General features: G+C 37.9%; 2 protein-coding genes across 5 annotated transcripts; both read left to right on the top strand.

Moving 5' to 3' along the window:
* Nucleotides 1–374: 374 nt before the first annotated feature.
* Nucleotides 375–26,319, top strand: RIMOC1 (RAB7A interacting MON1-CCZ1 complex subunit 1). 3 transcript variants are annotated; one of them, XM_069556447.1, is made up of 7 exons: nt 375–703; nt 4,115–4,221; nt 6,216–6,359; nt 7,549–7,680; nt 11,786–11,900; nt 16,785–17,067; nt 24,533–26,319. In XM_069556447.1, coding segments are annotated over exons 1-7 (882 nt in total). In that variant the 5' UTR covers nt 375–603; the 3' UTR covers nt 24,534–26,319. The 3 variants fall into 3 exon arrangements, with proteins under 3 accessions (XP_069412548.1, XP_069412547.1, XP_069412546.1); XM_069556446.1 differs by lacking the exon at nt 24,533–26,319 and adding an exon at nt 17,844–21,728; XM_069556445.1 differs by lacking the exon at nt 24,533–26,319 and having other exon boundaries at nt 16,785–17,618.
* A 4,618-nt stretch (nt 26,320–30,937) lies between these two features.
* On the top strand, nt 30,938–81,678 carry FBXO4 (F-box protein 4). Of its 2 annotated transcripts, XR_011249686.1 has the most exons (8): nt 30,938–31,160; nt 32,391–32,626; nt 34,546–34,766; nt 39,630–39,705; nt 39,817–39,992; nt 43,743–43,918; nt 44,302–44,495; nt 80,177–81,678. XR_011249686.1 is itself a non-coding variant. In XM_069556444.1 (7 exons), the coding sequence occupies exons 1-7, from the start codon at nt 30,972–30,974 to the stop codon at nt 44,389–44,391; spliced, it is 1,164 nt and encodes a 387-aa protein (XP_069412545.1). In that variant the 5' UTR covers nt 30,938–30,971; the 3' UTR covers nt 44,392–44,678. The 2 variants fall into 2 exon arrangements, 1 of the variants encoding a protein (XP_069412545.1); XM_069556444.1 differs by lacking the exon at nt 80,177–81,678 and having other exon boundaries at nt 44,302–44,678.
* Nucleotides 81,679–121,896: the final 40,218 nt, after the last annotated feature.

Raw genomic sequence — 121,896 nt, 5'->3', positions numbered from 1 at the left:
TCTATTTTCAGAGGTTAATGTCTGCTCTGTTGAAGAAGTGAAGTCAGTCGTGTCCGACTCTTTGGGATCCCAAAGGACTGTAGCCTGGCAGGCTCCTCAATCCATTGGATTTTCCAGGCAAGAATACTGGAGTGGGTTGCCATTTCCTTCTCCAGAGGATCTTCCCGACGCAGGGATTGAACCGGGGTCTCCTGCGTTATAGGCAGACTCCTCAACGTCTGAACCACCTGGGATGTCCCACAGGGGAATCCAGCGCTGCTGCTGTGCTCTCCAGCCAGACCCCAGCGGACAGACCTGGCTTTTCATTGGATCAGCGCGGGTACAGAGCCGGCTCTCTATTGGTTTAGAAAGGGGGCGGGAGGGAGGCGTGCCCTGACATCAATGCCGTACTCAAAGTGCTTACTCAGGGCTGTGGAAGAAGTCCGAGAGGAAGAGGGTAACCCAGAACAACCTTTGCGGGCCTGAGCCAGCCCTTTCTCGGAACTGGGGTCCCCTCCCACCAACCAAGAGAGCTCCGCCCAGAGCAGCCCCGCCCGCACCACGGGATCAGGTGACCGCGGGCCGGGGCGGTCACGTGACTGGGCGCGCCCGCCCGTTGTGGCCATGGCGGCCGCAAGCTCTAGTGTGGCGAGGCGAGTGGAGGAACTCGGAGACCTGGCTCAGGCCCACATACAACAACTTAGCGAAGCCGCCGGCGAAGATGGTGAGGGAGCTGAGGAGAGGGAGGCGGGCAGGCGGGCGGTTGTTCGGAGCTGGCTCTCGACGGCCATAGGGGCTGAGGCTGCGGCCTGTAGTCTATGGATTCCAGGCCAGAACTACTGAAGGTGTTGCGCTTCTGGCCCTAGCTGGGCGGTCTCTTGTCTACCTCCAGGAGCTCACATTGCTTTAAGGCAAAGGCGTTTACTTCCAGACCAGGTTTTTCATAACCCGCGAAAACCGCTGAAATCTCAGGCAAATCAGTGCTTCTTGTCTTTAACTGTCTCGGTGGCGACTGGCAAAAGGGCGAAATCCGGATGAAAGTACACAGGAAAGTTTAAATGAGTGGTTAAAGTTGGATGATGGTACGCAAATAAGTAATGATAGTTTTGCATGTCGTAAAGATAGTTTGGCGTGTATAATAGTTCTACTTTTTCATTGCTACGTTGTAAATTTTTGTGTTGTGTTTTGGAGTCTAAACTCAACTGTAAACAGTAGTCTACAGAAGAGATTTACATTGGCATAATTAAAACGATTCTCTCACGTTCATCACCTCACTTGTCACAAGGGCCCTGTCTGTATTGGAATAGCGGTTTTGTTTGTTTGTTTGTTTGTTTTTGAAATATCTAAGCGGTTTCCTTGGACTTCCCTGGTGGCTCAGACAGTAAAGCGTCTGCCTACAATGCGGAAGACCTGGGTTCAATCCCTGGGTCGGGAAGATCCTCTGGAGAAGGAAATGGCAACCCACTCCAGTATTCTTGCCTGGAAAATCCCATGGACAGAGGAGCATGGTAGGCTCCTACAGTCCATGGGGTCGCAAAGAGTCGGACACTACTGAGCGACTTCACTCACTCAAGCGGTTTCCTTAGGAAAGACTGACACAGAATCACCTCGACGTTTGCTCTTTTTCGTTACTTACCAGCTGCCTATAGGTTTCTACATTCTTACCGAGTTTTGCACCTTTACTACACATAGAAAGTTTAAAAAAATTTTTTGTGGGGTGTCTCATTGTCTTCGGAGTCAGAGATAGTAGTGGAACATTTTCCAAAGCGATTGAATAGTTGGTGAATTTATTGAATAGGGTCCATGATAAAATGGCTCTAGTTCCATACAAGATTATTTGCTGGATTTTCTTTTCTTAGGGGTCTGTTCTTAAAAATCCACAAGACTACCCTGAAGTAGTTTCCTTTTTTGGTTTGTGGTAAGTGAATCACATGAATAATTTTAGTTCATGGACGGTAGTAGCTATTCTAGTAGCTATTGTCTGAAAGTGTATCTAAGTTACTTCTAAATAAACTATTCAGTGATTTCCACCCCACTCCAGCTCCATTAGAACCAGTCTGAAGAGATGAAAGTGCTATTCACTTACCAGTAAACCCAAAAGTCATTCGCATTTTCCAGTGGAAGAGTACTTTAATCCAGTCTGGAGTGAGGGCTGAAAAGTAAAGTATATATTCTTGTTCGGAGGCTTTAAAGTTCTGAAATGTACTAGAATTGCAATAATAGTGGTCCACGTTCTGAACTGTTCAGTATTACTAGCAAGATTTTCTTATTTTATGAAGTTTAACTAAAACATAGTTCCATGTATTTGAACTTGTATTTTCCAATACAGCAAAAATAATACACAGTAAAAATGTGTTTTTTAATGATATTTATGTTAGGTTGTAGGATTGATAGTTCCTGTAGTTTTTGAATTTGATCAGATACAGCCAGACACTAGTCCATGTAAGAATACTCTCCTTTGTACTACTGGTCAATTTTGGTTCATTTATTTCTCATTGTACAAGCACAATGTGTTTACTATATGGAAATATACCATTAGAGGGACTTTTTCTGGGGACTATGTTAGAATCTCTTATCTTTGCTTTGTCAGTCACTATTTTGACTGAATGGTTAGGAAGAGTTCTACATTTCATAAAAATTTTCTAAAATGGTGAACCATTATCCCTCCACTTCGCTAATTATGCCATGAATTCATGTGAAATGCTCCTTCATCAATGGTTTGATGAATTCATTGCAGGTCTTTACATTTAAAATAATCCGGCAAATTAAGAAAAAAAATATCAACTCAGTGTTTAAAGAAGCTCCTGAGGGGTGTCATGTTCCAAACCATTTCAGTTCACAGTAGAATCTTTTTTCCTGAGCTGTATGGGTGATACTTCTAGACTGAGATACTTCTAGACTAGATAGGAAAGCAGTGCTGAAGAAGTAGTTTTCAATTTAGGTGAATAGTGGACCTTAAAGCATTCAGAATCTGGTCTAGATACAGGTTCGTCCTTACCAGGGAAAGTTTAAGATTGTTGTATTACTGCCAACAGACGTAACTTAAACTGGTGGTGCTTTTGTTTCAACACTGATCTGCTTACCTACTTGTGTAGGTGCTGAGGCTGGATCAAATGGACCCTCACCAGGTCCTACATTGTCCGTTTACCAGTGAGGGGAAAAGGTTATATATTTCAGGAGAAAGCTACCGAGGGGCAGTCTCAAGGATCTAACTGTCTTGATGTTGGGCTTTTTTTTTCGATGGTGTGTGTGTGTGCTTAGTTGCTCAGTGTCCAACGCTTTGCAGCTGTTTGAACTGTAGCCTGCCAGGCTCCTCTGTCCATGAGGATTCTCCAGGCAAGAATACTGAAATGGGTTGCCATGCCCTCCTCCAGGGGTTCTTCCCAACCCAGGACGCACAAAGGTGGATAGCACCTTGGATGCATATGGACAATTTGTAGGTTAGGGAGGAAAAATTCATAAGAAAAGGTGAAACCATAGAAGCAAAAGGAAAAAGGAGTAAATTAGACACTGTAGAGGGAAAGTGAGGATGAGTTGCTTTTAGAGGGTGTATCAGAAATATTTAGTTTAATTTTGTCCAGGTTTTGATTTCTAGGTTTTTAAGAAATAAACTACTCAGGTATATTGTGTAATTTTACTTACAACAGCTATTTGTATACATAAATATGTAAGTATAATTATAGAGTTATAATTTCATAACTAACAGCACTTACATTTTATGAGGCATTTGGTTTAATCAGTCTTTTTCCTTCACAGAATGTATTTATGAAATTATAAGTTTTTAGTGGAAGTCCTTTCTATAGATTTATGTGTATTATTTGTACTCTTCCAATAAAAGTTTTAAATTTAATGGTTAAACATTTTGAATATGTCAATATCATAAACATTGTGAAAGTACAGGCAGATTGTGCTTAAGAAATGGCAACTGAATCTAGAAAGTTTTAAGTCCAGCTTTTAAGAAAAAATTTCCATGATAAATTTAAGTAGAGTTAGGCATTATGATATACTTAATGTTTTACAAAAGATACTACTATGTTGTATTAATTTTATCATTTTAGATAATGTAGCTTTTTGTTGTTGTTGTTTAAAAGGCACCTGAAACTCAGTGAAGTAATCATATTTTTATCTCTTATAGATCACTTTTTAATTCGCGCCTCTGCAGCTCTAGAAAAATTGAAACTTCAGTGTGGAGAAGACAAAGAATGTTCAACCCCATCAAATCTTCTAGAACTGTACACACAGGTACCGAATCAGATGGTTTCTGACATATTGTGGGGGCAGGTTGCTTACTTAAGAGGGTTGACTCCAAAATTTAGGTTTAATGTTCTTTATTTAAAATGTTTTTGTTCAAAAAACTATGTATAAGGCATATAGACTTGAAACTGTGAGGCAGTTTGCAAAAAAGTAAAGTTTATTGGATGTGTGGATTATAAAGTCAGGGGAAAAATCTTACAGATAACAATATTGCTTCCCTGTATAGATAATTAAGCAAAATACTCATGTGCGCAATTTCCAAGCTCTGAAAGGTTAGAGGGAATGGAGGTTTCTATAAGGCCTCTGGTTATTTTTTTTTTTTCCCCTGAAATTTACCTTTCCTTTGGATTCTTCGCTTGACTACCTGTGCTTTTGTTATGCAAGTCCATAAGAACAGAAAACTGTTCCCCCTTCTTCTTTCCCTTTTCTTTCAAATTCAGACCTCTCTATGGACAAGATCTGTTTTCTAGGTTTTCTCAAACTGCTGAGGCAAGTTCACATTAATAAACATAATTTTGAGGGACTTCCCTGGCGTTGTAGTGGTTAAGACTCTGTTCTTCCATTGCAGAGGGCACAGGCTCCACCCTGATGGAATTCCATCAGGGAACTAAGATCTTGCATTTGTGCAGCACAATAAAAAAGCAAAACCCCCCCAAAAACATAATTTTATTATAGTAGCTATCATTTATATAGCACTTTATAGTTGACAGAGTGCTTCATATGCCCTTACTTGATTGCCAGGGGATAATAAAGATGAAGTTGTAATAGGAAATAACAGTTATAGGAATAAGAGTAAACTTAGTCAAGTTTCCAAAACACACATTCATAGCACTTAGCTGCCTGACATTGCTTTCTGTTAGGAGATACATGGACATAGTTTCTGCTTTCAGATGTGGTTGAATGAGCCTCTGACAAGTACCCACAAACCCCAGAGAGCTATTGCAGCTCGGGAGAAATTTCCTTCACTTGCTTTCTTTCCTTTCAGAAGGTTCCCTGTTTATCTTACTTCTTTCATATAGGAGAGCTGTAAACACTTTTAACTTATTTCTGAGAATAAGGCAAAAGAATTAGAGATATAATTAAAATTCCTCAAACCTTTCTGGAGCTTACTTGTGGTTCTAAATCAACAGGTCCTTTTCCTTAGGATGACGATCTCTCCCTTCCTGGCTTAAGCCTTCTAACACAACAGCACCTGTCACTTAAGTAGTGCTGTGTGCTAGGTCATATTCTAAGTGATTTACATCTGTTAATTCATTTTATCCTCAAGGCCAGGGACTTTAAAAGACAATTTGTCAATGAAGCAACTGAGGCTTTAAAAAAGAAGTAAAATATGACTTGTGTTGGTTGGTTAGATAGAACTAATAGTAGAACTCAGTTTCCTTAGTCTTCATCAAGTAGATTAAACAGAGACAAGGGACTGAGTAGTTTGAAAGAGCTGACTCTTCATTTGGGGAAACAGGTAATCCTTTGAAGATTCAGTGTACAAAACTGGAGGTAGTGACCTTTTCTTGATATGGCAGGCATTTAGAAAATGTTCAGAAAGTAATATATGCAAATAACAAAGAATATAAAAACCTTTTTATAATTATATATTATTAACTTACCTGAATTAAAACATAAATATCCATTTTATTTTTTGAGGAAAGCTGGATTATCTTAAATCAGTATTTAGTTAAATCTTATGAAGTTTACTATAAATTCGTCTTAGATTATATTTATAGATAGGACTAGTGGAGCTTCCCTGATGACTCGGCAGGTAAAGAATCCACCCACAATGCAGGAGATGCAGGTTCGATCCCTGGGAAGATCCCTTGGAGAAGGAAATGACAACCCATTCTAGTGTTATTGCCTGAAAAACCCCATGGACAGAGGAGCCTGGCGGACTACAGTCCATGTGGTCGCAAAGAATATTTGTAAGATTAAACTGTAAGAGTTATTCATTCTAATTCAAATCTTTTATACTTTTTTCTCTCTTACTTCAGGCTATTTTGGACATGACGTATTTTGAGGAGAACAAGCTAGTAGATGAAGATTTTCCTGAAGATTCTTCACAGAAAGTAAAAGAGTTGATCAATTTTCTTTCAGAACCAGAAATTTTGGTTCAAGAAAATAATATGCTTCCAAAAGTAAGTTTTGCACAACTATGAGTTATGGTGGAATGCTGCTAATTCCTGCTGTGCTACCCTTAGGTTCTGTGTTTTTTCCTTCTTAAATGTGTCTTTGTCTCTGTTTTAAATTGACTGAAGGAGGGATATATGAGAGTTGAACGTTTCAGACTAATGTCAAAACTAAAGTATCCATTTTTATAAATATGTTTCAGAACATTTTCTATATTGAAGTTATACACAGTGCATAGTCATTTTCTAAAGATGCACATTTGCTATTTCTACTCCCTTTACTTTTGCAGATGCTATGTTTTCTTGAAGGTTCCTAGTAATCTTAATGACCACCTCTCTGGTTCTTTCACAGTCCACTTCCTCCTAGACATTTGCTGTCTTTCCAGGGATCGTAACATCCCTAAAGGCCTTTCATGCTTCTCTTCATCTCTGAGAAGCCTTGCTCTTTCTCTTTCTAAGCATCTCACCTTTCTCCCATTCTGGAAACATAGGCACTCCCCAAGAATATCTCCTTAATCCTCTGATAGTTTCTATTTTGTCTTTGTTTGACAACTTGTCCACACACTTTTTACTGCTGTCTCTATTTCGATGATTCCCCAGATTTTTGTATCTAGCCCTGACTACTATAAACCCCTGGATCAGCAGGGAAATCCATTCATTCAGGCAAATAATTTCTCATCTTCAACTATCTGCTGGCTGTCTCTATCGAGATATCTTTGTTGCTCTCTGTTTCATCAGGGAATACTGTGTAAATAAATAATCCCAAGTTTTAAATGATTACCACATAATAAAAGTGTGATTCATTTAAAGTATTTTTTGTACAAATCTTTTCATTATTTTAATTTAGTAGTAGTAGAAAATGTTTCGAGTAACATATATATGTTTCTAAAAACTTATTTTTTCCATCAGACTATGGAATACTTACATTTGAAATACATTAGAAGATTTAGTTACTTAAATAGTTGAATATCAATTTTCTAGAAATACTTGTAAATTAGAGTAGTTATTTTAATTTTTATGTAGCAGTAGATGTCTATATTTCTAATTGATTCAAAGTAAGTCATTCCTGTGTAGGTTGCTAAATAAAGGGCAGATTTTATGAAATGAATATTTTTAATTTCTCAGTATTTTGAAATTTAGTTTTTATTTTTACAGACATGAAGTTTCTCTTTTTAACTGAGTCTTTGTTGTATTTCAGCACTGCGATTTGCTTGGAGATGAACTCCTGGAATGTCTCTCCTGGAGGCGAGGAGCCCTACTTTACATGTATTGTCATTCTCTGACCAAAAGGAGAGAATGGCTCACAAGAAAATCTAGCTTACTTAAAAAGGTAAAAAGGCAAATTCCTCATACATATTTGATTGTTGGCATTTAAATGTTTCTAAAATCTGTCTTTAATATAGGATTAAGAACCAAGGAGTCAAAGGGTCTGGGTTTTCATTCCAGGCCTGTACTTATCAGCTCTGTAATCTTAAATTGGAATTACTGTGAAGATTAAATAATGTGGAAAAGAAAAACCATGAAATAACATGTGAAAATCCTTTGTAAACTGGAAAGTTTTACACTTTAAGTCCCAGATTTTTATTCTTTATGATATAAGACAGATAATCTGTATTAATTTCTAAGCATATTTTTTGGCCTGAAGAAAACAAAACTTGGTAGTGAGCCTCTTTCTATTAGCAGATCACTCCTAAAGATTCCACATGACCCTGCTCTTAGAAAATTGTGGCTCTCTGATTTTTCTTGATTTTTCTGAGCAAATTAGTAAATGCAAAGATCCTGTCTTAATATTTGTATCACTGTGGATTCTTCCTATCTTGGGTTGGTTGTACACACAGTTTATGTGGGCCTGCAAATAAGAGGTCACAGTTTCAGATGTAAAAATTTGATTGTAGTATTTCTAAATTATAGTAAGTGTATCCATATTTTTAACAAGTTCTTATTGAACATATCTTGATTATCTTTATTGATTTCTTCCTCCGATGACATTTTTGACAAGTATGTTACTGAATCATGTGTTCTTGGTTAGTGATTTTTTTTTCCTTGTTGTTTAGCCCCTAAGTTGTGTCTGACTCTGTAACCCGTGGAATGTAGCATGTGAGGCTCTTCTGTCCTCCACTATATCCCAGAGTTTGCTCATATTCATGTCTGTTGAGTTGATGATGCTATCTAACCATCTGATTCTCTCCTGTTGCCTTCAGACTTTCCCAGCATCAGGGTCTTTTCTAGTGAGTTGACTCTTCCCATCACGTGGCCAAAGTGTTGGAGCTTCAGCTTCAGCATAAGTCATTCCAGTGAATATTCAGGGTTGATTTCCTTTAGTTTGATCTTGTAGTCCAAGGGACTCTCAGGAGTCTTCACCAGCACCATAGCTCAACAGCATCAATTCTTCGGCCTTCAACTTCCTTTATGGTCCAACTCTCACATTCATACGTGACTTATGGAAAAACTATAGCTTTGACCATATGGGAGCCTTTATCATCAAAGTGATATCTCTGCTTTTTAATATACTGTCTAACTTTACCATAGGTTTCCTTCCAGAAGCAGATGTCTTTTAATTTCATGGCTGCAGTTATTGTCTGCAGTGATTCTGGAGCTCAAGAAAATAAAATCTGTCACTGTTTTCACTTTTTTACATTCTATTTGGCATGAAGTGATGGGACCAGATGCCTTGATTTTGGTATTTTTTTAGTGCTCAGTTTCAGGCCAGCTTTTTCACTCTCTTCTTTCACCTTCATGAAGAGGCTCTTTAGTTCCTCTTTGCTTTCTGCCATTAGAGTGGTATGATCTTCACGTCTGAGGTTGTTGATACTTCTGGCTGTCTTGAGTTCAGCTTGAACTTCATACAGCCTGGCATTTCACATCATGTACATGTACTCTACATATAAGTTAAATAAGCAGGTGACAATAAACAGCCTTGACATCCTCCTTTTCCTATTTTGAAGCCATCAGTTGTTCCATGTAAGGTTCCAACTGTTGCTTCTTGATCTGCATACAGGTTTCTCAGGAGGCAGGTAAGGTGGTCTGATATTCCCATCTCTTTAAGAAATTTCCATAGTTTGTTATGATCCACACAAAGACTTTAGTGTAGTCAATGAAGTAGAAGGAGATGTTTTTCTGGAACTCCTTTGCTTTCTTCGTGATCCAGCAAATTGATGGCACATTAGTCTCTGGTTTCTTTGCCGTTTCTAAACCCAGCTTGTACATCAGAAAATTCTTGGTTCAGGTACTGCTGAAGCCTAGCTTGAAGGATTTTGAGTATAGCCTTGTTATACTAGCGTGTAAGAGTGCAATTTTGCGATTGTTGAAACATTATTTGGCATTGCTGCTCTTTGGGATTGAAATGAATACTGATCTTTGCCAGTCCTGTGGCCACTGCTGAATTTTCCAAATTTGCTGGCATATTGAGGATAGCACTTTCACAGCACCATCTTTAGGATTTGAAATAGCTCAGCTGGAATTCCATCACCTTCACTAGCTTTGTCCATAGTAATGCTTCCTGAGGGCCACTTGACGTCGCACTCCAGGATGTCTGGCTCTAGTGATCACACCATAGTGGTTATCTGGGTCATTAAGACCTTTTTGTATAGTTCTGTATATTCTTGCCACCTCTTTAATCTCTTCTGTTTCTGTTAGGTCCATGCCATTTTTGTCCTTTATCATGCCCATCCTTGCATGAAATGTTTGCTGGATGTCCCTCATTTTTTTGACGATATCTCTAGTCTTTCCCATTCTGTTTTTTCCTCTATTTCTTTGCATTTTTCATTTAAGAAGGCCTTCTTACCTCTCCCTGCTCTTTTTTGGAATTCTGCATTCAGTTTGGTATATCTTTTCCTTTTTCCCTTGCCTTTCACTTTTCTTCTTTTCACAGCAATTTGTAAAGCTTCCTCAGACAATCACTTTGTCTTCTTGCATTTCTTTTTCTCTGGGATGGTGTTGGTCACTGCCTCCTGTATAATGTTATGAACTTCTGTCCATAGGTCTTCAGGCACTCTGTCTACCAGATTTAATCCCTTGAATCTGTTTGTCACCTCCACTGTATAATCATGAGGGATTTGATTAGGTCATGCTTCAATGGTCTAGCGGTTTTCCCTACTTTCTTCAATTTAAGCTTGAATTTTGCAATAAGTAGCTCATGATCTGAGCCACAGTCAGCTCCAGGTCTTATTTTTGCTGACTGTATAGAGCTTCTCCATCCTTACCTGCAAAGAACATAATCAGTTTAATTTTGGTATTGACCATCTGATGATGGTGATGTCCATGTGTAGAGCTGTCTCCCGTGTTGTTGGAAAAGGGTGTTTGCTATGACCAGCATGTTTTCTTGACGGAATTCTGTTAGCTTTTGCCTTGCTTCATTTTCTACTCCAAGGCCAAACTTGCTTGTTATTCTGAGTATCTCTTGACTTCCTACTTTTGCATTCTAGTCCCTTGTGATAGAAAGGACATCTTTTTTTTTTTTTTTTTTTTTGGTGATAATTCTAGAAGTTCTTGTAGGTCATCATAGAACCATTCAATTTCAGCTTCTTTGGCATCAGTGGTTGGAGTGTACACTGGGATTACTATGAATGTTGAATGTTTTGCCTTGGAAGGGAACCAAGATCATTCTGTCATTTTTGAAGTTTACCCAAGTACTGCATTTTGGACTCCCTGAGGGTTATTCCATTGCTTCTAAGGAGTTGCTGCCCACAGTAGTAGATATAATGGTCACCTGAATTAAATCCACCCATTCCTGACCATTTTAGTTCACTGATTCCTAAGATGTTGATGTTCAATCTTGCCACCTCCTGCTTGACTACATCCAATTTACCTTGATTCATGGACCTTACATTCCAAGTTCCAATGCAGCTTTGTTCTTTATAGATTGGACCATACTTTTCATCAGCAGAGACATCCTCTACTGGCATCATTTTTGCTTTGGCCCAGCTGCTTCATTCTTTCTGGGGCTATTAGTAGTTGCTCTGCCCAGTAGCATGTTAGACACCTTTTAACCTTGGGGTCTTATCTTCAAGTGTCATACCTTTTTGCCTTTTTATACTCTTCATAGGGTTCTTAAGTCAAGAATACTGGAGTGGGTTGCCATGTCCTCCTCCAGTAGACCACATTTTGACCCATCCATCTTCATTATGACTCACCTATATTGTATGGCTCTGCACAGCATGGTTCATGAGTTACAAAAGCCCCTTCACCACAACAAGGCTGTGATCCTTGAAGGTTTTTTCCCCCATACCCTTTTACTAATTGGAGGGTTATACTTTAAAATACCCTTTAAAAAATTTCAAGGTAGTGGGTCCTTACAGCATTGTAATGCAATAACCATAAGACATATCTAGTAATAACTATTAGCCAGTAGTCTCCTGAGTAGAAATATTAACATTTGAAGTTTCTATAGCTCTGTATTTAATAACCTGGATTCTTTGTTTTTGACTTTCATTTAGTATCTTGTTGATGGAATCAGTTACTTACTACAGATGCTGAATTTTCGGTGTCCCATCCAGTTAAATGAAGGAGCTTCTTTCCAAGACCTAGACACAGCTAAGTTACTAAGTGAAGGTAATATGATTTCTTTTTTTCAGTTTTCTAAGTGTTTCAGAGCATTTTAAGATTTTAAAATGTTTCTTAGATTTAAATGATTTAAGTAAATTTCAAGGTTTACATTACAGACAAAACAATAATAAAAGGCTTTTTTAAAAATTGGAAGTCTTCTCATGTAATACATAAAATTACTGCTAATCTCTGTTTAATAGCTTAAAGAAATTAATTTATCATGTTGCTTTTACTTTCTTTGCATCCCCACCCAGCCCTGCTCAGGCTCTAGGTTTGGCTTCTTGTAACAGGGACTAGAAGTAACTTCAAAACAAGAAGAAATTTACTGCTTTTTCACTTAAAAAGGGTCCACAACTGGTTATGGTGGCTTCATGGCATCAGATTCCTATCTTTTTCCTGTATCATCTTTTGAAGTAGAGCCCTGCAACTTCAGAGGGATGTGCTTTATAGAATTCATATAAACAGTATTTGCCAGAGTTGTGCAGCAAGCATCCCTGTTGAGGACATTGCTTCCATTTTCAGTGTCTCAAGATGCTGCTGGCGTTCCTTCTGCTTCAGCTATGTTTCAGTCTCTAGGAATGGCAAAAGGAATTTTCTTTCAGCCAGGTCTTTCTTACAGCCTTCTTAGAAGCTTGTTACAATACTGAGAATACTTCTGCCAACATTGCACTGGCCAGAATTTAATCACAGAGCTTCATATAGCTAGAAGGGAATCTGGGATGTATTGCCCTTTACATTATACGTTGCCATCCCTAGTAAAGTCTCTTGACTAAGAAAGAAGGGAAGAGTGCATGTTGGATGGTACCTACTGGTTTCTGTCATAAACATCTGTGCACTTAAAAATGTTTGGAACTGGAAGTAGAACATCATTTAGGTTTTAGACTGAGGTTTGAGAGGGAAGAACCATTTAGTTTTAGTGTCTCTTTTTACAAATGGAAGAACTGAGGTCCTGTAAGCCTGGTAAGGTCACATAGCTGATGAAAGATGTTAGATTATATATGCAAACTTTCTTTTATACTTCATGTGAAATTCTGGGGAATTTTGATGAGAAAAATCAAACATGGGAAGAACAAGAAAACTTATTAGGGAAAATTCTGTGTCTTAATTTTAAAAGTGTGTTTTAATTCTTCTTTGTTAACTGCTGTAGACTTTTCCTTTCTATTAGAAAACATTGCATGGAAAAAAAAAACCACTGTGAATTAAGTGCCATTAACATATATGACTGGCTACTGGTGTCTAAAAGTTTCCTTTCAGTTTATTCAGGCAAATGGCTTGTCCTTAAAAAAAACTTGTTGTGGATATAAAGTGCTCCTTCAGTGAGCATGATGTTTTGACAGACATGGTGTTTTGACAAATGTGTTTTGATTTATTCATGAGACGTATTTATTCCAGGTAACTAGTGAATTGATTAGCTGCATTGAAAATGAACTTTCTAAAATTTCCTCACCTGCATGGATTGATTTAAAAGAAAAAGCAGAGATGGACATTAAAGCTACTTAAAGTCAAAGACAAAGGCAAAATATTTCCCTTATTCTCCCATTTCTAGTCATAAAGTTATATATTTTCATGGCCTGGAATTTTTTTTAATCACTATCCTTGTGATACTGGTCTTCTTTTGGATTATAATTGATTACACTTGCCTCTACCTTCCATTGCCTCTTCAACAGGGGAATCAAAGGCACAGATAGGGTCTCTTTTTTTTTTCCAGGAAACAAGGAAGTAAAATCAGCTCCCTAGCAGTTTTGCCACAGGAGTCAGTCCTCTTGGTGTTGGCTTGCTCCCAACTAAAGCAGTTTGTTCCTCCCTACTTGATTCCTTGAGATGTAGACTAGTAGCCAGGAAGCCTACTTTTCATAGGCTAAATTACTCTTCAGACCCTGGTGGAGTGGTTTTAAGGTTTTTGCTTTTTTTTAAATTTTGTTAGCCAGTATAAAAAACATAATTCGGAATAATAATTTTTTTCCTTTTTTTGGCTGTGCTGTATCTTCGTTGTTGCACAGGCTTTTCTCTAGTTGCTGTGAACAGGGGGCTACTCTCTAGTTGCAATGCACGGGCCTCTCATTAGAACGGTTTTTGTTGTTGTGGAGCAGGGCTCTAGGGCACGGGGGCTTCAGTAATTGGGGGCTGCGGGTTCTAGAGCACAGTCTCAGTAGTTGTGGCTCATAGGCTTTAGTTGCTCTGCGGCATGTGGGATCTTGCCAGATCAGGGATCAAACCTGTCTTTCCTGCGTTGGCAGGTGAATTCTTTGCCACTGAGCCACCAGGGAAGCCCCAGAATAGTTCTTAATGCTAATTAGAGTGGAAAGTTCTTTAAGAATCATCAAAACTTTTTTGGCCAGATCTTAATGATAGTTTGCCTGATTTTTGATAAAACTCAAAACAATGTATGCTTTCAGTGATTTTTATGTCTTTTTAGAAGGTGAGATCATTTTGTCCTTTGACCATTACCTGTATGCCATTAAATTTTTTGCTTTTAGAAATTATCAAGTAATGTATTCAGTAAACCTTTTTATTTCATTTCTGTGTTTCTTTATTCTGTGGGCCCTTATAAAAATAGCCTTGTCACTATAACCCTGGAGTTAAATAGGTTAAAAGACTGTTCAGCTGTGTGCATCCTTGGTTTATGCCCTTTATATGCCACTAACAGCCACCCATCCTGGCAGCCTTTGGCTCATTGCTTAGCCCAGAACTTGAATTTCAGATGTCTTGAAGGAGAAGCTCTGAATTGAGATCACTAATTGCCTGGGTAGCTTATTAAAAAATACTGATGTATTTTTTAATACTGATGATATTCTGTGTATCACCTTAAGGTTCTGATTCAATATCTGGAGTCCAGGAATCTATTTTTATTACTTCCTGTAATTATGATGCAGTCAGATTTAGACATCACTGCTTCTAGAGAATGCCAGTATGGCCACTTTTTTTTTTTTAACATAAAAGTCTCTGCCATCACTCTTCATGGATTATTCATCCTCTCCCTCCCTTCATCCCCCACTCTCACATACATGTTCACTGAGCATATGAACAGTAAATAGTGAAGTATTTTATTGAAAACCATGCTGAACTTAGCAGAAAAATCAAAATTTATAGCACCAAAAACAGTATAACTAGAGAGTAATCGATTCCTTGAGAGAGTAGGGAGGGAGGAATAGTATTTTTTATGTTGTTCATCTCTTTCCTTGGTATTTTGAAACAATAGTTTAGCATAGTTTATGGACCAGCAGCCTCACCGTAGATTCTAAGTCTTTGTTAAAAATGCAGATTCATAGATGCAATCCCATACCTGAATCTGCAAGTTTTGGAGGTGGGAATCCAGCAACCAGCATTTCAGCATGTTCTCCAGGTGATTCTAGTGAATTTTCAGAAACATTTTTTAGTATATAGCTGTTCTTTTGCTCCTCAGAGACACCTTCCTATGCGATATCTGTGTACCTTTCTTAGCTGTCACTCCTTGTTAGTATAAAGGATGAGGCTAGCTTAGAGTTGCATGTAAACTGGCTGCCAGATCTCCCTTAAGTAAACACTTATCTTCCCCATGTGGCCTCACTTTGTGGGTCTTAGTTCAGCTCTCCTTCTAAAGGTCTAGTCTACTTAAAAGTTTAACCTTTCATTCAGTTTTGCTCCTATCTCCTTACTTTACCAGTCTTTTTAGGAATAATTAGGGTGTAAGATCACAAAAATGAGAAAGGATACGCATTCGATGAAATGCCCTATCTAATATGAAATATAATTCTGGAGTGAAAATTATTAATTAGGGTTGGGGGAAACCCCACCAACTATTCCTTAAAAAAAACTGCATGAAATTAAGGAGAGCATGTGGAATCTTGATTTTTGCAAACTGGGGCCTAAAGAGCTTTGAGGAGTTACACAAAGTTAGTGATTTTTATCCAGATCCTCTCAGATTCTAGGTCTGTTTCTTTTTACATTCTGAATAATATCTAATGCTATTCTAGCTTTTTCTCTGAAGATTTTGATCTTTTAACTATGAAGAAATGAAGTGAAAAAGAAATGATTATGGGTAATATGTACAAAATAATAAGTACAAGGCATATTACCCATAATCTTTTCTTTTCACTTCATTTCTTCATAGTTAAAGAGAAAAAAATCTCAGAACAAAAGCTCGTTAAAATTCCATGAAATAATTAGGGCATGTGGAATCCTGAGTTTTGCAAACTGAGGTTTAAAGAGCTTTGGTGAGTTGTACAAAGTTGATCATTTATCCCCAAATCTTTACTATTTTAGGGTTTTTTAAAAAATATATCAAATTAATAAACTCTGTGTCATAAATGTTTAATCATATAATTGCCTTTTTCTGCAATCATGCTTTCAATTTTTGATGGAAATCCTGCAGTGTATTCCTTTTTCCTGAGAAGATGAAGCATCTTGGATACAATATAACACCTTCAGTTATTTCAAATTATATGGCCTCTAAGGGACATGATTATGCAGGATTGTATTATAGAAATATAGGAACTGTATTACTGATCCTTGAATATACCCCCTAAATAAAAGTTCTGTTCATGAATGGGACTGGGGGAATCTCGGAGTAGTATGTGGAATATGGAATGCATATTTCTGGGAGAGGTTCCATTAATTTAGATTTTCAAATAGATCCTAAAGATGATCCCAGAAAGGTGAATACACGAACCTAAATGATTCTTTAAAAATAATTTTTGGGGAGGGTGGGATTTGGCTTCTTTTATAAAGTAGAGATGGAAGTATCAATGAAATGAGGATTATATTAAGTGATACTTGGTTTTTCTAAGTATAACTGTTAAATGAGAAGGGAAAATGCCAAATGATATAAAAGGATTTTATTAGAGTCTTAATCATGAGGGTTTCTTTTAAAGTTTTTAAATTCTAATCTCTCAACTTAAATGACTTTTCTAGGAATATTTAGTGACATTCATTTGCTGGCTATGATGTACAGTGGAGAAATGTGTTACTGGGGATTGAAGCATTGTGCAGATCAACAGCCGGAAAATCATGAAATGGATACTGGCGTTTCTGGAGCAAGCTACGCCGCACACAAAGAACCTTTGGATTTTCGAGAAGTAGGAGAGAAAATTTTGAAAAAGTATGTATTTGTATGCGAAGGACCCCTGAAAGAACAAGAATGGAATACAACAAATGCAAAACAAATTTTAAACTTCTTTCAGCATCACACTAACTAGTAAGTTCTTCTAGTCCTTTTCAAACAGAAAAACAAAAAGACTCAGGAAATGAAAATTCCAGAAAAGAAGACATAATGATACTGAATTTGTGAACATTACACTACATAAAGATAGCCAGCATGGTTACCCCTTTTTAAATGCCATTACGTCTTCACTGTATATTCTTAAACCTGTGAAGGAATGATTCTTTAATTTCTGAAATGGCATTTATATTATTCTAACTCAGCCTGAACTACAGATATCCTATGACTAATATTAAGAAGGAATCCAATCTATCTCTATAAAGATTTTTTCTGTTATTAATACTTCAGATTTTTTTTTATTGTGGTACAATATACATAACATAAAACTGAACATTTTAACTGTTTTTACATTTTTTTTTAGTCTCCCTCTCGAAGTTTGCTACACTTTAGAGATTAAAATCAGGTCACCTCTTTGCTTTGGATATATGCTATGGGTGTATTTAAAAATTGGCAAAATGAAAAACTGTGACTTGTATCCATGTACCATTTTCAGAGTAAGATAAATAATTAAAGACTCCACAGAAGAATTTTTGTTTCACTACATAGTACTAATGGCATTTAAAATTTTTAGTGTTAGGCATTTTATAAAAATTTTAAAATGATTTTTCTTCTTTAGTTTAAAAGAATATGCATGGTTTATTAACCGAATAATGAAGATAAAACCATTAGGTTAGCCTGCCATTAGTCATGTGTCTTAGGGCACATCTTTTCATACATTCTGAAATTTTAATATTTTCTGTCTTTGATTGTAGGGGTGTTAAAGGCCAGCCTGGTATCTCACTGACAGTCTTTCTGTCTACCTCAGTTCCTGTTGTCATCTAGGGATGACCTGTCTGATACCTTGCCGGTATCCTCAGTCTCTGGGCCATTGACTTCATCACATTCCAGGAACTTGACTCCCATGGCCACTCCATGAATATCACCATCCTCTGTTTCTGAAATCTTCAATTTCAGTAACTAATGACGTTTTCATCTTTCCAACTTTTTACTTCCTCATTTTTGTTGATTTTTCTCCCTCTCTTACTTCTTTCTTATCTCTTTTGCTTCTTCAGAGCCTCCTCTTACTACTACTTTTCTCCTCACCATCAGCCCCTTTCAGAGTGTTCTTCCTTCCCTGTCCAGCCTTGGTTTTCTGGGACACCACATGAAGAGCTTTCCACAGTCCCTTCAGATCCCATCTTCCTCTTGTCCTTCAGCCTAATCATTCTTCAACCCTTCTCTCCATATTGAATTAATCCTATCATTTTCTGGGATACTGAATTCCATGTGAAGTTCCTGCAGCCCTTCAAAGTGGAGTCACTCTAGGTATCTCACCTTCAAGTTTAGAAGAGCCCTCAGCATAAGTCATTAATTTGTCCCTTTCCCATTGTGGCTCACACACACCTCTGACTTGCCTCATCATTTTTCTCTGGCCATATGTCTCCTCCCCTAGCACATGGCTCTTAGTCTTATTTTAACAGGAAATAGAGACTATGAGGAGGTCAGTCTCTGTTTCCCCGCTTTGCCCTACTCATTTTCCCACTTTTTCGAGGAAAAGAGGTCTCCACCTCTTTTCCTCTCCACCGGTTTCCCCACCTTTTCTTTCTGCCGACTTCCTCCTTTTTCCCAGGGCTTCTCTTTTTTCCTGTCTGTACCCTGTGGGTATTACTATTTCCCAAAGTACTATCCTTTTTCTCTTTTTCCTCCTCCTCCCCTATTTACTTCCTACCTTTCTCCTTTTTTTTCTTTTTTACTTACTCTAAATACAGTTGACCCTTGAACAATGCAAGTTTGAACTTTGAACTACATGGGACTGCCTATAAATTTTTTTTTCAATAGTTAATACTATACTTCTACACAACCAGCAGTTGGTCATATCCTCAGATATGGAGGAGTTACAGTATGGATGGCTGACTATAAGTTATATTCTGATTTTTTACTGCCAGGAGGATTCATCCCTAATCCCCTCATTGTTCAAGGATCAACTATACCTCTATGTGATGTTATTCATAACCATGGCTTTACCACCTGTAATGTTAGGCTGACTCCCAAACCTGTACTTTGAATCCCAACTTCTGCTCTCTAAACCTTCTTTCTAATTGCCTATTAAATATCTTCACTTAGACATCCCACAGTAATTTTAAATTTAACATGCTCACACACAACTAATCTTCATCTTTCATCTAAAATCCTTTCCAGTTGATGTTTTCTTTTGATCTTCCACAAAGCAAGGCAACACAGAATGCTGTAATCTGCTTTCTTCTGCCTACCTTGCCAGTCTCATCTCTGCAGCTCTTCTTGTGTGATCATATTCTAGTACAGTGTTCCTTAGGCTCCTTTTTGATAAATGTTCTGATAGAACCTCTTGGGACAAGTGGAGACTTTCTCCCTATCTCTATCTCTTGTTTATCCTCACACAGCTAAAAAGATTTTTATTTAATTCAGTCTTTAACAGGTTTTGCTATGAAAATGCCTTTATGCTTTCTAAGCATGAAGATTTAAATCACAGACTACCCATCCTCTCTCCACCCCTTTTGGAGCATCATGATCAGTCACAAGTGTACCAGTTCCTTTCCCAATGTGCTGTGTGGTTTTTTTTTTTCCTTTGTTATTATCGTTACTTCTAACTGGGATGCGTTGCCCTTCTTTGTGGCTAAGGGAATATTTTTCCTTTAGGACTCGGCCCCAGTGATACTGTGTCTGTAAGGCTTTTTTCAGCCCTTTTCAGTCAAAGTTACAAGTTTCTTTGTTTCTGCTCCCTGAATCTTCCCTTCCTGAATCTTTCCCTCCCATGTTATCACACTGATTATATGGCTTTATAGTCATTTTTCTTAAGAGTTGACAAATTCCATGTTTTGAAAATTTATTTTTATGCATAGTGCTTAATGAATGGTAGGCCCTTAGTTACACTGTTTGAATTAATAAGAGACATAATTCTTAAGTGCTGAACTCTGCCACAAAAGGGTTTCTGATATGTGATTCCAAACTGCCATGCCTTCTTGTACCAGTGGTTGGCAAGGCCAAGAAGGAATTATTCCTCAGAGGAGTAAAGTATTGTTTAGACTTAGAACCAGAGGGAAAAAGAGAACTTTGTCTTCAGAAGCTAGAGACTCAAGTTTGTCTTCATGACCCTTGTGAAACAGCCCTTTTGGGTCTCTCACTGGTTGGTATACTAATGAGGGTACTGTTGTGGTGCTTCTTGTACAACTTTTTCATCCCCCACACAATTGGAGAATAATTTGTAGATCATAACAGTTACAGTGCTTTTTACTGTGATATATCACGAAGCAATGAACAGTACATTTTTATATGTTAAAGCCTGCCAAGTGAATTCTGTTTCATTTAGAATGGATTAACTTCAAAATACCAAATACTCCACATAAGGAAGGTACTATAATTCACTGATCAAAGTATTACAATTTACTTATCAACATGTGCCTACTACATGCTAAGTTTTATCCTTAAGTACTGAGAATATAGCTTTGTAAAACATCAGAGTTTATATTCTAGTGGAAGAAGTTAATGCATTTTAAGAAGTAAAAATATAGTGTGGTGAGTAATGAGTGCTATGAATAATTAAGCAGGGTATGGGGTTAGTGTGACTCTTAAGAAAGGTGCTGTTTTATTTAGGGTGGTTGGGAAGACACCTCCAAGCACCTGTCTACTTCATCATTTGTCTGCCCTCTGTTTAAACACCATCAAATGCGCCATTTCACATTCAGTGTATTCATAAAATTTCTCTTTGAAAGCTTTGATGCTGGATTAAAGAATGAATCACTTCCTAAGGACTTTTCATTTTGATCACATTTAAAGGGTTTGTCTCCAATGTGGGCCTTACTGTTGGGTAAGTGATAACCTAAAGGCCTTGTAGAATTTATTACACTTGGAGTTCCTCTCCATTTTGAACTCCTTGATGGGTTACTAAAACTTTAACTCTGTTTAAGGAATTTTCATAATCCTTAAATTTGCATGGTTCTCTTCCAGGATGAATTTTCCCATGTTGACTAGGCTTTGAGACTTAGTTAAAGGCTTGTCTGCTTTGCTGCATTTGTAGGGTTTCTGGCTACTGTGAATTGGCTTGACGCCGATTAAAGTGCACATCATGACAGAGGCTTTCTCTTATTTCTTCGTGTTCAGTAGGATGAGGTGAGAGTCATGGCTAAAACCCCACAATAAAATTTCCCTTCTTGCCTTGTGAAGGCAAGTAAGTTCCAACTGTAAGCTCCACTGGAAATTCTGTAATACATGGGGGTATGGTCTCTAAAGGCTTTCTCAGATTCTTTTTAATGCCATTTTTTAAAAACTCACAGCTGGCTGATAGGCTAGTTGTAGATCGCTTGTCACTTTTTTTCTCCACCTTCCAGGGCTCCTTTTCTGGCTCCCATAAGGATATCCCTTCTGCACAGAGTACAGGATTCCGTAGTTCTCTAGCATCGCTTTCTTATATTCTTTTTTTTTAACACAGTATGAGCTGTCATGTTGTGAAAGTATTACATTAACATGCGTCTAACGCATCCATAGTCAAAGTGCGCATCACGCATTTGTGCTGCTGTCCTGTACTGTTGTTTGTTTGTTTTCCTACTTCTAGTGAATATTTCCAAGTAAAGTGTTTTGGAGCATATAACATTTTTTAAAAAAAATAAAACCATAATCCCATATTTGTTTTTTGTTTGTTCTTTGTTTTCTTTTATATCGGGGTATTGTATTGGAATGAAAACTTTGATCATCTTAATTTAGTGTTTGTAACCAAGCACAACCTTATGAGGCCTTTATGAGACAGATTGCCGCCTCCACCCACTATGTCCTCTACCTGCCTCTTCATAGAAGAACTTCAGCTTCCAAGGCCTTCCCCAAGTTCAAAATATAAATTTAATCAGAGAACTGAGAAAATGCAGAAACAGTCAAACAAGACAAAATAATGATTGAGCCATTAAACAAAGTCAAGGACCTTTAGTTCCTCCTCAAGGGTTATAGATAATGTTATAAACCATATGCTTTGGGCTGTTTTGCAAATACTCAAACTCACACCACATGGAAGAAGATAAATTGTAGGCTGACCACAGGGACATAGGTCCCATACTGATATGAACCAGAAGGATGTTGCTGTTGACTGCCACCAACCAATCAGAAGAATGTCCACAGGCTGATCAGGTACCTTGCAACTCTCTCCCTTTACTCCGTCTTTAAAAAACTGTATCTGAAAGCCATCAGCGAATCTGGGAATCTTCTTTTGAACACTAACGGTGCATGCTTCTTGTTTTGTGTCTGCAATAAATGCTACACTGTCCTTCACGATCTGAGTGTCAATAGATTGGCTTTAATGCATATAGGCAATGGACTCAAGTTTGGTTTGATAATGTATTGACAGTATTATTCTGATATTCAGATTATCCTGATAACCTTCAGACAGAGTAGTTTAGTGGTTAGGAATATGGGTTCTAGAGCCAGAGGCTTGATTAAACCCCAGCTCTCTTGTTTCCTAGCTTTGTGACACCATATAAATTTAACCTTTTTGTGCCTTAGCATTCTGTTGTTTAACACAGGAATAATAATCATACCTACTTCACAGGTTGGAAGAATAAAACGAGTTAATATTCGAAGTGCTTATTCAATAAGGCAGAAGTAGATGTTTTTCTGGAACTCTCTTGCTTTTTCAATGATCTAATGGATACTGACAATTTGATCTCTGGCTGCTCTGACTTTTCTGAATCCAGCTTGAACATCTGGAAGTTCATGATTCATGTACTGTTCAAACCTGGCTTGGAGAATTTTGAGCATTACTTGGCAGTGTGTGAGATGGATGCAATTGTGCCATAGTTTGAACATTCTTTGGCATTGCCTTTCTTTGGGATTGGAATGAAAACTGACCTTTTTCAGTCCTGTGGCCACTGCTGAGTTTTCCAAATTTGCTGGCATATTGAGTGCAGCACTTTCACAGCATCATCTTTCAGGATTTGAAATAGCTCAACTGGAATTCCATCACCTCCACTAGCTTTGTTCCTGGTGATGCTTTGTAAGGCCCACTTGACTTTGCATTCCAGGATGTCTAGCGCTACATGAGTGATCACATCATCGTGGTTATCTGGGTCATGGAGATCTTTTTTGTATCGTTCTTCTGTGTAATCATGCCACCTCTTCTTAATATCTTCTGCTTCTGTTAGGTCCATACCATTTCTGTCCTTTATTGTGCCCATCTTTGCATGAAATGTTCCCTTGGTATCTCTTAATTTTCTTGAAGAGATCTCTAATCTTTTTCCATTCTGTTGTTTTCCTCTTATTTCTTTGCATTGATCACTGAGGAAGGCTTTATTTTCTCTCCATGCTAATTCTTTGGAACTCTGCATTCAAATAGGTATATCTTTCGTTTTCTCCTTTGCCTTTAGCTTCTCTTCTTTGCTCATCTGTTTGTAAGGCCTCCTCAGATAACCATTTTGCCTTTTTTGGATTTCTTTTTCTTGGAGATGGTCTTGATCACTGCCTCCTTTCAGTGTAACGAACCTTTGTCCAAGTTCTTCAGGCACTCTGTCAGGTCTAATTCCTTGAATTTATTTGTCACTTCCACTGTATAACCTGAAGGGATTTGATTTAGGTCATAAACGGATGGTCTAGTGGTTCTACCTATCTTCAATTTAAGTCTGAATTTGACAATAAGGAGTTCATGATCTGAGCCACAGTCAGCTCCTGGTCTTGTTTTTGCTGACTGTATAGATCTTCTCCATCTTTGGTTGCAAAGAATATAATCAATCTGATTCCGATATTAACCACCTGGTGATGTCCATATGTAGTCTTCTCTTGTGTTGTTTGGAAGAGGGGGTTTGCTATGACCAGTGCATTCTCTTGGCAAAACTCTGTTAACCTTTGACTTGCTTCATTTTGTTTTCAAAGGCCAAATTTGCCGGTTACTCCAGGTATCTCTTGACTTCCTACTTTTGCATTCCAGTCCCCTATAATGAAAAGAACATCTTTTTGGGGTGTTAGTTCTAGAAGGTTATGTAGGTCTTCATAAAACTGTTCAACTTCAGCTTCTTTGGCATTACCTGTTAGGGCATAGACTTAGATTACTGTGATATTGAATGGTGTGCCTTGGAAACAAACAAAAGATCATTCTGTCATTTTTTAGACTGCATCCAAGAATTGCATTTTGGACTCTTATCGACTATGTGGGCTACTCCATTTCTTCTAAGAGATTCTTGCCCACCATAGTAGATAAAATGGTCATCTGAGTTAAATTCACCCAATGCAGTCCATTTTAGTTCAGTGATTCCTAAAATGTCAATCAATGTTCATTCTTGTCATCTCCTATTTGACTGCTTCCAAATTACCTTGATTCACCTTACCTGCCTCCTGAGAAATCTGTATGGAACAGTTAGAACTGGATACGTAACAACAGACTGGTTCCAAATCAGGAAAGGAGTATGTCAAGTCTGTTTATTATCACCCTGTTTATTTAACTTATATGCAGAATACGTCATGCAAAACGCCAGGCTGGATGAAGTACAAGCTGGAATCAAAATTGCCAGGAGAAATACTAATAACCTCAAATATGCAGATGACATCACCCTTATAGAAAGCAAAGAACTAAAGAGTCTTGATAAAAGTGAAAGGAGAGTGAAAAAGATGGCTTGAAACTAAACATTCAGAAAACAAAGATCATGGCATCTGGCCCCATCACTTCATGGCAAATAGATGGGGGAACAATGGAAACAGTGAGAGACTATATTTTGGTGCTCCAAAATCACTGCAGATGATGACTGCAGCCATGAAATTAAAAGACGCTTGCTGCTTGGAAGAAAAGGTTATGACCCACCTAGACAGCATATTAAAAAGCAGTGACACTTTGTGAACAAAGGTCTGTCTAGTCAAAGCTGTTGTTTTTCCACTAGTCATGTATGGGTGTGAGAGTGGACTATAAAGAAAGCTGAGCGCCAAAGAATTGATGCTTTTGAACTGTGGTGTTGGAGAAGACTCTTGAGTCCCTTGGACTGCAAGGAGATCCAACCAGTGCATTCCGAAGGAGATCCATCCTGAATACACATTGGAAGGACTGATGCTGAAGGTGAAACTCCAGTCCTTTGGCCACCTGATGCAAAGAACTCACTGATTTGAACAGACCCTGATACTGGAAAAGATTGGGGGCAGGAGGAGAAGGGGACAATAAAGGATGAGATGTGGTTAGATGGCATCATGGACTCAAAGGATGTAAGTGTGAGCAAGCTCTTGGAGTTGGTTCTGGACAGGGAAGCCTGGTGTGCTATATAGTCCCTAGGGTTGCATAGTCAGACATGACTGAGCAACTGAAGTAACTATCTGCCTTACTCATCAACCAGAATAACTTACTCCCCCTTCTTTTGGCCTCGTCCCTTTTGGAATATTAGTTCCCAGGGATTGAAATTAGGCTTTTGGCAATGAGCACGGAATCCTAACCACTGGGCTGGCTGGGAATTCCCAAATGGCTGATTCTTGTTCTGGCTAGTGAGCACTCACTAACGTTTGCTTAGTTCAAGTAATGCTGGCATTCCAAGTGGGAAGCAGCTTTCAGAGAGGAAATCGCTGACTGTATAGGCATCTTAAATGTTTACAGTTAGTATGGCTGGAAGAAAATCTACAATTTTCAGAAGTTTTTCAGCCCCTTCCTCCAAATGTGTATATACCTGCTATAATATACCAACTTCCACAGTTAACATTCAGCTTCATTTACTGGGCTTCTGGTCTCACACTTAACTTTTGGTCTCACATTTAACTCACAAGTCAGATGCGTTTAATAAATATTAGTCATCTAAATATTATGCATACCCTGTTTAAAAATAGATTAAACCGTGGTAAATGCACATGACTGAGTAGCATGTAGCTTTATAAAGCAAAGAGGAATATTTCTTTAAAATGCTATGGAGTGGTATTATTAAGTGGAAAGGTGGGAAAGGTATACAGTACTATTTAAGAAAGAGGATAAATGTGTTTGTATAACCTTGTTTGTTTATATTTTAAAAAACTTTTAAAAATGGTTATCTATGGTGAAAGGAGGAGATGGGGGAGCAGAATCAGATGTAGGGGATCAGGATGTAAACTAGACTTCTCCGAATATATGGTGAATTTTGTCCATTGGCTTGGGAATCACATACTACATTTTTGCAGTTTTTAAAAAATAACATCAAAAATTAAAACTCCTAAAAATCTGAAACAAAATGAAGCAAATTAACTGTAATTGTGTAGCAAGTTGGTGGCTTCAATATACAGGAATGTTTCAGTTACCTTTCAGTTCAGTCACTCAGTCTTGTCTGATTGTTTGTGACCCCATGGACTGCAGCATGCCATGTCTCCCTGTCCGTCACCAACTCCCAGAGCCTACTCAAATTCGTGTCCATCATGTTGGTGATGCCATCTAACCATCTCATCCTCTGTCATCCCCTTCCCCTCCCGCCTTCAGTCTTTCCCAGCATCAGGATCTTTTGCAGTGAATCAGTTCTTCTCATCAGATGGCCAAAGTATTGGAGTTTCAGCTTCAGTATCAGTCCTTTAAATGAATATTCAGGACTGATTTTCTTTAGGGTGGACTGGTTGGATCTCCTTGCAGTCCAAGGGACTCTCAAGAGTCTTCTCCAACACCACAGTTCAAAAACATGAATAATTTGGTGCTCAGCTTTCTTTATAGGCCAACTCTCACATCCATACATGACTACTGGAAAAACTATAGCTTTTACTAGATGGATGGACCTTTGTTGGTAAAGTAATGTCTCTGCTTTTTAATATGCTGTCTAGGTTGGTCATAGCTTTTCTTCCAAGGAGCAAGCATCTTTTAATTGCATGGCTGCAGTCACTATCTGCAGTGATTTTGGAGCCCCCCAAAATAAAGTCTGTGACTGTTTCCATTGCTTCCCCATCTGTTTGCCGTGAAGTGATGGGACCGAATGCAATGATCTTAGTTTTCTGAATGTTGAATTTTAAACCAACTTTTTCACTCTTTCACTTTCATCAAGAGGCCCTTAATTCTTTGCTTTCTGCCATAAGGGTGGTGTTATCTGCATATCTGAGGTTATTGATTTCTCTCGGCAACCTTGATTCCAGCCCATGCTTCTTCCAGCCCAGCATTTCACATGATGTACTCTGCCTGTAAGTTAAATAAGCAGGGTGACAATATACAGCCATGACATAATCCTTTCCTAATTTGGAATCAGTTATCTTTAAAACACAGTAATTTGGACACCCTTAGTGTGATATCCCCAAGGGCAAAAAGAACTGGAAAGAAATCAACCTCCTTGATACTTACGTTATTAAGTTTGAAAATTGAAATGTATGTAATTAGAAATGAGAATTTTCAGTGTAAGAGAAGAGACGTGAAATTAAGGTAAAAATTTTGTAGTTCTAAATTTGAACAGGAAAAAATAACTCATCCCTTTATGTATATCAGTTCTGTTCAGTCACTCAGTCGTGTCCGACTCTTTGTGACCCCATGAATCGCAGCACCCCAGGCCTCCCTGTCCATCACCATCTCCCAGAGTTCACTCAGACTCACGTCCATCTAGTCCGTGATGCCATCCAGCCATCTCATCCTCGGTCGTCCCCTTCTCCTGCCCCCAATCCCTCCCAGCATCAGAGTCTTTTCCAATGAGTCAACTCTTTGCATGAGGTGGCCAAAGTACTGGAGTTTCAGCTTTAGCATCATTCCTTCCAAAGAAATCCCAGAGTTGATCTTCAGAATGGACTGGTTGGATCTCCTTGAGGTCCAAGGGACTCAAGAGTCTTCTCCAACACCACAGTTCAAAAGCATCAATTTTTCAGCGCTCAGCCTTCTTCACAGTCCAACTCACATCCATAATGACCACAGGAAAAACGATAGCCTTGACTAGACGGACCTTAGTCGGCAAAGTAATGTCTCTGCTTTTGAATATACTATCTAGGTTGGTCATAACTTTTCTTCCAAGGAGTAAGCGTCTTTTAATTTCATGGCTGCAGTCACCATCTGCAGTGATATTGGAGCCCCCCAAAATAAAGTTTGACACTGTTTCTACTGTTTTCCCATCTATTTCCCATGAAGTGATGGGACCAGATGCCATGATCTTCATTTTCTGAATGTTGAGCTTTAAGCCAACTTTTTCGCTCTCCTCTTTCACTTTCATCAAGAGGTTTTTTAGCTTCTCTTCACTTTCTGTCATAAGGGTGGTGTCATCTGCATATCTGAGGTTATTGATATTTCTCCTGGCAATCTTGATTCCAGCTTGTGTTTCTTCCAGTCCAGCATTTCTCATGATGTACTCTGCATATAAGTTAAATAAACAGGGTGACAATATACAACCTTGACGTACTCCTTTTCCTATTTGGAACCAGTCTGTTCCATGTCCAGTTCTAACTGTTGCTTCCTGACCTGCATACAGATTTCTCAAGAGGCAGGTCAGGTGGTCTGGTATTCCCATCTCTTTCAGAATTTTCCACAGTTGATTGTGATCCACACAGTCAAAGGCTTTGGCATAGTCAATAAAGCGGAAGTAGATGTTTTTCTGGTACTCTTGCTTTTTCCATGATCCAGCGGATGTTGGCAATTTGATCTCTGGTTCCTCTGCCTTTTCTAAAACCAGCTTGAACATCAGGGTTCACGGTTCACATATTGCTGAAGCCTGGCTTGGAGAATTTTGAGCATTACTTCACTTTGCTTTATGTATATGAAGACCACTAAATAATGTCCAAATATCATTTCCCATTAAAGTGAAGTAAGGCTCCTTGGAGATAAAGCCTATTCCAATCTTGGGGAGGGTATTCAAATGGTTGATGAGGGATAATTTTTCTTTAATTATCTAAAGGAATTATGAAATTGGAATAGCAACATTTTTCAGCTGTAAACAAATAACTATCATTGATAACTGCTAAATCCTTTGAAGTGAGAAGTTTATGGAGCATTCAGTTACGAATGGATCAGACTTTTGAAACCATTAATCAGTTTGACATCAGAAAAGAAGAATGACTGACTTTGAGACTTCCCTGGGAAGTCATTTTCTAAGAGCTGAGAACCATTTTAGTACTTCAGACTTAAACTGATTTATTTGTGTTATTCCTAGAGAGGTAGGAGAAATGCTAATTAATTAATGGTTCTTTTTCTTGTTTGGAATCCCTTCAGAACTAAGCCTGAAATTGGGTTGGTTATTGGCTCCTAGCAATGGCATGCAAGATAAATGATGAAACCTAATATTCAGATCTCACAGAATCTCTGGGACTTTATTGGATTTCTGTTATTTGACATTTAGATCCCCAGATAATTTACTTTTGAAGTGTAAATACAAGCTCGTAAGCACTGTGTCCATTATTAAGCATTATCACGCTCTGTTATGTAGAATATAAATATGGATATAGATACAGATAGAGATGACTATTATGTTAAACATATATTTATTTGTATAAATACACACAACTTACATATGTTTCCTGTAGCCTATCATGATCCTTACAGGCTTAAATGGTTTTGTGAAGTTGCTGATCCTCTGTTCTATTTTTGAAGACTATTAAAAAAAATGGGATTAATTTCCCACTCTTGGGCACATATCTGGACAAAACTATAATTCAAAAAATACATGTACCCCATGTTCATAGCAGCAGTATTCACACTAGCCATAACATGGAAGCAACTGAATGTCCATGGACAGATGAATGGAGAAAGATGTGGTATATACACATACAATGGAATATTACTGAATCATAAAAAAGAAAATGATGCCATTTGCAGCAGAGCATGACTGGACATAGAGTAAACATAGTGAAGTCAGAGAAAGACAAATACCATATCACTTATGTGTGGAAACTAAAACGTGACACAGATGAACATATCTTCAAAACAGACTCACAGAGATGGACCACAGACTTTCGGGTGAAGGGATAGGGGGTGGGGGAGGGATGAAGGGGGAGAAGCAAGCTATTATATATAGAATGGATAAACAACAAGATCCTACTGAATAGCACAGGGAACTGTGTTAAACTGTAGCAGAAAAGAATATAAAAAAGTTTATATATACATATAAAGTATATATATACATATAACTGCGTCAGTTTGCTGCACACCAGAAATTAACACGTTATAAGTCAATACTTCAAAAAGTGTGCAACAGCAACAAGAAAAAGGATTTTTTTAATATGGGTGATTTGGGTAATACATGAGAGAATGTTTTAACAATTGAGATAAGACAATGGTGGGCAGAGGCTGATTCTGAAATTTAGAAATCTCCATAGTTGATTGTTTTCACGAAGAGAATGGGTAGCTGTACGTCCTGGAAACTGCAGGTTGACAGTAAGTTAAACCAGGTTTCACTTTCAGTTCAGTGGCTCAGCCCTTCCGACTCTTTGTGACCCAATGGACTACTGTACACCAGGCTTCCCTGTCCATCACCAACTCCAGGAGCTTGGTCAAACTCATGTCCATCAGTTGGTGATGCCATCCAACCATCTCATCCTCTGTCTTCTCCTCCTGCCTTCAGTCTTTCCCAGCATCAGGCATTAAGCACCAAATAGTGTAGACGGCCAGCTATTGCATAAGTAAGAGTCGCCCAGACCCAGGCAAAGAGGAAATGAGTTCCACACAGAAGGACACCCTTGGGTGAAGTAACGCAGTTATAGAGGGGCAAAGGGCGAGAGATCTTATATCAGTGGGTGAGGTCAGAGCGCCTGAGGTTGCGGCCTTAAGTGAGGGGCGCAGTGATTTCTGGTGGGAGCTTCAAGCTCCGCTGGGAACCACGCTCAATTGGGCCATCTCTCCTTTCTCTCCCGGGCTCTGGAGGCTTCTTCTGAGGTGGGACCGGGGCAGGAGGGCAGGAGGTTGGGGGAAACGCAGGGAGCGGAGCGGGGAGGGGGAAGGGAAGGGGGAGGAGGCGGGGCGCGGTTGCGTCGCGTCACTCTGCGGCGCGTCCGGACAGGCGTAGGCAGCCATGGCAGGAAGCGACCCTGGCAGCCGAGGGAGCTCTCCTCAGCCTTCTCACAGCGACTGGGGCCGCCTGGAGGCGGCCTTCCTTAGCGGCTGGAGGAACTTCTGGCAGTCTGTTGGCAAGGAGAGGGCGGCTCCGAGGGCCTCCGCAGAGGAGGCGGACGAGGAGGCCAGTTCTCTGACGCGGCTGCCGGTGAGCGTCGGTCGCCGCCCGCGAGGAATCGAGGGAGGGGCCCTCGCTGGGGCGGCCTCTTGAGGGCCCGGGGAGGGGGTAGCCCGCTGGGCCCAGCCTGTGTCTGGCTCGGTCCATGCAGCTTTACGGGCGTTGTCGCCACCTGTGGGGCAGCAGTTGAAAAGAGACGCCTTAGCGTTGACGCTTGGTGCCTGGCAGCCGGACCGAAGGTTGCTGTGAAACCCGCCTGCAAGGAGCGCCCTGGTAACCTGCCAGCTCCCCCGCAGGTTTTCTCCCCCAGAACGAGCCTGGGGACTGAGGCACCCTGAACATCCGGTTGAGGAAATGCTGAGACCATTCCAGACATTCTTGGAAAGCATGGACAGCATTCAGCGTCTGTGTTCGCAGCATCATTCATCCTAGGCTTCTCATATCAAAACACACTGACGGTTTTGCGGCTAGTCTTACCGTGTATTTCAAGTAACAGAACCCACAAGTGAAATTAAGTAACTAAGTTACAAGGGCCTCAAGTTACAGCAGGCCTTGAGAATTACATACTTCATTCTTTGTTAAACTTTTTAGAAAGATGGGAAAACGGCGAGAGAAGAATATCTTAGAAATTAAAATTCTGTATCTTAGCTGGACTGTTGTCACTTCCCTCTGAGGTACATCAGAAATTGAAAACTGCAGGCTTAAATTTCCTCCACGCTTCTCCTTGTAGAGTTAACAGAGTTTTACAGAACACAGGTGACAGATATACTCTTTGATTTGATCTAATGATAAAATCAGAAGTTTGTTCACTTGATAAAGATTTTATTTTGAAGAATATATTATTTCATTAAGTAATTTAATGCAAATAACGTGGTAGAATATTCATGAGGAGAAATTAAATAAACTGATTATTTTGCTTGAAAAATACCAGAACAATGGGTGGTTTTTCAGGAATGTTTCAGTGTGTCAAAATGAAGTGTTCATTATGATTCTACCCTGAGGCAGGAAATTAACTTCAGCATGGTAAATTTCATTATTAAAGATAATGACTTAAGTTGATCTTTTGCTATTTAGTATAAAAATTGTTTGTTAATTTTGTAATTTATTGTGATAAATTTAATTATTAAAATGATAGATTGTTCAGTTGACCTTTAGTTTCCCAGTATAATTGTTAATTTATAATTTATTTTTCAAAAAAACCTATCTGCCAAGGTAAATTATTCATCCCCTTTATCTACCTGCTGCTTCCCTCTGTTTCAGATTGATGTACAGCTATATATTTTGTCATTTCTTTCACCTCATGATCTGTGTCAGTTGGGAAGTACAAGTCATTATTGGAATGAAACTGTCCGAGATCCAATTCTGTGGAGATATTTTCTGTTGCGGGATCTTCCTTCTTGGTCTTCTGTTGACTGGAAGTCTCTCCCAGATCTAGAAATCTTAAAAAAGCCTATATCTGAGGTTACCAATGGTGCATTTTTTGACTACATGGCAGTGTAAGTATCTAGTTTTATGAATTAAAAAGAAGATATTAATTTGATTATAGCAAGTCAGTAGCCTAAGTTAGTCTTGGTCCTCCTACAAATTTGTAGCATGAATTTTGGGTCTAAGGGTCCTTTTGTAAGAATTGGGGATTAGGTTAAATAACATCATTTAGGACCTACTGTAGAGCCAAAAAAAAAAAAAAGTCTGTGACAGAAGATAGCACCTAAAAAAAAAGAATATTTATGCTTTAGGTGAGGATTGTTTTCCTGTGCTAGACTTACTAGCTACATGTGGTTTTAATTTTTTCCCCCATATTTTAAGTTATTTAGAATCCTTATTCCAATACAGATGCCATTACATCAAGTCCTGTGAGACTCGTTGACTAAAATATGCATGTGTATAATTTTAACAAGTGATGGCTCAGTGGTAAAGAATCCTTCTGCAGTGCGGGAGATGCAGGTTCAATCCCTGGGTCAGGAAGATGCCCTGGAGGAGAAAATGGCAACCCACTCCAGTATTCTTGCCTGGAAAATCCCGTGGACAGAGGAGCCTGGCAGGCTATACTCCACAGGTACTCAAAAGTCAGACACGACTTAGTGGCTAAACAGCACAGCACTGTAGTCTCAGTTGCTGGTTACTTCTACATTGTCCCACAGCCAGCCAAGACATCAGGTGTATCAGTGGTGCTGTGGAACCATGTTTTCATAGGGATGGTAATAATCATAGTAACGAACATTTGTGATCTGACTCAATGGATATGAATCTGAGCAAACTCTGGGAGATAGTCAAGGACAGGGGAGCCTGGCGGGCTGCAGTCCATGGGGTTGGAGAGAAACGATTTAGTGGCAAACAACATGACCATTTGTGAGCATATAAATTATTTCTGATTCTTGTGATCTTGGGTTGATTGTTATTGCTCAAATAATGCAAATTTTAAAAACTGAAGTTCAGACTATAAGTGGCTTATATGACTAATTAAAGTGAGGCTTGGCCGAATCTACCCAGCTGCAACATTGACTTTTTTTTTTCCTTGTTAAATTACAAGATTCCTAAGTAAAGATGATTTTCTTATAAAGTTAGTGATTGTCTTAACCAGCTTGACTTGAAGAGTTTTAGGTTTTATTTAGATTTGAGCAACTTTGTTTTAATTTTCAATGACATGTTGAATCACTTGTTTAGAAATTTATGGCTATTGAAAAAGTTGTTTCTTTCACACGATTCTTAGTTTTCTAGGTAACCTGTAATAAGTACTTATTGAACTGTTAGTGTTAATGGAAGTACTCTAAGAAATTCAGTTATATTGGCAGCTTTTAGTATTTTTTTTTTCTTTTCTACCTCTAAGGACATATTTATGCTATCTATGTAGTTTAGTGCAGGGTTTCTCAGTCTTTGCACTACTGACATTTTGCACCGGGTGTTATGGGAACTGTCTTGTGTGTGCATTGTAGCATGTTTAATAGCATCCCATGATCTGTTAGATGTCAGTAGCACTGCCCTACTCCCCCTGCAGTTGTGATAACAAAAATGTCTCCAGACATTAGCAGATGTTCCCAGAGGGTACAAAATCTTCCCAGGTTGAGAATCACTGCTCTATGTAGTGAATTTTAACCATTACAACACATGTTAGACCAAGTGTTTCATGAGAGAATCTAAATGAAAAAATAGAAAGTAACCACTTCCTGGGGAAGACTTCCTCAGTTACTTAACCACTACCACTCCCATAGCACCTTGTGCTTTTACTATCATGGTGCTTGACATATGTATTATTGATATAATAGTATCTGTCCTCCACTGCCCTCCATGAGGATTAGGACAGTAACTATTGTATCCCTCTTGTCTAGCAAGTTGTCGATGCATTATATATTGTTGAATGAATAAATGCCTAAGTAAGTATTTGTGTTAATTTTCTAATTGTGACAATTTTATACAGCTATAAAATGTGCTGTCCACATACAAGAAGATCTTCAAAATCTAGCCGTCCTATGTATGGAGCTGTCACCTCATTTTTACACTCATTGATCATTCAGAATGAACCACGATTTGCCATGTTTGGACCAGGTTTGGAAGAACTAAATACATCTTTAGTGTTGAGTTTGATGTCTTCGGAGGAACTTTGCCCGACAGCTGGTTTGCCTCAGAGACAGATTGATGGTAATTTTCATGTTAATGTACAGTTCATAATAATTCAAACACTTTGAGCTTGACTCTAGTATTACATAGAAAAAAATTAGTTTTTTAATTATTTAACTCTTTGATGTAATGAAATGTACTAATTTGATGGATGGGAGCCCTCATGTCTCTATGGACTGAAAGAATTAATTTACTTTTTTATAAGAGGTAAGCTTTCTCTTACTTCCTCAGTCTAAAATATGAGATTATGTGAAAGCAAATTGTAGTTGTCAAAATGTTGTACCATATTTTAAAATAATGTTACGGTAAAAACCACTCAGCATCTACTATATTCAAAGTACTTTGATATGTCTTGGAATTTCAAAAAAGAGCTAAATTGTCACCTTACCTTTATTTCTACGAAAAACAACAGGAACAACAACCATGTAGTTAATTTGGTAAGTAGGATTTATAATAAACGTGTAATAGTGGTCTAGCTTCTGCTTTATGTTTTCATTTGTTGAGGGTACCTATTAGATACTAAAGATGCAGTGATTTAAAACAAACAACATCAAAAATCTCCTCTTTGCCCTGAAATGTGATTAGTCTAGGTGAGGGCAGAGACATGTATACAGGTGATTAGAATATAGTGTAATGAGCTTCTGTGTAGAAAGGTAAGGGTCATAGAAAGCTCTGCATTGAACATGATGCCATATATGAGTCATTTTGATAAGCAGGAGTAAGCCATCAAAAAAAGGGTAAAATATTCTAAGCAGTGAGAACTGCATCTCTAAATTCTCAAAGTTCTGGGTGTGCATGAGACACTTGAAGTAGCTCTGTGTTTAGAGTGGGGCCAAGTGAGAAGATGCTTATGTGTCAAACTTAAGCATTATATTGAAGGATTTGAAGCAGAAAAGAAAGATGATCAAGATGGCATTTTAGATAGATTATTCTGGCTCCTGAGTGGAAAATTGATTAGAAGGAGCTCCAAAGGCATGAATACCCACTAAGAAACCACTATAATATTGTGATAAAATATGAAGGATATGTAATTGACTCAATGTGTAGCAGCAGTAATAAGTATAATTCCTGGTTTCTGGCTCTTCTTTTCATATTGGATGATGGTGTCATTCTCTAGATTAAGGAGACACAGGAGTAGGAAGAGAAACTTTTTACACAAGCAGAGATGCCTGCTATAAGCTAGCCATTTGAATGTGAGTCCCATTAGACCAGAAATCTCAGCCTTGTTTTTCTTAAGAGGTTTTTTCGTTTCTGTTTTTTAAACTATTTTTGGCTGCCTGTGTCTTTGCTCCTGCATGTGGGCTTTTTCTAGTTGCGGCGACCCTGGGGCTACTCTTCATTACAATGCCCAGGTTTCTCATTTTGGTGGCTTCTTTTGTTGCAGAGCATGGGCTTTAGATATGCAGGCGTCAGTAGTTACAGCATTCAAGCTCAGTAGTTGCAGCTTGCAGGCTCCGTAGTTGTGGTGCACAGACTTAGTTGCTCTGTGACATGTGCGATCATTCCGGACTATATCCCTTGCACTGGCAGATGGATTCTCAACCACTGGACTACCAGGGAAGTCTCTCTTGTCAGCTTTATTCTTAGTTGTATCTGTAGTGCTAGGCACATAGTAGATACTCAATATGTATTTGATGAATAAATGAATTATTTTATGGAATACTTTATGCATTCATGTCTCAAAGATCTGGGCTAGAAATGAAGATTTGGGAATCATATGAAGTCCATGTGAACTTGGAAGTTTCTGAGAATAAAGAAGATTGTGAGCCAGGTGATATAATCTTCAACGCATGATTGGAGAAAGGGATTATCAAAAGTAGATTCATAAGTGACCAGGTTAAGGATGAGGAGATGGTATTAGAGCTAAATGGTGTGTGTGTCTCAAAGAGATGGAGTTTTTTCAAGAGGGTTGGTGAGTAATGGTTTAAGACATGGCATTGAGAAGTAAAGAGAGCACTTATCTCTGTACCCTGAGATGTGAGAGAATAAGCAGTTTAGTTACTAGAAGCCCACTGTAAGAGAAGCAGCACCTAGGCACAGGCCAGTTTCAGGTTGGGTCATGAGGTGGAAGGATCCCATTTCAATAAGAGGTTGGGAATATGGGGGAATTGGCTGATATGAAATAGCCATTTCATTCTGCAGAGTAATTGTGATTGTTTGAAATTGCCAGTCTTAACTGTGCTTCAGATCCTGCAAGGTTCAGTTCAGTTCAGTTCAGTTCAGTCGCTCAGTCATGTCCGACTTTTTGCCACCCCATGAATCGCAGCACCCCAGGCCTCCCTGTCCATCACCATCTCCTGGAGTTCACTCAGACTCACGTCCATCGAGTCCGTGATGCCATCCAGCCATCTCATCCTCTGTCGTCCCCTTCTCCTCCTGCCCCCAACCCCTCCCAGCATCAGTCTTTTCCAATGAGTCAACTCTTTGCATGAGGTGGCCAAAGTACTGGAGCTTCAGCTTTAGCATCATTCTTTCAAAAGAAATCCCAGGGTTGATCTCCTTCAGAATGGACTGGTTGGATCTCCTTGCAGTCCAAGAAACTCTCAAGAGTCTTCTCCAACACCACAGTTCAAAAGCATCAATTCTTCGGCACTCAGCCTTCTTCACAGTCCAACTCTCACATCCATAATGACCACAGGAAAAACCATAGCCTTGACTAGACGGACCTTAGTTGGCAAAGTAATGTCTCTGCTTTTGAATATACTATCTAGGTTGGTCATAACTTTTCTTCCAAGGAGTAAGCGTCTTTTAATTTCATGGCTGCACTCACCATCTGCAGTGATTTTGGAGCCCCCAAAAATAAAGTCTGACACTGTTTCTACTGTTTCCCCATCTATTTTCCATGAAGTGATGGGACCGGATGCCATGATCTTTGTTTTCTGAACGTTGAGCTTTAAGCCAACTTTTTCGCTCTCCTCTTTCACTTTCATCAAGAGGCTTTTTAGTTCCTCTTCACTTTCTGCCATAAGGGTGGTGTCATCTGCATATCTGAGGTTATTGATATTTCTCCCGGCAATCTTGATTCCAGCTTGTGTTTCTTCCAGTCCGGCGTTTCTCATGATGTACTCTGCATATAAGTTAAATAAGCAGAGTGACAATATACAGCCTTGACGTAGGGAAGGATAAAGGGATGAGTCATTGGCAAGGTGGGACAAAACAGCATGCAAATCTTACTGGACTGAGGTTAGATGTGTTGAGAAGGTAGTTTCTGGAAGTTAAACTGATGAAAACAAAGATCAGAGGCATGGTTGTTGTTCAGTTACTCAGTTATGTCTGATTCTTTGCAATCCCATGGACTGGAGCATGCCAGGCTTCCTTCACCATCTGCTGGAGCTTGCTCAAAATGCATATCCATTGAGTCAGTGACACCATCCAACCATCTCGTCCTCTGTTGTCCCCTTCTCCTCCTGACTTCCATCTTTCCCAACATAGTAGAATGTTTTTATGATATCTTTGGGAAGTCCCCTGGTGGTGGAAGACTAAGGGCCACTTTGCCTGAAATGCTTACAGACCCTGGTAGGATCTCTATATAATGTGTTGCCTGAAATGGTGGTGTAAGATAGTATGGCATGGCTTCTTTAAATGTCTAGATTGGTTATAATGCAGGGATTAAGGATATGAAAGATGGAGTTGTTCTTGGGCTTCCCTGGTGGCTCAGATAGCAAAGAATCACCTGCAATGCAGGAGACCTGGGTTCAATCCCTAGGTTGGGAAGATCCCCTGGAGAAGGGCATGGCAACCCATTCAAGTATTCTTGCCTGGAGAATCCCCATGGACTGAGGAGCCTGGTGGGCTACAGTCCATGGGGTTGCGAAGAGTCGGACACAGTTGAGTGACTAAGCACAACACAATGAGTAAGTAGAGGCCATATTATGTTAAACTTTTATTTATCTGAAGAGCAGCAGCTTTGAAGAGAAGAGACATAATTAAAGACATTTTAAAGCAATCTCTCCAACTGCTGTCAGAAGATTGGATAGTAGGGAACAGAAGTGGATTTAGGAGCATAGTTAGAAATGATTACAGAAGTTCAGGTGAGAGATGATGATATCTAAATTAAAGGTGTGGGGTGGGAATGGAGAAGAGTAGACAGATCTAAAAGGATGTTTATTAATATATAGCAAAAAGACACAAAGCCAAAGAGGAGGAGATCTTTGCAGAAGGCAAAAGGAGAATCAACCCCTGAGTGTTAACACAAAGGAGGGAAAGAGTTAAGAAAGAAAGACAAATAATAGTGTTGAATGATTTAGATATAAAATATAGTAAGAAGTAATATTTGGCACCTGTTATTTATCAGTTATGTATGTAATGCTTACAATAACCCTAAAAAATGTGTATTATTTCTATATTTCAGTGTCAAAACCAAGGCTCACAGAAACATGGGTATATGTGACAAATTCTAGCTCAAATCTAATTCCAAATTTCAGTGTTTGCCGTATTTCTTAAATTTTCTAAGACACCATGAATTTAAAAATGCCTTTTCAGAGTGCAGGGGAAAAACCCATTTGGCTGAGTGTGTACGTGGAGTATGAGACTAATGAGAAACATAAAAAAACTGAAACTAAGTCAGTCTTGAGGATAAGTAGAAGTAGTTGTTATGATGTAGCTGCTACTGATAGGATGATAATAAAGTTAATGATGATAGTGATGATGGTTAAAAAAAAGCAATGTTAAAGCCTAAGAGTTTTTTATTCTGTATCCATAATTTACTATTTTGTGAATGAAAATTGCATATAGCGTCTTTTCTTCAACATAAACATTTTATTCCAAAGCTATATATAACTTGTCCTGGTTTTTTTTTTGCTCTTTTTATATTAAGTAATTTTTGCATTGTCATCTTTTGCTATCTTTATTTTTTGTTTTGATAATTGTAATTTTCTCCTTTAGGTATTGGATCAGGAGTTAGTTTTCAGTTGAACAATCAACATAAATTCAACATCCTAATACTATATTCAACTACAAGGTAAGGCTACCTACTTAGCAGCCTACCTGAGGCATCAGTGATAGAATATTTTAGAGGGGCTGAAGTCTGTTTAGTGTCTGTTTATGTTTTATATTTACATTTTTCTTATAGAAAGGAAAGAGATAGAGCAAGAGAAGAACATACAAGTGCAGTTAACAAGATGTTCAATATACAGAATGAAGGGGACGATCAACAAGGGAGCCGGTACAGTGTAATTCCACAAATTCAGAAGGTGTGTGAAGTTGTTGATGGGTTCATCTATGTTGCAAATGCTGAAGCTCATAAAAGTAAGCATTATCTTATTTTCTTTTTAAAAGCACTTTCTTTGCAAAGCAAATAATAAAGTATTTTTATAGGCTTTATTGTGGCTTATTAAGAATATCATGGCTAATTTTATCAATGTGATTCTGTTAATATTATTACTGTCAATATTGGATTCTCAGACCTTGACGTGCGTTAGGATCACCTGTGGATCTTGTTAAAAACATGGCAGCCTGATTCCTATCCTGATAGATTATGACTCATAGGTGTGGGTTGTGTCTTGGCTCTGTTTGTTTAAACAAACTTTACAGAATTCTGATGCACACTGAAGTTTGCTACTATAACTACATAGTATTTTTTGTTGTTTTATGCTTCTGTACTTTTAGTTATTGATATTTTGTTTGCTTTTGGCCTTATTCAAATAATTTATGCAGGTAAATGAGAAATTTTAGGTTATTTTAATCATCCAGATAGTAGATTGTGAGTTAGTAGAGTTGGTGGAGTTGGTGGAGTGTTTAATAAAGTGGATTAGTTAAGAACACTCTCCATATATTCTGAATAATTGCCATTCACATTGATAAATAACATGAAAATAGAATACTATTGGGCCATAAGCCAAAATTGTAATTTCTTTTCCAAACCCTTTGTGAACAAGGTAGGGCATAAATATGCAATATATTATTCTCACTTGGAAAAAGGTAGAAGCAGTCCACTGTTGAAAGCATTTACAGTTTACAGTGCACTGAAATTATCTATAACAACAAAAGCCAAATGCAGCTCAATTATTGACTAATTGGACTTGTCTCACTGCATAAATAGCCTAACAGGAGAAGAAGCATACCCATTTGTAGAAGTAAATCCTTTTTACCTCAGTCTTTTCTGTTCTTCCACATAAAACATCTAGCATTAAATTAAAAAGTGTAAGATACAAAAAAGAAAAAAAAAAAGAAATGACCCATTCTTAAGAGATAAAGCAGTCAATGGAACTAGACCCAGAAATGGCCTCAATATTGGCACCCTCAGAAAGGACATAAAAAGAACTATGATTAATATGTTGAAGAATCTAGTAAAAAAAAGTGACCAATATATGTGAACAAGTAGAGATTTTCAGCAGAGGGAAAGAAGCTATGAAAAAGTAAAATGGGTTTGCTAAATACCAAAAATACAACAGGTGAATAGTTCCTTCAAAGGACATATCAACGAAGGAAACCTTTTGTGAATGTGAAGATAGATCAATTAAAATTACTCAGATTAAAGAGATGGGTTCCCTGGTGGCTCAGTGGTCAAGAATCCACCTGTCAATGCAGGAGACATGGGTTTGATCCCTGGTCCAGGAAGATCCCACATGCTACGGAGTAACTGAGCTTTTGTCCTAGAGCCTGGGAATCACAACTACTGAGCCTGTGTGCTGCAGTTATTGAAACCCATGCACCCTAGAGTTTGTGCTCTGCAACAAGAGAAGGCACTGCAGCGATAAGCCTGTGTACTGCAATTAGAGAGTAGCCCCCACTTGCCACAACTAGAGAAAAGCCCACATAGCAACGAAGACCCAGCATAGCCAGAAATTAATTAAGAAATAAAAATTTTTTAAAAGGAAAAAAATTGGTAGTGGAGGGCAGAGCAAGAGCTGGGGAAAACCAATGAAGTGTTCTAACTCGGGGGTTGACATTTTCTTAAAGGTCTAGGTAGTACATATTTTAGGCATGTGAGCCATATAATCTCTTACAGTTACTCAGCTCTGATACTATAGTGCAGAAATAGCCATAGATAGTTTGTGAATGAATGGGCTTGGCAGTTTTTACCAAAATACTTATTTATAAAAATATAGTGTGTGGTATGTGGACCCCGATTCAATTTATATGTGATTGGAGTCCCAAAATATGAAGGGAGTAAGAACAGGGAAAAAGAAATTTCTGAATAAATAATGACCAAATCTATTTCAAAATTACTGAAAGACATAAACCACAGATTGAAGATTCTTAAAGAACTCCAGCTGTTATAAATAAAAAATACAGATACATCATAGCCAAACTGGTGAAAACAAAAGATAAAGAGAATATCTTGAAGGCAGCCAGGGCAAAGCAAAACATACATATAGAGGACCAAAGATAAGAACAGAGACTTTCTGATAGAATTTTGCTGTAAATGAGATAGTAATGAAGGGAAATCTTTATAGTATTGCAAAAGGTGGGGTGGGGGGGATAATATCCAGCAGATATCTTTCAAAATGAAGGCAAAATCAAGACATTTTTTAAGACAAAATCTGAGAAAGTTCAGTCAGCAAATTTTTATTACAATAAATATTAAAGGAAACTTCAGGGAGAATAGTATACCAGGTGGAAAACTACATTTACAGAAAGAAAGAAAAAGCCTTGAGATAGAAACAGTATAGCTATACATAAAATTTTTTTTCTAAGTTTAATTTCTTTATCATTATTTAAAGGAAAACATATTTTTTAAAATAAAATATATTGTAACAATATTACACAGCATGGAAAGTCAGAAATGGAAATGTTGTATTGTAAGGTTCTATATGTGAAGTTGTATAATACTTTTTAAAAGTAGACTGTTGTAAGCTTAAAATAAACTTTGTAAATCTTTGAGCAACCAACCACTAAAAAAGTGTAACAGAGATATAATTAAATAAGCCAGTAGTGAAGATAAAATGTAATCATTAAAGAAGTCAGTTCAAAAGATCACAGGAAAAGAGGGCGAAAAGAACAAAGAATAGAGGGGACAAGTCAAAATTCAATAAATATGTGATAGATTTAAATGTACTGTGTTGATAATTACATTCAATGTTTGTTTGTTTTCTATTAATATATAACAAATTACTGCCAACCTGGTGGCTTAAAAATGCATCTGTTTATTAGCTCAGAGTTCTTTATGTCAGAAGTCTGAATACAGCATGGCTGGGTTCTTAGCCAAGTGTCTCATAGGCTGAAATTCGGGTGAGAGATGGGTTACATCCCTTTCTGGAGGTTCTGGGGAAAAATCTGCTATCTAGCTCACTCAGATTATTGACTGAATTCAGCTTACTTTTGTAGATCTGAGGTCCCTGTTTCCTTGCTGGCTGTCAGCTGGGGGCTGCTCTCAGCTTCACAGGCCATCTTCATTTGCCATGTGACCCCTCTGTCTTCAAATCCAGCAATGGAGGATCTCTCTGACTAGGAAGAATCTCATCTGTTTTAAGGGCTTACCTGACTAGACTAGGCTCACTGATTATAGTCTCCCTTTCTTGAAGTCAGCTGTGTCTTGTAATATAGCCTAACCATGTTGGTGATATCCCATGTATTTACAGATTCTTCCCACACTCAGAGGAGGGAATAGAAAAGAATTTGAGTTATTAGGGTTATTTTAGAATTCTGCCCACCACCAAATGTCAATGACTGCCACTCCACTGAAAGGCAGAGATTTTCAGTTTCAATAAAAAAGCTAGACTCAATCATATGTTTAAATTTTAGAAACTCTGGCCTTTGAAAGAAAGGGTAGTGATGGCTACAGAATTTGTGAGAAGAAAATACTTTTATTAGAGTAGTTTTGCTTTTAAACCATAGAAACATGTAAGTGGTACTGTTTTTGTTCTCTCTGATTTCATCTAAATTCTGATCCTTGCAAGGCTGATTAATGTAGTTTTATGAAAGATCAGTAAATGAACACAGCAATAGAGGGGTAGATGCAGTTTATTATGTTTGGATCCTGGTAATTTTTATAGTTTTCAATTTTTTATTATTTTTTAAGTAATGAAAATTAAGGATTTTAACTACATTCCTTAGGACATGAATGGCAAGATGAATTTTCTCGTATTATGGCAATGACTGATCCAGCTTTTGGATCTTCCGGGAGACCAATGTTGGTTTTATCTTGTATTTCTCAAGCTAATGTAAAAAGAATGCCCTGTTTTTATTTGGCCCATGAGCTGCGTCTGAATCATCTAAACTACCCATGGATGGTAAGGTTCTATTTTCTCTAATGAGAAAAATCTCATTTTATTTTTCACTTTAATTTCTAATTGATTTTATTTTACTTTATTCTTTCTTTTCATTCTTTTTAAAAGAAGAGCATTCTAAAAGTCAGTTTTAGTAGCTTAATCAGTGGGAGATATTTGATATCAAAGCTGAGTTCCAAGATAAGTAATAAACCTCATATTGATAGTAAGAGAAGATGATATTTTTAATCTAAACTCTTTAGAAGACAAAACTTGGTTATTTATCTACAGTTTACTGGGATTATTTTAGTCCTATTGATTTTTGAGTGTTCAGAAAAATGTCCCACATAATTATAAGTATTTGTGCTTAGTTTCTTAGCAAATGATCTCTTTTTATTTGCTCATAGGTCCAGGACACTGAGGCTGAAACTTTAACTGGTTTTTTGAATGGTATTCAGTGGATTCTTGAAGAAGTAGAATCTAAGCATGCAAGATGATCCTCCTCTTCAACCTTGGCAACTGAAAGCATTTGAAACTTGTTACTAAGGTCGTGGTGTGGATATTTGCTCAAGTCAGCTCATTCTGCCCTGCCTTTTTGCAGGTAGGCTTTATGTTGGACAGCTGTCACCACTCTAATTTTTATATAACTTTTACTTTTTACCTTAGATCAATTACAAGAAAAAAGTTTCAGTGGTAGGATTTGGCCCCAGAATGAACCTTTTAAGATTTTTTAATAACTTTCATATATATATTTTTTAATATTAAATTCTGAAAAAAAAAACCACACCAAGTTTGTGCCTCTCTCATTCTTCGTGATTTCTCTTCTGTTCAGTTCAAAGATTGCCATCGTGGGGAATAGCAACTTTACTAAGCTTTCAATAGGTTCTTTTCAAGGGTACTTAACTGGTTATCAGAAAATAAGTTTTATCTATTTTTAATAAATATACTGCTTAAAGATTGGAATATTCACTGAAATTTCATTTACTGGTATGGCCATACAATTTCTGTTTCTTTTCTGAAATAGTAGGAATTAACTTTTTGTCTTATTCAATACTAATTCAGTGAAAATAACTGGAAATTCTTGCTGTTTTCAAATTATCTGAAAACTCATGAAGTGCTAAAGCCAGATGTTTTTCCTTGCTCATGAAGAAAATATTCCAGAGACATTCATGATCATATGACCTCCTGCTCACTAATTGCTTCCGCTTTGCAGAGGAAACAGTCCTCCTATCTCAGTGGAATTGAGGAATTTAAAAATTACAGTTGAAAAGAGCATTATATTCTCAGTGGTGCTGCCCAAGAAAGAGCCTCCGTCCTACAAGTGGGTGCCATTCTGAAGAAAGGAGCTCTCACATCTTCGGTGCACTTATCCATCCCTTAACTTGAACATTTGTAGTTGGGGGAAGAGTGAGAAATCCTGACGTCCTGCTTTTCCTAGAAAGGAAGCCCTCTGACTTGGTGACAGAGTGCTGTTTCCTTGACTGCCTTGGTCTAGAATGGAGTTTCTGTCTTTCTGAGCTGGAGGAGGGATGTCTTGGTTCAAATCCCACATACTCTTACTGTTCTTACTGAGTTGTTGTTGTTATTGTTGTTGTTTTGCTGTGTACTCTTAGATTTTAATGATTTTTTAAAATTAATTTTCTCCAGTTTCTCTGGGGAACCATTACATCGTACTCTTCATGCTATTATGCCAAAAATAAATCCTCTCCACTTTTAATTATGTGTAGTTAGGTGACTCAGATGGTAAAGAATCTGGCTGCAGTGCAGGAGACCTGGATTCAATCCCCATGTTGGGAAGATCCCCTGGAGGAGGGCATGGCAACCCACTCAGGTATTCTTGCCTGGAGAATCCTCATAGACAGAGGAGCCTGGCAGGCTACAGTCCATGGGGTTGCAAAGAGTTGGGCATGACTGAGTGACTAAGCACATGTTACCTCATTCTTTGCTGATGTTGGTAATTTATTTTCTTTTTTTCTTCATGACCAATCTGGCTAGAGTTTTATTGATTTTATTATTCTCAAAGAGCCAGCTTTTGGTCTTACTGATTTATTCTATATTCTATTTCATTGATTTATGCTCTAATCTCTCTTTTTCTGCTTTTTAAATTATAGAACTTCAATTTTATTTTTTTATATTATTAAGGTACAAATTTAGGTCATTGTAGGCTTGAGGCACAGTGATAAAGAATCTTTCTGCCAATGCAAGAGACAGGTTCCATCCCTAGGTCGGGAAAACTCTCAGGAAAAGGAAATGACAACCCACTTAAGTGTTCTTGCCCAGAAAATTCCATAGAGGAGCCTGACGGGCTACAGTCCATGGGGTTGTGAAGAGTCGGACACTACTGAGTGACTGAGCACGCACATACGCATGGGGTTGCAAAGAGTCGAAGATGACTGAGCAGTTCTTTGAGTATGCATGCACTGAAGCTATTGCACTTACATATATTGTAAATTCCAGAAGACAGTGTTATCAATTTTTGATGAAACAGTCATATGTATTAAAAAGAAATTAAAAGAAGAAAAAATTTTAAAAGTAATAAAAGTAATCTTTTATTCTTTTCAAGATATAGGCATACCTCATTTTATTGTACTTTGCTTTATTACGTTTCATAGATAACTGTGTATTTTACAAATTGAAGTTTTGTGGCAACCCTGCACTGAACATGTCTATCAGCACCATTTTTCCAGCACCATTTGCTCACTTAATATCTCTGTCACATTTTGATAATTCTTAACAATATTTCAAGCTCTTTTTTACTGTATTTGTTATGGTGATCTGTAATCAGTCATCTTTGATGTTACCACTCTGACTTGCTGATAGCTCAGATGATGATCTGATGGGCTGCAATCCATGGGGTAGCTAAGAGTTGGGCACGACTGAGCGGCTTCACTTTCACTTTTCACTTCCGTGCACTGGAGAAGGAAATGGCAACCCACTCCAGTGTTCTTGCCTGGAGAATCCCAGGGACGGGGGAGCCTGGTGGGCTGCCATCTATGGGATCGCACAGAGTCGGACATGCCTGAAGCAACTTAGCAGCAGCAGCAGCAGCAGCAGATGATAATCAGCATTTTTTAGCAGTTAAGTATTTGTTAAGATATTTACATTGTATTTTTTAAATTAATTAATTTATTTTAATGGAGGCTAATTACCTCACAATATTGTGGTGTTTTTTTGCCATACATTGACATGAATCAGCCACAGATGTACATGTGTGGCCTATCTTGAACTGCCCTCCCACCTCCCTCTGTATCCAATCCCTCTGGGCCATCCCAGTGCACCAGCTGTGAGTACCCTGTTTCATGCATCAAACTTGGACTGGTAATCTATTTCACATATGGTAGTAAACATGTTTCAATGCCATTCTCTCAAATCATCCCACCCTCACCTTCCCCCACAGAGTCCGAAAGACTCTTCTATACATCTGTGTCTCTTTTGCTGTCTAGCATATAGGGTTGTCATTACCATGTTTCTAAATTCCATATATATGCATTAATATACTGTATTGGTGTTTTTCTTTCTGACTTACTTCACTCTGTATAATAGGCTCCAGTTTCATCTACCTCATTAGAACTGATTCAAATGCGTTCTTTTTAATATATGAGTAATAGTCCGTTGTGTATGTGTACCACAACTTTCTTATCCATTCATCTGCCAGTGGACATCTAGGTTGCTTCCATGTCCTAGCTGTTGTAAACAGTGCTGCAGTGAACATTGGGGTACACATGTCTCTTTCAATTCTGGTTTCATTGGTGTGTATGCCCAGCATTGAGATTGCTGGGTTATATGGCAGTTCTATTTTCAGTTTTTTAAGGAATCTCCACACTGTTCTCCGTAGTTGCTGTACTAGTTTGCATTCCCAGCAACAGTAAGAGGGTTCCCTTTTCTCCGCATCCTCTCCAGCATTTATTGTTTCTGGACTTTTTCCTCTCTGCTTCATTTATTCCTACCATTCTGTCTTCCATGTCACTTATCCTATCTTCTGCCTCAGTTATTCTACTGTTGGTTCCCTCCAGAGTGCTATTGGTCTCAGTTATTGCATTATTCATTATTGATTGACTCTTTATTTCTTCTAAGTCCTTGTAATATTTCTTGCATCTTCTCAATCCTTGTCTCTGATCTATTTATCTGTAACTCCATTTTGTTTTTAAGATTTTGGATCATCTTTATTATCATTCTGAATTCTTTTTCAGGTAGACTCCCGATCTCCTGCTCTTTTTGTTTGGTGGGCATTTATCATGTTCTTTACTTGCTAAATATTTCTCTGCCTTTTCATTTTGTTTAGATTGCTGTGTTTGGGGTGCCCTTTCTGTAGGCTGGAAGTTTGTGGTTCCTCTTTATTGTGGAGCCTGCTCCCTGCAGATGGGGTTGGACTAGTGGCTTGTCAGGTGTCCTGGTTAGGGGAGCTTGCGTCCATGTTCTGGTGGGTGGAGCTGGATCTCTTCTCTCTGGAGTACAATGAAGTGTCCAGTAGTGAGTTCTGGGGTGTCTCTGGTTTTGGTATGGCTTTGGGCAGCCTGTCTTTTAATGCTCAGGGCTGTGTTCCTGCTTTGCTGGAGAATTAGCCTGATATGTCTTCTTATGGAACTCGTTGGCTGTTAGGTGGAGCTTGGTTTCAGGGTAGATATGGAGGCTTTTGGATGAGCTCTTGTCTATTAATGTTCCCTGGAATCAGGAGTTCTCTGATGTTCTCAAGTTTCGGAGTTAAGCCTCCTGCCTCCGGCTTTCAGTCTTATTTGTAGAGTAGCCTCAAGACTTCTCCATCCATACAGCACAGATGATAAAACATCTAAGTTAATGGTGAAACAATCCTCCACAGCAAGGGACAGCAAAGAGGTTCACAGAGTTGCATGGAAGAGAAAAGGAAGAGGGAGATAGAGGTCACCAGGAGGAGAAGAGGGAGAGTCAAAGGGGAGAGAGCAGTCTAGCCAGTAATCAATTCCCTGTGTGCTTTCCACAGTCTGTAACACCCAGAGAGAGTCACAGTTATTTAGAGAAGAGAAGAGGGCGGAGGGAGATAGAGGTGACCAAGAGGAGAAGAAGGGGGAGTCAAAAAGGGAGAGACCAATCTAGCCAGTAATCAGTTCCCTCAATGTTCTCCACAGCCAAGAACACCCAGAGAGATTCACAGAGTTAAGTAGAGATGAGAAGGGGAAGGGAGGAGATAGAGGTGGCCTGGGGGAGAAAAGGGAGTGTCAAAACAGGAGAGAGCAATCAAGTCAGTAATCGCACCCCTAAGTGAAAGTGGATACTGAAGATTAGATTCCTAAAGGTACAAAACTGATAGCAAATACCAAAAAGCAAAGATTAAAAATCTAGTGTAGAGGCTAGACTCTCAAAAATACAATATTAAAAATACAAAACAAAATCACAAAAATTGTGAAAAATATATATGAAGTTTGCTTTAAAAATAGGGTCTTTTTTTTGGCAAGGTAACAGGAGGTTATAAAAATGAAAAAGGAGAAATGAACTTGAATTAAAAAAATTAAAAAGTGATAATAGTAAAAATATATTTAGGAATTTCTCTGGAGCTGTTGTGGGCAGTGTAGGGTCAGTTCAGTTTCAGATAGTTCCTTGTTCCAGCTTGTACTTGTTCTCAAGGTCTGTAGGTCGCCTCCAGTGCTTAGTCAATGTTAACTACAGGGTTTTAATCTGTTGCGCCTGTCACTTCTAGAGCGATTCCTCTTCTTTGTTTATTTTTACTTCCTCTGTTTGCAGGTCTCTTTAGTGTCTAATTTCTGCCCTGACACAAGGGGGTGAAGGTCGTCACTTATTTAGGCTTACATGTTCAGTTGTGTTGTGGGGAGGGAGGAACACTGCAAACAAATATCGCTGACGTGTATAGGGAGTGCTCACAGTGTATGGACCGCACTGGCTTTGCCCCAGCTCACAGCGGCATGTGCTTTCTGGGTCTTCACTGCTCTGGCTCCAGGGTGCTCTGCAGGGCAATGTCCAAAAAGGCCCTACGTTTCATGCACTTCCCAGATCTAAGCCACACAGGTTCAGGTTCTCGGGTGCTCCTCAAGGGCACAGACTCGGTTGGGCGTGCATTTTGTGCCCTTCCCGGGTCTGACCAGCTCAGGCGACCAGGTGCTTGTGAGCACACTGTCCCAGGTGGGCTGTGTGTCTTAATCACCTCCTTGGTCCCAGCCCCTCGGCTTCCTGGGTGCACCATGAGAGTACGGTCACAGGTGTGCCATATGTCTCCTTTGGGGAGCTGATCTCAGGCTGTGGCCCTCCTGGCAGATGTCAACCATCCAGGATCCCAGGAAGACGCGATTAGCAATTGGGAGCCTGCTCACAGTTTGCTGGAGGATGCTGGTCTCTGGGGCTGAGATTAGAGCAGCCCCTTGCCTTCCAGCTCTGGCTGTTGCACACCTGCTTTGCCTCCTGTGGTGGTGGGGAGGGGCCTATATGCAGCCGGGTATTCACTCAATCTTTAGTATTCACTCAGTCTTTTTGTTTTGTGAGCTGGCCAGGCTGTGAGTTAGAGCCTTTTGCAGGAAACCTCTCTCTCTCTCTTTTTTTTTCCCTTTCTGGCAATCTCACAGTTTGGGTTGCTATCTCACCTTAGCCCCTTCAGATTGTCCTCAGGGCATTTAGGCCTGGTCCTTACGCTCAGGACGGATAATGCCACCCACACCTCCCTGTCCAGACCCCCCTCGCTGCTGGTGGATACCAGCCTCTGGGCTACTCTGCTGGCAGTTGTGGTTAGGCGCCTATTCTGTGTTGTTTTTTTTTTCTTTCTCCCAGTTATGTTGCCCTCTGAGATTTCAGAACTCCCCACAGATCTGCCTGTGAGAGCGTTTTCTACTGTTGGAAACTTCTCTTTCACAACTCCCTCCCTAGGACAAATCTCCATCCCTAACTCTTTTGCCTCCCTTTTGGTCTTCTATATTTTGTCCCACCTCCTTTCAAAGAGAATGGGCTGCCTTTCTGAGTGCCTGGTGTCCTCCGCCAGCATACAGAAGTTGTTTTGTGGAAGTTGCTCAGCATTCAAATGACTTTTGATGAATTTGTGGGGGAGAAAGTGGCCTCCCTGTCCTATTCCTCCACCATCTTGGGACTGCCCCCTTACATTGTATTTTTAAACATAATGCTGTTGCACACTTAATAGACTACATGAGTTTGTGCATGCTCAGTCACTCAGTCGTGTCCAACTCTTTGTGACCCCATGGACTGTAGCTTGCAAGGCTCCTCTGTCCATGGGATTTCCCAAGCAAGAATTCTGAAGTGGGTTTCCACTCCAGGGGATCTTCCCAACCAGGATCAAATGCATGTCTCTTGTGTCTCCTGCATTGGCAGGCGAATTCTTTACCACCACACCACCTAGGAAGCCTATGGTATACTGTAAACATAACTTTGTATGCATTGTGTTAGCCAAAAAAATCATTCATTTTTTCTATAGCCCGACTCTAGTAGTACTTAGTTGTCTTTAATTTCATTCAAAGCAATTTTGTTAGATTGTGCTGTAACAGTTCTCATATCAGCATGCATTAAAAAACTTACCAACATTGGTGAATTTTTGTGTAGCCATTTTAATGTTGAAGATGGAAGAAAAAAACCTCATTTTTGGCATGTTATGCTGTATTATTTAAAGAAAGGTAAAAACATAACTGAAAAGCAAAGATTTGTTCCATGTATTTAGAAGGTGCTGACCCTGATCAAACATGTCAAAAGTGGTTTGCAAAGTTTCATCCTGGAGATTTCTCTCTGGATGATGTTCAGAGCAGTTGAAGTTGATAGTGATCATAAGACATAATTGACAGCAATCAATGTTATACCATGCAGGAGTTAGCTGACATTCTCAAAATATCCAAATCAAGCGTTGAAAATCATTTGCATCAGCTTGGTTATATTAATTGCTTTGATGTTTGGGTTCCACGTAAGTCAACTGAATAACTTCTTGACTATATTTCCACATGTAATTCTCTACTGAAATGTGACAAAAGCATTCCATTTTTAAAACAAATTGTTATGGGTGATGAAAACTGCATACTGTACCATAATGTAGAGTGGAAGAGATTGTGCTTGAACAATCACCAACCACACCAAATGCCAATCTTCATCCAGAAAAGGTGATGGCTGTGTATATTGTGGGATTGGAAGGGAGTCCTCTATTAGCATCTTCTGGAAAACCAAATGATTAATTCCAAAAAGTAGTGCGCCCAGTACTACTAGGAAAACAATAGAATGAGAAAGACTAGAGATCTCTTCAAGAAAATTAGAGATACCAAGGGAATACTTCATGCAAACATGGACTCAATAAAAGAGAGAAATGGTATGGACCTAAGAAAGAGAAGATATTAAGAAGAAGTGGCAAGATTACACAGAACAATTGTACAAAAAAGATCACAACCCAGATAATCACAATGGTGTGATCACTCACCTAGAGCCAGACATCCTGGAATGTGAAGTCAAGTGGGCCTTAGGAAGAATCACTATGAACAAACCTAATAGAGGTGATGGAATTCCAGTTGAGCTATTTCAAATCCTAAAAGATGATGCTGTGAAAGTGCTACACTCAATATGCCAGCATATTTGGAAAACTCAGCAGTGGCCACAGGACTAGAAAAGGTCAGTTTGCATTCCAGTCCCTCAGAAAGGCAATGCCAAAGAATGTTCAAACTACTGCACAATTGCACTCATCTCACATGCTAGTAAAGTAATGCTCAAAATTCTCTAAGCAAGGCTTCAACAATATGTGAACTGTGAGCTTCCATGCTGGAGTCCAGCTCCAGCAGCCAGGGAATCAACCTGAAGAGATGAGTAGTGTCAGCGAGAAATGAGGCAGCCTCTCAGTTTTCTTGGACTGCCTATTTATTTCAAGCTTAAGATTCTCTTTTATACTTTTACAAAAGCATTAGGTCAGAGGTTTGACATTTTCAGTTCCCCCGACCCAGATTTGTTGTCTCCATAAGTCATTGTTGCCCCTCAAAAGGAGTTCCTGCCTCAGTGATTCTCTTATCTACTTCTTCTCATGTGTCCATGTGAATACATTGTAACTCATGCTAATGTCTGGGCTGCATACCACATTCCTCAGTTTATTTCTCATCTTTCTAAGTCCTGTTTGCCCCTAGTATCCTAATAAGCTCATCATAATAAGCTCATTATTTCTTAAGAAGGACTTCTAGCTATTAATATCTTTATTTAAAGTTCCTAATCTCTATAAACTATAGTAGAATATGCTAACATTACAACATTCCTTAAATCTTTAGCTTCTAACTATTTTAATTATTCCTAAGCCCTAAATTCAGCAAACTCCTTTGCCATAAACACTTTCCTCACAAATAGGCTTCAGATAGCAATCCCTCCCATGGCCTCAAGTTGCGGCCTACGTGCTCACCCTGGGACACTCTTTTGTAAAAGTCCCTGAACAAATGTCAATGATTAACTTTATGAATTATTCTCTGAGCACAGCTGCAGAAGGCTTTGTGCTTTCTCATGCTCCTCTCAAGAGCAATAAACACCTTAATATTCTTTTCAGTCAACTCAGCTGAGGAGAGGAAAAAACAAATCAGAATCACGAGACCTAACTCCTTCATCCTGGGTCCATGCCTGCGGGACAAGGAGAGGGAGTTGGGGCTGTGCCTCCATTTTGTCAGTAATGCCTAACGCAGCTCCTGGCACTTCCAGATGTTCAACCTGGATTTAGAAATGGCAAAGGAACCAGAGATCAAATTGCCAACATCCATTGATCATCGAAAAAGCAAGGGAGTTCCAGAAAAACATCTATTTCTGCTTTATTGACTATGCCAAAGCCTTTGACTGTGTGGATCACAATAAACTGTGGAAAATTCTGAAAGAGATGGGAATACCAGACCACCTGACCTGTCTATTGAGAAATTTTTATGCAGGTCAGGAAGCAACAGTTAGAACTGGACATGGAACAACAGACTGGTTCCAAATAGGAAAAGGAGTATGTCAAGGGTGTGTATTGTCATCCTGCTTATTTAACTTATATGCAGAGTACATCATGAGAAACACTGGGCTGGCAGCACAAGCTGGAATCAAGATTGCCAGGAGAAATATCAATAACCTCAGATGTGCAGCTGACACCACCCTTATGGCAGAAAGTGAAGAAGAACTAAAGAGCCTCTTGAGGATGAAAGAGGAGAGTGAAAAAGCTGGCTTAATGTTCATCATTCAGAAAACTAAGAGCATGGCATCTGGTCCCATCACTTCATGGCAAATAGATGGGAAACAGTGGAAACAGCGGCAGACTTTAATTTGGGGGGCTCCAAAAATTGCTGCACATGGTGACTGCAGGCATGAAATTAAAAGATGCTTGCTCCATGGAAGAAATGTTATGATCAGCCTAGACAGCATATTAAAAATCAGAGACATTACTTTGTCAACAAAGGTCCATCTCGTCAAAGCTATGGTTTTTCCAGTAGTCATGTATGAATATGAGAGTTGGATTATAAAGAAATCTGAGCGCTGAAGAATTGATGCTTTTGAACCATGGTGTTGAAGAAGACTTTTGAGAGTCCCTTGGGCTCCTTGGAGTGTTCATTGGAGGGACTGATGTTGAAGCTGAAGCTCCAATACTTTGGCCACCTGATGCAAAGAGCTGACTCATTTGAAAAGACTCTGATGCTGGGAAAGATTGAAGGCAGAAGGAGAAGGGGATGACAGAAGATGAGATAGTTGGAAGGCATCACCAACTCAATGGACATGAGTTTGGGTAAACTGTGGGAGTTGGTGGTGGACAGGGAGGCCTGGTGTGCTACAGCCCATGGGGTCACAAAGAGTCAGACACAACTGAGCGACTGAACTGACTAACTGAGTGCTCCCAGTCAGAGGAAAGCAGTACTTGACAAAAAGTGTAAGAGTGAGTCCGCAGAAGATGCATTATCTTCCATCAGGATTATGCACAACTGCATATTTCTTTGATGAATAGGCTAAAACTGTTACAGCTTAGTTGAGATGTTCTGATTCATCCTCTGTATTCATCAGACATTGTAACTTTGGATTTCCGTTTATTTCAGTCTTTACAAAATTCTCTTAATGGAAAAAGTTTCAGTTTCCTGAAAGACTGTAAAGGCACCAGGAAGAGTTCTTGGCTCAAAATGATAAAAGGTTTTGGAAGGCACAATTAAGAAGTTGCCTGAAGAATGGCAAAAGAGAGTGGAACAAAAGGTGAAACTGTTACTCAGTAAAGTTCTTGGTGCAAATGAAAGATGTGTCTTTTATATTTATTTAAAAACCATAGAAACTTTTTGGCAGTCCCAATATTTGGGAACTGAACAATTTGTGTGACTCTATTGTGATATTTGCTTTATTGTACTGGTATGCCAATACCAGCATTGGTATGCCAAGGTATGCCAATATATATAAAATCATTGGTTGACAATTTTATTCTCTCAGCCCTTCAAGGTGTTTTTTTTTTCTCTTCTATACTCTCATTTCTAATAAGTCATTCACTAATTGCATCTTCAGTCCTTTGAATTTTTTTTTTTCACTGCTTTCAAGTTTACTTTTTATCTTTGTTTTCAACACTTTCGTTATAGTGTGTCCAGGTATGGTGTCTTTATGTTTATCCAACTTGGAGGTTGGTAATGAACATACTGAAAATAGAAATTCATCTCATTAACCAAGTTAGGAAATTTGGGGTCATTATTTCTTCAAATATATATTTTTCTCCTTTCTCTCTTCTTTTCTCCCCTTTTAGGTCTCCATTGTGTAACACTATAAAATATGTTGTTATTTAACCTATCTCTGACTCTTTGCTCATTTTTTTTTCAATCTTTTTCTGTAATTTTGGCAGTTTCAATTGATTAATGTTCCTCAAACTCCTCTTTTATCTCTATCTTCTTGTTAAATAAACCCCAAGAATTTTTCAATTAGATGCCATGTTCTACAATTTCCTTTTTTTAAAGTTTATTTTTCTTCTCAGATTTTTTTCATTGAGAGCATAAGTTCCTTTACATCACTGAGAATGATTGTGATGGCTACTTTAAAATCCTTGTCTGTTAATTTCAAAATCTGAAAGAATGGATTTCGATTGATTTTCTTTTATTAAGGAAAAGAGTGTCATTCTCATTTTTCTTTGTTATATTGCAGAATTTTTTATTGTATCCTGAAAAATAAATACACTAAGTTGTGGAGACTTGGAATTCTGTTATTTTTCTCCAATAGTTCATGTTTTCATTTGAACAGTTAACATGCTTAAATATAAATTTGCAGGTTCTATCCGGTTTGGGCAATAGCTGTACTCTCAGTTCATATCTTTAAGTAAGCAGCATAAGTGGTTTTGAACACAAAATTCAGACAAAGATATAGATAGAGAATTGGGGGATTCCCTTCCTAGATTTTTCTAAGACTTCCCCTTGTCTCTCTAATGATTGCAATTGGCCTGTGTTGATAGGCTTATTCCTCGTGTCCCAGAGGATGTGATTATTCTACCAGTTCCCCATGCTACAATGTATATATACCAATACCTACCCACAATCTACAAGTTTAAAAAAAAAGTGGGAAATTACTCTGTCAAACTTCCCAGAGAGTGTATATTTTCTACCAAAATTTGCCTGCTTCTCTTGACTGTTTAGTTGTATCAGGTAGCTGCTTTTTTATGTTATATTCTCTGCAAAAGAGTTAGCCCGGTAGTAAATTGTTGGGCCAAAAGTCATTTTGACACTTTAGCTATGTCACTTTATATTATTTTTTAGTAGTTGCTCTTTTGTTGTTCAGTCGCTAAGTTGTGTCTGACTCTCTCTGTGACCCCTGCTCTGGGCAGCAGGCTCCTCTGTCCTCCACTATCTCCTGGACTTTGCTCAAATTCATGTCTGTTGAGTTGTTGATGCTATCTAACCATCTCATCCTCTGCCACGCTCTTCTCCTTTTGCCTTCAGTCTTTCCCAATATCAGGGGCTTTTCCAGTGAGGCGGCTCTTTGCATCAGGTGGCCAAAGTATTAGAACTTCAGCTTCAGTATCAGTCCTTCCAATGAATGTTCAAGCTTGCTCTAAGAATTATAATATACATTTGGAAATAGACTCTTGGGTTGATATTTTTCTTTCAGCACTTTAAAGATATAATTAATTACCTTTGGCTTCCATTGTTTTTGACAAGTGTCAGCTATCTATGCTATTTTTGTTCCCTGAATTGAATGAGTTATACTTCCCTGGCTACTTTAACTTTCTTTCTCTCTCTCGCTCTCTCTCTTTTTTTTTTTTTTTTTGAAGACTTATTTTATTTTTTCACTGTAGTGAGTCTTTGTTACAGTGCATGGGCTTTCTCTAGTTGCAGTGAATGGAGGCTACTCTTTGTTGTGGTGCGCATGCTTCTCATTGCAGTGGCTTCTCTAGTTGTGCAGCACAGGCTGTAGGTGCGAGGGCTTCAGTAGTTGCAGCACATGGGCTCAGTAGTTGCGGTTCTCAGGCTCTAGAGCTGGGCTCAGTAGTGGTAGGGCACTGGCTTAGTTGCTCCATGGCACGTGCGATCTTCCTGGACCAGTCGGATCCCTGGACCACCAGGGAAGCCCTAATTTTTCTTTTTTAATTTTTAATTTTCAGTGGTTTGATCTGATTCAGTGTGATTTCTTAGTTTTGAACTAAAGAACTGAACCTCTTGGATCTCTGGCTGACCACCAGTTTTGGAAAATCTTTAGCCAATATATTTAAATATTTCCTTTGTCCAGTTTTTTCTCTTTACACCTTCTGGAACTCCCAGTTACAAATATATTAGATCATTTGACATTTTGTCCCACAGGTCTCTGATGATATTATTTTTTATTATTTATTTATTTGCCATACCATGCAGCTTATTTTTTTTCTATTCTACCTAGTTTCTTATTATATATATTCATTTTTAAAAAATTGAGTCATACTTTTTAATGCTAAAATTTTCATTCTCTTAGAGCTTCTCTTTTTCTGCTAAAATTATCTTTTCATTCATTCTATCTTTTCTACTACATTCTTTAACATATTTAAATACTGATTTTAAAAATAATTTTAAATTAATTTCATTATCTAGGTCATTTGGGAGCTTATCTCTCTATTGACTATACTTTCTCTTGACTTCACATTTTTCCTTTTTCATTATATATTTCCTATTTTAAAAAATTATATGCAGAGAATTTTTCCTTAATAGTAGATTGTGAAATAAGTAACACTTTTTATTTTGTCTTTTGTTTTTTAGGCAGGTTCATTCATCCTTCCTATTTTCATCAGTCAGGCTTGGTTGACTTGACCATGTCTTTATTTAACTTATCTCTTTTGCAAATCAGATCATATCTTTCCGTTGATGCCAATCCCCGATATGTTATGCTACCACCAAAGAAATGATCTCATTGATACCATCTGGAAAGGGATTGGGTTGCCTGTATAGTCAGTTTCAGTTCATCTCTAGATGTAATTCTAGCAGAGTCTTGAAACCTAAGCACTGAACAAAAATGTAAGAGATTTTTCTGCCTTCTTTGTCTCTTGCTAAAATTCCTGCAGGAATGACTTGGTAGGTTCAATGAATTGTCTTCACCTCTGGAGTTCTTTGATCTATTCAATACAATATGTTGTGCTAGTCATTTTTTCATTAAAGACTTCAGTGGTATTTTTCTCATCTCAGCAAAATCTTGCTTTCTATGATGGGGCTGCTATTCCATCCAAAGATACCCAAAATAGGCAATTGGTTCCATAAAAGCAGTGCAACTCTTTGATCACTAAAACAGCCTGATTCTCTTTGGAATTTAGTTTATTCAGATTCCTTTGTATGTACTATTGTTTGATGACTTAAAGTATAATTTTCATTTTATCCTATATTTTATTATTGCAATAATACTCTTTTGTGACCCAAAAGAAAATCTATCTGAAAACAACTGTTAGTGGCTTTTACACTGTCCTTTAAACACCTTATCACTTATGATCTCCTAGATTACAATGTTCATTTGTTAAAACATTTTTTTGTATTATGTCCATGCATTATCTGAACTATACTAACTTACTATTATTATATATTGTGAGAAGTTCTCACATAGTCTCATTTTCCTCATGATTTTCATCATTATTTCATTTATACTATACAGTATGATGACATTTTACTATTTTTTGGTGGAGTTTTATTTACCTTTGTATTCTTTGATACTTGGAGTAAGTCCTAAGCAAATTTGTGTAACATATGAGATCTTATTCTTGATACCAGTCTCATCAAATTAAATTCCCTGTATTTAAAAATTTCTAGTTGCTTATTTTTCTACATACTGCATAAGAAGTTGTTTGTTAGAGGTGGTAGAAATAAATTATCATGTATGAGGACCCTAAAATCATATTGGTATAGATTCAGATCTTAACTGTATTACTTCATGATCTTGGGCAAGAGCCTGAATTTCCCTAATTTAAAATGAAGATAAGTAACAGTAATATCTACCTTATAAGGATCTTAAAAGTTTTAAATAAATTAAACATTCCTTTGCCAAATTACTATTTTAACTAAAATTTCTGTTTTACAGCTAATAGTTTGTATCTCTTAAACCCCTCTTAAGGTCCTACCCTTATTATACCCCTCCCCCTTTCCTGTCCTCATTGGTAACCCTAATTTGCTCTCTGTATCTGTGTGTCTGCTTCTCTTAAAAAGAATTTAAGTCAGAAATCCAGATGAATAATTCACTAATCAAGTAGAAGGTAGTAACTGGTAATAAATCATTTGCTACCTTGTATAGACTTATTACTTCAGCCTAATTTTTGAGGTTGTTTTTATGAATGTTATTATCTTCAAGAACCATTTGAATTTTTTCTTCTTTGAGCCTTCTGTTCGTTCATTTTGCGATTTTTCTATTCAGTTGTTCTTTTTTGCACCTCAAAATTTAAAGGCCTGTGTGTATCAGGGAGACTAATCTTGTCTATGATATATGTTGAAAAAGTATTTTTTCTCAATTTATCAGTTTGTCTTCTGACTTAACAGACAGTATTTTGGATGTGCAAAGCTTTTAAAAATGTAGTCTAATTTATTAATAGTTTCTTTGCTGTTGTTCAGTTGCGACTGATTCTTTGCCACCCCATGGACTGCAGCATCCCAGGCTCCCCTGTCCCTCACTATAACCCGGGGTTTGCTCAAATTCATGTCCACTGAGTCAGTGATGCTATTTAAACATCTCACCCTCTGTGGCCCCCTCCTCCTTTTGCCTTCAGTCTTTCCCAATATCAGGGTCTTTTCCAGTCAGGCGGCTCTTCGCATCAGGTGGCAAAAGTATTGGAGCTTCAGCTTCAGCCTCAGTCCTTACAACTAGAATATTCAGGACTGGTTTCCCTTAGGATTGACTGGTTTGGTCTCCTTGCTGTCCAAGGGACTCTCACGAGTCTTCTCCAGCACCACAATTCAAAAGCATCAGTTCTTCAGCACTCAGCCTTCTTTATGGTCCAACTCTCATATCCATATATGACTACTGAAAAAACCATAGTTTTGACTATACAGACCTTTGTTGGCCAAGTGATGTCTCTGGTTTCTAATAATGTATATTGAAGAGTGTTCTGCCTATGTTTTCTTCTAGAAGCGTTATGGTTTCTGGTCTTACATTTAGGTTTAATCGATGTTGGGTTTATTTTTGTATATGGCATTAGAGAATGTTCTATTCCATTCTTTTACATACAGCTGTCCAATTTTCCCAGTACCACTTATTGAAGAGATTGTCTTTTCTCCATTGTATATTCTTGCCTCATTTATCACAGACTAATTGACCATAGGTGTATGGGTTTATTTGGGGGCTCTCTATTCTATTCCATTGATTTATGTGTCTTTTTTGTGCCAGCACCAAATGCTGTTTTGATTACTGTAGCTTCATAACATAGTCTGAAGACAAGGAGTGTGATTCCTCCAGCTCCATTCTTTCTCAAGATTGCTTTGGCTATTTGGGGTCTTAATTTTGCATCAGTTCAGTTCAGTCACTCAGTTGTGTCCAACTCTTTGACCCCATGGACTGCAGGTTTCCCTATCCATCAACCAACTCCTGGTGCTTTCCCAAACTCATGTCTATCTAGTTGGTGATGCCACTGGTATTTCCATATAAATTTAAAAATTATTTGTTCTAGTTTTGTGAAAAATGCCATTGTATTTTGAAAAATCTCAAAATGTACTTTGATAGGAATTTCATTGAATTTTTATATTACCTTGTGTAGTATAGTCATTTTAACAATATTAATTCTTCTAATTAAAAACATGGTATATCTTTCTATTTGTGTCATCTTTGATTTCTTTCACCAGAGTCTTATGGTCTTATAGATTTTTGAATACCTCATTTACTCTTTAGGTAGGTTTATTCCTGGGTGTTTTATTGTTTTAGATGTGATGATGAATGGAATTATTTCTCTTTCTGATAGTTTGCTGTTATTGTATAGAAATGCAGCAGATTTTCTCTGTGTTAATTTTGCACCTGCAATTTACTGAATTCATTGATGAGCTCTAGTAGTTTTTTGGTAGCATCTTTAGGATTTTTCTATCTTGTATCAAGTCATCTGCAAATGACAGTTTTATTTCCTTCTTTTCAAATAGGATTCCTTTTTTTTTTTTTGTCTGATTGCTGTGGCTAGTACTTCCAATACTATGTTGAATAAAAGTGGCAAGACTGGACATCCTTCTCTTGTACCTGATCTTACAGGGAATGCTTTCAGCTTTTCCCTCTTTGGTTTGATGTTAGTTATGGGTTTGTCACCTATAGTCTTTATTATGTTGAGGTGTATTCCTTCTATTCCCACTCTCTAGAGAGTTTCTATCAAAAATGAACGTTGAATTTTTTAAAGAACTTTTTATGCATCTATTGGGATGATCATATGATTTTTATTTTTCAGTTTGTTGATATATGATGTATCACACTGATTGCAGATATTGAAAATTTGAAACTCTAGTTTCCTATTTTTGTGATGTCTTTGTGTATTTCTTTCATGATGTACTCTGCATATAAGTTAAATAAGCAGGGTAACAATATACAGCCTTGATGTACTCCTTTTCCTATTTGGAACCAGTCTGTTGTTGCATGTTTAGTTACTCCATATTCTAACTGTTGATTCCTGACCTGCATACAGGTTTCTCAAGAGGCAGGTCAGGTGGCCTGGTATTCAAATCCCTTTCAGAATTTTCCACAGTTTATTGTGATCCACACAGTCAAAGGCTTTGGCATAGGCAATAAAGCAAAAATAGATGTTTTTGTGGATCTCTCTCGCTTTTTTGATGATCCAGTGGATGTTGGCAATGTGATTTCTGGTTCCTCTGCCTTTTCTAAAACCAGCTTGAACATCTGGAAGTTCACGGTTCACATATTGCTGAAGCCTGGCTTGGAGAATTTTGAGTATTACTTTACTAGCACGTGCTGCTGCTGCTGCTGCTGCTGCTAAGTCACTTCAGTCGTGTCCAACTCTGTGCAACCCTATAGACAGCAGCCTACCAGGCTTCGTCGTCCCTGGGCTTCTCCAGGCAAGAACACTGGAGTGGGTTGCCATTGCCTTCTCTGACTAGCGCTTGAGATGAGTGCAATTGTGCGGTAATTTGAGCATTCTTTGGCATTGCCTTTCTTTGGGATTGGAATGAAAACTGACCTTTTCCAGTCCTGTGGCCACTGCTGAGTTTTCCAAATTTGTTGGCATATTGAGTGCAGCACTTTCACAGCATCATCTTTTAGGATTTGCAATAGCTCAACTGGAATTCCATCACCTCCACTAGCTTTGTTCGTAGAGATATTTCCTAAGGCCCACTTAACTTCACCTTCCACGATGTCTGGCTCTAGGTGAGTGATCACACCATTGTGATTATCTTGGTCATGAAGATCTTTCTTGTACAGTTCTTCTGTGTATTCTTGCCACCTTTTTAATATCTTCTGCTTCTGTTAGGTCCATACCATTCTGTCCTTTATTGAGCCCATCTTTACATGAAATGTTCCCTTGGTATCTCTAATTTTCTTGAAGAGATCTCTAGTCTTTCCAATCATGAGAAACACTGGGCTGGATGAAGCACAAGCTGGAATCAAGATTGCTGGAAGAAATATCAATAACCTCATATATGCAGATGACACCACCGTTATGGCAGAAAGTGAACAAGAACTCAAAAGCCTCTTGATGAAAGTGAAGGAGGAGAGTGAAAAAGTTGGCTTGAAGCTCAACATTCAGAAAATTAAAATCATGGTATCCAGTCCCATCACTTCATGGGAAATAGATGGGGAAACAGTGGCTGACTTTATTTTTGGGGGCTCCAAAATCACTGCGATGGTTACTGCAGCCATGAAATTAAAAGACGCTTACTCCTTGGAAGGAAAGTTACGACCAACCCAGACAGCATATTAAAAAGCAGAGACATTACTTTGTCAACAAAGGTCCATCTCGTCAAGGCTATGGTTTTCCCAGTAGTCGTGAATGGATGTGAGAGTTGGACTATAATGAAAGCTGAGCACTGAAGAATTGATGCTTTTGAACTATGGTGTTGGAGAAGACTCTTGAGATTCCCTTGGACTGCAAAGATCCAACCAGTCCATCCTAAAGGAAATCAGTCCTGAGTGTTCATTGGAAGGACTGATGGTGAAGCTGAAACTCCAATACTTTGGCCAGCTCATGCAAAGAGCTGACTCATTTGAAAAGACCCTGATGCTGGGAAAGATTGAGGGCAGGAGGAGAAGGGGACGACAGAGGATGAGATGGTTGGATGGCATCACCGACTCAATGGGCATGAGTTTGGGTAAACTGTCGGAGTTGATGATGGACAGGGAGGCTGGGCGCATTGTGGTTCATGGGGTCACAAAGGGTTGGACTCAACTGAGTGACTGAACTGAACTGTGTATTTCTTTTTTTAAAATTTTGATATGTTCTTAAATATTGTTAATATTACATGTCATATGTAAAATATTTTGTATTTCATATATTGTATATTTTTATGGTTGTTTTTTCACAAGTACTATTTTCTTAGATTACTTTTTAGTGACCCTTTTTACCTCTTTCTTTATTTCATTTTCACTATGTTATTTGTTTTAATTTTTGATTATGGCCTTCATTATAGTCCCAATCTGTGCTGTTCTTCCTTGGTCATCATATAAGCTATAATGACTATCTTCATTTTTTCCCCTGTGTTGCTAACTTTTATTTTTCATTTTCTTATTTTTATGTTCATTTCTATTTTAACTTTTAAATATATTCTTTAAATTTTTTTCATGTAAATGCTCATTTAAAGGTATTTAGTTTTGATTGGCATGTTTTGTTTTCATTTTTCTTTGTTTTGTATTTGTTTCATGGGAATAGTTTTCATCATCTGAAATGTTTTGATTTTCACTGTTTTTATTTTCTATACAATACTTTTAATATAGATATTGTCTTCTATCTTCTGTTAATTTTAGGAATGTCTTACATTTTTCTAGGCCAGCATTAACAGTTGTGTGTAGAAAAGGAGTTTGGTAGTGTATTAGATGTCTCAGCTCATGAGTGCCCTCTTCTGTTGTTAATGGTAAAATACAGGTTCTTTGATTAGTGTATACATTCTTTGAGTGTCATGAAAGGATAATTAATGAAGTCCTCTGATATTTCAGTTTTATTTTTGTGTAGAACCTTTAATTTTTATCACTTATTTCCTTCTTTCCCCTCACCCTCAAATTCATATAAATCCTTCTCCCTAAAGTTATTTCCTTTCCAATTATTTTCCACTCCTTTTGAGAAGGGGTACAACTCCCATGTCTGATTGCAGTTTCAAGGCTTTCCCTCCTGATTCCCCATAACCAGAACTCTGAACATCTGAGTATCAGACTTATCCTCAGCATTTATGCCCAAAGGGCAGGACTCTACTTCTTTTGGAAAATATCAATATTCCATACCTTAAATGCGTAGTTGCTGCTCTAATGTGGGCTCCAGTAGTGGCTCTAATGTTTATTTCCCTGGTTATTTATAAGCTGAAGTATTTTTCTGTTTTATTTATGCTGTAGACATGAGTTATTGGTGGTTTTACTTATTCTTTCGAATCTGTACGATATTCAGAAGGTATATGGAGATTCTAATTTAGGTGACCCCATTTATCCTATGGTAGTCTAAAATCAAATCACTTTATTTTTGAACAAATGTATGTGTTAGGCAAGTCTTCTTTCCTTGAACTGCAGTTTCCTCCTTATAGTTTTTATCTGTCAATTCTAGTTGTGTCTTCTGAAACAACAAACAATAAATCAAATATATAACCCATAAAATCTTCTTTTCTCTGGAATAATTATCCTTTGATCCTTCAACCACTCTTCAGGTGGTAAAACTTCAAGTCACCCCTCCCTGCATCTGATCACTCTCTTTATCAAAGATACTAACTTCTCCAGTTCATCATTTCCTATACTGTATTTACCAGCATAACTTGAAAACAGTGTTGCTACTGGAAGATGCTAACAGTAGCACTTGAAAAGTTCACTCTTAGAACAGTTACTTTTTTTTCAGGCAAATATAATTATTTATGTAAAGAAATAAAGGAAAATTGAAAATGGGAAAAAACATCTTTTTATATTTTGCTTTCAACAAAAGACAATCATCAGTTGACTGATCTACAAACACAGCAAGTATTTGTTTTGACTGGAAGAACAGTTCATGTGTCTAAATGTTTCAAACCAAATGTAGCAAATGAAAAGTAGAATAGCCTGAATGAATATGAATATTTGTGAATCTTTTAATTAAGAGTCTAAAGCTACAAACTTAGTGCTACTGCTTTGCTTGTTCTCATTTTATATAGCACTGGCAGTTACACTTTTTAGGTAATGATGCAAGCAGATCCTAGGTTGCTAAAAGTTTTCAACACAGAGCACAGTATATTTAGAGGGTTCAGATAGGAAGATTATAGGAAAATGTGGGGAAATTGGATGGGGCAAGTGGGAGTTGAAAAGGAAAAGTGAGCATAGGATTTTCTTACCAACTTCGGGGATGGCTCTTGTTGAAAATGAAACTATATGAAATTAAATGATGCATTTTATCTATGTGACTTCCCTACCTCCACTTTCATTGTGATTTCATATCTTTATTAAAGAGCAAAGAAATAAATCTAAAGATTAGGGTTCAGAAAGAAGTATCAGTTTAAGTCTAGAGGATATGGGAACTTACACCAGGAATACTAGTTTTCTAGTTCAGAGATGTTCAACTTCTGCTCAGCTTTGATACATGAAGGATGATGTTCCCATGCATTACACAAGGCATTTGCATTATCTAGACTTGCCCTCTGTAATTCTATCTCCCTTTCTCTTTGGAAATATTGAGAGGCAAGTGAAATAAAGTGACTTTATTATGGGATTAAACTTGACTCTTATCAAATTTATTTTAAAGTCTTCCTAAAAGATGATGCTGTTAAAGTGCTGCACTTAATATGCCAGCAAATTTGGAAAACTCAGCAGTGGCCACATGACTGGAAAAGATCAGTTTTCATTCCAATCCCAAAGAAAGGCAATGCCAAAGAATGTTCAAACTACTGCACAATTGCACTCATCTCCCATGCTAATAAAGTAATGCTCAAAATTCTCCAAGCTAGGCTTAATCACTACGTGACCCAAGAACCTCCAGATGTTCAAGCTGGATTTAGAAAAGGCAGAAGAACCAGAGATCAAATTGCCAACATCCATTGGATCATAGAAAAATCAAGAGAGTTCCAGAAAAACATCTACTTCTGTTTTATTGACTAAGCTAAAGCCTTTGACTGTGTGGATCACAACAAACTGTGGAAAATTCTTAAAGACATGGGAATACCAGACCACCTTACCTGTCTCCTGAGAAACTTGTATATAGGTCAAGAAGCAACAGAAGTGGACATGGAACAATGGACTGGTTCCAAATTGGGAAAGGAGTACATCAAAGCTGTATATTGTCACCCTGCTTATTTAACTTATATGCAGAGTATATCATGCAGCCGGGCTGGATGAAGCCCAAGCTGGAATCAAGATTGCTGGGAGAGACATCAATCTCAGATATGCAGATGACATCACACTTATGGCAGAAAGTGAAGAAGAACTAAAGAGCATCTGGACGAAGGTGAAAGAGGAGAGTGAAAAAGCTGGCTTAAAACTCAACATTCAAAAAATGAAGATCATGGCATCTGGTCCCATCACTTCATGGCAAATAGATGGGGAAACAATGGAAACAGTGAAAGACTTTATTTTCTTGGGCTCCAAAATCACTGCCGATTGTGACTGCAGCCATGAAATTAAAAGACACTTACCCCTTGGAAGAAAAGCTATGACCAACCTAGACAGCATAGTAGAAAACAGAGACATTACTTTGCCAACAAAGGTCCATATCATCAAAGCTATGATTTTTCCAGTAGTCATGTATGCACATGAGAGTTGGATCATAAAGAAGGCTGAGTGCCAAAGAATTGATGCTTTTGAACTGTGGTGTTGGAGAAGACTCTTGAGAGTCCCTTGGATTGCAAGGAGATCCAACCAGTCAATCCTAAAGGAAGTCAGTCCTGAATATTCATTGAAAGGACTGATGCTGAAGCTGAAGCTCCAATACTTTGGCCACCTGATGCAATGAGCCAACTCACTAGAAAAGACCCTGATCCTGGGAAAGATTGAAGGCAGGAGAAGAAGGGGACAGCAGAGGATGAAATTGTTGGATGGCGTCACAAACTGGATGGACATGAGTTTGATCAAGCTCCGGCTGTTGGTGATGGACAGGGAAGCCTGGCGTGCTGCAGTCCATGGGGTCATAGAGAGTCAGACACGACAGCGACTGAACTAAACTGAAATCATCATCGAGGTTAGAAATAACTTGATGTATAATAGTCTCAGTCGGACATAACTGAGTGAACAAAAACATGATAGTCTCCAAATTTTCTACTAATCAGGCTCTCTCAGACATAATAGAACAGAAGGGCTCACAGACCAAATCAAGATAATTTAATCATGTTAGTTGAATCAACTGAAAGCATACAACAAGGAGCAAATGGAAAGAAGTGAGGTAGGTTAATATACTCAGGTTAGTGTTCAAGCAGGATTAAGTTACTATGCTACCTGAATCCTGTGTTACACATGTTCCTATGTCCTCTTTCTATCCCTCTCCCCACTCCTCCCTTACCTTCTCTCCTCTCCCTCCTTCTCTCTCCATCTCTCTCTCTCTCCCTCTCCTCTCTCATATATGAATTCCAAATTAAGTAATTGAGGCCATATAAACACTCTCCTTAAAGAAGAAACCTCTGAGCAAAGCACTGAATCATATAATTATGATGCATCATCCACAGCTAGCCAATCTCTCTATTCTGAATTTTCAGTAAAAGGATTTAGTTATTTGAACACCAGCTGTTGCTCTGTTCTCAATATTGCATATAATAGAAGCATTTGTAAACTACTCATGTTGTCTTTTTCAGTGTACTTAGGAAGACAGGATGTTAATTTTTATTTTAACCACTTCATAATCATTGGTTGTGACAAATAGTTTGTATGAAATCCGAGGAACATCCAAAAGAGAGACATCAGGGGCTAACATAAATTAAATTCTTAAATTACATTTTGGGATGAAAACTAAAGCATAGATACTAATGTTATAAAATTTATCTCAGATCATTATTTCTTCAAGAAAATTGGAGATACCAGGGGAAAATTTCATGCAAAGGTGGTCATGATAAAGGATAAAAATAGTGAGAACCTAACAGAAGTAGAAGAGATTAAGAAAAGGTGGCAAGAATACACAGAAGGACTATACAAAAAAGTCTTAATGACCCAGATAACCACAATGGTGTAGTTACTCACCTAGATAGACATCCTAGTGTGAAGTCAAGTGGGCCTTAGGAAGCCTTACTATGAACAAAGCTAGTGGAGGTAATGGAATTCCAGCTGAACTATTTTGAATCCTAAAAGGTGATGCTGTTAAAGTGCTGCACTTAATATGCCAGCAAATGGAAAATGCAGTAGTGGCCACAGGACTGGAAAAGTTCAGTTTTCATTCCAATCCCAAAGAAAGGCAATGCCAAAAATGTTCTAACAACCATTAAATTGCACTCATTTCACCCGCTAGCAAGGTAATGATCAAAATCCTTCGAGCTAGGCTTCAACAGTATGTGAACTGAGTACTTCAAATGTACAAGTTGAATTTAGAAAAGAGAAAAGGCAGAAGAACCAGAGAGTAAATTGCCAACATCCATTGGATCATACAAAAGGCAAAAAAATTAAAAAAAAAAACAAAACTACTTCTGCTTCATTGACTACACTAAAGCCTTTGACTGTGTCAATCAGAATAAACTCTGCCAAAATTTTTAAAGAGATAGGAATACCAGACCACCTTCTTCCTCCTGAGAAACCTGTTTGCAGGTCAAGAAGCAACAGTTAGAGCTGGACATAGAACAACAGACTGGTTCCATATTGGGAAAGGAGTAGGTCAAGGTTGTATGTTGTCACCTGCTTATTTCATTTCTTTGCAGAATATATCATGCAAAATGCTGGGCTGTATGGATCTCAAGATAGAATTAAAATTGCTGGGAGAATTCCAGCAACCTCAGATATGCAGATGATACCATTCTAATGGCAGAAAGCAAAGAGGAACTGAAGAGCCTCTTGATAAAGGTAAAAGAGGAGAGTGAAAAGCTGGCTCAAAACTCAACATTCAAAAAATTAAGATCATGCCTTCTGGTCTCATCACTTCATGGCAAATGGATGGATAAAATCTGGAAATAGTGGCAGATTTTATTTTCTTGGGCTCCAAAATCACTGCATGCAGTGGCTGCAATCACAAAATTAAAAGACACTTGCTCTTTGGATGAAGAGCTATGACAAACTTAGACAGTGTATTAAAAGGAAGAGACATCACTTTGCTGACAAAGATCCGTACAGTCAAAGCTATGATTTTTCCAGTAGTCATATATAGATGTGAGAGTTGGACCATAAAGGAGACGGAGCTCAAAGAATTGGTGCTTTCAAATTATGGTGCTAGGGAAGACTCTTGAGAGTCCTTTGAACAGCAAGGAGATCATACCTGTCAATCCTAAAGGAATAAACACTGAATATTCATTGGAAGAACTGATGCTGAAGCTGAAACTCCATGATTTGGCCACCTGCTACAAAGAGCTGACTCACTGAAAAAGACCCTGATACCGGGAAAGATTGAGGGCAAGAGGAGAAGGGGGTGACAGAGGATAAGATAATTGGATGGCATCACTCATGACTCAGTGAACATGAATTTGAACCAACTTTGGAAGATAGTGGAGGACAGGAGCCTGGTGTGCTGCAGTTCATGGGATCACAAAGAGTTGGACACAACTTAGCAACTAAACATGATAAAATGGACAAATGTGTGGTGTGAGCTGTATGTGTTTATGTTTCTTCACTTCTGGAGAAATTCCAGAGTAAATTGACTAAGGTACATTATCTAGATAAAGCAGTTTGAAAATTTGCAAAGTTTTTGACAACTAAAAGGGTTTTTATACATCCTGTTACTCCCTCTGTGTAGCAGAAAGTGATTACAGGGAATACTTTTTTTTTTCCTGCACTGGGTCTTTGTTGTGGCAGGTGGGCTTTCTCTAGTTATGGTGCAGGCTTCTTGTTGCAGAATATGGGCCATAGAGTGCACAGGTTCAGTAGTTGCATCAAATGGACTTCTCTAGTTGTGGTGCAAGGGCTTAGTTGTTCTATGTCATATGTGATCTTAGTTCCCACACCAGGGATTGAACCCCCATTGCATGCAGTGGAATATGGATTCTCAATCATTGGACCACCAGGGAAGTCCCTATGTTAAGCCATGAAATTAAAAGACATTTACTCCTTGGAAGAAAAGGTATGAACAACCTAGATAGCATATTCAAAAGCAGAGACATTACTTTGCCAACAAATGTCTGTTTAGTCCAGGCTATGGTTTTTCCAGTGGCCATGTATGGATGTGAAAGTTGGACTGTGAAGAAAGCTGAGCACTGAAGAATTGAGGCTTTTGAACTGTGGTGTTGGAGAAGACTCTTGAGAGTCCTTTGGACTGCAAGGAGATCCAACCAGTCCATTCTAGAGGAGATCAGCCCTGGGTGTTCTTTGGAAGGGATGATGCTAAAGCTGAAACTCCAGTACTTTGGCCACCTCATGCGAAGAGTTGACTCATTGGAAAAGACTCTGATGCTGGGAGGGATTGGGGGCAGGAGGAGAAGGGGATGACAGAGGATGAGATGGCTGCATGGCATCACCGACTCGATGAATGTGAGCTTGAGTGAACTCTGGGAGATGGTGAGGTACAGGGAAACCTGGCGTGCTGTGATTCATGGGGTTGCAAAGAGTCTGACGCAACTGAGTAACTGAACTGAACTGAACTGAACTGAACAACACCTAGAGAATCCTACTTGAGTGAATCTGAAAGAGAAAAGCCAGCATTTCAGTGATAATGTGCGGACTATATAGGTTTAAATTGTTTTTAAGAAGCATGATACAAGAATTTCTAATCAAGATAGTAAATTCAGGGAAACAAAGTTTATATTCCTGAATAAACAACAAGAAACTGAATAAAATATATGAAAAAGTTTTTGAAGGTGTTGAACATTAGGCAATAAAGGGATGAGATTCCATTCACTATTTGAATAGATAAGATGAAACCTAAATTGTCCAGCTTATTACCCTCAGATTTTCCAAGCCACAAGAGAGAAAGAGTCCAGATAAAGTGTGATGGTCTTCCTAAACTGAGAAGATGAAGCTAGGAATCTCACCAAGAACTGAGAGTTCATAGGGAAGAATATGACAGGAAAAAGCTGTTCAGAGACAGGGAGAGAGCTCTCTGGAGATCTGCAAAATCCTCCATGTGTCTTCAGTTGACTACTGGTCACCGTATGAAGGTGAGAAAACTGCTTTATGTAGAAGGAATTAGAGGAAGTAATACTCAGTGTTTACAGAGGGAGCCAGCCAAATGGAAAACTTCATAATTTATCAGATTTGGATAGAGTACTCAGAAGTGTTTTGCCCCAGCAGTAGCAGAATCATTCCTAAACTAAATGCTGCTGTTTCCTCCTAACAGTGCTTATAAACTAGACCTGAATGGCTCAAACTGTTCCTAAATAATAACATCACAGAATAAAGCTCAAGAATATATAAAGGAATTCAAAAATACACAGCATCCAACAAGATCAAATTAGTAATGTCCAATCAAAATTATCAGTATGCACAGAGCAAGGTATATGACCCATAAGAAGGAGAAAAATAATCAAAACCAATCTAAATGGGACACAGAAGATAGAATTAATAAACAAGAACATTAAACAATTGCTATATTTCTAAGTTTAAGAATCTGGAGTAAATGTTGCACATGTTAAGTAAAGACAGAAAATGTTAAAAAAAAAAAAAAAAACTCAAGTTAGACTTCCAGAGATGAAAACTGCAGATGAAAAACATACTATTGGGATTAATGATGAAATAGACACTTTAGACACTGGGGAAGAAATGATTATGGAACTTGAAGACATAGTAATGAAACTATATGAATGATGAACATAAGAATGACTGAAAAAAGCCAACATTAGTGAGTATTTAATATTTCTTATAGTACAGATCTGCCAGAGATTTGATGAATCCTCTTAGCTTTTTCCTGCTTTCAAATGGCTCTATTTTGACTTCATATTAAAAGGATATTTTTACTGGATAAAAATTATAGATTAACTTTTTTTTTTTTTTGAAAATTTTTATTTATTTATTTATTTATTTATTTTTTTAATTTTAAAATCTTTAATTCTTACATGCATTCCCAAACATGAGCCCCCCTCCCACCTCCCTTCCCATAACAACTTTCTGGGTCATCCCCATGCACCAGCCCCAAGCATGCTGCATCCTGCGTCAGACATAGACTGGCGATTCAATTCACATGATAGTATACATGTTAGAATGTCATTCTCCCAAATCATCCCACCCTCTCCCTCTCCCTCTGAGTCCAAAAGTCCGTTATACACATCTGTGTCTCTTTCCCTGTCTTGCATACAGGGTCGTCATTGCCATCTTCCTAAATTCCATATATATGTGTTAGTATACTGTATTGGTGTTTTTCTTTCTGGCTTACTTCACTCTGTATAATCGGCTCCAGTTTCATCCATCTCATCAGAACTGATTCAAATGAATTCTTTTTAACGGCTGAGTAATACTCCATTGTGTATATGTACCACAGCTTTCTTATCCATTCATCTGCTGATGGACATCTAGGTTGTTTCCATGTCCTGGCTATTATAAACAGTGCTGCAATGAACATTGGGGTACAGGTGTCTCTTTCAATTCTGGTTTCCTCGGTGTGTATGCCCAGAAGTGGGATTGCTGGGTCATAAGGTAGTTCTATTTGCAATTTTTTAAGGAATCTCCACACCGTTCTCCAATAAAAGCTATCTATGACAAACCCACAGCAAACATTATCCTCAATGGTGAAAAATTGAAAGCATTTCCCCTAAAGTCAGGAACAAGACAAGGGTGTCCACTTTCATCGCTACTATTCAACATAGTTCTGGAAGTTTTGGCCACAGCAATCAGAGCAGAAAAAGAAATAAAAGGAATCCAAATTGGAAAAGAAGAAGTAAAACTCTCACTGTTTGCAGATGACATGATCCTCTACATGGAAAACCCTAAAGACTCCACCAGAAAATTACTAGAGCTAATCAATGAATATAGTAAAGTTGCAGGATATAAAATCAACACACAGAAATCCCTTGCATTCCTATACACGAATAATGAGAAAGTAGAAAAAGAAATTAAGGAAACAATTCCATTCACCATTGCAACGAAAAGAATAAAATACTTAGGAATATATCTACCTAAAGAAACTAAAGACCTGTATATAGAAAACTATAAAACACTGATGAAAGAAATCAAAGAGGACACTAATAGATGGAGAAATATACCATGTTCATGGATTGGAAGAATCAATATAGTGAAAATGAGTATACTACCCAAAGCAATTTACAAATTCAATGCAATCCCTATCAAGCTACCAGCCACATTTTTCACAGAACTAGAACAAATAATTTCAAGATTTGTATGGAAATACAAAAAACCTCGAATAGCCAAAGCAATCTTGAGAAAGAAGAATGGAACTGGAGGAATCAACTTGCCTGACTTCAGGCTCTACTACAAAGCCACAGTCATCAAGACAGTATGGTACTGGCACAAAGACAGACATATAGATCAATGGAACAAAATAGAAAGCCCAGAGATAAATCCACACACATATGGACACCTTATCTTTGACAAAGGAGGCAAGAATATACAATGGAGTAAAGACAATCTCTTTAACAAGTGGTGCTGGGAAAACTGGTCAACCACTTGTAAAAGAATGAAACTAGATCACTTTCTAACACCGCACACAAAAATAAACTCAAAATGGATTAAAGATCTAAATGTAAGATCAGAAACTATAAAACTCCTAGAGGAGAACATAGGCAAAACACTCTCAGACATAGATTAACTTTTTTATGTATCAGTACTTTAAAGATGCTATTTAATTACTTTAAAGGTGCTATTTAATTGCTTAACTTTCATTGTGTTTTCTGATAAAAAGTCAACTGTCATTCTCATCATTGTTCATTGTCTGTAATAATATCTTTTTTCATTTCAAGATTTTATGCTCTTGATTTCAGCAGTACAACTATGATATTCCTAGGTGTATTTTTTTTTTTTTAATTTACTGTTCTTGGGTTTCACTGAACATCTTGGGTCTGTGGGTTGATGTCTTTTCTCAGTTTTGGAAAATTGTTGGTCATTATCTTTTCCAATATTTCTTCTGCTCTGTTCCTTTTTCTTGTTTTGGGTCTCCAGTTACATAAATTATAGCCCATTAGATTTTTTTTCACAGTTATTGAATGTTTTGATCCCTTCCCCTTTAATTTTTTTCACTTTGAGTTTGACTAATTTCTCTTATCTTCAAACGCACAGATTCTTTTGATGTGTTCAGAATGCGAATGAGGCCATCAATAATTCTTCATCTTATATTTTAGTTTTTATTTTTAGGATTACCATCTGGCTCCTTTTTGTAGTTTTCATCTACAAAGGGAACAAATTCCCCATCTGTTCACCATGCTATTCATCTTTTCCATGCAATTCCTTAATATATTTATCATTGTTATTTTATTAATTAATTTTAATTAGAGGATGATTACTTTACAATATTATGATGGTTTTTGCCATACATGAACATAAATTGGCCATAGGTATACATGTGTACCCGCCCCCCCCATCCTGAACCCCTCTCCACACCCTATCCCTCTAGGTTGTCCCAGAACACTGGCTTGGGGTGCCCTGCTTTATGCATCAAACTTGCACTGATCATCTATTTTATATATGCTAATGTATATGTTTCAATGTTATTCTCTAAAGTCCCTCTGGTAATTCTAACACTTGGACCATGTTTGGATCAGATTTTAATGAACTGTTCGTTCTCTTGAGTGTGAGTCACATGTTTTTTCCTTTTTTCATGTCACATTTTTGTTTTATATTTGGATATTGACAATAGAACAATAGAAACTGAAGTAAATAATATTTATACCCAGAAAAGGGCACATTCCTTCTGTCAAGCCAGTAATATGAAGAATTGAGTTAATCTGATTTATGATTTAGTTGGATCTCGGCTTAGCTGTTTCTTTAGTTAGGTTTATCTTTATCACAGGCTTCAAAAAATTAATGCAAGGGATCAGAATTTCATTTTAGCCAGACAAGGGACCTGAGTACCTGGAGGATTTGTTTCCATTCTCCTGCTTTGCTCACAGTCTTCCTGAGACCCTGCTTGTCTACATCTCAGAGGGATGTCTCTAGGCTCTCTTGCTTCTCTCCCAACCAAAATCAGTCATTCCTTTGTACCCAGTGAAGAAGGAAAGTTATGGCCAATCTAGACCGCATATTGAAAAGCAGAGACATTACTTTGCCAACAAAGGTCCGTCTAGTCAAGGCTATAGTTTTTCCAGTGGTCATGTATGGATGTAAGAGTTGGACTGTGAAGAAAGCTGAGCACCGAAGAATTGATGCTTTTGAACTGTGGTGTTGGAGAAGACTCTTGAGAGTCCCTTGGACTGCAAGGAGATCCAGTCAGTCCATTCTAAAGGAGATCAGTCCTGGGTGTTCTTTGGAAGGAATGATGCTGAAGCTGAAGCTGAAGTTCCAATACTTTGGCCACCTGATGTGAAGAGCTGACTCATTGGTAAAGACCCTCATGCTGGGAAAGATTGAGGGCAGGAGGAGAAAGGGATGATGGAGGATGAGATGGTTGGATGGCATCATCAACTCAATGGACATGAGTTTGGGTGGACTCCAGGAGTTTGTGATGGAAAGGGAGGCCTGGCGTGCTGCTTTTGATGGGGTCGCAAAGAGCTGGACATGACTGAGCGACTGAACTGACTGAACTGACTGACCTAAAGATTTCAGTTCAGTTTTTCCTATGCTGCCTTCAGACTTCAAGAAACCTTCTATGCTAACACCTCAGGAAGAATCCCTTTCAGCTTCCCTGCACCTCCCTCAGTCATAGATTATCACTGCTCTTACTCTGTGTACAACCTGGAGGTCCTTGGTAGGGCAGTTCTCTCTCAGTTCTCTCTCAGTATTTCTGAGCCTCTTCACCAAAGTTAGGTGACTGGTGCCTTGTATCTGTAAAGCCTGAGCGCTCAAAAGTTTCTTTTAACATTCCTACTCTAGCCCCAATATTTTTCATGACTACTCTGCGAAGGCTGTCATGTATTGGTAGGTGGATGTACTCTGTGTTCTAAAGATTCTAAACTATCATATCAGCTCACACTTAGTCTACAAAAAATTCTTAAAATTTCAACAGTTTTCTTCTTAAATTCCCCCAGTTATCTTCTTATCTTTCGTCTTGCTCTGATGGCTTTGTCCTTTTCTACTGCTTCAGCAAGAATGAAAGAAACTGTTAGGTTGCTTCCCTCCAGAGAGAGGTTTGTGACTTTCTGGATTTTAATTCATGAGATATTTTTCTCCATCCTTATCTCTCTTGACAAATTTATAATAAACCATGATTTCATGGGTTATCTGGCTTGTTACTATTGTTAGGGTAGAAAGGACATTTTTCTTGCAACTTTCTAGGCAGAAGCTGACATCTGACAGTTTACATATAAATGATTGTTTAACCTTTCAACATATATATATTTTGGAATTCCTTTTTCAAAATTTCTTAGAATCATTCATCATATTCTTTCAAATACCCTGGGTGGTGGAAAATCTTTAGTTCCAAAAATCATATCTGCTCTAAAATAAGAATAGCAATCAAAATTAAGTTTCTAAGTAATGCTGCTGATGAAATTTAGCCGTATTATTAGCAAAAATGTAAAATAATTAGGCTGATTTCCTTATATTTCTTTTAAACATCTTTTGAAGAAAATCTTATATAAACAATTCAAAACTGGTTTTGAGTGATGACAGCATCATTGAAATAAGAAAACTCTTTCTTATGTTTAATTATGTGATAGCAATTTAAACCAAATAGTTAGGAAGGTGCAATTTTAAAATCAATTTTCATTGCTCATGAGCTATCACCTCACACTATCAGAATGACCATCATCAAAAAGTCTACAATCAAGAAATCCTGGAAAGGGTGTGGAAAAAGGGGAATCCTTCTACACTGTTGGTTGGAATGTAAACTGGTGCAGCCACTGGGGAGAACAGTGTGGAGTTTCCTTAAGAAACTAAAAAGAGCCATCATATGATCCAGCAATCCCATTCCAGGGCATATATTTGGAGAAAAACATGGTTTGAGAGGATACTTGCTCCCCAATGTTCACTGCAGCACTGTTTACAATAGCCAAGACACGGAAGCAATCTAAATGTCCATCAACAGACAAATGGATAAATAAGATTTGGTACAAATATACAGTAGACTGTTAGTTATTAAAAATATTGAAATAATGCCATTTGCAGTAACAGGAATGGACCTGGATACTATCATACTTACTAAGTGAAGTAAGTCAAAGACAAATATCATATGATATCACTTATATGCAGAATCTAAAAAAAAATTATACATGTGAGCTTATTTACAAAACAGAAACAGACTCATAGACTTAGAGAATGAATTTATGGTTGCCAGGGAGGAAGAATGAAGGGGAAGGGATAGATTGGGTATTTGGGATTGACATGTATACACTGCTATATTTAAATTCGATAGCCAACAAGATCCTACTGTATGGTGCAGGGAACTCTACTCAGGATTCTGTAATAACCTAAATGGAAAAAGAATTTGAAAAGAATAGATATATGTATATGTATAATTGAATCACTTTGCTGTACATCTGATACTAACACAACATTGTTAAATATACTCCACTATAAAATAGAAAAATTTTAAGATGATTTTAATTGCCCATATACCTTGCTTCAAATACCTGCTTTTAAAATTACTTTAAAATATTTCAGATTTTAGTTCTTCTTATACTGAATAATACAATACAATCAATAATACATATTTTTTCCATTTTATGATTTCCTTTGTAAATGCAAAAATAATTTTTTTTCTTAGTTTAATTGATAACATATCATAGCCATCTTTACCTTATTTACAACCGCTTTAATTTCAAATGAAGCATTTTTGGAGGAAGGTAAATACATTTCATTCACAAAAACGAAAGTGGGAAATATTTACAAAAATTGAGCAGCACAGGAAAGTGGGACCAGACGTGACACACCTCTCCCGGCAGAGGGCAGCACTCTATGGGAAATCAAATGTCACAGGAGAATGCTTCTGAACTTTTGCCTTATGTACCAGAGCCTGGTCAAAGCATCGAGAAACATTATCTTAACATTTATTTTAAACATCGAGAAACATTATTTTAACTGAATTTTAAACAGTCATAAAATGATTGTACACTTTCTTTAGAGGCTTAACAGTTTGGCTAGGTATTATGTGGTCTTTTTTTCTGTCAATACCATAGTTTAAGCACATATAATAATTTATTGTATTGTGTATTTACTTATTTACTGCTCTCTGTGTAAGATATGATTTGTTTTAATTATTGAAATGACTTATTTTGAATTTCATTGGTATACTCATTTCTTGACCATTGCAGTATTTATTAAATGCAGTATTCTTATATTTTATGAATGTTGATTATGTCTCCATGAGATATCATGTTCTTTTATCCTCTAGACTGTTTTTTAAGCCTTTTATTTATATGGAAGTTTTTGTCCATTTAGTGTTGTTTTTGGCATTTTCTAAGTGCAAGTTCCTTTGCAAATACTTTTGTCTTGGCTTATTTTCGTTGTCCTTATTTTATCTTCTGCAGTTCAGTTACACATGTATCGACACATGGTCAGATACAAAAGGCAGAGGTTGGTGCCTGCCAGCAGTATCCTGCAATTGTATATCCTGTATAATGCCTAACTTTTCCCATTCATCCCTAACTCTTTTCTTATTATGAAATATATATACTTATGGAAAAGTTTATAAAATATGTATGTACTGTCAAATGAATACTTAAAAAAGAACTGGTATAACCCAAATCAAAAAAGAGAACTTTGGCAGCATCCAAGAACACCCGCTTTGTTCATGGCTTCTCCCTAATTATAATTCTATCCTGCACCCTGGAAGTATACACTATTCTGGCTTTGTGATAGTCATACCTTTGTTTTCTTTTATGATTTTACAACCTATATGTGCATCTATAAACAATGGTGTGGTTTAGCCTGCTTTGAACTTAGTATGAATAATAAGACTCATACTTTTGAACTTATTTTTATCTTCCTTCTTTTGTTCAATATTGTGTTTGCAAGACCATCCTTACTATACCATTTGGCTATATAATTTTCTTAGTAACTTATTGTTCCATTGTATGCATATTTCAGAACTCATTCATACTATTATAAGTGGAGTTTAAGGTGTTTACAGTATTTTTGTTGCCATAAATATTCTTACAAATGTATACTAGTGCACATGTTTACATATTTTTAGGGTGGTATTAGCATACTTTAACATTTCCCTGGTGAAGTACCTCTTGGACTTTGATATCCAAACTTCAAAATATAGATGTCTTTGCAATATATTTGTCAGCTGATTTATACATAAAAAATTGTATTTATGTCTCACAAATTCAATACTACATTTTAAACAAAACAACATACATGTGGGAGGGGAATTCTATACGGGTTATATCCAGATAGAATTGTTAAGTATTAATGTTTTGAAAGGTGCAGCTAGAATCACCAAAGGGCATGTGTGATAGTTAATTTTATGTGTCAACTTGACTGAAAGGGTTGCTCAGATATTTGGTTAATCATGATTCTGGGGATGTACCTTTGAGGGATTTTCTGGATGAGATTAAGATTTGAAGATAGACTAAGTTAAATAGAGGCCCCTTTCTAATGTAAGTGAGCCTCATCCATTTCACTGAAGCCTTGAATAGAACAAAAGGCTGAATAAAGGAGAATTTTCTCTCTCTGCCTATCTTCTAGCTAGAATATTGATCTTCTCCTGCCTTTAGTCTTGGACTTGGATAGGAACTACACCATTGGCTTTCCTGTGTCTTCACCAGATTTCTGGGTTCAACTGCAGATCTTGGAACTTCTCATTCTCCATAATCACGTGAGCCAATCCCTTATAATAAATTATATATGATATATTACATCAATTGGATATCATAAATCTATATAGCTATATCTATATCTGCAATTGGCTCTGCTGCTCTGGAGAAGCCAGACTAATACAGCATGTTGCTGCATACAATGAAACTGTTTGAAGTAACCACATTAGTCATTTAATGAAAACTTTATTCATTTTATATCTTAACATGACAGCTTGCTACATATATACATATACATATATATAGACAATTTACTCTGAGTTATGTTTTAGGAAATTAGTTGAGGTTTTAGATTGATACAAAAACATAATTTTCCTTATTTAAAATACTGAGAAATGGGCTCAATTAGCATATTTTTAATCAAATGGGGAATTTTGAATATAGCATAAGTATTAGAAGAGACAAAAGGTACTGAAATAGAAAGTAAAGATTATTTATTGAAAAAATAGTTTGACAAAGATACGACTTTATATTGATGTGACACTACAAAAGTGTGTATATTGTGTGTGTGTGTCTGGAAATATAGACATTAAGATAAGTAGTGATGGTCTCTGGTGGTGAAGGATTTATTTAATTATACTTTTCTACAATGTCCATGTGCTGCTTTTGTAATAATTTTTAATCAAGTTATACTTAACACACAATGATATATTAGTTTCTGGTATACAAAATAATGATTCATTATTTTTATACATTATGAAATAATCACCACAATAAGTTTGGTTGCCATCCATAACTACACATGATAATAATTTCTGAAATATTAGGTGATAAATTATATAGTAAAAAGTCAGTCCTGTAATAGATTAGTTTTTTTAAGCTGATTAATTTTAGTGGAGCATAATTCCTGGTAAAAATTGAGATATAAAAGACAGCTAGGTATTTTCTGCATAATAATAATTCTAATTCTATGCATGACTAGCATCTTATATGCTAGATAATGTTCCTGGAAATAACAATTACCTTGACAATTATTAAAAACACCACTCCATAGGCTCATAGCTTCCTTAGTGGCTCAGATGGTAAAGAATCTGCCTGCAATGTGGGAGACCTGGGTTTGATCCCTGGATTGGGAAGATCCCCTAGAGAAGGGAACGGCTACCCACTCCAGTATTCTGGCCTGGAGAATTCCATGGACAGAGGAGTCTGGCAGGGGTTGCAAAGAGTCGGACATGATTAAGCGACTTTCACTTTCTTTCACTTTCACTTTATAGGCTCATAAGTCACCTAGTGGCTTCCCTCTTGATTATGCGCATTTTAATATGGATCTTAAAATAGGTAGAACATGTCTTCCTCTATTCTAGCATTTTATAGTTGAAGTTCCATCATTTTCAACCCTGTTATGTCATATTTAGTTTATAAAGAAGAAATAAATTGATTAAAATAAATTATGAAGAGTTTGCAGATAGCTGTCTATAGTTATATACAGAGTATTATACTCCCATTTACTTCATTTTACATATATGTATTTTTAAAATGCACCTCTTCTTTCTCCCTGTTACTCTTGAAAGCCTGGATTATAATCTGTCAGTTTTAGTACATTTTTATTCTACATGAGAAATTATTTTATTGATTGATGCAATCATAAAACAATGATCAATGCATTTTAGTGCATTACAATGATTTTAGTGCATTAGTGAATACAAAAGTGAATAAGCAAGGTTCTTTGTCCTCAGTTCAGTTCAGTTCAGTTCAGTTGCTGAGTCGTGTCCGACTCTTTGTGACCCCATGAATCTCAGCACGCCAGGCCTCCCTGTCCATCACCATCTCCCAGAGTTCACTCAAACTCACGTCCATTGAGTCGGTGATGCCATCCAGCCACCTCATCCTCTGTCGTCCCCTTCTCCTCCTGCCCCCAATCCCTCCCAGCATCAGAGTCTTTTCCAATGAGTCAACTCCGCATGAGGTGGCTAAAGTACTGGAGTTTCAGCTTTAGCATCATTCCTTCCAAAGAACACCCAGGGCTGATCTTTAGAATGAACTGGTTGGATCTCCTTGCAGTCCAAGGGACTCTCAAGAGTCTTCTCCTACACCACAGTTCAAAAGCATCAGTTCTTTGGTGCTCAGCTTTCTTCACAGTCCAACTCTCACATCCATACATGACCACTGGAAAAACCATAGCCTTGACTAGACAGACCTTTGTTGGCAAAGTAATGTCTCTGCTTTTCAATATGCTATCTAGGTTGGTCATAACTTTTCTTCCAAGGAGTTAAGCGTCTTTTAGTTTCATGGCTGCAGTCACCATCTGCAGTGATTTTGGAGCCCAGAAAAATAAAGTCTGACACTGTTTCCACTGTTTCCCCATCTATTTGCCATGAAGTGATGGGACCAGATGCCATGATCTTCATTTTCTGAATGTTGAGCTTTAAGCCAACTTTTTCACTCTCCTCTTTCATCAAGAGTCTTTTTAGTTCCTCTTCATTTTCTGCCATAAGAGTGGTGTCATCTGCATAGGAGATCCCAATTCAGAAAAGAGAGGAAGAACAATGTGCTAAATAGATCTATGAACAAAATAATTTCCAAACCAATAGAATTTCACTTATTTTATTCAGCAAATATTTATAAGTATTTGTTAGGCTCCAGGTTCTATGCTAGAAACTAGGCTTCAGAAAGAAAATATATAGTTTCTCCCTTTGAGTTGGCAATAGTCTAGGATAGTAGACTAATAAAGAGACAAACAGACTAACCATGATCAGTATGGTTAGTAGCACTTAATCAGTGGTTCTCAAATAGGGAATATTTTGCTTCCCAGAGGACAGTTGGCAATATCTGCAGACATCTTTGATTGTCGCATTTGGCATGTGTATGCTGCTGGTATCTGGTACGAAAATAAAGATACTATTAAATATCCTATGATAAAGAGAACAGCCCTGCACAACAATTATTAAGTCAACAATGTCAATAGCAATGCTCTTGAAAAACGTTACACTAATCATTGAGTGTTTTTGGTTTATGTAAGAGAAGTGTCTAATCCAGTAAAGGTAAGTAGGGGAGAAGGGATGGAATGTTTTTATAGAGTCTGGAGCTGAAGTTTGAAGGACAAGTGAAGGTCACCAGGCAGAGGGCACCAGATGTGTCAGCAAGGTAAGTGAAGAGTGCCATGGGAACATCCAAGAAGGAAAGTCTAATTTAGGAGAATGATGAGGAGTGGGCATATATAGACAACTGTCAAAGAAGGCTTCATTTAGTCACTAAATCATTTCCGACTCTTGCGACCCCATGGACTGTAGCCTGCCAAGCTCCTCTGTTCATGGGATTTTCCAGCCAAGAATACTGGAGTGGGTTGCCATTTCCTTCTCTAGAGGATGTTTGAGTCATGTTTAAAAGAATGACTAGGTGAGGACATAGGTATATGGGGGATGGTGTTGGAAAAGTTCTCGAATTTCAGTTTCAGATTGAAGTTTATAATTCTGCCAAGTGTCATTTTGAGAAGTGGTGCATTTAAGTCCTGTAAAATAACAACAAAAAAAAATTGCATATGCCAATAATGGCTTATTTGTACTGTAAGGGGATTATCATATTTTAGAGATTACATCATATTTAAGAAAATAATAGAACTCGGTTGTAATGACTATATAAGAATATTTATTGCAGGTTTAATTTCCAAATATTTGGGAATTTTCCAGATATATCTATTTTCTTGATTTCTAGTTTAATTCTATTATGAGCTAAAGACATTGATCTCTATCTTTCTAAATTTGGAAAAGTTTGTTTTATGGCCAAGAATACTGTTTATCTTGCTGAATGTTCCGTATACACTTGAAAGAAACAGTTATTCATCAAGAGGGAAGGGACATACGTCTGTTGGGCTTCCCTGGTGGCTCAGACGGACCTATGGCTGATTCATGTTGGTGTTTGGCAGAAACCAACACAATTCTGTAAAGCAATGATCCTTCAATTAAAAATTAAAAAGTTTAAAATTGAAAGAAAAGAAATGCTTATTCAAATGTTAGATTGAACATTCCATAAATGTAAAAAATATGACATTATAGTGATAGATTGGTCAATAGTGTTGCTTCTCTCTTACATCTTTAGTTATTTCTAAATTGCTAGTTGTTCTAGCAATTACTGAGAGAGGAAGTGCCAAACAGTTAATTGTGGGTTTATCTATTTCTCTATTTAGCACTATTAATTTTTGTTTTGTATATTTTGAGATTTTGTTATTAGAGATCTACACATTTAGAATTCCTAGGTATTCTTGGAGAATTTATCATTTATTATTATCTATTTTTTCTCTTAAATATTGATAATATTCCTTGTTCTGATATAACTATGATATTATTATAGCCATAATATTTCTTTTATTGGTGTTGCACGGTATATCTTTTCCCATCATATTACTTTTAACCTAACTATGCTTTTGTATTAAGGAGATTTCTTATAAATAGCATTACATTAAAAAAATTCCAATCTGACAGTCTCTGGTTTTAATTGGCACATTTAGATCATTCACATTTTGTCACTATGATATGGTTGGATTAAACTCTACAATCCTGCTTTCTATTTGTTCCATCTATTCTTCATTTCTTTTATCTTCTTTTTCTGCCTTCTAGTTAATCAAACATTTTCCTTATGATTCCATTTTATTTTCACCATTAACTTACTATCAATACTTCTTTAAAAAAATTTAGTACTTTTTCTAGAGATTATGATGTATTTCTTCAGCTAATCAGTCTGCCTTTATGACATTCTGCTTCATATGTAGAGGTTTTTTCCCCTATATATCACTGACTTCAAAAGAGTGTACAATCATGCTTACTGCTAATTACATTATTAAAAATTCTGAAATCTATACTCCTTAGTCTATGTCTAGCAAATGTTCAATAACTGCCTATCAGGAAGAAAAAGTCCTGATTTATAGTGTTTGATAATTTCTGCGATATAACATCTCCAACCATGGCCTATTGCTAGCTACTATTGTGATATCACTAAATGTAGATTTAGAAAGAAAGGCGACAATCACTGCACTGAGCCAGTGCAAGCTGGCTCTAGTACATGCTTTTGAGTCCATAAGCTCCCCTGGTATTGCTAAGACATGTCCTTGGTTCTTGGTTACTATTCATATTTCTTGGGCCTAAAGCTTTCAGTTCTCAGACCTATGAATTTAACTTTCAATATCTTAGAAGTCTGAATTACCTTTCATCCTCTTGCAGGTTTAACTTCTCATAATGTTAAAGACTTCAGGTTCATTAAAAATGATCTATCCCTTCCAAAAAATTTCTTTTTACCTTCAAAAAAACCTGCCAGTGTCTCCCACATACCTATTTCTATTAACTGTGTCTGAAATCAATCTAAAGACAAAACAAAGCAAGTAGATCCATCAGGCCATTCTGTAGTTGAAAGTCATTTGTGACAGTTACCCAGGAGTTGGCTGAACTAGCACTGGAGCTTATAGCAGATTTAATTTGGAAAGGATCTGGGAGGGTTGGAGAGCAGGTTTGCATGCTTTCTTCCCAAGAGAATGTGATTCATTGGATTGATATATGTTAGACCAAAGGTTTGTGTTTTGAAGACCTAAAATGACTGCCTTGGTGTTCACTCATAATCAGCTACTAATGCTCCCAATGTGAATTAAGTGGTGACTCTAACCTAACAAGATGAGATCTTATTTACAACAGAATTGGGGAAATGGAGCAACTGTTGAATATTTGGAACCTCCTGGGAGAGTCTGCTGCAAGACAGCCTTAAAAGTGTTTCATTTACGATGTCTTTATAGAAGGGAGAATCTGAGCCACTCATAGTAATATTAAAATATTTTGTGGAAAGGGGTGGGTATGTGCTGAAGAGAAAAATTAGAGAAGCTCAAGCTTCCCTGGTGGCTCAGATGGTAAACCGTCTGCCTGCAATGCGGGAGACCCGGGTTTGATTCCTGGGTCAGGAAGCTCCCCTGGAGAAGGAAATGGCAATCCACTCCAGCACTCTTGCCTGGAAAATCCCGTGTACTGAGGAGCTTGATAGGCTGCAGTCCATGGGGTTGCAAAGAGTCATGACTGAGCGACTTCACTTTCACTTTTCACTTTCACTTTCAACACATTTGACTGAGAACTCAAATGCTAAGAGACTGGGAAAGGTGATATAGAGACTATAGTATATATTCAGGAAAACATTTTGAATAATAGTGAAGTTTACTACAAAAACAATTAGATTAATATTTCTTGTGTTGTTGTTTCTTCACATTCCAGGATGAAAACTGTAAAAAGGGATTAATTTCTTTTCTCATGTCTTACTCCCTTTTTAAAAATTTTTGCATAACAATCATCACCAATATATCAACTTTCTTCTAAAGGAGGAAGTTGGAACATAAAACACATCTTTATGATAAATAAAAGCATGTAGACAGAAGTTGTAAATCATTTAAATTTCCTTTGGTATAGTGATTCCAAAACATTACTTAGTGAACTACTATTAGTATTAATCACCTTTATAGCCAAGAAATTCAGATTTTTCTCCAAATGTATGGTTTTCCTTTTCTGTGAATTAAAGAATATTTACATAAATTTATCCTAATGATAACATTTTAAATATATGAGAACCATTTTGTTAGACTATGGCTACTTCCACTTTTTTTGTTGTTTGTTTGTTTTTTTAAAACCATGTAGGTTTTCTATAATAAGAGGAATGAATACTCATTATTTTAAAAATTGGAAAATATAGATGATACTTTTAAATAAAACAGAAAAATCAACCATAACATGAACATGCAGATAAAAACCTATTAATATTCATAGAATTTCATCTATATACTTTTATGACATATTTTTAAAACTTGGAATTATACTGTATGAGTTCAGTTCAGATGCTCAGTCATCTCCAACTAGTTGCGACCCCATGGACTGCAGCACCAGCCCTTCTGATCGATCACCAATTCCGAGATCTTGCTCAAATTCATGTCCATCCAGTCCATGATGCTATAAAACCATCTCATCCTTTGTCCTCCCCTGCTCCTCCTGCCTTCAATCTTTCCCAGCATCAGGGTCTTTACCAATGAGTCAGCTCTTCACAACAGGTGGCCAAAGTATTAATTAGAGCTTCAGCTTCAGCATCAGTCCTTCCAGTGACTATTCAGGACTGATTTCCCTTAGGATTGACTGGCTTGATCTCCTTGAAGTCCAAGGGAGTCTCAAGAGTCCTCCAGCACCACTGTTCAAAAGCATCAATTCTTCAGTGCTTAGCTTTCTTTATAATCCAACTCTCACATCCTTATGTGACTACTGGAAAAACCATAGCTTTGACTAGGTGGACCTTCATTGGTAATGTCTCTGCTTTTTTATATGCTGCCTAGGTTGGTCATAACTTTCCTTTCAAGGAGCAAGCATCTTTTAATTTCATGGCTGCAGTCACCATCTGCAGTGATTTTGGAGCCCAAGAAAATAAAGTCTGTCACTGTTTTCATTGTTTCCCCATCTATTTGCCATGAAGTGATGGGACTGGATGCCATGATCTTAGTTTTTTGAAAGTTGAGTTTTAAGCCAACTTTTTCACTTTGCTCTTTCATCCTCATCAAGAGGCTCTTTAGTTCCTCTTCACTTTCTGACATAAGAGTGGTGTCATCTGAATATCTAAGGTTATTGATGTTTCTCCTAGCAATTTTGATTCCAGCTTGTGTTTTACCCAGTCCAGCATTTCGTAAGATGTACTCTTCATAGAAATTAAATAAGCAGGGTGGCAATATATGGCCTTGACATACTCCTTTTACAATTTGGAACCAGTCCATTGTTCCATTTCCAGTTTTAACTATTGCTTCTTGAAATGCATATAGGTTTGTCAGGAGGCAGGTAAGGCAGTCTGGTATTCCCATTTCTTTAAGAATTTTCCACAGTTTGTTGTGATCCCACAGTGAAAGGCTTTGGCATAGTGAATAAAGCAGAAGTAGATGTTTTTCTGGAACTCTCTTGCTTTTTCAAAGATCCATTGGAATTGGCAACTTGATCTCTGGTTCCTCTGCCTTTTCTAAATCCAGCTTGAACATCTGGAATTTAATGGTTCACGTAGTGTTGAAGCCTAACTTGGAGAATTCTGAACATTATTTTGCTAGCGTGTGAGATGAGTGCAATTGTGCAGTAGTTTGAACATTCTTTGGCATTGCTTTTCTTAGGGATGGGAATGAAAACTGACCTTTTCCATCCTGTGGCCACTGCTGAGTTTTCCAAATTTGTTGGCATATTGAGTGCAGCACTTTCAGAGCATTATCTTTTAGGGTTTGAAATAGCTCAACTGGAATTCCATCACCTCCATTAGCTTTATCCATAGTGATGCTTCCTAAGACCCACTTGACTTTGCATTCCACGATGTCTGGCTCTAGGTGAGTGATCACACCATTGTGATTATCTGGGTCATGAAGATCTTTTTTGTATAGTTCTTCTGTATATTCCTTTCACCTCTTCTTAATAATATCTTATGCTACTGTTAGGCCCATAGCATTTCTGTCCTTTATTGTGCTCATCTTTGCATGAAATGTTCCCTTGGTATGTCTGATTTTCTTGAAGAGATCTCTAATCTTTCCCATTCTATTGTTTTCTTCTATTTCTTTGCATTAATCACTGAGGAAGTCTTTCTTATCTCTTTATACCATTCTTTGGAACTTTGCATTCAGATGGGTGTATCTTTCCTTTTTTTCCTTTGCCTTTCACTTCTATTCTTTCTCAACTGTTTGTGAGGCCTCCGCTTTGCATTTCTTTTTTGGGGGGGATGGTCTTGACCACTGCCTCCTGTACAATGTCACGAACCTCCATCCATAGCTCTTCAGGCATTCTGTCTATCAGATCTAATCCCTTGAATCTATTTGTCACTTCCACTGTATAATCATAAGGGATTTGATTTAGGTCATACCTGAATGGTCTAGTGGTTTTCCCTACTTTCTTCAATTTAAGTCTGAATTTTGCAATAAGGAGTTTATGATCTGAGCCACAGTCAGCTCTAAGTCTTGTTTTTGCTGACTGTATAGAGTTTATCCATCTTTGCCTGCAATGAATATAATCATTCTGGTTTTGGTATTAACCATCTTGTGATGTCCATGTGTAGAGTCTTTTCATGTGTTGTTGGAAATGGGTGTTTGCTATGACCAGTGCATTTTCTTGGCAAAAGTCTGTTAGCATTTGTTCTGCTTCATTTTGTACTCAAAGGCCTGTACTCCAAGTATCTCTTGTCTTTCTATTTTTGCGTTCCGGTCACCTATGATGAAAAAGACATCTTTTTCAGATGTTAGTTCTAGAAGGTCTTGTGGGTCATAGAATTGTTCAACTTCAGCTTCTTTGGCATTAGTGGATGGGGTATAGACTTGGATTACTGTGATATTGAGTGGTTTGCCTTGGAGATGAACCGAGATCATCGACAAGAGAATGTTCAATCCCACCAAAAAAAGCTACCCCACTTCCAAGGGCAAAGGAGAAGCCCCAGCAAGAAGGTAGGAGGGGTGAAACCATGTTTAGAGTCAAACCCCATACTGGCCAGAGATGCTTTAAGGGCTCAAACAAACCCTTGCACACACCAGGACCCAGAGACCCCACAGAGATTGAGCCACACCTGCCTTTGAGTGTTTGAGTGTCTCCTGTGGAGGCATGGATCAGCAGTGGCCTGCCGCAGGGACAGGCTCTCTGGTTGCAGCAGACCTTGGACATGTAGTGTGTTGCGTAAGCCCTCTTGGAGGAGGTCACCATTAGCCCCACTATAAAGTCACTGAGCAGATGACCCATAAACTGCAGAGCAATTATACCAAAGAAATTCTTGCACTGTTAAGAAAGTTCTAGGACCCACAACAGATTTCCCAACTTGGGGATCCAGCAAAGGGACTAAGAACCCCCAGGGAATTTGACATTGGAGGCCAGTGGGCTTTGATTACAGAACTTCCACAGGACTGGGGAAACAGACTCTTGGAGAGCACAAACAAAACTTTGGCACACCAGGAGCCAGGAGAAAGGAGCAGTGTCCCACAAGAGACTGAATCAGACTTGCTTGTGATGTCTGGCAGAGGTGTGGGTCGACAGTGGCCTGTTGCAGTGTCTGGGGCACTGAATACAAAAGTGGCAGCTTAAGCCCTTTTGAAGGAGGCCCCCATTACCATCATTACCCCTACCATAGTTTGGCCATCTGGCCAAACAACAGGGGGGGAACACAGTCCTGCCCATCAACAGAAAATTGGATCAAAGATTTACTTAGCATGGCCCTGCCCATCAGAACAAGACCCAGTTCCCCCACAGTCAGTCTGTCCCATCAGGAAGCTTCTCCACAAGCCTCTTATCCTTATCCATCAGAGGGCAGACAGAATTAAAACCACAACCATAGAAAACTAACCAAACTGATCACATGAACCAAAGCCTTGTCTGACTCAATGAAACTATGAGCCATGCCATGTAGGGCCACCCAAGATGGACAGGTCATAGTAGAGTTCTGACAAAATGTGGTCCACTGGAGAAGGAAATGGCAAACCACTTCAGCATTATTGCCTTGAGAGCCCCATGAACAGTATGAAAAGACAAAAAGATATGACATTGAAAATGGACTGCCCAGGTTGGTAGGTGCCCAATACACTACTGGAGAAGAGTGGAGAATAACTCCAGAAAGGATGAAGAGATGGAGCCAAAGCAAAAACAACATCCAGTTGTGGATGTGACATGATGGAAATAAAGTCCGATGCTGTAAAGGCAATATTGCATAGGAACTTGGTATGTTAGGTTCATGAATCAAGGTAAATTGGAAGTGATCAAACAGGATATGGCAAGAGTGAACATCGACATTTTAGGAATCAGTGAACTAAAATATACTGCATTGGGTGAATTTAACTCAGATGACCATGGGCATTCTTACTATGGGCAAGAATCCTGCAGAAGAAATGGAGTAACTCTCACAGTCAACAGAAGAGTCCGAAATACAGTCTCTAAAATGACAGAATGATCTCTGTTCGTTTCCAAGGCAAACCATTATACTGTATAGTTTCAAATACTAACATTTCCACCAAAAATAAATGAGAGCCTTTTCCTGTTCTATGTTTCACTTGCTAAATCATATTGAATGCTTCTGGCTTCCCAGTGGCTCAGCAGGTAAGGAGTCTGTCTGCAATGCTATGTGGGTTTGATCCCTGAGTTCCTGGGAAGATACTCTGGAGTAGGAAATGGCAGCCTACTCCAGTATTATTGTTGGGAAAACCTCATGGACAAAGGAGCCTGGCAGGCTACAGTCCATACAGTCACTGAGAGTCAGAAAGAACTGAGCACATATGAGCATGCATCTTTTACTAAATAAAAAGAAAAGTGTGAGCATTTGTCTCAAGTTTTTCAATTATTTCCTTGAAAACTTTCAGTTCAGTTGCTCAGTTGTGTCAGAATCTTTGCGTCCCCATGGACTGCAGCATGCCAGGCCTCCCTGTCCACCACCACCAACTCCTGGAGCCTACTCAAACTCATGTCCATTGCATCGGTGATGCCATCCAACCATCTCATCCTCTGTCATCCCTTCTGCTCCCGCCTTCAATCTTTCCCAGCACCAGGGTCTTTTCAAATGAGTTAGCACTTCGCATCAGGTGGCCAAAGTATTGAAATTTTGGCTTCAACATCAGTTCTTCCAATGAATAATCAGGACTGATTTCCTTTAGGATGGACTGGTTGGATCTCCTTGCAGTCCAAGGGACTCTCAAGAGTCTTCTCCAACACCACAGTTCAAAAGCATCAATTATTTGGCGCTCAGATTTCTTTATAGTCCAACGCTCACATCCATTCATGACTATTGGAAAAACCATAGCTTTGACTACATGGACCTTTGTTGGCAAAGTAATGTTTCTGCCTTTTAATATGCTGTCTAGGTTGGTCATAGCCTTTCTTCCAAGGAGCAAGCGTCTTTTAATTTCATGGCTGTAGTCACCATCTGCAGTGATTTTGGAGCCCCCCCCCCCAAAAAAAAATATCTGTCACTGTTTCCATTGTTTCCCCATCTATTAGCCATGAAGTGATGGGAGCAAATGCCATGGTCTTAGTTTTCTGGATGTTGAGTTTTAAGCCGACTTTCTCACTCTCCTCTTTCACTTTCATCAAGAGGCTCTTTAGTTCTTCTTAGATTTCTGCCATAAGGGTGGTGTTATCTGCATATCTGAGATTATTGATATTTCTCCTGGCAATCTTGATTCCAGCTTGTGCTTCATCCATCCTGGTATTTTGCATGATGTATTCTGCATATAAGCTAAATAAGCAGGGTGACCACATACGCCTTGACATATTCCTTTCTCGGTTTGGAACCAGCCTGTTTTTCTATGTCCAGTTCTAACTATTACTTTTTTACCTGAATATAGATTTCTCAAGAGGTAGGTCAGATAGTCTGGTATTACCATCTCTTAAAGAATTTTCCACAGTTAGTTTTGATCCAAACAGTCAAAGGCTTTGGCTTTGGCGTAATCAATAAAGCAGAAGTAGATGTTTTTCTGGAACTCTCTTGCTTTTTTAATGATCCAACAGATGTTGGCAATTGGATTTCTGTTTCCTCTGCCTTTTCTAAATTCAGCTTGAACATCTGGGAGTTCTGGCTCACGTAGTGTTGAAGACTGGCTTGGAGAATTTTGAGCATTACTTCACTAGCATGTGAGATGAGTGCAATTGTGCAGTAGTTTGAACATTCTTTGGCATTGCCTTTCTTTGAGATTGGAGTGAAAACTGACCTCCAGTCCTGTGGCCACCTGTGAGTTTTCCAAATTTGTTGGCATATTGAGTGCAGCACTTTCACAGCATCATCTTTCAGGATTTGAAATAGCTCAACTGGAATTCCATCATCTCCATTAGCTTTTCGTAGTGATGCTTCCTAAGATCCACTTGACTTTGCATTCTAGAATGTCTGGGTCTAAGTAAGTGATCACACCACCGTGGTTATCTGGGTTATGAAGATCTTTTTTGTATAGTTCTATATATTCTTGCCACTTCTTAATATCTTCTGCTTCTGTTAGGTCCATAGCATTTCTGTCCTTTATTGTGCCCATCTTTGCATGAAATGTTCCCTTGGTATCTTTGATTTTCTTGAAGAGATCTCTAGTCTTTCCCATTCTATCGTTTTCCTTTATTTATTGTATTGATCACTGAGGAAGACCTTGTCTATCCATGCTATTCTTTGGAACTCTTTGGTATTCAAATGGGTGTATTTTCCCTTTCCTCCTTTGCCTTTCACTTCTAGTCTTTTCTCAGCTATTTGTAAGGCCTCTTTAAACAACCATTCTGCCTTTTTACATTTCTTTTTCTTGGGGATGGTCTTGATCACTGCCTCCTGTACAATGTCATGAACCTCTATCCATAGCTCTTCAGGCACTCTGTCTATCAGATCTAATCCCTTGAATCTATTTGTCACTTCCACTGTATAATCGTAAGGGATTTGATTTAGGTCATACCTGAATGGTCTAGTGGTTTTCCCCACTTTATTCAATTTAAGTCTGAATTTTGCAATAAGGAGTTTATGATCTGAGCCACAGTCAGCTCCAGGTCTTGTTTTTGTTGACTGTATAGAGCTTCTCCATCTTTGGCTGCAAAGAATATTCAATCTGATTTTGGTATTGACCATCTGGTGATGTCCATGTGTAGAGTCATGTTTTGTTGGAGGAGAGTGTTTGCTATGACCAGTGCATTTTCTTGCCAAAACTCTGTTACCCTTTGACCTGCTTTGTTTGGTACTCCAAGGCCAAATTTCCCTGTCACTCCAGGTGTCTCTTGACTTCCTACTTAGTGTATGCCTGGAATGCAGGAGACCTGGGTTTGATCCCTGGGTTGGGAAGAGCTCCTGGAGAAGGAAATGGCAACCCACTCCAGTACTCTTGCCTGGAGAACTCCATGGAGGGAGGAACCTGGTAGGCTACAGTCCATGGGGTCGCAAAGAGTCGGACACGACTGAGCGACTTTACTTACTTTACTTAATGAAAAGAACATCTTTTTTGGGTGTTGGTTCTAAAAGGTCTTGTAAGTCTTCATAGAACCATTCAACTTCAGCTTCTTTGGCATTAATGATTGGGGTATAGACTTAAATTGCTGTGATATTGAATGGTTTGCCTTGGAAACTAACAGAGATCATTCTGTCGTTTATGAGATGGCATCCAAGTATTTCATTTCTTGTTGACTATGATGGCTACTCCATTTTTTCTAAGGGATTCTGACCCACAGTAGTAGATATAATGGTCATCTGAGTTAAATTCACCCAATGCAGTATATTTTAGTTCACTGATTCCTAAAATGTCGATGTTCACTCTTGCCATATCCTGTTTGATCACTTCCAATTTACCTTGATTCATGAACCTAACATACCAAGTTCCTATGCAATATTGCTCTTTACGGCATCAGACTTTATTTCCATCACCAGTCACATCCACAGCTGGATGTTGTTTTTGCTTTGGCTCCATCTCTTCATCCTTTCTGGAGTTATTTCTCCACTCTTCTCCAATCGTGTATTGGGCACCTACCAACCTGGGGAGTCCATTTTCAGTGTCACATCTTTTTGCCTTTTCATACTGTTCATGGGTTCTCAAGGCAAGAATTCTGAAGTAGTTTGCCATTGCCTTTTCCAGTAGACCACATTTTGTCAGAACTCTACACCATGACCCATCTGTCTTGGGCGGCCCTACATGACATGGCTCATAGTTTCATTGAGTGAGACAAGGCTGTGATCCATGTGATCAGTTTGTTTAGTTTTCTGTGATTGTGGTTTTCATTCTGTCTGCTCTATTATGGATAAGGATAAGAGGCTTATGGAAGTTTGAAAACTTCAGTTCAGTTCAGTTCAGTTGCTCAGTCGTGTCCAGCTCTCTGCAACCCTGTGAATTGCAGCACGCCAGGCCTCCCTGTCCATCACCAGCTCCCGGAGTTCACTCAAACTCATGTCCCTCGAGTCAGTGATGCCATCCAGCCATCTCATCCTCTGTCATCCCCTTCGTCTCCTGCCCCCAATGCCTCCCAGCATCAGAGTCTTTTCCAATGAGTCAACTCTTTGCATGAGGTGGCCAAAGTACTGGAGTTAAAAACTTAACCACTAGCAATATGAGACTGCTCATACGCCTATGACATCTTCAATTTGCTTAGTGATATAAAATTGTATTTATTCGATAAAAAGTAAGTGAAAACGTTCGTTGTTCAGTCCTGTCTGACTCTTTGTGACTTCATGGACTGTAGCCTGCCAAGCTCCTCTGTCCTTGAAATTTATTCAGTAGCTACCTCCAATTTTATTGATGATTCAATTTAATTCAATTCAATGTCTTTGTTGAATAGCAACCTTAAAATTTCTTTTATATTTTTATATAAATTGTATTACTTCTGTGAATAATCAGTTCTTTCGCTCCTTTTTCTTTTGGGTTACTAGTGGTTTTTGTAATAACTTTTATGTTTTTTTACAAAAGTAATTCATTTTTATATTATTTATGGCAAATAGTCTTCTAATTTTAAAATTAGTTTTGTTTGTGATATGTCATGTAGTCAAATTTATTGATTTTGCAGTTATGTATTTTATTTATTTATTTTTACTTTTTAAATTAAATTATATATTTTTTACATTTGTACTGGAATAAGGACTTTCCTGCTAGCTCAGCTGGTAATGAAGATGCCTAAAATGCAGGAGACCCCAGTTCGTGTCCTGGGTTAGGAAGATCCACTGGAGAAGGGATAGGCTACCCACCCCAGTGATGGGTTTCCATTGTGACTCAGCGGGTAAAGAATCTGCCTGCAATGTGGGAGACCTGAGTGCTATCCCTGGGTTGGGAAGATGCCATGGCAAAGGGAAAGTCTACCCACTCCAGTATTCTGGTCTGGAGAATTCCATGGACTGTATAGTCCTTGGGATCACAAAGAGTCGGACACAACTGAGTAACTTTCACTTTCACTTCATGACTGGTTAACAATGTTGTGTTAGTTTCAGGCAAACAGTAAAAGGACTCAGATACATATATCCTATTTGATTCTCATAGTATATAGCATATTGTGTATTTTCCATAGAACATGAATTAACTTAAATAAATATATAATTAATATTTTCTAATGCTTGATTTTGCTACTAAATTTGCCAAAATCCAAAAATGGAGATGATATAGAATCTAATGCTACCATTTCAGTGAATTTCTTAAATGCATTATAATTTTCATATTTGATATTAAAACTATCTAGTACTGAAGGGCTGCCCAGGTGGTGCAGTGGTAAAGAATCCACCTGCCAATGCAGGAGGATGGTAAAGAGGCTGCCTGCAATGTGGGAGATTGGGTTCGATCTCTGGGTTGGGAAGATCTCCTGGAGCAGGAAATGGCAACCCACTCCAGTATTCTTGCCTGGAAAATCCCATAGATGGAGGAGCCTAGCGGGCTACAGTTCATGGGGGTCACAAAGAGTCAGACACGACTGAGAGACTAAAGAAAGATAGCAAGAAAGCAAATGCAGAGATGCAAAAGACACAAGTCGTTCCCTGGGTTGGGACTATCCCCTTGAGAAGGAAATGGCAATCCAGTCCAGTATTCTTGCCTAAAAAATTCCATGGACAGATGAGCCTGGCAGGCTACAGACCATGGGGTTGCAAAGAGTTGGATATGACTGAGCAACTGAGCATATACACACATCTAGTACTGAAAGTTTCTTAATAATAGTGATCATCTTATTATGAATTGAAATGCTTATCATTATAATTTAATCCTCTAATATAATTTATTCAGACTTTATTTTGGGGGGCTCCAAAATCACTGCAGATGGTGATTGCAGCCATGAAATTAAAAGACGTTTACTCCTTGGAAGAAAAGTTATGACCAACCTAGACAGCATCTTCAAAAGCAGAGACATTATTATGCCAACAAAAGTCCATCTGGTCAAGGCTATGGGTTTTCCAGTGGTCATGTATGGATATGAGAGTTGGACTGTGAAGAAAGCTGAGTGCTGAAGAATTGATGCTTTTGAACTGTGGTGTTGGAGAAGACTCTTGCGAGTCCCTTGGACTACAGGGAGATCCAACCAGTCCATTCTAAGGGAGATCAGCCCTGGGTGTTCTTTGGAAGGAATGATGCTAACACTGAAACTCCAATACTTTGGCCACCTCATGCAAAAAGTTGACTCATTGGAAAGACTCTGATGCTGGGAGGGATTGAGGGCAGGAGGAGAAGGGTATGACAGAGGATGAGATGGCTGGATGGCATCACCGACTCTATGGATGTGAGTTTGAGTGAACTCCGGGAGTTGGTGATGGACAGGGAGGCCTGGCGTGCTGCAATTCATGGGGTCGCAAAGAGTTGGACATGACTGAGTGACTGAACTGAACTGAACTGAATATAATTTATTTATCATGATTTTTCTTTGTCCAGTTTTATTATCTCTTTCTCATTTTTTAATATAAAATTTTTATTTTAATTAGAGGCTAATTACTTTACAATATTCCATTGGTTTTGCCATACATCAACATGAATCTGCCATGGGTATACATGTGTTCCCCATCCTGAACCCCTCCTCCCACCTCCCTCCCATACCATCCCTCTGGGTCATCCCAGTGCACCAGCCCCAAGCATCCTGTATCATGCATCAAGCCTGGACTGGCAATTCATTTCATATATGATATTATACATGTTTCAATGCCATTCTCCCAAATCATCCCACCCTCTCCCTCTCCCTCAGAGTCCAAAGACTGTTCTATACATCTTTATCTCTTTTGCTGTCTCGCATACAGGGTTATCGTTACTATCTTTCTAAATTCCATATATATGCATTAGTATACTGTATTGGTGGTTTTCTTTCTGGCTTACTTCACTCTGTATAATAGGCTCCAGTTTCATCTACCTCATTAGAATGGATTCAAATGTATTCTTTTTAATGGCTGAGTAATATTCCATTGTGTATATGTACCACAGCTTTCTTATCCATTCGTCTGCTGATGGACATCTAGGTTGCTTCCATGTCCTGGCTATTATAAACAGTGCTGCAATGAACATTAGGGTACACGTGTCTCTTTCAATTCTGGTTTCCTCGGTGTGTATGCCCAGAGGTGGGATTGCTGGGTCATATGGCAGTTCTATTTCCAGTTTTTTAAGGAATCTCCACACTGTTCTCCATAGTGGGTGTACTAGTTTGCATTCACACCAACAGTGTAAGAGGGTTCCCTTTTCTCCACACCCTCTCCAGCATTTATTACTTGTAGACTTTTGGATCGCAGCCATTCTGACTAACGTGAAATGGTACCTCACTGTGGTTTTGATTTGCATTTCTCTGATAATGAGTGATGTTGAGCATCTTTTCATGTGTTTGTTAGCCATCTGTATGTCTTCTTTGGAGAAATGTCTGATTAGTTCTTTGGCCCATTTTTTGACTGGGTCATTTATTTTTCTGGAATTGAGCTGCAGAAGTTGCTTGTATATTTTTGAGATTAGTTGTTTGTCAGTTGCTTCATTTGCTATTATTTTCTCCCATTCAGAAGACTGTCTTTTCACCTTGCTTATAGTATCCTTTGTTGTGCAGAAGCTTTTAATTTTAATTAGGTCCCATTTGTTTATTTTTGCTTTAATTTCCAATATTCTGGGTGGTGGGTCATAGAGGATCCTGCTGTGATTTATGTCAGAGAGTGTTTTGCCTATGTTCTCCTCTAGGAGTTTTATAGTTTCTGGTCTTACATTTAGATCTTTAATCCATTTTGATTTTATTTTTGTGTATGGTGTTAGAAAGTGTTCTGGTTTCATTCTTTTACAAGTGGTTGACCAGTTTTCCCAGCACCACTTGTTAAAGAGATTGTCTTTACTCCATTGTATATTTTTGCCTCCTTTGTCAAAGATAAGGTGTCCATATGTGTGTGGATTTATCTCTGGGCTTACTATTTTGTTCCATTGATCTATATTTCTGTCTTTGTGCCAGCACCATACTGTCTTGATGACTGTGGCTTTGTAGTAGAACCTGAAGTCAGACAAGTTGATTCCTCCACTTCCATTCTTCTTTCTCAAGATTTGGCTATTTGAGGTTTGTTGTATTTCCATACAAATCTTGAAATTATTTGTTCTAGCTCTGTGAAAAATACCGCTGGTAGCTTGATAGGGATTGCATTGAATCTATAGATTGCTTTGGGTAGTATACTCATTTTCACTATATTGATTCTTCTGACCCATTAACATGGTATATTTCTCCATCTATTAGTGTCCTCTTTAATTTCTTTCACCAGTGTTTTATAGTTTTCTATATATAGGTCTTCAGCTTCTTTAGGTAGTGAAGGTGAAAGTGAAGTTGCTCAGTTGTGCCTGACTTTTTGCGACCCCATGGACAGTGGCCTGCACAAAGCTCCCCCATCCATGGGATTTTCCAGGCAAGAGTACTGGAGTGGGTTGCCATTTCCTTCTCCAGGGAATCTTCCCAACCCAGGGATCGAACCCAGGTCTCCTGCATTGTAGACAGACACTTTACCGTCTGAGCCTGAGCCACCAGGGAAGTCCTCCTTTAGGTAGATATATTCCTAAGTCTTTTATTCTTTTCATTGCAATGGTGAATGGAATTGTTTCCTTAATTTCTCTTTCTATTTTCTCATTATTAGTGTATAGGAATGCAAGGGATTTCTGTGTGTTGATTTTATATCCTGCAACTTTACTATATTCATTGATTAGTTCTAGTAATTTTTTTTCATTGTTTAAATTTGCCTTTTTCTACATATCTTGGCCCATCATTTTTCTTTTTATGTATTTGTACCATTTTGTTTAGTTTCTTTATCTAAACTCATTTTATGCTGGAGAATCTAAGCCATTTAAATTTATTGCTGCAATCTGTATATCCATTCTATTGTATTTCTCTGATTTCATTTGTTAATTTTTGGATAACTTCTTTTCTATTCTTTTTAGATATATTATATATTTCTCCAATATTTGCAATGAATAATGCCCTATTTGAAAATTTCATCAGTATAAATATTACACTTAAACTTCTTTAGTCTGTATCAAATTGTCAGATAATTATTAAAGATTGTCGTTTTAGTCCCTGTGATTTAAATCTAATTACTTTCTTTTCCTTCTCTCTATCATGCCTCTGTGCATCATTATAATATAATTTATTATTTTGATAATCTAGTCTAGCAGGTGAGAGATAGCAGAAAACCACAATAAAATAGATGATATGGAATTGCCACCCATTTGTGGGTCTCAAATCTTATTCATGGGATATGTACTAGATTCTAACAATGAGCTGTCCATCAACTTTATTTTCAATGTTGTTATGAGTTTATATTTTTGTGTTCATGTAAGTATTTATTTTGGAAAATGTAAGAATTTAAAATTAAAACTGATTTAGTCAATTTTATGACTGTGCCAAAGCCTTTGACTGTGTGGATCACAATAAACTGTGGAAAATTCTGAGAGATGGGAATACGAGACCACCTGACCTTCCTTTTCAGAAACCTATATGCAGGTCAGGAAGCAACAGTTCAAACTGGACATGGAACAACAGACTGGTTCCAAGTAGGACAAGGAGTACGTCAAGGCTGCATCTTGTCACCCTGCTTATTTAACTTATATGCAGAGTACATCATGAGAAACGCTGGGCTGGAAGAAGCACAAGCTGGAATCAAGACTGCCGGGAGCAATATCAATAACCTCAGATATGCAGATGACACCACCCTTATGACAGAAAGTGAAGAGGAACTAAAAAGCCCCTTGATGAAAATGAAAGAGAAGAATGAAAAAGTTGGCTTAAAGCTCAACATTCAGAAAACTAAGATCATGGCAACCAGTCTTATCACTTCATGGGAAATAGAGGGAGAAACAGTGGAAACAGTGTCAGACTTTATTTTTCTGGGCTCCAAAGTCACTGCAGATGGTGACTGCAGCCATGAAATTAAAAGGTGCTTACTCCTTGGGAGGAAAGTTATGACCAACCTAGATAGCATATTGAAAAGCAGAGACATTACTTTGCCAACCAAGGTCCATCTAGTCAAGGCTATGGTTTTTCCAGTAGTCATGTATGGATGTGAGAGTTGGACTTGAAGAAAGCTGAGCGCCAAAGAATTGATGCTTTTGAACTGCGGTGTTGGAGAAGACTCTTGAGAGTCCCTTGGACTGCACTGAGACCCAACCAGTCCATTCTAAAGGAGATCAGTCCTGGGTGTTCATTGGAAGGACTGATGCTAAAGCTGAAACTCCAGTACTTTGGCCACCTCATGCTAAGAGTTGACTCACTGGAAAAGACTCTGATGCTGGGAGGGATTGAGGGCAGGAGGAGAAGGGGATGACAGAAAATGAGATGGCTGGATGGCATCACCAACTCGATGGACATGAGTTTGAGTGAACTCTGGGAGTTGGTGATGGACAAGGAGGTCTGGTGTGCTGCGAATCATGGGGTCACAAAGAGTTGGACACGACTGAGCAACTGAACTGAGCTGAACTGAACTGATCTGAACTGAAAATGTTATCCAGACAAAAAGTGAAACAGTTTAATTTACCTTTTATTCAGACTAAATAAATCATCACAACTACTTTAAATTAACTCATTAGAGCTCAAAAAATAATGTTAAATATGACAAGAGTTTGAGGAATAGGTCAGTTAGATTTCTGGTTATTTGTGGTAGTTGGACAGGTGTCTGATCTTGTATTACCAGGACATTAAGGTTCATTATCCTAAGACTAACTTATTCTTGGCTTTGGATCATCTTTTCTGTGATGGAAACTTCCTTAAGGGCAGACACAATTAGCCCCATGTTTTTCTTCTCCTGTTTTTCCTCCACTCTAAAGCAGAGGTTCTCATTTCTCTTTTGGCTAGGGGCGTATAAAGATAAACAAAACCCATGCTGCTAGGTTGAAATTCAGGTAAGAGGATAACAAATGGCTATTATTTTTACTTTTGTGTTCTAATATGCTAAATTTTAGTTCATGGTAGGAAAACAGCTCTGAGTGATTGCATTCACTTCATCTTTCTTGTTCAGCTTTCTTCCATGCATGAAAACCCAAAATGGGAAAGGTTCCTAAGTTGTATGGAAAGACTTCTGTTCTAAAGGTGTGTTTTGCATCTTTCCTCTACATTATCAATGTGTGGCATCAATCTAATTTTCTCCAAGTTTTGTTCTCTTCAATAGGTTTTCTGTCTACCCTTCTCAATTCCTCTTACTACAATTTAGACCAGTCTTCACTGTTTCCTGCCTAGATTGAACAGCAAAATTCTCTTAACTGATTTCCATGCATCCAGTCTCATTCTATCCTAAACTCTTTCCCAAACTTCCATCTTTGAGGTTTTTTTAAATTATCAAATCAGAGTGTGTCATTACTGTTCTAATATTCCAAATGCCTCTCATTGCCTTCAAAGAGAGTTTGGCAAGACATGTAATTTCCTTTACAATCTAGTACTGACACATCTCTATATTTCTTTATTAATTTATCTAACAGAGCCTATAACTTTATGTTTGATACATAAAAGTTTTCAGATAGTAGGAATTAATCTTTGTGGATATTGCCAATGATGACGGTGGGTGTAGCATTGAAAGAAATAGTTTTGGGAGGCAAAAGCCAGCAAAGTTAGTAATAAAAAAGCAGCAAAGTCAAAATATATCCCTCAATTTATTTATTGGATTTTCTACAATTACTAAGGGATGATACATATTTAAAATGAAGTTTAAAGAATGACAGGAGAAAAACTCTAGGCTTGATAGATAGGTACTGAAAAAGAAGGAAATAGGCTTAATGTTACAAGCTATGCAGAAGGGAGGTTAAGAGTCCTCTTCAGAAAGTCAGCCTGGATTATAATTCTAGTTCTTCTATTTAATAACTTGGGAGAAATTCCTGACTTCTTTGTAATTTGGTTTCTTTGGCCAAATGGATAATACTAGTGTATTTCTTATAAGCTAATTGAGAGGACCTAGTTGATTCATGTAAAGAGCTTGACAAAGTAAGTTTTTAAGGAAACTTAGCTATCATTGTTTATATTATTATTGTTTACCATATTTACCTAAAAAGAGAAAATAGAGCCTTTTGTTAACTAGGTATAAGAGAGTTAGATGACAGAAGCCATCAACTACTTCCTGGATTACAGGAAAATTCCAATTATTAAAATGAAAATAGGAAAAATAAATATGTTACCACCTAGTTCTTAGTTTAAAAGGTGGAACGCATTGTTTCCTCCTTCTACTACTCAACTATTTCAAATATTCTATTTAAAATTTCTAATTCTTCTTTTTTTTTAAGAATAAAAGGTTACACGTTTGATTTATAACATATATTTCAGACTCAGCATTCAGTTGTGGTTGTAATAATCCTTGAAATTATAACTTTTTTGGGTCAATTTAGAAAGCATTGAATGAGGCTGAATAAGAACAATCCTTGAGACAATTTTAGAGTATGTTCAGGTTGAATTGTGATATAAAAGCCCTCATTTAGTTTGAAATGATTTTCTTGTCCTATTGTCAACTTCTTTTACCACTTGGCTCCATTTTGGGCATAACCACTTAAGAGCAAATTTTACTATTTTTGACTAAAAGCATAAAAAAATCTATTGGCTGTAAGATTACTTTCTAGGGGGATGTGCATGTGGAGTTGGGAGAGGAAAAAAAGGAAGATATAAAAACAAAACATTTTCAGGGAGTTTGCTTGAGTTATTTTAAGGACAAATGTAGCCTACTAATTATTTTCTTTCATTCTGTAATAAAATTGAACTTTGATGAGCTTAGGTCCAGGGAACAAAATGTGATGCTACCACTTATATTTGTGCATTAAATTCATTGGGTGCTACAGTGGAATGATCTCTTTCTCAGAACTGGTTTGTTTGGGGTATTTGTGTGAACGTTTTGAACTTTACTCTTTCACTCGAGTATTAACCCTGGGCAAGATAGTCCACAGATCCCAAATTGTGATGTTATTATAAGCTCTCAGAAGGCCTAACGCCACAAAAGTGCATTTGTTCTAAACATAAGGTGGAGGGTTTTGAGTCCTTAAATACTTCTATTATTGATTTTCTCAAGCAAGTAAATAATATAGCTTTTGGGTGGACAAAATAATAAAATTCTAGTATTTATGTAAATTGTTGTGATTTATTTTTTATTTTCATTGCTCTTTGCCTTAATATGGAGATGTTAAAGTCTACCTGCTCTTTATAGAGAAAAAAACTCTCCCAGTTTAAATCCATTTAGCTTTAATGCCTGATTTCAGTTTCATGCAAGTGAAAGCTATATTCTCTAACTAAAAATAAATGAAACATAGCACACAGGAGTTTGTTTATGAATGCACTGTAATCTAAGAATGAGCAGTTTTTCATAGAAAAACCAGACCTCTATGATTTTAATCTTAATGGAAGCAATTAGGCTGGTTGTTATTTGAGATTAGTAGCTATGGTAGTTTAGAAAGGTTTTTTTTTTTTTTTTTAATAGAATGGAAATCATCAATATCAGCTCTATCTCAAAACAAAGCAACCATTATTTCTCCCAACCTCAGTTTGTTTGCAGCACAAATTCTTTAAATTGCCAGAATATCCTGGCCTTTCCTGACCTGGGGAGTCAAACTACTTTATCTGTCTAGGCATACTCATACACACAAACACACACACACACACACACACACACATAGTTGGAGAGTCTTCCCATTTATGAGTCCAGTTTAACCACTGAAATACTATAGAAATAGGGGGAAAAAACCCTACATATGTGTGAATAAGCTCCTTGGAGTGCTATATTTGTAGAGGAATAAACTTGAACTTTTTTTTTGACATTTATAGAAGCCTGCTGCTGCTAAGTCGCTTCAGTCGTCTCCGACTCTGTGCGACCCCATAGATGGCAGCCCACCAGGCTCCTCTGTCCCTGGGATTCTCCAGGCAAGAACACTGGTTGAGTTGCCATTTCCTTCTCCAATACAAGCCTGAGTGACATCTTATTATAATGTCTTTTGTAGCATCCGTGGATTGAAATGTATGATATACATAGCATTCAGATATTTCAGTTCAGTTGTTCAGTCATGTCCAACTCTTTGCGACCCCATGGACTGCAGCATGCCAGGCTTCCCTGTCCATCACCAACTCCCAGAGTTTGCTCAAACTCATGTCCATTGAGTCGGTGATGCCATCCAACCATCTCATTCTCTGTCGTTCCCTACTCCTCCTGCCTTCAGTCTTTTCCAGCATCAGGATCTTTTCCAATGTCAGTTCTTAGCACCAGGGGGCCAAAGTATTGGAGCTTCAGCTTCAGCATTAGTCCTTCCAATGAATATTCCGGACTAATTTCCTTTAGGATTGAGCATTCAGATAAACTAATGAAATATTTGCTTATGTGCAATTTTACAATCTTCATATAAAAATGAATTATGTTTCTGTCAGAAGATCTTCATGATTCACCATCGTACAACTTTCTCTTTCTTCTCCGGCATCTGATAGAAGACTAGCTTCTTTGATGGGACACAACATGGGAAAACACTGTGAGAAGGGCAAAAGGGAAATTAGGGATCTTCTTGTGTGTTAACTTATCATGTAACATAGCTAAATACTGTCTCTGCATGTTCATCTGGCAGAGATGATCCTCAAGGATACATCCTTGAGGATGTGGGGAGATGTGGGGATTGAGGAAGAGACAGTGATGACTGATGTGCAGGAGAATGTATGTCATGTGCAAATACTCTTTCTCCTTTCTTTTTCCTCCTCAGTTAATTACCACTTTCCCTATTGCTCAGGCCAAAAATCTTAGAAACAACCTTGAATACATGCTTCCCAGGTGGTGCTAGTGGTAAAGAACCTGTCTGCCAATGTCTCTTTTATGCGGGAGACATAAGTGACGTGGGTTCAGTCCATGGGTCGAGAAGATCCCCTGGAGGAGGGCATGGCAGCCCATTCCAGTATTCTTTCCTGGAAAATGCCATGGACAGAGGAGCCTGGCAGGCTACAGTCTATGAGGTTGCAAAGAGTCAGACATGACTGAAGTGAATTAGCATGCATGGCACTGATTTCCTAGAAATTGGTTCTAGTTTTAAAACATATTTATCCAGCAGACAAAAAAAATAGTTAAAGAAGATATGAACAACAAAATTAACTGTTTGACTTAACAGAGCTATGTGGAACACTAAACCGCCAATGACAGAATTTATATTCCTCCTAATGCACATGAATGTTTAGCAAAATAGACCATATGATGTGTCATAAGTTGAACAAATTTCAAAGCATTGATATCTTTCATTGTATTCCCTGACCACAGTGAATAAGTTAAATGATTTAAAACAGAAAATAATGAAGCTGCTATAGTGCCAACATTGAGCACAATACTAGTGAACCTGATGAATCTCATTTAGGCTAAAGAATTTTCAGTTTGTATTATCAAGGCTTATAACTTAATTAAATATCATCACTGGCTATTCTTAATCAAAGTGCTTATGAAAAAGTAGATTCAAATGTCAGCAGTGGAGAAATAGCTTAATTGTCTGATTACCTTCTCACTAAGTAAACAGATATAATTAATTTAGTTAAATTTGGAGTGGTATTTTAAAGCCAAACAAAGTATTAATTCAAAATTTAACTCAGAACTCAGCATTCTAAATTCCCATAAGACCTTATTTAGTAACCTGCTATAGAGACAAATGGGAAGACATTAGATTGCTAAGTGATTACTGTAATTTAGATAATTTTCTTTAAACCTCCCTTTGCATACATAAAAATATATTTACTTTTGGGCTTATGGAAACCTGACCCAATTAAATAATTTGAAGGTCATGACCAATTAAAACAATAGCAGAAGTCAGGTGCTTTGTGTGCCCTGAATTTTTGAATTTTGAATCATTCAATTTGTTGAATTGCTCAAATCAGAACTATCTACTTAGTGATGGTTTACTAATTCAAGAAGTGTCTCTCCAAAATATCTCTGTTACCTCCTTTTCAGCACCTACTTTTCATTCATCCTAGCTTAAACATCCTAACTTTGATTCAGACTAATCACCGTATAAATGCACATACCCAGTAAGCTTTTTTATTAGCTACGTGACTCACCAGTCTTCACAGTCTAGGCTTTAGCATCAATTTCTTTAAGACTAGGGGAGAGGAGATATGGCAGCAGCAGAATATATTTGCCTTCCAGGTGCACTCTGACTCCAGAGGGACCTACTAGGTTTATAGTGCGTGCACGTGTGCTAAGTCACTTCAGTCATGTCTGACTCCTTGTGACCCTATGGACTATAGCCCACCAGGTTCCTCTGTCTATGGGATTCTCCAGGCAAGAATACTGGAGTGGATTGCCATTCCTTTCTCTAGGGGATGTTTTCAACCCAAGGATTGAACCCGGGTCTCCCACATTGCAGGCAGATTCTTCTCCATCTGAACTACCAGAGATGGTCTCCTAATTACCCATTTAGTTAAAACTTCAGTCTGCTTTAAGTTTAGTATAATGTTCATGCCATCCCCCTAGAAATTCCTAGTCTTTTTCCTGCTTGATAGTCTTCTAAGAGCTACTTGCAAAAGCTTAGAACTTATTAACTTGCCCAAAATATAGTCTTTGTTTGCTCTTCTGGGCTCCTGAACATTGGTTGAGATAGAAGTAAACCATGCTGATTGGGCTGTTCAGATTTCTCTTATTCAATCTAAATGGATCTTCTTTGCTACTTGACAATTCCTATATTAATTCCCTTTGGATTCTGGTATATTTCTCGTTATTCTAAACTTTTTGCTCTCTCCTGGAATCCTTAACCTCAACTTCAGCCCTGCCTTCTCACTCTTAGCAGATAACTATCTCCTAATTCATAGAGTATTTAACAACATACATTGTTTTGTCTTTCTCAATTAAAAAATATTCTACATACCTTCAATTTCCATTTCCTTTTAAAAAGGAATATCCCTCCTCTTATATAATAAATACGCACATTGTTCTATTTAGATTTTTCTCTATTTATGTGTTGTTGAAACTTAGTGCATAGTTGTTTTATTTGAACTAATATTAGGTTCAGCAGTCAGTTCAATCCCTGCCTGTGAAATGAAAGTATATAGTCTTTATTTATTTGGGGGACATGAGTAATGATGGTTTACAATCTTTTAGAGGATCTGAGAACTTAGAAACTGAAGTCAAGTTTCTGCTGTGGCTCTTTTGGACTCTTAAGGAATCCATATTTTTTCTGCTTAGCTTCCACCATTGAGAAAGAAATTTGAGGACAGCAGAAGAGGCAGAGTGGGATCTCCTACTCAGTACTGTGATCCTGGAGGAAATATTTCTCAGCTCTGTTATTATGAATGGGAGGCATGCAGGCAGCTGTTTGGAGCCAGCCTTGCCTTTACAATGGAAGGTTGATTCTTTGGGGGAATGTTTTCAGATTTGAACTGAAAGTGTTTGGGAGTTTTTTCTTCTTATTTGCTTTTAATTAACTGGGACTTTTGAAGAGACTTCCTAAAATAAGTAGTTTCTAGAATGGAAAACTGCTCAAGGTGAAATCTTTTCAACAAGTAGCATGCCTTACTCTTTCTACTGCCACATTTGAAGGCTTCCAGTTATATATTTTTACCAGCCACTAATTTTTACTATTTATTTTTAAAAAACAAATGCATTCTTCAGTTATGAATTATTTCCTTTTAAGTGAAGAACCTAAGAAAAATTGAGAGGAGAAAATTGGATCATGCTATAATTGTTACTTTGTAGCTCACTTTTTAAAATGTAAAAACACATTGTGAAAATTTTTTCATGGATTTAAGTATTTAGTCTCAATAGCATTATTTTAATGGCCACATTAATATTTTCCCTTCTTCATGAGTTTATTCAAAAATATTTTTGAACATCCATGGTGTATCAGGTGATGAGGGTAAGGTAGTAAACAAAACAGATAAAACTTCTCATTCTGAAGCTTACATGGTATTTCTTTACGCACATGTATTAGAACTGTCTTAATCATCTCTTTTTTGGTCTATTAGATTTTTATTTTTGTTATTACAAATTATAAATCATGTTTAGTTGAATATCCTTTTATTATAGCTTTGTGCATATTATGATTATTTCATGAAGCAAAGTTCTAGAAATGAAATTATTCAGTTCAATTCAGTCGCTCAGTCGTGTCCAACTCTTTGCAACTGCATGGACTGCAGAGCCAGGCTTCCCTGCCCATCACCAACTCCCGGAGCCTACTCAACTCACGTCCATTGCATCAGTGTTGCCACCCAACCATCTCATCCTCTGTCATCCCCTTCCCCTCCCACCTTCAATCTTTCCCAGCATCAGGGTCTTACCAATGAGTCGATTCTTCACGTCAGATGGCCAAAGTATTGGAATTTCAATATTGGAGCTTCAGTGTCAGTCTTTCCAATGAATATTCAGGACTGATTTCCTTTAGGATGGACTGTTTGGATCTCCTTGCAGTCCAAGGGACTCTCTAGAGTCTTCTCCAACACCACAATTCAAAAAGCATCAATTCTTCGGCTCTCAGCTTTCTTTATAGTCCAACTCTCACATCCATATATGACTACTGGAAAAACCATAGATTTGACTAGGCAGACCTTCATTGGCAAAGTAATGTTTCTGCTTTTTAATATGCTGTCTAGGTTGGTCATAGCTTTTCTTCCAAGGAGCAAGCATCTTTTAATTTCATGGCTGCAGTCACAATCTGCAGTGATTTTGGAGCCCCAGAAAATAAAGTCTGTCACTATTTCCATTGTTTCCCCATCTATTTGCTATGAAGTGATGGGACCAGATGCCATGATCTTAGTTTTCTGAATGTTGAGTTTTAAGCCAGCTTTTTCACTGTCCTATTTCACTTTCATCAAGAGGCTTTTTAATTCTTCTTCACTTTCTGCCATAAGGGTGGTGTCATCTGCGTATCTGAGGTTATTGATATTTTTCCCAACAATCTTGATTCCAGCTTGCGCTTCATCCAGCCTGGCATCTTGCATGATGTACCCTGCACAGAAGTTAAATAAGCAGGGTGACAATATACAGCCTTGACGTACTCCTTTCCCAATTTGGAACCAGTCTGTTGTTTCATGTCCAGTTCTAACTTTTGCTTCTTGACCTCCATACAGATTTCTCAGAAGGCAGGTCAGGTCATTTCTTTAAGAGTTTCCCACAGTTTATTGTGATCCACACAATCAAAGGCTTTTATATAATCAATAAAGAAAAAGTAGATGTTTATCTGGAACTTTCTTGTACCTATTATTAATAGGTGGCAAAATTATTAATTGCCAGTTTCTCTCTAGAAGAGCTAGATTTTTCTACATTCTTATCATTGGTTGGTATCACTTAAAATTATTTTTCTATTTCCTTCTTAATTAAAGCAAGCATCCTTTCTGTCTTGGATTCCTTTCAGATGAAGGACTGTTTATATCCTATATATTATATATATATCCTGTATTTTTAGTTACATATCTCAACAAGATAGTAGCAAACCAAATCATAATCTGAGTTGAAAGAATAAATTGCTAAAAATGTAATTGTGTTTCTGTATCACTATATACTGACACAAAACTTGGTATATAATAGACATGCAGTAAGTGTTGAACTTAGTTTTTTGAATGTATTCTTCTTTATTAAATATGTGCTCTGCTTTAAATGAAAGGACGTCTCAATGTTTAGTCTCATTCCTTTGTTTCTTTATTTAGGAATGATTTATGAATAGAGGTTGATATTACAGTTCATTGCCATGGTAACAATCATAATCTCACAAACACCAGTCTTTTTAAATGACACTTAATCACTGAAAAGAAGAGAAGTGAAAAGCAAAGGAGAAAAGGAAAGATATAAGCATCTGAATGCAGAGTTGCAAGAATAGCAAGGAGAGATAAGAAAGCCTTCCTTGGCAATCAATGCAAAGAAATAGAGGAAAACAAAAGAATGGGAAAGACTAGAGATCTCTTCAAGAAAATTAGAGATACCAAGGGAACATTTCATGCAAAGATGGGCTCGATAAAGGACAGAAATGGTATGGACCTAACAGAAGTAGAAGATATTAAGAAGAAGTGGAAAGAATACACAGAAGAACTGTACAAAAAAGAGCTTCACGACCCAGAGAATCATGATGGTGTGATCACTCACCTAGAACCAGACATCCTGGAATGTGAAGTCAAGTGGGCCTTAGAAAGCATCACTATGAACAAAGCTAGTGGAGGTGATGGAATTCCAGTGGAGCTATTTCAAATCCTGGAAGATGATGCTGTGAAAGTGCTGCACTCAATATGCCAGCAAATTTGGAAAACTCAGCAGTGGCCACAGGACTGGAAAAGGTCAGTTTTCATTCCAATCCCAAAGAAAGGTAATGCCAAAGAATGCTCTACCGCACAATTGCACTCATCTCACACGCTAGTAAAGTAAGGCTCAAAATTCTCCAAGCCAGGCTTCAGCCATACATGAACCGTGAACTTCCAGATGTTCAAGCTGGTTTTATAAAAGGCAGAGGAACCAGAGATCAAACTGCCAACATTCGTGGAATCATGGAAAAAGCAAGAGAGTTCCAGAAAAACATCTATTTCTGCTTTATTGGCTATGCCAAAGCCTTTGACTGTGTAGATCACAAGAAACTGTGAAAAATTCTGAAAGAGATGGGAATCCCAGACCACCTGACCTGCCTCTTGAGAAACCTATGTGCAGGTCAGGAAGCAACAGTTGGAACTGGACATGGAACAACAGACTGGTTCCAAATAGGACAAGGAGTACATCAAGGCTGCATATTGTCACCCTGCTTATTTAACTTCTATGCCGAGTACATCATGAGAAACACTGAGCTGGAAGAAGCACAAGCTGTAATCAAGACTGCCGGGAGAAATATCAATAACCTCAGATAACACAGATGACACCACCCTTATGGCACAAAGTGGAGAGGAACTAAAAACCCTCTTGATGAAAGTGAAAGAAGAGAGTGAAAAAGTTGGCTTAAAGCTCATATTCAGAAAACTAAGATCATTGCATTTGGTCCCATCACTTCATGGGAAATAGATGGGGAAACAGTGGAAACAGTGTCAGACTTTATTTTGGGGGGCTCCAAAATCACTGCAGATGGTGACTGCAGCCATGAAATTAAAAGATGCTTACTCCTTGGAAGGATAGTTATGACCAACTTAGATAGCATATTGAAAAGCAGAGATATTTGCCAATGATCCTCTACATAGAAAACTATAAAGACTCCACCAGAAAATTACTAGAGCTAATCAATGAATATAGTAAAGTTGCAGGATATAAAATCAACACACAGAAATCCCTTGCATTCCTATACACTAATAATGAGAAAGTAGAAAAAGAAATTAATGAAACAATTCCATTCACCATTGCAACAAAAAGAATAAAATACTTAGGAATATATCTACCTAAAGAAACTAAAGACCTATATATAGAAAACTATAAAACACTGATGAGAGAAATCAAAGAGGACACTAATAGATGGAGAAATATACCATGTTCATGGATCAGAAGAATCAATGTAAGTGAAAATGAGTATACTACCCAAAGCAATCTACAGATTCAATGCAATCCCTATCAAGCTACCAGCCACATTTTTCACAGAACTAGAACAAATAATTTCAAGATTTGTATGGAAATACAACAAACCTCGAATAGCCAAAGCAATCTTGAGAAAGAAGAATGGAAGTGGAAGAATCAACTTGTCTGACTTCAGGTTCTACTACAAAGCCACAGTCATCAAGACAGTATGGTACTGGCACAAAGACAGAAATATAGATCCATGGAACAAAATAGAAAGCCCAGAGATAAATCCACACACCTATGGACACCTTATCTTTGACAAAGGAGGCAAAAATATACAATGGAGTAAAGACAATCTCTTTAACAAGTGGTGCTGGGAAAACTGGTCAACCACTTGTAAAAGAATGAAACTAGATCACTTTCTAACACCACACACAAAAATAACCTCAAAATGGATTAAAGATCTAAATGTAAGATCAGAAACTATAAAACTCCTAGAGGAGAACTTAGGCAAATCACTCTCCGACATAAATCACAGCAGGACCCTCTATGATCCATCTCCCAGAATTCTGGAAATAAAAGCAAAAATAAACAAATGGGACCTAATTAAAATTAAATACTGCTGCACAACAAAGGAAAGTATAAGCAAGGTGAAAAGACAGTCTTCTGAATGGGAGAAAATAATAGCAAATGAAGCAACTGACAAACAACTAATCTCAAAAATATACAAGCAATTTATGCAGCTCAATTCCAGAAACATGAACGACCCAATCAAAAAATGGGCCGAAGAACTAAATAGACATTTCTCCAAAGAAGACATACAGATGGCTAACAAACACATGAAAAGATGCTCAACATCACTCATTATTAGAGAAATGCAAATCAAGACCACAATGAGGTACCACTTCACACCAGTCAGAATGGCTGCGATCCAAAAGTCTGCAAGCAATAAATGCTGGAGAGGGTGTGGAGAAAAGGGAACCCTCCTACACTGTTGGTGGGAATGCAAACTAGTACAGCCACTATGGAGAACAGTGTGGAGATTCCTTAAAATATTGCAAATAGAACTGCTTTATGACCAGCAATCCCACCGCTGGGCATACACACCAAGGAAACCAGAATAGAAAGAGACACATGTACCCCAATGTTCACCGCAGCACTGCTTATAATAGCCAGGACATGGAAACAACATAGATGTCCATCAGCAGATGAATGGACAAGAAAGCAGTGGTACATATACACAATGGAGTATTACTCAGCCATTAAAAAGAATACATTTGAATCAGTTCTAATGAGATGGATGAAACTGGAGCCGATTATACACAGTGAAGTAAGCCAGAAAGAAAAACACCAATACAGTATACTAACACATATATATAGAATTTAGAAAGATGGTAATAATGACCCTGTATGTGAGACAGCAAAAGAGACACAGATGTGTAGAGTGGACTTTTGGACTCTGAGGGAGAGCGAGAGGGTGGGATGGTTTGGGAGAATGGCAGTGAAACATGTATACTAGCATGTAAGAAATGAATCGCCAGTCTATGTTTGATGCAGGATATAGATGCTTGGGGCTGGTGCAAGAGGATGATCCAGAGAGATGATATGGGGAGGGAGGTGGGAGCGGGGTTCATGTTTGGGAACTCATGTACACCCGTGGTGCATTCATGTCAATGTATGGCAAAACCAATACAGTATTGTAAGGTAAAATAAAGTAAAAAAATAAATAAATAAATAAAGGTCCATCTAGTCAAGGCTATGGTTTCTCCAGTGGTCATGGATGGATGTGGGAGTTAGACTGTGCAGAAAGCTGAACGTTGAAGAATTGATGCTTTTGAACTGTGGTGTTGGAGAAGACTCTTGCGCGTCCCTTGGACTGCAAGGAGATCCAACCAGTCCATCCTAAAGGAGATCAGTCCTGAGTGTTCATTGGAAGGACTGATGCTGAAGCTGAAACTTCAATACTTTGGCCACCTCATGCGAAGAGTTGACTCATTGGAAATGACCCTGTTGCTGGGAGGGATTGGGGGCAGCAGGAGAAGGGGACAACAGAGAATGAGATGGCTGGATGGCATCACTGACTCAACGGACATGAGTTTGAGTGAACTCTAGGAGTTGGTAATGGACAGGGAGGCCTGGCGTGCTGTGATTCATGGGGTTGCAAAGAGTCGGACACAACTGAGTGAACTGAACTGAACTGAATCACTGACAAAAGGGCTGAAAAATTATTCATTTGTGTTGTGATATCTTAATAGTTAGCAGTGGTGTACAAAAGGAAATAATGTAGATATTCAGATAAAAATATTTAATTTTGACTACTTTTTGAGCCATGGGAGAGTTTTGAAGTCACTGTATTGCAGGTATATTTGACCTACCAATGATAAAATATTGTACAATAAAAATGGCAAAGGATTTATAGGACTTAAAATCATGAGGCCTGAATTTTAGGTTCCTCTCTGCAATGAATTACTGACGTCATTTAATTTTCTCTCAATATATGTACAGTTTTCTTCTAATTATGACGTAGGGTTATTTTGGGAATACCTAATGAACTCATACATGTAAACTCATGTTTTAAAGTATGAAGTAAATTGTAAAATGTTACTGTCCTTCTTATAGAAGATGATTTACATAATTTTATATGACCTAAGCATGATGGAGATTGGATCTTTGGTTTTCACATATATATCACTCTACCTTGTAATGGTTTTTAATAAATGTTTTAAAATTGATTGTGGTGGTCATTGTGCAATTCTGTGGACATAATAAAAACCACTGAATTGCACCCTTTATGAGGTGAATGGTATATGAATTAATTCTCAATAAAGTTGATTTTTTTAAAAGCCCATTAGTTATTGTTATTGCTGTTCAGTCATTAAACCACTAAAGAATTTCATTGGACATCTTTTCATGTGGAACTCAACTATCTGGTCATAATAATGGATTTCCATTCTTAACCTTCCCTTTTGCTGTCTTTCAAAAAATCAGACCCTCTAACCTGATAAAACAAAAGGATTCTGCTTCCTTTAGCCCCTAAGAAGGCAATCCAATGTTCTGTTTAAAAGCAGAGGTATTGTAGCCTGGGGTCCAACCCTCAGCTTTGTCCCTTTAAAGCTGTGTAATAATGATGCTTGGGTCAGTCTCTCTGTAGTGAGGATGGCAGGAGTAACTCTTCCATAGGGATGTGGTGTACATTAAATGAATTAATACAGGTCTTGGAGCATTGACTTTCAAGTAATTTGTTGTTGTTGTTGTTTGTCAATCAATAAGTTGTGTCCGACTCTGCAACTCTGTGGACTACAGCCTGCCAGGCTTCCCTGTCCTTCACTATCTCTTGGAGTTTGCTCAAACTCATGTCCTTTGAGTATGTGATGCCATCCAACTTCTTATCCTGTGTTGCCCACTTCTCCTGTTATAAGTCTTTCCCAGCTTCAGGGTCTTTTCCAATGAATCGACTCTTTGCATCAGGTGGCTAAAGTATTGAAGCTTCAGCTTCAGCTTTGGTCCTCCCAATGAATATTTAGGGTTGATTTCCTTTGGGCTTGACTTAGTTTCATCTCCTTGAAATCCAAGGGACTCTCAAGAGTCTTTTCCAGCACCACAACTCAAAAGCATCAATTCTTTGGTGCCCAGCTTTCTTTATAGTCCAGCTCTCACATCCATACACGACTACTGGAGAAACCATAGCTTTGACTATATGGATCTTTGTCAGCAAAGTGATGTCTCTGCTTTTGAGTATGCTGTCTAGTTTTGTCATAGCTCTTTTCCAAGGAGCAAGTGTCTTTGAAATTTGTGGTGGCAGTCACTGTCCACAGTGATTTTGGAGCCCAAGAAAATAAAATCTGTCACTGCTTCCACTTTTTACCCATCTATTTGCCATGAAGTGATGGAACCAGTTGCCATGATCCTAGTTTTTTGAAAGTTGAATTTTAAACCATTTTTCCACTTTCTTCTTTTACCCTCATCAAAAGGCTCTTTTAGGTCACTTTCTGCCATCATAGTGATATCATCTGCATTTCTGAAGTTTTTGATATTTCTCCCAGCCATCTCTATTCCAGCTTGCAATTCATCCAGCCTGGCATTTCACATGATGTACTTTGCATATAAGTTAAATAAGCAGGGTGACAATATGCAGCCTTCTTGTACTCCTTTCCCAATTTTGAACCAGTCCATTGTTCCATGTCTGGTTCTAACTGTTGCTTCTTGACCTATATGCAGGTTTTGCAGGAGACAGGTTAGGTCATCTAGTATTCCTGTCTCTTTAGCAATTTTCCAACAGTTTGTTGTGATCCACACAGTCAATGGGTAAGAGCAGCTCTTACTATCAAATCCAAACTGTGACCCTTCTTGTCATATTCTCACTCTCATTAAGGTGTTCTGATATATAAAGAGCTCTTAAGGATTCCATCATTTAGTAATAGAAAGCATGGATAGAAAATTTGAAATGAACAGTTCCTTTTATGTATGCTCAGATTTCCTTTTATGTTTACTCAGATTTTTATTCAATGATATCTTTCTCTTGTATGGTCAGTTTCCTGTAGAAGGAAGAAATAACTATAGTTCTTTAGTCATTTACATTTGTGAAGTGTGATGGGAGGTTGTTTGTATATGTTAAATAGCCACATCCTTTTTGATAACATAATACATATTATATGTTTAAAATATCCAGTGTAGACTTCATGTATACTCAAATGGATGTTCCTGGCACACAGAAGTGTTCAATAAATCCCTGAAAAACTAAATGGATGAATGAGCTCAAACAATATGAAATTATTTCCAGTTTCACTGAGGTCATGCCCTGGTGCTTAGCAGCAAATTGGTTGTGATGTTATTATCATCATTTTGTGTTGATATATTGCATTTTGCTTTCCAAAGCACTTTTACATCTTATTTTGACAATAGCTTAATACATGTTAAATATGTATTTTGTGATTCCAATTATACATACTACAATTGCATATGCTTGTGTAACGCATCTTGCTTAGAAACATTTCCATAAGTTGTGTATTAACTCATTTCATCCTCAGAACAATTTTTATGAGGTAGATTGGACAGGTAACACAGTCTTAATTTTCAAAGGAGAAAAATGGTTACTGTACAACTTTATAAGGAATTTAATAATAGAATTAGATAAATTATGGAGTTAAAACAAAAATGGAGACTTAATGCTTCACCTTGACTTGGATTACATGCCCATTTTGGTACCTCCATGACCTGAAGGAAACAGTGTTTTAATTGTTCAGACCTGGTACTTATGTTCTCTGTGAAGCTTTTAAGCTACATAGACTAAGAGAAGGAGGGAAAATTCTTCAAATGAAAATGTGGTTCTGTTTTCAGAAGAAGGATTGGAGGCTGGGTTGGCAAAAGAAATAGCTGAATCTTGTGACATCTATCCAGCTTTTTACCACAGTTGCCTGTGACTTGGATCTCTATATTTCTATAAACAAACATTAGTGAAATCGTCAGTTCCAAGTTGTTTATCACTTCCTTTCTCTAACATCCCTAACATACCATATCCAGACTATACCAAACATTCTTATAGATTTAGAACAGTCAAGCTTGCCGAAACCTTTTTTGAAAATTGAAGTAGTGTTGATTTACAGTGTTTATGAATGAAATAATGCCATTTGCAGCAACTTTGACATTGATGGAACTAGAGATTATCATACTAAGTGAAGTAAGCCAGAAAGAGAAAGACAAATACTATATGATATCAGTTACATGTGGAATCTAAAATATGAAGTCTTTTCTTTAACTTAAAAAAATTATTTTAGTATCTTCAGAAAATTTAAATTTTGCAACCAGTAATTTTTTTTTTAATTAAGAAAGAAACAAAATAGCATGTATGGAAGAGGTAGGTAGTTTTTTTTTTTTTTTTTTTTTTTAATGGCGAATAGAGTAGAAGTACAATGACTCAGATCTTCGAGAGGTGAAGAGAATTCCAAGTCTGTTTGAGAGTGCTAAAAATTCTAAAATAGTGCGTTTTATCCTGGATTGAATGAATAACAAAAATAGCAAAAATACTTGAATACATAAGATCATAAAAATCACACATATGTTTAAAAATCATTAGGACTGGCTAGCTAGGCAGGCTCCCACCTGGGTGGCCTCATGTACTCCAGCCACCATCTTGGCTCACTCTTAAGGGCCTAACTGCCACTTTGGCTGGCTCCTGAGCCAACTGCTGCCTTCATGGGCTCAGGGAGCAGATGTCAGTAAGTTGCCCATATGTAGAGGTGGGGTGGAAACCATAGCTGAGCCCTGGGGGTTGAGTGACTTAGGAAGCAGTGCTGAAATCTCTCCCCGCAGCTGCATATGCTGTGGATTTATATCTCCACTGCCTCCTTTGTAAATTTAGCACTGGCAGGACATCTGAATGGACAATGGATGCTACTACAGCTGAGATAGGTCTGATCTTAGCAGCTGTAGACTTTGCAGATGTGTGCTTGTGGGGCCCAGGCCAGGCCAGGATCTGAGCTGCCTCCAAATCTTCCACTGTATGTCAAATTACATAATGCAGTGGTTTTGGGACCAGACTTCAGTGGATCTGTACTGGTGGTCTTATGAAAACACCTGAGTGACCCTAGGGCTGATCTTGCATTCCCATAATTGAGGTGGGGTTGAGGGCAGGGCCAAAAACAGCAGGTGAAAGGTGACACAAGAGAGCTCACTTGTTGGTGAACAGCTCTGGCAGAGGAATACTCAGAGGCTCCTCTCTCAGTGGGAGAATTCCAATCGCACCTACCTCATACTTCAGCTCAGAAATGGATCTGGGGGCTTCCATCCCAACAACTAGGCAGCAGACTCTGCCCTTGACAGGGCAGTGACAACCACAGAGCAAAGAGGAGACCCCACTCAATATCCAGTGCAAGCTCTGGACCAATCACACCAACACCAATCACACCCCCTCTCAAGGGGATAGTGGCCAGCATACACTGAGAAAAGAGACAGCAGGCACCCATACTAAAAACAGCCCTCATAGCAAAAGTACTAAACATGTGCAGACTACATAGGGATGTGCCCACATGAAAATAGCCCTCCAAGACCACAGTAGACAATTGTTTCTTCTGAACTCATAGAGCAAGAGAAATATAAGTAAAATGAAGAAGCAGAAGAACCACTTCCAGTCAAAAGATCAAGAGAATTCCCCTGAAATAAGACACAATGAAACAGACCTCTTCAGTCTAATAAATACTGAGTTCAAAAGGAAATAATAAAAATGCTGACGAAATTAAGAGAATCTATTGACAAAATTGCAGATTACTATAATTAGAATGTATAAAGAACTAGAAATTATAAGGAAGAACTAAGAAAAATTAGAAATTCATTTGCACAGATAAAATCTGAACTAAAATCAATGAATAGCAAAATAAATGATTCAAAAGAAAAAAAAGTGATATGGAATATAGAATAATGGAAATTGCCCAATTAGAACCACAGGCAGAAGCTTAAATGAAAGGCAACTGCCATAAGGCTATCAGCTATTTTCTCTATAGAAATGTTGCAGGCCAGAAGGGATTGGCAAGACATATTCAAAGTCCTAAAAGGGAAAAAATCTTCAATCTAGAATACTCTACTCTGAAGATTAACATTTAGAATAGAAGGAGGAATAAAGAATTTCTCAGATAAGCAAAGACTAAAAGAATACTTCCAACCCAGAGATCAAGCCCAGGTCTCCTGCATTGCAGGTGGATTCTTTACCAACTGAGTCACAAGGGAAGTCCAAAACCTATCCTAAAGGAACTATTGAAAAGTCTTCTCTAAACAGAAAAGAAGTAAGAAACTATAGGAAAGAGAAAATCACATTTGAAAAGTAAATCACTTAAAGAAAAATATTAGCAAATAACAACACATAAAAAGAATCACACACTACAAACAAGTTGGATTCATCCCAGGGTCACAAAGATAGTTCAACATTTGCAAATCAATCAATGTGATATAGCACATCAACAAAAGAAAAGACAAAAGCCACATGATCACCTCAATAGATGCAGAAAAATCATGCAGTAAAATTCAATATCCATTCATGATAAACACCCTTACAAAAGTGGGGTGTAGAGGGTATCAACATAATAAAAGTTATTTATGACAAAACCACAGCCAATATAATAGCTAATGGTGAGAAGCTGAAAGCCTTCCTGCTAAAATCTAGAAGAAGACAAGCATGCCCATTCTCACTACTTTTCTTCAATATAGTATTGGAAATCATAGCCACAGCAATCAGACAACAAAAAGAATAAAAGTATTCAAACTGGTTGTTGTTGTGCAGTCGCTCAGTCATGTCCAACTCTTTGCAACCCCATGGACTGCAGCATGCCAAGCTTCCCTGTCCATCACCAACTCCCAGAGCTTACTCAAACTCATGTCCATTGAGTCAGTGATGCCATCCAACCCCATCTTATCCTCTATCATCCTCTTCTCCTCCCGCCTTCAATCTTTACTAGCATCAGGGTCTTTTCCAATGAGTCAGCTCTTCTCATCAAGGGGTAGAAGTATTGGAACTTCAGGACTGATTTCCTTTAGGATTGACTGGTTTGATCTCCTGCAGTCCAAGGGACTCTCAACACCAACACCACAGTTCAAAAGCATCAATTCTTCAGCACTCAACCTTCTTTATGGTCCAACTCTCACATCCATACATGACTATTGGAAAAGTCATAGCTTTTACTAGATGGACCTTTACTGGCAAAGTAATGTCTCTGCTTTTCAATATGCTATCTAGGTTTGTCATAGCTTTTCTTCCAAGGAGCAAACATCTTTTAATTTCTTGGCTGCAGTCACCCTCTGCAATGATTTTGGGGCCCCAAAAAATAAAGTCTGTCACTGTTTCCGTTGTTTCCCCATCTATTTACCATAAAGTGATGGGACCAGATGCCATGATCTTCATTTTTTGAATGTTAAGTTTTAGGTCAGCTTTTTCACTCTGCTGTTTCACCTTCATCAATAGGCTTCTCAGTTCTTCTTCGCTTTCTGCCAAAAGGGTGGTGTCATCTGCATATCTGAGCTTATTGACATTTCTCCCAGCAATCTTGATTCAAATTGGTAAGGAAGAGATAAAATTGTCATTATATGCAGCTAATATAATACTATATAGAGGAATCCTAAAGACTCCACACAGGAGCCACTAGAACAGAAAACTGAATTCAGCAAAGTAGCAGTATATAAGATTAACACAGAGAATTTAGTTGCATTTTATAACATGAATATTGAAATATAAGAAAAGGAATCTAAACAAGCAATCTCTTTTAAAATCTAATTTAAGAAATACTGGGGAACAAGCCTCACCAAGGATGTGAAAGACTTATATCATGATAACTACAAAAC

Source organism: Ovis canadensis, chromosome 16, assembly GCF_042477335.2.
Source record: "Ovis canadensis isolate MfBH-ARS-UI-01 breed Bighorn chromosome 16, ARS-UI_OviCan_v2, whole genome shotgun sequence".
Lineage (NCBI taxonomy): Eukaryota > Metazoa > Chordata > Mammalia > Artiodactyla > Bovidae > Ovis > Ovis canadensis.
This window is presented reverse-complemented; position numbering and strand designations above follow the sequence as displayed.

Bases quoted from the DNA above. Each gene is read 5' to 3' on its own strand.
- RIMOC1 (XM_069556447.1), top strand. From the start codon at position 604: ATGGCGGCCGCAAGCTCTAGTGTGGCGAGGCGAGTGGAGGAACTCGGA. The intron at 4,222-6,215 runs GTACCGAATCAG...CTCTTACTTCAG, and splicing joins TTCTAGAACTGTACACACAG to GCTATTTTGGACATGACGTA. The intron at 6,360-7,548 runs GTAAGTTTTGCA...GTTGTATTTCAG, and splicing joins AAAATAATATGCTTCCAAAA to CACTGCGATTTGCTTGGAGA.
- FBXO4 (XM_069556444.1), top strand. From the start codon at position 30,972: ATGGCAGGAAGCGACCCTGGCAGCCGAGGGAGCTCTCCTCAGCCTTCT. The intron at 32,627-34,545 runs GTAAGTATCTAG...AATTTTATACAG, and splicing joins TTTTTTGACTACATGGCAGT to CTATAAAATGTGCTGTCCAC. The intron at 34,767-39,629 runs GTAATTTTCATG...TTTCTCCTTTAG, and splicing joins GCCTCAGAGACAGATTGATG to GTATTGGATCAGGAGTTAGT.